Here is a 122425-nt window from a genome sequence, read left to right as displayed (position 1 = left end):
GGGTTCCACAGAAAATATCAGATAAAGTGCCATAAATTATGTAAAAAAATATATAAATTAAAGGGTAACATTTACCAAATGTTATATTTTTCTGTTGCATTTCACTTTCTAAATACAACAAATCCATATCAATTGAAAATACGTTTTTTGTTTATACCTAATACTACACTGATAATGAAAAATATGTATATTGTCAATTTAATACAAAGAAAATATTTTCCAGATACATTTAAATAATTTGTTTTTGCTCCAGTACAGTGGTGATATAAAAGCCAATTATTTCATTTTGCAAATAACACATTTTATAATATCATTCATAATATTTTTCTCATCCAGTATCTGTTGGTATTTATACATGAAAATGTAAAGCAGCTTTTATATCTCCCTGGCATCAAAAAGTTTTATAATCCCTACACTGTATCAGCTGACAATAATTTTTGTATAATTTAACCACTTTATTCAAATAAACAGCATTTCAAAGCCATTTAAAAATAAAAATTATTGGCAAAGGAGCACAAACACGCTCACACGCAAATTTAACATTACATTGTATGACAGTCCAGTATTATCAGTGGTTTTGGTCTGTGCAAATGTGGTGGCTAAACATTAAATCCAACCTAACATTAAAGACTGTAGCATAACAAAATGGTTGCGGAATATACTGTATGCCGACGCAGAGAAGCAGTGAGGAAACGTGAAAGGAAGATAATTTTTTAACATCGAATAAGCTTAACAGATATGAATACCACTAATTTACCCAACCTGACCAGGAAGAAGGATGTGTCAGGTATGACTAAAAGCAAGACTGAGGGGAAACTTTGACGTAGGAAGGAATAATATGCAAAAAGCAATGTGTACAAACAAGATTTCATAAACAGACTAAGAGGAGGATATGAAAGTGCATTCAACATGTACACTTAGTGTGGCCTAAAGCATTGATCATTTTATTTTTAGAGTAGGGTAGTTTAGGGTCAGTAAATTGGTTACACATCTCTCAGAATGTCCCCATAGACACTTTCGTCACTGTAAGCAATGTAAAGGAAAAAGTCTTCTTCATGGTGCTCCTAAAAGAGAGATACAGAGACAAAGAATTTAGTGATGCTTCATCCTGTGTGATGACACTGAATTATACTGATATAAACAAGCAAGTGCTAAATGTTCAATTGTCGGAATGAAAGAAATAGAGAGGCTCAGTTAATTACATTGTATTACATAAATTACAATGACAAAGAACAAACAAAAGTATAGCAAATATATGTGTATTGCAAAGTGTAAGAGTGTGAGACACCTTATTTTAATTCTATTTTTATTGTTATTTGTTACTGTTTTATTATTATTATTTGTCTTGTCATTATCTGTTTTGTGTATTAATGCTTTGGCAATATTGTATGTAAACACGATCATGCCATTAAAGTACTTCAAATTGAATAGAATTGAGAGAGAGGAGAGAGAGAGAGAAAGAGAGAGGAGAGACAGAGAGGAGAGAGAGAAATGTTAAATGTTTTATTGTTCATAATGCCTTGTTAAATGCTTATTTTATTTTATATTGTATAGTGCATATTGTTATTATAGTTTTTATTTATTAATAACCTGGCACCTTATTTTAATTATATTTTATTGTTATTTGTTACCATTTTATTATTATTTGTCTTGTCATTATCTGTTTTGTGTATTAATGCTTTGGCAATATTGTAAGTAAACACAATCATGCCAGTACTTTAAATTGAAATTGAGACAAGGAGTTATACCTGGTAAAGGAGTCCCATGGTGGCTGATGTGGGAGGAATTACATTGTTGACAAAGAAGAAGAGGGCATCCTCTGCCCTCAAGTGGATCCTTTTCCGAATAAGAAAATAGAACTGGCCCACTTAGGAAACATGAAGAAAAATGTCAGTACATTTCCTTGTTATTTTTTTCAGCACCATTAACATTCATGCAAATAAATATGTGTGTTTGAAAGGTAAATAACCTGTGAGGTCAGAAGGGACGAGATATTTCTTTTTGTCCAGATCTCCTATTCTGGCTTTGGGAGCTTTCTCAACTATCACCTGTCAAAAAAACAAGTCAGCGATGATGATGATGATGATGATGACGACGACAACGACAACAACAACAACAACAACAACAACAACAACAGCAAGTCATATGAAAACAACCACTTCTTTCACCAGCATTATAATATTAGTGAAATGGGTATTCCCCCGTTTAGAGCTCATTCCCACGATTACAATTTGCCCTGTTGATATTTGACTTACGACACATAATGCAACTGAAATTTCACCCAGTGTGAGAACACACGTCTCACAAGGTTCATTTGAACGATTCAAACACACGTGTAAAACAACCAACTGTCAATAATATTAAGTATATTTAAATGATACCAATACATAAATATGTAGCTCTAGATTTATCAATTGTTTGTAATAAAAACGATTCAATATGTAATGAAACAGAAGCTAACGGTTACAAGCTAGTCCTTAAACATCTTTGAAGGACAGCTTTAAAACGACGATGACACTTCATCAATAACTCGTATATATTTAAACTTTCGCTGTTTTTCAGAAGACAAACTGATTTCACAAGGTTTCCCCGTTTGAAATATCGTTGTCTTCGTTTTGATTCCTCGATAGCTTTTTGTTATTATCTGTAAGAGCAGGGCCCTGACAAAAACAATTAATTTGTCTGACTCACAGGCACTCTGTCCGGGTACTTCTTTCTAATTTTCTCCCCCTCGGACCGTCGCTTCTCAAAGGGATGTTCTTCTTTGTACATAAACTTCATTTTGACGTCCTGTGAGGTCTTAAAAATCTCTGAGAAAATCTGTCGTCGACGGTGTTTACAAACTAGCTAGGGTTTTTGACAACTGCGTCGGAGGGCGGAGGGATATCCAATAACAGAGAACAAGGAAGGAAGCGCACGTCACGTTACGTTATCTGCGTAATGATGCCCACCGCAGTCTCTACGTGGCATCACCTGAAGGACTGTTTATAACGGTTAATCTGCGTCCAAAAATGCAGCATGCAGAATGTGATGAGTGATTGCGTTACGTTATACACACAGTCCTCAGGTAACCAAAAGTTTGTTGGTTCAAATCCTGCATGGATTTATTAATGAGCTATCATTATAAGGTTGATCCAAAAAAGTGTCAGCTAAAGACATACTCAAATTCTACCTCTACCACCAAAAGCTAGACTGATCTACACATACTTCTCTAAAGGGGAGCCCACCTGCTAACCGTCAGATCTTTTATAAGGGTCCATAAGAGATGGGTGAATATGGAAATCAAACATGGTTTTAATCCCATAAAGATTTTGAGAAACAGGAATTGGAAAAAAAGAAAATTTAAGATTGTGAAGTGCTTCAAATGTGAGGTTTAGGGGGCTGAGTGTAATGGGAGCCAGCTGGTTCATGATAGCTCTGCAGTATGTGTAAACCTCACTCCCCTGGCCTCAAAGAGGCACACTAGCGACTGACGCTAGAGGTTGCAGCATTTAGCCCCTTCATTAGCGCTCCCACCTCCCATGCCGGAGACGCCAGTTCGAATCCCGCTTGGAGCGGTTTGAGCAGGTCCGGTTACATGCTGACACCCAAGTAATTGTAATACAAAGTCTTACTTCATTAAAACAGACAATTTTTCATTCTGAAAAAAAAATATATATATATATATATATATTGTGGTCAGATGAGACAAAGAGGTAAAATATACCGTATGGTGCAACATTTCTGCTAAAAATAAATAAATAAAGCTAATGGGATTGGATGACAAAAGCAAATATTCTACTGTTAAACCCTGATTTCCAGTTGAATCTGTGGCAATATTTAAAAATAGAAAATTGAGTAGAAATGAAAAAGAATATTCAGATGAAAGTAGTATGTGATCTCTAGAAATAGCTAGTTTCTGCATGAATTGATCATAAATTGTAATCTCATCTTCAAAGTGACAAGTATTGAAAAACACGATAGTGCTCAAACACACAATTATAATATTTAATGTCTTTATTGAACACATCCCATTAAACATTCAATGCTGTGGAAATCGTGAACCCTTGGATTTAATAACTGGTCGATCCTCTTTTGGCAGCTATAACCTCAACCAAGCACTTCTGGTAGCTGCAGATTAAGAATTTCAGACCATTCTTCCATACGGAGCTGCTTCAACTCAGCCATATTCTTAGGAGGTCTTGTGGGAACAGCTCTCTTGGTCATTCCACAGCATCTCAACATGGGTAAGGTCTGGGCTCTGGTTCTGACAGGTCCAATGATTCTTTAGCTGTCACTCCAGATTCTTTCTTTTTACCTCTTGAGCATTCGGCGGTGTGCCCTTTGTCTCATCTTGGCTGGACGGCCACTTCTCAAAAGAGTAGCCACAGTACTAAATCAACCCCATGTATAGACATTTTGTCTAACTGTGGACAGATAAACATCTAAGCTTTTCGAGGTAACTTTGTAATCCTTTCCAGATTTATCCAAAGCAACAATTTTTTGTGTGTGTGTGTGTGTGAGCGTGTATTTATCACTTTGTGGGGACCAAATGTCCCCATAAGGATAGTAAAACCCGAAATTTTTGACCTTGTGGGGACATTTTGTCGGTCCCCATGAGGAAAACAGCTTATAAATCATACTAAATTATGTTTTTTGAAAATGTAAAAATGCAGAAAGTTTTCTGTGAGGGTTAGGTTTAGGGTAGGGTTAGGTTTAGGGGATAGAATATAAAGTTTGTACAGTATAAAAACCATTATGTCTATGGAAAGTCCCCATAAAACATGGAAACACAACACGTGTGTGTGTGTGTGTGTGCGTGTGTGTGCGTGTGCGTGTGCGTGTGCTGTGTGTGTGTCACTTCTTGTGAACAGCAAACAATAAAACCGTGTGAGTGCTTTTTATAAGTTAAAGTAGCTCTAACACTCGTTTCATTAATTGGATGCCAGGTTTGCCAACTCCTGACTCTAATTAGCTTTTGTTGATGTCATTAGCCTAGGGGTTCACATACTTTTTCCATCCTACATTGTGAATGTTTGAACGATGTATTCAATATGTACAGTAACAATACAATAATTTGTGTTAAAACGGATTGTGTTTGTTCATTATTTTAACTTAAAAGATCAAACCAGATTTTAAGACAAATTTATACATGAATGCAGGAAATTCCAAAGGTTCACATACGTTTTTTTCCTCCAATAAATTATTTTGAGCTTCAGAGATTTTAAATAAAATAATAATAAAAACACAGAGAACATTGATGAAGGATTTGTAAATCAGTCATTTGAGAAAAGTGCTTAAGTGTCTGAATACTTGGAGGGACTGTATTTTGTCATTTCACTTTTCAGTGTTCAGCAATTCTAAAATTTAGAGTACCCAAAAAGGTGGAGGAGACTGTCATTTCAGTTATTGTCAAAAGGCTCCATTTTATTTCTTCATTATAATGGAGTCCTTGTTGCTCAGTGTCTCTCTCTATCAATCAATGCTGTATCAGCGTTGAAGATTTTCTAAAATATTGACTTCCAGACAGATGAAAAAACCCTCTAATTTATCAAGGTATTTCACGTGTGAGCCAGTTTAAAAAATAAATTACAAAAATCAACACTATAAGAGTGGTTTCTCTCCTGCTGATTTTATAGTATACCTCAACCACAGTGTTAACAGCTCTGCAGTTCTTGAAGTAGTAATAGATCTTATTCACAGCAGCGGCATCTTTGATTTCTGACGGGAATGACAATGAAGCTGTGAGGTATAGATATAAAAGTCTACAGTATACTGCAGTTTAAAGTATTATTGTATCTTTCTGCAGACAAAACATTGAAAAAATATCTTTCCAAAAACATTCAGTAGAAAAAAAGACCCAGACAATATGAGTTGTGGAAAATCAGATGGGACCTAGGAGCTTTATACCATGCATACATTGAAGAGACTGTAAGTCTATCCCTCATGGCCTCGTTTTCATTCCCATAAAATCCAAGAGGGTGCTACTTGTGAATAAGAAAATTCTGTCATTATTTATTTGCCAAATGTGTTGTTCCAAATGTATCTGACCTATGTTCATCCATGGAGAAGATGTTAGCCTCTCATCATTCACTTTCATTGTATGGAAAATAAAATATGCAATTCAAGTGAATGGTGACTAAGGCTATATAGGCTACAGAAGAAAGTAAGTCATGGAATGAGTTTGGAACAAATAAATTATAATAGAATTTTAATTTCTGAGCAAACTATCCCTATAACATAAAGAAGTGGATCAGATACCAGAGATGGCAGACAGACAAAAGAACAAGAGAATGAGTAGATAAGATAGGGAAGTGACCACATTTGCTAGTAAGTGCTAATGAATTGTAGAAAGTGACTGGTTGTTCTAACGTGTTCATTGATTCTTTATTTACCTAAAAATGTAAGGTAAAATGGAAATCACAATCATTCTCCCTCTTTCATTTAGAAATACTCCAACATACACATATTACATCCAACAAATGTAAGGCAGTGTCCATTTTTTAAGGAAAAAGAAAACAAGAAAAAATTCTGTCCTCTCCATTTGTTTTGAGTTTATCTGAAATAGCTTCATCATATCCATTGTTCCTCTCTGTCCTCCCATGTGGTAGCATTTCATCAGGAGTCCATATAACTCTTGTGAGCTCACATGATAACGAGGGCTTACATTTCGAGAGGCTTACACATAGCGGGCAGAGCTGTGTAAATACAAGGCGGCCAGATGAGACCATCCTCGACAGATATGATCACCAGAGCCGATGCTGGTGGAGATTTCGACTGAGGACGGATCGAACATCTGAGGTAAACCTAGAAATTGAATGAAAAGACAGTGGGGACAACCAACTGAAATAGCAAAATATATATTCACGCACATCTATAGTTGAAGTCAGAAGTTTACATACACATAGATCGAAGTCATTAAAACACATTTTCTAACCACTCCACAGATATAATATTAGCAAACAACAGTTTTGGCAAGTCGTACAGGACATCTACTTTGTGCATGAAACAAGTAATTTTTACAACAATTGTTTACAGACAAATTGTTTAACTTTTAATTAACTATCACAATTCCAGTGGGTCAGAAGTTTACATATACCAAGTTAACTGTGCCTTTAAGCAGCTTGGAAAATTCCAGAAAATGATGTCAAGCATTTAGACAATTACCTTCTGATAGGAGGTGTACAGAATTGGTGTACCTGTTCATGTATTTTAAGGCCTACCTTCAAACTCAGTGCATCTTTGCTTGACACCATGGGAAAATAAAAAGAAAACAGCAACGACATCAGAAAGAAAATTGTGGACCTCCACAAGTCTGGTTCATCCTTGGGAGCAATTTCCAAACACCTGAAGGCACCACGTTCATCTGTACAAACAATAGTACGCAAGTATAAACACCATGGGACAATGCAGCCATCATACTGCTCAGGAAGGAGATGCATTCTGTCTCCTAAAGATGAATGTAGTTTGGTGCGAAAAGTGCAAATCAATCCCAGAACAACAGAAAAAGGACCTTAGATAAGTATCTATATCCACAGTAAATAGGTCCTATATCAACATAACCTGAAAGGCTGCTTAGCAAGTTAGAAGCCACAACTCAAAAACTGCCATAAAAAAGCCAGACTACAGTTTGCAAGTGCACACGGGGACAAAGATCTTACATTTTGGAGAAATGTCCTCTGGTTTGATGAAACAAATATGTAACTGTTTGGAGGAAAAACAGTGAGGATTGCAAGCCAAAGAACACAATCCACATCACCATCATGTTGTGGGGGTAATTTGCTGCAGGAGGGACTGGTGCACTTCACAAAATAGATAGCATCATAAGGAAGGAATATTATGCGGATATATTGAAGCAACGTCAAGACATCAGACAGGAAGTTAAAGCTTGGTCGCAAATGGGTCTTCCAAATGGACAATGACCCCAAGCATACATTTAAAAATTTAAAGGCAATGCTACCAAATACTAACAAAGTGTATGTAAACTTCTGACCCACTAGGAATGTAATGAAAGTATCAAAAGCTGAAATAAATCATTCTCTAATATTATCCGGACATTTCACATACTTAAAATTAATTAGTGATCCTAACTGACCTAAGAAAGGCACTGTTTTCTACAATTAAATGTCAGGAATTGTGAAAAACAGATCAAATGTATTTGGCTAAGGTATATGTAAACTTCTGATACAAATATAAGAGCAAGTCCATTATACACCTATTCCATCATATGTTGCAGTGTCAAACTGATAGATGTGCAAACATTATGAAACAGTTTCACTTCTCTTCTGAATAGAAATAAGGAAACAAACTTGTGGTTAAGAAATTTACATTTAGAACCAATAGTTTGCCTGATCTCTTTTGAGAAACAGAATGGTTGAAAATGTCTATTTTCCAACCAAAAAACATTTTTGGTTCTTATCTCTCAAATTAAAATAATTTTTATGAGAATTCTAACAACAAAAATATTCTCTCCTGAATTTGCTGAATAATGGCTTGCTCTGATGCACATAGTAGGTCTTTTAGCAATCTAGAATTGCAACTCTGTGCTGGTCATAAAGAATATAATATGGCCTAAGCTAGAGAGAACTTGCATACCTCAATGCATCCAACATTGGGAGCAGGTTAAGAAGTGCTGTGTCGCTTGGGTCACTAAACCATGACTTTATAGGTATTGCATTGTCTGTGAGGATGACAGATATACATTCATGGAAAAATAAATCTTAGTAGGTTAAAATTACATTCATATTTCAGTTTATTAAAAATCATAATATTAATGCACTTCTTCGTTTTTTCGATTCACATTATGGCTTAATAAATAATCACTGTTAACTGTTTTTCCTTTAACGGTGCACGGATCTCCATGTACAATAAAACAGCCTTTATAAGGTTGTTATAAGGTGAGCAAAGTCTTCATCTGATGTGAGAGGTCATGATTTTATACATAAGTTTCAAAATTACTATAAATTTCTTTATAAAACTTTTTAATGAGGACAAAAACAACTGAGTCCACCCATTTATTTAGCAAAAACTGAGTGGACTGATACTAAACTACTCATAAATGTAGAATAAATGGATGTACCATCTCTTACCTGGGTGACTTCGATAAGCTCCAGGTGAGTTGTCCAGAATAACTATACTGGAGAGATCTTTGTGTACTACAGACAGATCTTTTATGTAGCTCCCTAAATCCAAAGTGCAGTGCTGCAAAAAGCAAGAAAGATGTGGAGATGGATAACTGATGTGCTAGAATGAAAAGGTGAATAATGATTCCAGTGGTTCATTATGAGTGTTAGTGCAGCATCCTAAAATACCATATCAAGAGCAAATAGGAAAGTAGAGGTTTTTTACCTGTCTGTAGTATCTTCGTTTAAGGATACTCCGGTTGTTATCCAGCTTATCTGCTACTGCCGATCCATATATCTCCATACTAGCTGTAAACACCACCAACTCATACCACTGACTAACCTGACATATACAAACAAGAGCAAACACAAACAGAACAAGCACAATATTAATTAGCATATTTTGCCAAACTAGTGTCAAAGGCAAATCCAAGTAAATATGTCTCTATTCAGTGAAAAAAAATGTGGACATTCAAGAGATTTCACTCACCACTTCTAAAAAGAAATCGACATGTGGCCTTTTATGGACAAAAAACCTGACTGGGTGTTTGTCTATTACCACCTGAGCAAGGAGACAATGAGAGAAAAAAAAATGTCTTGAAATAGTCCTATTGTTCCTTATTACACACCTACACTACACTAAAAAAGGTTTTCAGCTGCTTGTTCCAATTACTTAATCAGAATCAACTAAACAACACAATTCTAGAATATTTTAAATTCAATTTGATTTCACTGCGTTTCGTCCATTTAAATCGGTAAAATTTACGTTTACTTAATCCATTGGAGTTGGGACTACATGAATACTTTTTCTGGTGTTAATGTAGCATTGATGAAACTGGGCAGGGGATTTCCTTTTCCCAGCATGCTTGGCATGGGTTTGGATAGGGAGAACAAGTGATATTTTATGCATTTATCCATTTGAGCAAGATTCGTTAATGTTCTGTATTATTGGTATTTAAAAAGAGTGTCTGGAAAGTTTGGGGGCTACCATTGGGATGAAAAATGGCACTGGTGCTTATGTTGAGGATGGACTTTCACTTACAAGCAAAACTTGATTCAAGTGCTGCTTAACTCTAAGCAGTTTATTTAAACTGACAGTGCAACAGTTGCACAGTCCTTACACTTGCTCACCTGGCATCTTTAATGATTAATAAAATAAATGAAAATGATAGTTCATCCAAAATTTCAAACTCATCATTTACTCATCCTCATGGCATACCAGATGTGTTTGACTTTTTATTCTGTAGAATACAAATTTTGATATTTATAAGAATATTTAAACTCTGTAGGTCCATACAATGCAAGTGAATGGGTGCCAATTTCATGTTAATTTTATGCTCCAAAAAGCACATAATAACAGCATAAAAGTAATCCATTCAACTCCACTGGTTAAATCCATGTCTTCAGAAGTGATATGATAGGTGTGGTTGAGAAACAGATCAATATTTAGATCCTTTTAAGCTAGGAATTCTTCTCCCTGCCAAGTAGGGGGCAATATCCATGAAGAATGTGATCACCAAAAACACAAGAAGAATGTTAAAGTGGAGATTAACCAAGCACAATTTATACAAAAATAAATAAAAATGTAAAGTAAAAAGGACTTAAATGGCCTGGGTAGCTCAGTTGTAAAAGACGCTGGCTACCACCCCTGGAGTTCGCTAGTTCGCTGAGTGACTCCAGTCAGGTCTCCCAAGCAACCAAATTGGCCTGGTTGCTAAGGAGGGCAGTCACATGGGGTAACCTCCTCATGGTCGCTATAATGTGGTTCGCTCTCGGTGGTGCACGTGGTAAGTTGAGCGTGGATGCTGCGGTGGATGGCGTGAAGCCTCCACATGCGCTATGTCACCGTGGCAATGCGCACAACAAGCCATGCGATAAGATGCGCAGTCTCAGAAACGGAGGTAGCTGGGATTCGTCCTCCACCACCCGGATTGAGGCGAATCACTAATCAACCACAAGGACTTAAAAGCACACTGGGAATTGGGCATTTCAAATTGGGAAAAAAAAGGGCATAAATATTGATCCGTTTCTCACCCACACCTATCATATCACTTCTGAAGATATGGATTTAACCACTTAAATCCGATGGATTATTTTTCTGCTGATTTCTGTGATTTTTGGAGCTTCAAAATACTGGCATCTATTCACTTGCATTGTTTGACCGAAAGAGCAGAGAAATTCTTCTAAAATATTTATTTGAGTTCAGCAGATGAGTTCAGCATCTGGGATGACATGAGGGTGAGTAAATGATGAGAGAATTTTCATTTTTGGGAGAACTATTCCTTTAAGTTGGACCAACATAAGAAAATTAATTAAATAAATCTTTGTAAATTGAGTTTGACAAAGCTATTGAAGGCGAGTTAAAACTGTGCTACACTGTACTCTAGTACATTCACTTGACCTAATCCAACCAAATCATGTTGACTAAATGAAACTTATTCTGAATTAAAGAAATTCATCATTATGTGTTAAAGCATTCAATAATTCAATTAAGTAATGCTAATTACTTTTTAAATGTCTAAAAAAAATCTACATTATAACTTAAATCCTAATGATATTCACCAGGTTTTGAACAGATAGGAAGTAAAAACCTTCAAATGCTCATTATAACATACAGTACATAGAGAAATACAACCTATATATCTCAAGCAGAAAGTACGATGGTAATAGAATAAACTTTCATTTTTGGATTGTTAGAGCGGGTGCATGTCATGTGCACCTTGAGGATGAAGTCTGGTGGTGTACCAGGCCTCACTGTAGGTCTAAGGACACCGTCATGGTGAGAGTGAATCAAAGTCTCATCTAGATCCAACACCAAGATCTTCCTCTTCACTGCATCTAAAGCAAACAGTGCAGACAGTCAACACATGCTCACGACACATACCATCAAAATCCACAGATATACAGCTATTTAAATGTTTTTGACCACACTTAAGGAAGCAAGTTAATCAGCCTACACCAGTGGTACTCAACCCTTCTCATTTCAAATGTTGCGAAAACTTGCGTTATTCAGTTCTCGTGTAAAAACGCTGACCAGTGTGAACTGTGAGGTTAGAAGCTCCCCTAGTGGACTGAAATACAAACAAAAAAAAGAGGAGGGAAAAGGAGAAAGAGAACTTACGGAGTCTGTTTCTGGAAACAGGGGAGAGAGGTAATCTGTCATAACGCACTGTTTGGTACTGGATTATCTGTAGAATACAGAGCAGAGGACAAATTCATTGATGCAGATAGATAAATCACGTAGGCCTGGGCTTGTTCTTTATACTGATAGATGGCAAAAAAAACTCGCCATTTACTCGCCCTCATGCCATCCCAGATGTGTGACTTTTTCCTCATATGCTGAACACAAACAAAGCTTTTTAGAAGAATGTCTCAGCTCTGAAGGAATGTTGGTCAGAACATTGAAGCTCCAAAAAGCACATAAAGGCAGCTTACAAATAATCCATATGACTCCATGTTTAATCCATGTCTTCAGAAGCAATATAAGTGTGGGATAAATTGTGTCAGATAAATATTTAAGTAATTTTTACTACAAATGATTTTTCCAGCCCAATATAGGTCTTTATGCATGAATAATTTGAATTGCCAAAAACAAAAGAAGAAAGCGGAGATTTATAGTAAAAAAAAAGAAAAGAAAAAAATGACTTAAATATCGATCTGTTCCTCACACACCCCTATCATATTGCTTCTGAAGACATGGATTTAACCACTGGAGTCTTCTAGGTTACTTTTATGCTGCCTTTATGTGCATTTAGAGCTTCAAAGTTCTGGCCATCATTCACTAGCATTGTGTCTTCATTTCACTTAAAATCTTCATTTGTGTTCTGCATAAGAAAGTAATGCACATCTGGGATGGCATGAGGGTGATTAAAGGATGAGAGAATTTTCATTTTTGGATGAATTATACCTTTAGTAGCCTTGAAGTGTTAACTGTCTTTCCTTATGAAGATAATCTTGGACACAATAGGTAGTATAGGCTAGGAGCTAATGAATGCGATGAGGAAGCTTGTTTACAAATGATAGATCAACATGTAAGGTAAAGACTAAAGAAAATGTATCCACAACTACATTCTTACGCACTGACAGATGATGACTTTTGAGGAAAAACAGGGTGACACTCTCACCGTTCGTAGATGTTTCCTGAGAATGTATAAAAAGAAACTCCATATTCTAGACGTCACTCCAAGGAAAGTGCGAAACCCGAGTAAACACTGACGTGTCTTCAACATGTTGACAGTGGAGGATTGGCGCAAAGGTGAATCATAGAAGAGACTCAGACTATCCAGTGGAGACCAATGACTTCAGAAGAACTATAATTACGGCTGCAGCTAATCAGGTCGGCTAACCACTTCCCTCAGCTTGTCTGCTCTTCAAAGTAACCAAATGGTGACTCGGTTGCACTTGGACCAGCGAGCCGCTGTCACAACATAACTAAATTGTCCAACGTTAACGGCGATCTTTTCAGTGTGTAACACACAAACAAACCTCTGATATCACAAGCTGACTGGACTTGTATTTTACTGGCAAGCCAGTAAGCCCTGGGACCAGCGAGCTCTACAACAAATTATCCCGCTTTGAATTCACGACTCTTGTGCTCAACTGCTTCGCCGTTATTCTCCAGACACCAAACAAATGATCAAGTGTGCAAAAAGTCAAATTAGACGCCATTAAATCGGTTAAAAAAAGTACATATCCGGGAGCCAACTGTGAGCCGCCATCAGCATTTGGTTTCGTCACTTCCGAGAAACAACAAACGTGTCCTCGGTGAAGCTGGGTCAAAGAAAGAGAAGCTGAGACCCTGAAGATGCAGCGAAACATGAAATGGATGCGCTAAAATAGTCTTTACTTTCATGCGTTCACAGATATATGCAGATCTCATAAGACATTTTTGATAGAAAGTCAGAAGGGAGAGCCAAAAGAAAATGAAAAGAGGAAGAAACATTTAATTTCATATATATATATATATATACAGGGTTGGGGAGTAACGGAATACATGTAACGGGAGTACGTATTTAAAATACAAAATATAAGTAACTGTATTCCACTTCAGTTACAATTTAAATAATTGGTAATTACAATACAGTTATTTTGATTACTGAAGAGATTACTTTGCATTTTATTGTCATTTGTTTAATTTAATAGTCTTTCAAATGGAACGCTAATTTATGCACAATTCATCATTTATACATATAAATGATGTGCATTTGAACAGCGGTGAAACACTTATGATGTGTTACATTTATACGAGCAGACTGAGAAGATTGAAGCAGAAGAAATCGAAATAAACCTTGTGTAAATTGTCAGCTTTACGCTAATCTAAAATGCTATTTCTAGCCATTTTACATGCACATATTACCAGGCACGATCATATTTCTTTATCAAGAACATTCACGTTAGATCACCATTTCTTTTTTTCTAGTAAGACCTTTGATATTAGGGCAAAAATCATATTCTTGATAATAATATTTGTATTGTTTTCCTATAAGATTATCAAAAAATCCTTGAAACAAGATATATTTGATTTATCTTTGTTTAGAAACAAGACTGCATAAGATATTTAGGTTTTAGTGTCTAGAAGTGCAAGCTGTGACCAGCAGGGGTGTAGTATTTCCAACTGAACGTTCAGCAAATCTGCAGTGGTTGTAAACCTGCTAGTGGGCGGCTTTCTGACTAAAGCGGAGGACTGAAGAAGATTATCTGTCTGTTGTGAGTTAATAGCATGCGAAAGATGCTCACCATAATATCTAACGTTCTGAGGGGCAGCGCCAGCAGGAACGTAAGTATTTGCCACTTAATTCATAATGTTTTCGTTATTGCTGAGCCAAGACAAATGCACGGCTAGCTGAGCGCAGTCATTCCATGTTGACCTTGCGGGGTACACTAGGCCCGGTTGACGTCCTGCTAGACACACTGCTGTTTATGCTAATACTGTAGATGATTGCGCTGATCATTTAATATAAATCATTGCGCCCTTATTTTTCATTGTATATGTATTCAAATGAAAAAATGTCTCTATTTCCCCACAGTGATTTAGTTTGGCCAGCTATCTAGACCTGCCACTGCGCTGATAATATATCCAAAAGTGGTTAGTCAAGTTACAAGCTGCCATACAAAGTAATAATATAAAATAATGTTGTAACAAATAAGATTTAATGCAATATGCTATACCTAAAATGGTTGGTTTAAGAACTAATCGTATGTTTATCCATCTCTGCTAGTAATTAAAGGTGACCCCATTGAGAGAGGCAGCCTTTTTATCATTATGTTTACTGTTTGCAGATGTCCAGGGGTGTATTCCAGACCGCAGGTTAAGTGACCATGGGGCCCTTGATGCCCTCCCCCTTTGGGCATGAACTATTAATACAATAAGACCATCAGCAACTGTGGGAAATTATAAGTGATATGATATTAAGTTTTTAGAAACCCCAACTGGGTACATCAAATGGTATTAAAAATAAAGGAATTACATTCAGTTCACATGACATACAGTAAAATAAAATTTGCATACACAGATCATGGTAAATACCATTAAAATGAATCTTAAAATATAGTAATCCTATAGCCTATTGACATAATATGAATAGAATATGAATGTTAATACTTAGAATGAAGTTTAGTGCAAACAAATAACGTAACAGTTGACTTAAACATTAATGTATGCGAGAGGGGTCTAATATTAATGTTGAATTAAGCATTTATATGTACGGTAGAACTTTATAGTTTTATTAATTAAAAAATTATACTTAATCACACAATGATTAAGTATAATTTCTGTCAAGCAAACTCTCAGTCCTAAAACAATATAGCTCCTATCGCTATTACGAGTGTAGATTAAATAATGCTCGTTTGCAGTCATTAAAACTTAATGTTCTGCTTCACTGAAATATGGCATGCCTTTCTTCTTAGCGTCTGTTTCCATGGTGACTCATGGATTCTGTGATTTGCTGAGAATGCTATTCTGAGTTCACAGAACGTGCACAAACTCTTGAGTTTCAAACTCATGGTTGAGTGAACTAACACCGCGCAGGTGTTCTGGAACCCACATAACATGATTAAGCAAGTTTTGGGTTAATTAACAGAGAGTTCGGGGTTTATCTAAGTTAACCTTGCTTTCTGGAATACCCCTTAGATGGCTAATGTTCTCTTTTATGCAACATTTAGAGAACAGAAGTGCTTGAGTCTGTTTCTGGTCAATTAATGTTAGTCTGTTGGTAAAGGCTGAGTGGTCACCTATACAATGCCAATATTGATGACAGATGACACCCACGAAGTGTGTCAGCTCAATAAAAGATTTGTTGCCACAATAAACTGAATTGGACTCTCTCTCTCTCTCTCTCTCTCTCTCTCTCTCTCTCTCTCTCTCTCTCGCGTGCGCGCACACTTTCTTATTGGCTTCCTATAAGGGAGCTGAACTTGTATCAGAGGTAAGATATGGTACTTTTAGAAATAGGTCATCTGCTCTTTTTATGTTTTTATTACATCTTTGTTTGGTTAAATATGATGATTATTTTTGCTTGAAATTATTCCATTGCAAAGTCTTATTACTTGTAGTTTTCTTTTCTGGTTCAAATGTTTCCAATCACTTTTTTTTTTGTTCTTAAGTATTAAACATGCTTCTGCTGATCCTTGTATTAATGCCCATATGTTCATATATTGTGGCTGTTTTATTTTGCTGTGGTGTGGGATAAAAGGGAATAATTCTGCTATAGTAGCTATCGCATGCAGCTTTTTAACCCAAGCCGATTACAGCAACTCTCATCATCCCTTTAATACAAAAACACAAACACACCCCCACACACTCGAGTAACCTTACAAAAATGGAGAGTTCTACAAACTTGCTGCAAATTTGCCACTCATTATTTTCACATTTCACCACTACAGGGGTGAAGAGCTGCAAACTTATGGCAAACATTTACAGCAAATCGCAAGCTCAATTGCATGTGAAAATAAGAGTGGTTTGCCAGAACTTTTTGTTTTTGAAAGTAATGTAAGAGCACTGCCAGTGTTGTTATGGAAAGTACACATTTTTCCTCATGGGGCTTTAACTTGTTTATGTCATGATTTTGTTTGGAAAGGAGATGTTTGTTGAAACATGTTTGAGTTGTTTTGGGGTTGTTTTTTATGTTATTTGACAGGGAATTGCCAACTATAGTTTATTGCCTGTGAGAAGCTTAGTTTAGGTGGTCATTGATTGGTTTGATTTGGCCTAGTGCAGGGAAATGTTTTTTCATTTTTTTTAAAGATCGCTGAACACCTGAAAGTTTCTTTTTGCTCCTTGGAGATGTCTTTTTAAATTCCCTTTTTATGGCTTTCAAGATTCTGACCCTCTGGAGTGACCTGTATGTGCCTGTCCTTCGTTTTACGGTCCTCCAATTGCCGGGCCGTTCTGCTACTCTTGGCGTTCCAGGGTGAATATGCAAATTTGACCGCTTCACATGACCACAACTCCAGCCCCCCTTTGCACTTAAAAAATCCACACTTGGCCTCACATCATAAAGTACCTTTTTCTGACACTAAACACAGCACTACAGCTTCTCACTCAGCAAAGATGCCTGTCAACACTACAACTGCCCCAGCACTCCTTACACACACAAATTTGCACATAGAATGTATAGCTTTAGGACATGCGACCAATGGTAAGTCCACATCAGAATTGGCACCAAATGAAACTTGTCACAGACATATTTTACTCGGAGGCTACAGCTCTGAAAGTAAATAGCATACAGCCAATAATGACAAGTTTTCACACACCACACCATTAGCTCCCACAGAAGAATTTTGAAACACGGACCCTCCGATTACAGAAAGAAAATTAGCCATAAAGTCTGACATAGCTCGCAAAATGCCAGATAACCCCATCGTAGACCAGGTTTTATCCAAACCCATATTCAAAGAGATTATTAAAACTACTATTGAAGAACCAGTTTCAGACCATGTTCCTCCATCACTTGATCTAATTGCTGTCAAGTTGGCTATTAACCCAGTCCCCTATGCAGCAAAGTTAACCCCCGCAGTGGCTAACAGCAGTGCCAATGATACCAGTACAGTCCCCCTCGTGTCCAATAGTCTCCCACCAGTTGGGAGCCATCTGGGCCATGATAACTGCTTCCCACAACACTCTGATAACATCCACACCCTGGCTGAAGAGACTCTCTTACCAGAGCCACAGCTTGCTGTGAGTACTGGCAGCCCCTATATTAAAATTATACAACCATTTCTTTCATACATACACACACACAATGCTTAACATAATTTTAACCCTCCCACTACCCACCTTATGGAGTCATTCACTCCGAATGCTTCGGCCGATGACTATTTGATAATTCAAGATACTAAAACTGATTTTTTATTTTTTTTTTGGCTCTTTACATTCATAATACAAAATATATTAAAGTGCTCAGCATGTTGGTGTCACTCCTTGTACTTTTAATAATTACAGATTGATTCCTCTTGATGAAGAGTTGCTGGATGTGCATCCGTTTTTCACATCCAAGAACATGATCAAAGAGATGTGCCAAGTCACTGCAGTTGATACTATGCATTGCATCAGTGTCTTAGGCCTATGTTTTGATTTAGGGTTATTAGATTTTGGATTAGTTGGTGTTTGTTCACTGGGTTGTTGAGTCTTATGTTTATGATCATTTTACACTGGTGGTGTAGGTCAGATTATTGCAGATATATCTTTCCCATTTCATCTGGGCTTGCTTCTTGCTTCATACAGAGCAGTTTGTTTAGGGTTTTTAATATTTCCATTCATGTTAGAGGTGTGTGTGTGTGTGTGTGTATTTCCATTCCAAATTTTTGTTACCATCTCTTCCAGGGATCCTACACATTACATTTTTATTTTTTTTGTTTCATTATGTTTAATTTTCTGTTTTTGTAGGGAGCAAGAGTGGTGGTATCAGCCAGGACCTATGCGGGATTCACCCCTCAGGCCACCTTTGACATTAAGGTAAGTCTTACGAGATCAGCAGGTACATAATGTATTGAATATATTGCAAATAAAATGTATAGTAGTGTTTTATGCACTAGTTTTAAGTTGTTTTACTAGAAAAGTTTTCACTGGAAAAATCGGCTAATGTGGGGTATATCTTAATATATCTGAAAATTCTGTGAATTCCAAATGGTGTTTTCGCGCCTTTTGAAAGGGACACCACACGAAGGGGCAATCCAAACAAAAGTGAGCAACTGAACCCCTCTACGAAGGTCCCTTCCACGAGGCCGTTAGCGAACGGTACATGCGATGGACACTTAGAGGAAGTAACTTTAACTTATTTTGATCGGATGACCCTGCGTGGTGTATCCTCGCAATATATTTTGAATCAAGGTTGTCATTAAGAACATATTACATGTTCAAATGCTTGACAAGCGCTATAACACTTTTGTAGCAACTATATCTCCTCATCCGCAGTTTACATTCGTCCTAATACATAAGATAGTAGACCGCAATAAGCAGAGACACTCCAAAACCAGGGTACATTTTTCCTCTACTATAAATTCTGATGTAATCTAATTATTAAGAACTCTCGTGCACCACATGACTTTCAGCGGGAAATAATTATTAATGTATTTTACACTCACCGAGCACTTTATTTGGAACACTATGGTCCAAATAATGTGCCCAACATGGTCTTCTGCTTTTGTAGCCCATCTGCCTCAAAGTTTGATGTGTTGAGCATTCTGAGATGCTATTCTGCTCACTACAATTGTACAGACATGTTATCTTAGTTAGCCTTTCTGTCAGCTCGAACCGGTGTGGCCATTCTCCGTTGATCTTTCTCATCAACAAGACGTTTACGTCCACAGAACTGCCGCTCACTGGATGTTTTTGGCAGCATTCTGAGTAAATTCTAGAGACAGTTGTGTGTCCCAGGAGATCAGCAGTTATAGAAATACTCAAACCAGCCCATCTGGCACCAACAATTATGCTCTGTCGAAATCACTGAGATCACAATTTTCACCATTCTGATGGTTCATGTGAACATTAACTGAAGCTCCTGACCCGTATCTGAATGATAAGATAAGCGCATGAAAAATAGTACAGCTATAATATTATTATTATTATTGCTATTATAAAAACTGCATACGGTGAGAGAGTACGCAATTTTAAATAAGACACAAAAGGCAAAGTTTGAAGAAAAAAATACAAAAAGTATCTAAACAGCTCTAAATAAGAGATTCCTGTTTTAAGAACAGTTTATGGGGTGATGGATGCCATGCTGCATCGTCATGATAACATTTCAGGCGAAGATGAAGAGGAAGTGACGTATGTCTTTCATTTCTCACTTCATCAAGTGTGTTCCAAACAGCCAAATGAGTCGCAAGTACCCTAATCCTTCCAGAGTTCCCACTTAACGGGCTCTGTCCTTTGGAGTGAGTAGGGCATAGGGATGCTCCCATCCGATTGAAAATCACCCTCTGTCTCTCTTTTTGGCAGAAATGTGACTTGCACAAGCTAGAGGAGGGCCCACCTCTGCAGGCCGTGCTTACAAGAGAGGAGGGGCTTCAGTACTACCGCACCATGCAGACCATGAGACGCATGGAACTCAAAGCTGATCAGCTCTACAAGCAAAAGATCATTAGAGGCTTCTGTCACCTCTATGACGGACAAGTGAGTCAAAACAATCAAACAATCAGCAGCTCTCTCTTCTAAACACACACGCACACTAGATTTGCCTGTTGAAAATTCTCAAGTTATAAAGACCTCAAGTTAAATATTATCAAATATTTTCTTTCATTAGTCATTCATAATTTAAAGGAGACAGAAATACTTATATTTTGCCTTCAAACAGGAAGCGTGTGCCGTGGGAATTGAGGCTGGTATTAAGCTAACTGATCATCTTATCACAGCCTACCGTGCCCATGGGTACACACTCACAAGAGGGGGCACCGTTCGTGAGATCATGGCTGAACTCACAGGTGAGGACAACAAAACCGAGTATTGTAGTTTAATGACGACAACTGTTTTGTTCAAATTTTTCAAATGTGTCTCTATCTCTCCAACAGGTCGTAGAGGAGGTATTGCAAAAGGAAAAGGAGGATCTATGCACATGTACACTAAACACTTCTATGGAGGAAATGGAATTGTGGGAGCTCAGGTATTTTAAATGAATCATAACCCTCTTAGATGTTCTCAGAACTTCACTGATGCTTATGTAACTCATAACATTATATCAATTGTATAAAAATGTATACATTTTGATGTCCAAGAGAATATCTTAAGCATGTAGCAAGAACACTGAACTCAGCTCACTTTTTCTTGAATGTAAAAATATGAAAGGGAGTAAGGAAAGAGCGGATGTGAACAGTTTACCTGTATCGATATATGACACACTTGTATTCCAGGTGCCTCTTGGAGCAGGTGTAGCATTGGCCTGCAAATACCAGGGAAATAATGAGCTGTGTGTCTGTCTCTATGGTGATGGTGCTGCAAATCAGGTAAATCCCTCCTCACTTCCAAATAGTCATTCGTCAACCCTGATGCAGGTCCAATTTATTAATTTGTCCAGTTTACATTGCAAATATATATATCTGCCTTCTGTGCACAGACCTTTTACTACATTACTGTCCCATATACGCATTTGAACAACTTGCATGATGATGTCCCTGTAGCTGTGGTTCAACATGGAGGGTTAGTACAGGCTTTGCGCTGTGTTTCTGTAGGGTCAGATCTTTGAGACGTATAACATGGCATCTTTATGGAAGCTGCCCTGCATCTTTATTTGCGAGAATAACAAATATGGGATGGGTACTTCTGTGGAGAGAGCAGCTGCTAGCACTGACTACTACAAGAGAGGAGATTTCATCCCTGGATTGAGGGTATGACACGCACAATGATTCCACAGCAAGGGCTTTTTCAATCATGCAATCAATTGAACTTCATGTCAGAATGTCTCCTTTCCTGTTCTCTCACGAGGTAGGTGGATGGCATGGATGTCCTTTGTGTGAGAGAGGCCACCAAATTTGCTGCTGATCACTGCAGATCAGGAAAGGTGAGCTCTTTTAATTGTAGAGACTTAATCTCAGCTCTGTTAGGAAAGATGATATTTTAAATATTTGTCATTCTTCATGTTTGTTTTATTTATTGCAGTGCATAATTCACCAATTTTATGGACAATGCCACAGTGAAAACTTTACGCTGAAGTCCTAGCTCAGTGGTTATTAAAAATTTTCCCTTCTCAGGGCTTTAACCCCCAAGTTGCCACTTCTCGATTACAGAAAAAGCAGATGAATATTCTACATGAGATATTAGTAATGACAAAACAATAATACAATGTTACCTGACACCTTTTACTCAGGGTCCCATTCTGATGGAGCTGCAGACCTATCGTTACCATGGACACAGTATGAGTGACCCAGGAGTCAGGTAATAATATATTTTCTCATCTCAACCTGTAATTGCTCTGAGCCTTGCTAAGCAACCAGTAGGTTTACTTGATATTTATATAAAAGGGATAGTTCACCCATAAAAGAAAATTCTCTCATCATGTACTCACCCTTATGCCATCACATATGTGTATGACTTTCATCTGCTGAACTCAAATGAAGATTGTACAAGTGTACAAAGTATACAATGCAAGTGAATCGGTGGCAAAATTTTGAAGCTCCAAAAATCAGCATTAAAGTAATCCATAAGACTCCAATGGTTAAATCAATATCTTCAGAAGTGATATGATAGGTGTGGATGAGAAACTGATCAATATTTAAGTCCTTTTTTACTATAAATTATCATCCCTGCTCAGTCAATCTCCACTTTAACTTTCACTCTCACATTCTTCTTGTATTTTTGGTGAGTCAAATTTTTCATGCATATTGTCCCCTACAGTGCAGGGAGAAGAATTTCTAGCAAAAAAGGACTTAAATATTGATCTGTTTCTCACCCACATTCTCACCTATCATATTACTTCTGAAGATATTAATTAAAACACTGGAGTCATATGGATTAGTATTTCCCAACCACTTTGTGCATTGAAAGATTGTCAGGTGTGCCGTGAAAAATTATCAAATTCCACAAAATACATAAATGCATGAAAAAAAAATACTAATAATTTCAGGGATCCAAACTCCTCACCTTTCAGAGAAATTCACCATTTTGAAACCATGATCGGTCACTTTTGTGATTGTGAAGAGCAGTGATTGATGTGCAAATGTGTGTGATATTTATTTGTGTTAAGGGTCTTTCACATGACTCGCCAGCGCTGCAGAATACATTGAAGTCTATGAAGTGAATTTACACCAAAGTGTTTTTCACACACATGTTTTTGCGTCACCAATAATGTCTTTGAGAGTACTAAGCAACAATAAATATTTAAAAACTGTCCAAATTTATGAAGTGAAATTGAATGTCTCGTAATTTCTTTTAATTAAATATTACCTTATCGTTTATGAATATCAGAGACCCCAGTTATTGAACTAATTTAAATTCTCCAAGAAAACGCTTAAACATAAACAAGTCATTTTATTACTTTCTGCTATCAAAGCAACTGCAAGCTTTTTTTCTCTCTTCCAAATACATGTTTTCAATGTTTATTGTGCACACCTCCCGCTTTTTTACGTGGCAAAATGGTAAAATCTCCCCTCTTTGATGCTTTCTTCAACTCTTGTCATGTGGAGGGCAATGCGGCGCTTGACGCTGGGTTCTGCCTCCAGAACCAAATTAAACTGCCACGAGAAGTCCTCTGTTTGAGGCAAAGATGCAAAATCTAATGACAATTGCCTCAGCATCAGTCTCCCTTGATGTGTTTGATTACGCACAGGTGAGCACTTAAGTCAATGCGGAAAAAGAGGAAGGTTTGAGTTGTCGAATTAGTTCTGTACAGTTAATTTTTTTCATGTTTTGTTCATATTTTAATCAAATTTGTTTTTGAATATTGCGTTGTTCATATGTCGTGTTTTAGTGGCCTCCGCTGTCACTGCGGGGAAAAAACATTCATCTGTTTCATGTGGTGTCTCTGTTAGAGGTCGACCGATTAATCGGCCGGCCGATTAATTGGCCGATTTTTTTAGCATTTTTTACATAATCGGCATCGGCCAATATCCACGCATATCAAGCCGATTATTAGGCAGGCGCATCTGTGGGCAGCCTAGTGTTGTTGTGGAACACGTGTTCGACGCACGCTGCCCCTAGAGTCATTTTCCAGCAGAGTGAGCAGACCTCATCCAGTGCCTAAGGAAGGAGCTAAGTTCCTTGGAGAAAACAGTAAGGGTTAAATTTGTATAACTTCTTTAGATTTAATTAAAAACTTTTGTTATGTTACTGCCAACTTGAAGAAGAAACGTGACAAACGCGATAGGCGACATGACGTTTGGCTACTTTGGATATTGATAGCGTAGTTGAAGTTGCATTATCACAGCAGAAGGGTTGCTATCATGTCACAATAAGTAAGCAAGAATTTTGCAATTACAGACAGTGAATCTGAGACTTTTATTTGTTCTGTTTGTGTGTCTTATATTTGAGAGGGTTGTCACTCAATGCAGATAAATAAGTAATAAAAATATACCAACGCAGTATATGCTATTGAAGGACTGGCTTTGGTAAGCTCGGACGTTATCGGTTCTGCTGTCGGTACTACAGCACGCGGTGCCACAGCGAGCACAAAACGAGCCCTGCTTAATGAGTGACAGAACTAAACATTCAAACATAGCCTGGTTTAGATATGTGATTATTAGTCTGATTTTATTTTAGATTTTATTTTAGATTTCGCCTTCCAAAGATTATAAAAAGAATATTTATATTCTTTTATAAATATAAAAGAATATAAATCGCACAACATCCTTCCCTTCACAGCGGTGCACTGACATTTCTCCCTAAAACTCAAACTTAACGTCAGAATCAGCACGATCGGTGATTGTTGTAAAATGCAGTCTAGCTACTGTTGCTAAATTGCGGGACGCGTTTAATAATAAAAAGAGCGCAAGAGATGGCTTCCCAAGGCGGCGCGCGCTCCAAAACACACCGCAAAGAGACATGCAAACTATAGGCTACTTTGGGTTTCATGCGTCTAAACGATCAACTATACACAAAAATAAGTCAAAACGACATATTTGGAGATTCAAGTGTACAAGTGCAGCTTGGTCAAGTGTTCAATAAATGTATTTTTCTTAAGTAATTATTTGTGTTACATTTTATCTTTCAAATAAAAGGTTCAAATAAGAGGTTAAAAACAAGCACATATCGGCCAAATATCGGCCAAAATAAATCGGCAGCATTAATCGGCCATCGGCCGACCCGGATTTCAAAAGATCGGCATCGGCCTGAAAAAACCAATATCGGTCGACCTCTAGTCTCTGTTGTTCATTTATTCTCTTCATAAATAAATGCATAATCTGCTATATGCTCGTCCTGTAAATTCATGAGCTATTAAAGGTCTTATTATCATTAAAATATGAAAATTAAAATGACTTATAACAATAGATTATGATGGAATTTTTACAACCCTGTCCGTCAAAATGACGGACGATGAGAAAGTCAAACGCAATTTGACTCTTTTTTTTGCATAGCCGAATTTCAAACATTAAAAGGATACACGGACAGAAAACACTAATAGGTTCTTGGAAAGGAAAGATATTGATGATGTTTAGCCTGTGTGGGATAGTGGTGTGCCATGGAATGTTTTAGCCGTAAAAATTGTGCCGTGGCAGAAACAAGGTTGGGAAACACTGATGTGGATTATTTGCCTTTATGTGCTTTTTGGAGTGTCATCATTTTGGCACCCAATCACTTGCATTGTATGGACAGAGCTGAAATAGTCTTCTAAAAATCATAATTTGTGTTCTTTAGAAGAAAGTAGGTCATATACATCTGGGATGGCATGAGGGTGAGTATGTGAGAATTTTCATTTTGGAGTAAACAATATCTTTAAGTGAGGAGAGTTTAAGAAGTTATTGTCATCAATTTAAATGAATACTGTCACACATATTGCAGTGGGCAAGCACAACAATCACTATAGTGACATAACCCATTGCAGTTATTATACATATGTTATATCATTATAAATAAAATGCATAACTCAACCTACATGGCTTGAACTGTTAACACTGTATAAGTACATACATCTATCTCAGTATTATCACTACTGATTGAATCCAATATGTATCTAATGCTTCTTTCTGTCAATGCCCCTCACCATAAGTGACAGCACAAACTTTGCTCTCCTTATCTACTGTGTTTCCATAGTTACCGCACACGTGAGGAGATCCAGGAGGTGCGCAGTAAGAGTGACCCCATCTCAATGCTGAAGGATCACATGCTAAGCAACAACATGGCAAGTGTGGAGGAACTTAAGGTGAGAATGCATGAGCCTGAGATCCCTCATTACTGAATTAGAAAAAAAGTTTTAAATGTTTTGTATAGAACTGTTTACACCTGATATAAACTTCTGATCATAAGTGGTCAGACGAGACACATCAGTGAATTACCTCTGCCATTTGTACATCATAAAAGCATTATTGTTTTAGGCCATTTCTGCTGTTTCACTAAATTGTGATGCTTGTTTGCAGGAGATTGATATTGAGGTAAGGAAGGAGATTGAGGATGGTGCTCAGTTTGCTACCACAGACCCCGAGCCTCCACTGGAGGATCTTTGCAACCACATCTTCTACAATAACCCTCCTTTGGAAGTGCGTGGCACCAACCCCTGGGCCAAGCTTAAGTCCGTCAGCTAAACTATCTTCCATCATGTCCCCTTCTCTTCCTACTAGCTGACCCTCTCCTGTTCAAGCGCACATCACAACAATGTACTGTTGCCTCTAGGTTTCATAGAAACTGTTTTTTGGAAACCTAGCCAGATCTGTTGGCCACATTGAGACCTGTTTTCACATTTAATCATTGCCTTGTTGTCTTCATCATGATCAGCCTAGCATAATTCCAATACTGTCTATTTTATTGAGTACTTTTTTTTTTTTTTATCTTACATGGCATGTAATTGGTGAGTGTACATGGCAGCATTTGGCTTGTAACTACTGGTGCTTTCCCAGCGACCCCAATGCCTCTATTGCTCCATGCCAACATTTTACAAACACATTGCATCATTATGTCACTGTTTTACAGATATGCAAACACGCATATCTTTCACTCTTTATTTTGACAAGAGTGTGGTGTTGTAGCCAAATCACATCTTTCTTCAAATTCTTGCAGCCCTAATTCCTATTAAACTGATTGTTAAAGGGGAAATGTTTATTAATACTGATAAAATATAAATCTATGTGATAATGCATACAAAAGGCTAAGTGTGTTATTTATAGTATATAATGTGATGGGTTATTTGATTCTGTTGTATCTTGGAAAACAATCAGTGCCTACAATATACATTTATAGGTTGGCCCTGAAAGTGTATAAACTATAACAATCTGAATTTGAAACAAAAACAACTTTAAATGTGGTTTTAGAATGGGGAACTGTACATGGTTTTAGCCTTCCTTTCACTCTCGATCTTTTATTTAAAAATTTTTTTTTTTTTCATGTATTTATTTTTTGGGGGGAAAAGGCTTTTGTTACAATGTTTCTTGGGAATATAAATTCACATTCAAGTGTATCAGTGAATGTTAATAGATGCTTATTTAAAACCTATCTGTAGCTGGAGGATGATTTGTTGCAGTGGATGTTAGGATGCTGTTTAGGTTGTGAAGGGGCATCAGGGTCACTGGTTAAGCCTTTATGTCTTGTTGACCAGGATGAGAGTCAACTAGATCAGGCAAATGGATGTGTTATCCAATGTGGTCTTTATACCATACAACTAAAAATAAATGTTTCCAATACAATACATTAGTTTATATTCTTCCCTCTTTTATTGAAAAAAATAAAAACACATTTAAGTTAGCAGAAATGTAAAATTAGAAAACTTCCCAGTGCATGGTCTCTTTTCATGAAGCATAATGTGCTTCTGGGAAACAGGTCACACACAAAAAAAAGGGAGAGTGGAAATAAAATGTAATCCTCAAATCAGTTTATGCTAAGCCCTTCAGCTGGACGTGAATGTATCAGATATAGCGATTACCCTTCCTCAGCTATGTTTTGAGGAACACCGTAAACAAAAAAATGTGCACTTCACCTAGTGCACTCAAATAATAATAATTTTAAGATTTATAAATTCCAATTTAAAAAAATTCCTCAAATTGAAATTAGTAAGATTAAAAAATAATAGTAAAAAAAATAATATTTTAGGTTTTATTCATTCAAGTTTGTTAAACATCACACAATTAAATCTGATGGAATTTTGCTATGAAATTGAAATACCTTAAAATCCTATAAAATAGACAATGTCTGTAATTTTAATGGTAAAAGACTAAAAATGCTACAGAAAAAAATACATTTATCAATGAGTATTAACTGTAAAATGTACAGTATACAGCAAATTTGTATAATAAAAATCTGTAAAACATTTTAAAAACAATACAGTAGTTTTTACAAAAACATTATGTAAAAATAAAAATTTTTAGATGTAAAAAGTATGTTTATCCTGTATAAGTAAGGGTAAAATATTTACATGTTTAACAAGAGAGTACATGTAATTTTTACAGTAAATTATTGTTAAAAATACAGTAAAAAAAAAACAATTTGGTGTACCCACAATTCCCTGCATGACCATCATATTTCATTATATTTTATGTGAATAGTTATGTTTCTTCTTATTTTTAATATCAGTTATGTACATCGGAATGGTCTGTTTTATATTTAAAGTAGTTTGTTAGCAGCATTATTAAAATTTGTCATGTGTTACCCTGATGGTGTTTAGTGTTTGTGTGAGTGACACTGGGCACTGTCTCTACGTGTTTCTTGGTCATTGCTTCTGGAAGAGTCACTAATGTTCAACTTCATGTCATCATGTGCCCTTCTGCAATTGTTACAGTTTCATTTCTAGTTTGTGAGGTTTTTTATTTTCTACTGCAAATTAAACAGATTTGTTTTAGTGCCTGCGTGATCGTGTAAATTACAACAATTTTAAACTAAAAAATACAGGTTGTTCTGTACAATTGTTTACAAGTTACATTTTTAATATTATATTTTTGTAAAAACAACAGGATTTTTTTTACAGTGTAATTTAAAAAATACAACTATGTAGTGTTACTATTATTTCTTATGAGGAACTATATAGATGAAAGCAAATCAACGTGGATTTAATTATGGGGGTGAAAGAAAAGAGGTGTAATGTAAAAGAAAGAGCATAACGATCAAAAAGGAATCACAAAGATACAGCCGAGGATGCTCCAATGTGCACTGCCCTAGAAAGAGAGTTTAAACAGCTCCACCCCTGAATAGGCAATATGAAAACAGAATTTATAATCGCGTCAGAATTTATAGAGAGAACTTTCATTCATTGAACCAATTCAACTTTTACCTGAGCACTGAAGTACCGGGTGGGCACCAGTGGGAGGCAACGTTTCCGTTTATGACGCGTGATGACGTATCGTTCAGCCTCGTTCTGACAGCCAGGTGAACGGGACGACGACGCCATGTTGAACGAAAACGGAAGCGAAGTGTTCTGCTGTTAAAAACATACTTTGAATTTTTGTCAAGAGAGTTCTTGAAGTGGAGACGGACACTTGAAAATTCAAGAGTGACCCACAACGCATTTGTGCCGGACTGGTCTTTTATGTACGCGTGAGAAAGTGCTCATCCTTCTCGTGGGACTCTTTGTAGTTCAACTTTGCACTGACAGTGTCAAATCAGTTCACGGGGAGTTACAGATCGGGACTTGAAGATGCCCCTGGCACAGTTTGCGGACCCTTGGAGGAAGTTACCCGTGGGGCATATGGAAAACGAGGTGAGTTGTTTACAAAATCGAGGAGCGCTGTCACGCGCGTAATGTGTGATATCACATTTAATCCGATACTTTGTGTTATAGAGAAATGCCAGTGCACAGCCTTCTGTCTCCGAAGTGCTTGGGGAAATACAAATCATACTTTTCACAACACTACAAATATAGGTTTTGCATTTTCAAGCAGGCATTTCGCTACTTTTAGAACATGTAACTGAAATGCACAACCTGGTTAATCGTTCACGAGACGCTCGTAAATCGACGTTAAAATATAACAAAGGATGCGATATGGTTTATTTATTTTAGACGTTTTACTGGTATCTTTGCGGTACTGTACCTTGTAACATGTAACCGTTTGTAAAACGTGAATGTGCAAGACACTGAAAATGGTCCAAGTCTAGGCAGGGCTTGACCAGACAAGCACAGATTCTGTGTGTGTTCAGCTTGCATCGGGTTTCCCTTAAAATGGACACTTGCCTGGTTTTGTAGCAGGTTGAAGTTTGACTTGACTTGCATTGGGCAATCAGCACAGGGTGGGTAACTAACTTCACAGAGATTGACTAATAGGCCGTGTCTCAATTCAAGTTGCTACTAACCCAGACAGGGTTTTTTTAATCGTAGGCGCGTTTCCTAGTATGCTAGGTAGGTGACTCAGTAGGTTTTGGCACACAAGCAAGGTGTAGCTTTGGGCTGGGTCGCTACTCGCTATGAAACCGTGTTTTTGCGTTCTTGACATACCGTAGGAGAATTATGGCGGTGTGCCTTTAATCACAACTAGAAAAGATGAATCTCTCTGTCTGATTTTAAATTTAGTGCGTGCGTCACATTTTTAATATTTGTTTTTAATCTCGCAAATTAACAGTGAATGGTCTGCACTCAAAAGCAATAGATTTCACTATTTTTTTCTCGTATTTAAATTTCATTTCAAAATTTATTTGCGTAAACTTCAATATATATTTTTAAAAGTTTTATTAATTGAATTTGGCTAGAGATTAGTTTATACAGTTCAATTTGATGCAATTTTGTTATGAAATTGCGTAAATCTTAAAAATATGCATATATATATATATATGTTTTTTTTGTGTGTGGATTAGAGATGTGCAGAAATCATTAAATGGACTGTTAAATCTTATTTGGTTATGAACGGCAGTTATGAACTGCCATAGGTGGTATAGCAAATAGTTTTCTTACAAAATGCCACTGCATTGCATGACTACCACATTCATTTACTGTACCATGGTATTTATGTGGTAAGGTATTTGATGGTATTACCATGGTACATATCCAAAAATCATGGGATTAATACCATTGTACTTGGTATTTTTTGTTAGCGGTAATGCTGGATAGACCAATAAAGACTCGTACATGCAAAAATGTTTTATTTGCTATTCTGTTTTATTTCTTCTAACACCATTACATTTTTTTATTTTTACGTAGTTTAGAATCAGTTTTGTTTTTTATTAAAAAAAGATCTTAAACAGGTTATTTAGGTTTTAAGTTGTTTTACCTATATTGCAACCAAGATATTGTCATGAAACTATTCATAGATGCAGGTATGGTGTTAAAAACAAGCAAACAAATGAATTGTCAGTGGTAAAAGATTTGAGCAGCTAAGTAAAAATTTTATCAGTTCAAACCCCACCAGAGAGGACCCATGAACTATTGTGCCTTTGAAAGCACTAATGTTCCTTGAGTGACAGTCAGCCATGCCTTGGTAAATTGGCTTTTTGTTTAAAACATCAGATTAATTAATAAATACTAGTAAAGAGTCAGTTTTTCTCACTCTCTCATGCCTTAAACTTCTCTTACTCTTTCCCTAATTAACTCTCTTCTGATCCAGATTCAGACTAATCATGTGGTTTGAAAATAGTCACACTGAACACTCTGTCCACTCTTTGTGCATGGATCTATAAATAATCACTTCGCCTGCAACTACGTATAAACAACGATCTTCTGCTTCTCTGACATTTTACACTAATGTCAACACATAGTCATGTGATTGTATGGGAAGTAAACATTGCACCCAGTCAGACTCCTTATCCCCTCATGCAGCCGTAATAAATATTTACAATAATAGAGATTTGCAACAACCATTTATATTGTCCTCCTTCCCATACATAATAAGAGTGAATCTTTAATTAGCATCTTCTCTGTTGGAAAGATCTCTTTACATCTTGGTTTAAATGGTTGGCTTGTCTAATGCACCAGCAACTATCATAGTGCCTCCAAGTGCAGTTCTAATAATAACATGATGTCAAATTATTATAATTTTTTCCCCTGGTTTCTGTAAAATAACCACATTTTTCATGTGTTTGTAGGACGACTCCATGGTCGATGATGATGTTCCTGTTCAAGTAAGTTTAAGACTACATATTGTTTAGGTATACATACATATGCTTATCAGAGTCTGCTTGTTTGTAAATGTGTACACAATCTTTCAGTTTTGTCTGCATTTGAAGGGAGGCTGAGTTTTTGTTGGCCTCTTGGACTGAAAGGAAAAAGTTTTGTCTTTTATTGTCTGAAAATCTGAATAAGTTTATTTTGTGAGGTTCTATTAAAGGAATAGTTCACCCAAATATGAAAATTCTCTCATCATTTACTCACCCTCATTTCATCCCATATGTATATGACTTTCTGTCTTCATCAGAACACAAACTAAGATTTTTAGAAATATATTTCAGCTCAATGTAGGTCCATACAATGCAAGTGAATGGTGGCCAGAAGTTGAAGTATAAATTCATATGACTCCAGTGGTAAATCCATTTCTTCAAAAGTAATATGATAGGTGTGGGTGAGAAACAGATAATTATTTAAGCCTAAAATACTATAAATTAATTTCCCTGCCCTGTAGGTGGCGATATGCACGAAGAATTAGAATCTCCAAAATCTAAAGAAGAAGAAAGTGAAAATGGAGATTTATATTATATGGATTTACTACTGGAGTCATATGAATTTATGCTGCATTTAATTGCTTTTTGGAGCTTCAAAGTTCTGGCCACCATTCACTTACATTGTGAGCACCTACAGAGCAAATGATGAAATAATTGTAATTTTTTATGAACTGTCCCTTTAATTATTTCGACATGGATCCATTGCCCTTTATTTCAGTGCAATACAATAGAACTTCATTCATGCTAAAAGGGCAATTTAGTTTTGCAGAATGAATCAGACAAGCACAGATCATGAGGTACAGGTGAAGACACATAAGGACATGTGGTTGGTGACCTTTTGGTAGAAACAGAGACTTTACAAGGAAGAGTGACTGAACACCTAGAAAAATGAACTAGAAAAAAGTTTTGGTGTTTTAGGAAAGGTAGTTAAACAGCCAATTGACTTATAAGAAAAGAGATCGCCTGGTCTTTTTGCTTTAGAACCAACCTGAAAAATGCCATTTTTAAATCTGATTTAAGCTAAAGAAGTTAGCTGGTAATTAGTTATGTTATAATATTTTATTGGTGATTTGGTTTGATATTGAAACTTGAAGCTTGGCAAACAGTTTTTTGACATTTTTCTCTCTCCCAATTGAAATAGACAGGAGCTGTACATGACTAGAAAATAGCTGATAGAGTAATATAGACTTTGATAAAAATCAGAATAAGTCAGAAAAATTAAATATCCTATAAAATGTACAGTGTTATGTTCAATGAAGTATATTATGGAATAAACAATGTAATGTGAAATTTACAATATTGCACAATGGAATCATTACATGTGGAATTATTTGGCTAGCTTTTATTTTCTGTAATGCCCCCACTGTACTTGAATACAAGATGCATTCAATTGTTATTTCCTATGTAAACTAGAAGACTTTTACCATTGCATATTTCCTCTCAGAGGAGAGACTGGTTTTAATGGTTTCCTGCTGGATGAGTGACATGGCAAGCAGCCAGTAGGAGAGGAGGGTGTTCAACATTCACCCGAGACTGAGAGTCATTCTCCACAGATCCAGTAGAAACCTATTAGAAAGCTTTCAGACAACATGTGACCCACAGCACTGGTGTTCTTCACTTCATATACACTGACTGACCCCAAAAAAAGTATACTCTAATATTTTGTTGGACCACCATAAGCTTTGATTACGGCATGCATTCATCATGGCATTGTTTCGACAACCTTATAAAACGTCACTGTTTATTTCAGTCTCGAGTTGGAATCATTTTTGGCCGAGATTTTGTATTGATGATGGGAGAGATGAACCATTCCATAAAATCATCTCCAGCACATCCCAAAGACTTTGAATGGGGTTAAAGTCAGGACTCTGTGGTGGCCAATTCATGTGTGAAAATGATTCCTCATGCTCTATGCTTTCACAATGTGAGCCTGATGAATCTTGGCATTGTTGTGCTGGAATATGCCCGTGCCGTCAGGGAAGAAACAATACACTGATGGGTAACCTAGTCATTCAGTACATTCAGGTGGTCAGCTGACTTAATTTTATTGCCACATAATGTTGCTGAGCCTAGACCTCACCAATTGAAGCAACCCCAGATCATAACACTCCCTCCAGAGGCTTGTACAGTGGGCACTATGCATGACGGGTGCATCGCTTCATGTGCTTCCCTTCTTACCCTGATGCAACCATCGCTTTGGATAGGATAAATCTTGTCTCATCAGACCACATGACCTTTTTCCATTGTTCCACAGTCCAATCTTTATGCTCACCAGCAAATGTAAGTGTTTTTTTCCAATTAGCCTCACTAACAATTGGCTTTCTTGTGGCCACATAGATCTTTAGTCCTAATTCTGTAAGTTCTCACCGCATTGTTCATGTGGAAATGCTCTTACTTTCACTATTAAACATAGCCATGAGTTCTACAGTCCATTTTTTACGATGTGACTTCAAGCGTTTCAGTGATCTCCAATCACAATCATTCATGATTTTTACGAACACATTTCTTCCACAAAGCTGACGGTTCATCACTATCCTTCCAGGTTTTAATAATGCGTTGGACAGTTCTTAAATCACCCAATTCTAGTGATTTCAGAAATCTCCTTATTTGTTTTCTTTGCTTGATACAGGCAAATAATTCGCCCCTTCTGAAACCAAGTAACATCTTTTCCATGACCATGGGAAATGTCTTCCGACATGGTTGTTTAAGAAATGAGAAGCTACACACTGCATCAGTTAATATAATTGTTACCAGCTGAAACATATTAATCACTGCAATAATGATCCAATCATAGGCTCTTCAGTATTTTCTTATTTAAATCCAAATGGCTAATTGTTTTGGCCAGGCAGTGTAGATTTAGTCCTGTGATGAGTGGGAGAGTACTTGAGTCAAGTTCCCCATGTGGTGGAAGTAGCGCCCACACTCGTTTCCTCTTCCTGACGTGGGATGTTCCTCGGTTATTGTTCTCAATCACTCTTCAGTGCAAACCACCTCATAGAGATTTGCTACCACCTTTTCAGATTGTTTGACAAGCACTTTATTTCTGTTTTGACAGATTTACCATGGGAACAATAAGCTGTGCACGATATATCGAAGGGCTCGTTCCTTATTTTAAAATGCCAGAAGCATTTAGTTTACATCACAGCCATAAACCATGATTTGCTATCTGATATTGCTAGTCAGGTGGTATTAGGAGGAAGGATAAAGAGCATTTTGCATTATTAGTACCAGACGCATCATCAATATTTTTGGTCTCTTTTTTTCGGAAGAGAAAGACTGTAAATTGCAAACGTGTATGCATCTGCTAAAAAAATATTTTGTCAACTTTGAGTTCACTAGCATATGGTCTCAAGTAGAACATGGACATGGACTGAAAGCAAATAAACTCCAATTTTGGTTACTTCAAAGAAGTATTGGTCTATTTTAGGCTTAACACTTGCTGATGTAGGTTTTCTATTGTGTATTTCACTTGCTTAGCCTAAATCTAAAACCTTAACTCAAATAATAGAAAAGCTAGTATAAAATGGATTGTGTGTGTTCTTATTTGACTGTGTTTTAGTAAAATACGCACTTTCAGTCATTTGTTGAGCTATACTATTCTCTCAGCACTGATGAGCTGCTAGAGAAAGAGTTTCTCACTTTTTAAAGAGTTTCTAATGAATGAAGTACACAATCTTCTAAAAGATAGCATGCTGACTAAAAAGCATATTTGTTTGAAAAAATAAATACTTGATCTCAAATGTTGCACTTTGTAGTAGAATATGAAATACACTTTTATACATGCACACATACGCACAATTATTTTGTCATTTTCCTTTTCCTGTCTCTCTTTTTTCCCCACCCGCCATTTTTTACCTCAGTGATGGAATATGACGTCTGTGGTATTTTTCCACCATCAATAGAATATCAGATATAATCTGCTATTCATTCTCACGGTTTTGTGGCTGCAGAATTCCAAAGATACCTCTACATATTTCCTCAGAATGTGAACAGCCATAATTCCTCATATTATACACATCCTTATCTCAATATTGACTCTTAAATCCCAAGATCAATCTTTTACTCGGTGCGCAACCCTCTACTTCAATGAGAGGAAATCACTTGCATTTGTGACCTATGTGATTAAAATGTCAATGATTTGCCACTGAATGGTTCAGATTTCAGCAGCAAGATCCTTTCAATGCATGTTGAAAGTAAAAGTTTGGTTGGACTTTTTCTGTGTGTCCCAAGATGAGATCCACACAATTAAATTGTTTAATATTTTAATACCCTTTTGGTTCTGTACTGTCATTTGTTGATCAAATACAACAAAAATAAACATTTAATTCTAATTGTATATAGCACGGATGAGGTAAAGCCATTCAAGGCCTCTTGTGCTCATTTACAGATGCTCTTTACAGAAATTCTGGTTTTCTTAAAGAGACAAAAAATCAATATACTTGTAAATAGTACAACTTATGCAATTAAACAATAAACATGTAACAATATAAAATATATACAATATATTATCATATTTATTGATACATGGAGTACATGTATTTTTTCATTTTTAAAAAGCAAAAATGTAACTAAAATGATGAAAAAATAAAACAAAATTAATATTTTCATAATTTACCTAATTTGAAGTTCCCCTGTATAAAATGTCTTTCATTTGTAAACAAAATGGATATTATAACTGAAATATACCCATATGAATCAATATCGAATCGAGAGGTTGTGAATCGGAATCAAATCGAGAAATCTGTATCAATACCCAGCCTTAACGATCAAAGAATTGGCTTCTTTTTGTTTTGTTGATCTATCCCTTTAAAATAGTTGTACTTAAAAAAAAGAATAGTACAGTTTTAACAGCGTGTTTAAAACAGTATGTTTAACAATGATACATTTACATGTGATGAAGATTCCAGTAATTTCAGAGGCCTAGAAAAAGGTGTTTTTACATAAGTGTGGTTCGCTCGTGAGCGCCACATGTCATGGTAATTTCTTATTATGATTGAATGTACACTGTTTGTAAAGCGACCCTGAGCTTTTGGAAAGACACTATATAAATAAAACTTAGTATTATTATTTTTATTTTACTATGAGTTAATAAAAACAGAAATTACCTCAAAATGATCTTAAGCTAAGACTGGGCAGATTCAGTGTATAATAATGGTCCCCAACCAGAGGTGACGTGTCAGTTAGATGATCCTGACAAAACAGTTGAGCAAAACTTTTGACTGCCTTATGGTGCATTCACATACAATGCAAAGCAAGCGTTTCACGCGGCACAATTACATACAAAGTTGATGCAAAGGCAGTAATAGGCTCAAATTCGTGCCAGGCAGCGCAAATGGCACGACTTGAACACACGAAATCTCTTCATCCACCTGCCATGTAGTTGCGAAAGCTTATCAGCATTGAGATTGTCCGGATGTCACTGACGTAGTAGAAGAATCTGGAAAAATTTGTGAAAATTATTTGTAGTTGTGTGTGGGCACCCGGATTTGTAGGACACAACGTAATACATGTCATGTACAGAGACCGGATGAAAAAAAACATCACTTGGAGGAAAGTGAACGAGGAAGGCTCATGCTACTCTCTGTGATCCACGCACAACTTACCACGCGCCCCATTGAGAGTGAGAACCATTATCGTGACCACGAGGAGGTTACCCCATGTGACTCTACCCTCCCTAGCAACCGGGCCAATTTGGTTGCTTAGGAGACCTGGCTGGAGTCACTCAGCACACCCTGGATTCGAACGCCCTACTGTAGGGGTGGTAGCCAGTGTCAATACTTGCTGGACTACCCAGGCCCCCCAAAGGACTTATTGTCACAATATCATGGAATGTATTTATTCCATGATATTGTATTTAAGAATGGGGAGTTCAGTTTTAATTTGATTTAAATTATGGTATGTTTCAATTTGAAAAGGCTGGGAACTGTCCCTATTTAACCCAGCAAGCACTAGGGGGAAGACAAGATGAGGTTGAGTGTTTAAGCTTATGGATAAGGTTATGCTAACACTGCTTGAGTGCAACGGAACTCTGGCCTCCATAGTTGATGATAGGTACTGCTGGTAGTACCAAAAACATTTTTAGTATTTTCTCTTTTTTTTGTTTTTATGATTGCTTTTGAACACTTATTTACTTGAACATTTTGTCTTTAACAGTACAGGAGAGCAAAAGTGATCCGCGTGAGTTTGCATGTTTGGTGGTGTACTGCTTGTTTCATATTTGACACATGTATATATCCTTGTATATTCTATCTCTTTTCATAGGATGAGGGCTCAGTCAAGGAAATCAGCATCACTCACCATGTCAAGGAAGGCTCAGAGAAAGCAGACTCACGACAGTTTGAGCTCTGCAAGGTTCTGGGCCAGGGCTCTTTCGGAAAGGTCAGACTGACTGCTCGGATAGCAGCAACATTTGATGTGTCATTTGATTAACACATGAGATTTTTCATTGAATTGTTGTTCATATTGAACACCATTTAAGAAATGTGTTACTTTGCATAACTTTCCACTACCACAGAAGTATCTTTATTTTTGGTTTGTGTAGGTATTCCTTGTCAAGAAGAAAACTGGCCCAGATTCAGGACAGCTCTATGCTATGAAAGTGTTGAAGAAAGCAACATTGAAAGGTGTTTCTACTCTTACAAAATGTTTTAGTTTGCTCTAATAGCTCAAATGTCAATACAACAGTTATATTATCACAAGCATTATTCATATTAATTTGAGATTATTTTAACAAGAGCAATGTAACATTTTTGTTAAAACTTTAATTGCATTTTAGCTTTGAACATTGTTAGTTTTTGCATACTTTTTGGCAAGGGAACACCCATAATCTTTTTCCCAAATAATTTAAATGGGTTGTTGGTTTCTTTGGAGCTCCACAGATTTCCACAGAATTTTAATGTTCAACATTGTCAGAGTTTTACAAACCCCTTGCATTTTTATTAAATTTTTTGGCTAATAGTGTTCATTCCATTTTTCACAGAATGTCAGCAGAATTTCCACCACAATTTTTTCATAAGTCTTCATCTTTCTTAAGTCAGCTACTGCACGGACATTCTGTTCCTGGTCTGCTATTTTTGTTTCTTCTGTCACGTTGACCTTTAAATGTATGCAACAGTGCAGAGGTTAATTATGATTGGATATCATATCATTATTGTCACTATTAACAGTTTATCTAACTGTCCTGATGTGAAATCATGTCATTTTCATATAATCTTATAATGATATTATAAATATATTTCATCTTGGTTTTTGCTCCCAACATATATATATATATATATATTTACATTTCATTTATTACCATTCATTCATTTATTTCCACAGTATTGACTTCTCTCGAGTTTCTAGAGAAAACTTTCTTTTTTAACATTTTTGATCTAATATTGACCCTAAGACATACCAGTCTATTGCAAACTGTGGCAACTCAAAACAAACACAAAGACAATGTTAAGCTTCATTTAACAAACCAAATATCTTTCAACTGTTTGATAAAATGGCAAGTGATTTTCAAAATTAGCAATTAGCAACCAAATTAGCAATTTATCATGATTACTCAAAGATAAGTTGTTGCAGTGATGACTGCTGGAAATGGGACCTGTCTAGATTTGATCAAAAATTACTTTTTTCAAATAGTGATGGTGCTGTTTTTTACATCAGTAATGTCCTGTCTATACTTTGGGATCAGTTGAATGACATTTTGGTGAATTTAAGTACTAATTTCCGTCCGAAACAGCAAAATCTTTACATTATTCCAAACTTTTGCAACCAGTGTAATATTTGTTTGTGGTTTCAGTACGAGATCGAGTACGTACAAAGATGGAGAGAGACATCCTAGTCGAGGTCAACCATCCATTCATTGTTAAACTGCACTATGGTGAGTCATTGGCATACCATGACCAATCAGATTTTGCCGCTTCTATAACGAGGAGAAGCTATCGTGTCAGTTTGTGTTGGCTCGCTTCTGTTTGCTAATTAATACACATGTATTTCAGATTTTTACTTGATGTGAATAGAGAGTTTGGAAAATCCAGTAATTAGATATTAATTAAAGCTGAAGTATGTAATTACTGCGCCACCAAAAGGAATTACAAAATAAACTTAGATTTCAAAACAGCTTTCAAAACAGCCCCCCCCCGTCAGCTGGTCAATCAAAGTGATAATCTCACCCCCAACTCACGGCATTGGTTGAGTAACTTTATTGGGGCGGATCTAAGCAAGAAGCAAAACAAACAGAGAAATGGTTAAAGTGTCACAGAAAGACAAAGCTAACAGGTTTTGAGACAATTTACCTTTTAATGGTTTGCTTATAGTTGTCTCTGCATATTAAGCTTGGATAAGAGAAAGTATTTGAACACAGGAAATGTTACATACTTCAGTTTTAGGTTTTAGTGCCATCAGTTCTGTTGGAACTTATTGGGAATTTGAATTGCCACTTTACGTGTTAATTTATATAACTTAAATATAACTGACAAAAAAAATTATCTGTTTTTTCTTGTTTATCTGCTTTGTTTACACCTTTAAATTACTTATGGTCCCATTGCTATAAGAATGCATTGATGAATTTCTAGTATTCTTATTAGAGATGACTGGAAATCCTGGAACAGTGAAATTCTTTCTTTCTGTTTCCTCAGCATTTCAGACTGAAGGTAAACTGTACCTGATTCTGGATTTTCTTAGAGGAGGAGATCTTTTTACTCGCCTGTCCAAAGAGGTAAAATACAGGATATTTACTGTCAAGGGACAGATAGGTGAAATACGAACCTCTTAACATCTTTACATCTTCTTAAAGGGTTAGTTCAACCAAAAATGAAAATTCTCCCATTATTTACTTTATCTTTAAGCAGAACCAAAACAACTATTTTTATAAGCACACGTCAGCTTTGTAAGTCCTTATAATGTAAGGTGCAACAGGTGTAATGTGGCTGCTGGCAGGAAGCAATTTTAGTTAATAAAGTTTTAATTATCAATTTGTTTCTTACACAAACCTACTGAATCATCTCACAAGAAGTTAATTGATCGACTGGAGACGTGTGTATTCTTTTATGCTGCCTAAGTATGCCTTTTGGACTCTCAAACATTCAGCAGCCTGATTTCAACCCGTTTACTTAAATTGTATGGACAAACAGAGCTGAAATGGGCTTGTAAAAGTCTTCATTTTGGTTCTGCAGAAGAAGGAAAGTCATACACATCTGGGATGGCTTAAAGTTAAGTAAATCATGAGAGTATTTAGATTTTTGGGTGAACTAACCCATTAACATCATTCATCTTTAAGATGAAAAAGGAAAGAAGCTAATGCTATGCTTACAGAAATAACTAATGAATTCAGGTAATTGTTCTACCATTCATCTTTGTGTAGGTGATGTTTACAGAAGAAGATGTGAAGTTCTACCTTGCTGAGCTGGCTTTAGCTTTGGATCATTTACATGGACTGGGAATAATCTACAGAGACCTCAAACCAGAAAAGTTTGTAGAATGTTTACTCACTCACTTAAAATTGCATGAGTAAGATGTCATCTTGTGACACAAAGTGTAGTTGCAAACTGTTTGGTTTAACACAAAGTATAATGGCAAACTGCAAAGTCAGCAATGAAATACTACATATCATAAACATCAGTCCAGAACATATAATTCTGACAGACATAGTCTTTTAAATTTTAAAACAATGATAATAACAATGTCTGTATCTGTACTCTTGATACATGTTTATAAGTCAATAAAGTTCACATCTATTTTTTTATGAATAAGTCAAATTGGTATCTCTTTCAGTATCCTCTTGGATGAAGAGGGACACATTAATCTTACAGGTATGTGCATTTTATATTTCTTAAAGGAATATTCCAGGTTCAATACAAGTTAATTTCAAGCAACAGAATTTGTGGCATAATATTGATTTACCACAAAAATTTATTTAGACTTTAAAAATAAAAGCAGAAATCTGGGTTATAGTAAGGCACTTACAATGGAAGTGAATGGGGGACAAATTTTGATTGTTAAAATACGAACGTAGTATAGCCATAACACATATGCAATATGTGTGTTCACTTGATTTTATTGTGATAAAATCACTTACTAGCCTTTCCTGTGTGAAGTTAAAGCCAATTGTACAACTTTGTTGACATGATATTCTGTCAACTAACCCTAAAATGACAATTTAAACAATTTTACAGCCAAATAATACATGAGTTTTAACAGAGGAATTAATGAAAGTGCTTTTATAAAATTATAAGCTTCACATTTCTGCCTTTAAACCCTCAGAAAATCATCCCCAATCACTTCCATTGTAAGGGATTCACTGTTACATTGATTTTTGCTTTTTTAAAAGAAAGGGAGGGACGTGTCAAATATTTTTTTTTTGCTGTGTATTAGATCAGTTAAGTGCATTAGAACCTAAAACTGTGTGTTTCTTAGATTTTGGGTTGAGTAAAGAGTCCATTGACCATGAGAACAAGGCATATTCATTCTGTGGTACAGTGGAGTATATGGCTCCAGAGGTTGTCAATCGCAGAGGTCACACCCACAGTGCTGATTGGTGGTCCTACGGCGTACTAATGGTAAGAGGGACAGGATTATGAAAAGACAGTTTCACATGACAATGATCAAGTAACCACAGTGGTACGGAGTATCAAATAAGTTTATGCCAACTATTGTATTTATATCACAATTCAGTTATCTTTTCTATCACCTCAGTTTGAAATGCTGACCGGAATACTTCCATTTCAAGGGAAAGACCGCAAGGAGACCATGACAATGATCTTAAAGTAAGTCTAATAATTTAATCGCTCAATTATTTCTTTGAGATTCTTATCCTCATAACTTTTTTTTATTATTATTATTTATTTTCTCCCAATTTGGATTTGTGTGTTCGGATTCTAACTCGTGAACTCCAGGGGTGGTAGCCAACGTCTTTTACCACTGAGCTACCCAGGCCCCTCTTATCCTCATAACTCAGTCTATGCATTGACAGTGTTTTCTATTCCTCCAGGGCTAAGTTGGGCATGCCTCAGTTTCTCAGCTCCGAGGCCCAGTCCCTGCTCCGCAATCTGTTCAAACGCAACCCTGGCAACCGCTTAGGTGAGGAAGCACATTCCAGCCAAAGAAAAAAGTTAGTTTGAAAGAACAGGTTTTTCATGTTGAGTAAATTTGGTGAATTTCTGCTTGTGCTTCGGTTGTTTTGTGCAACAGACAATCTGTTTCTATTTATTAAATTTATTTTTGACATGTTTTTTTAGGAGCGGGGCCTGATGGAGTAGAAGAGATCAAGAGACATTCATTCTTTACTACCATTGACTGGAATGTAAGTGTTTAAGTACATAAAGAGTAATGACAAATTACAAGCTACGTCATGTGACCAATAAATTTGAAATGTTCTCAAGTTTTGCTGCAACACACTCTGGTGTAGGCACCCATTGACCAATGGGAATCTCTGAGACGCGGGACTAGTTGCGCTGTGAAATCGTATGCTTGAGTTTGTCAGCCATGTTTTTTTTTCCGGTGTATTCATTCCCTGTACTCTGTTATCTAGTAATTGTGGAGAGAGAGCCTGGAGAAGAGTTTCATTGTTTGCTGTACATTGTCAAAAATATATTTTTTAACCCTAAAACAGGCGAGAGTGAAAAATGATTAGCAAAAAATCATTTAATGTCACTTTTTATATCATTTGGGCTTGAGTAACAGATATACAAAAGAATGTATGATATATTTTATACTGTATATTTTGGATTTTATGAGTTGTATCTCCCAGGATGTTGCCCTATTAAGCTACAAAATAGTCATCAATATTCAAGTTTTATTTGATGCAAAATATTACAGAGTTTCTGACTTCCCCTCTTATTTTATAACGTGTGTGTGTGTGAGAGAGAGTGTGAGAGAGAGTGTGAGAGAGAGTGTGAGAGAGAGTGTGAGAGAGAGTGTGAGAGAGAGTGTGAGAGAGAGAGTGAGAGAGTGTGTGTGTGTAACAACACTGAGAAAAGTTTAGCTTTATGGTTACAAGTATGACATGTATAAGTTTAATAAATGTGTATGTATAATATTGCGGATTAACCCTTTTTCTTTCCTCAATCCGGCAACGTATCTCAGGGGATATGCACATTTCAATATGTGATAAATAACAGCACGAACAACATATGACTTAATTTTCTTATTCCGCATCTTAAAACAATGTTCATAATTAATATTAGCAGTTTTATAAAAAATGTAACTGAAGAAAATGTATATTAATATATAATTATTTATCACAAAGTCAGCATGTCTTGCACTATGGGCGGCCATGTTGTTTTAGGTCAGGCTGACTTAACAATCACAGAAAATTTTAACCAAGTCATGTGACCCACATACTCAACAGACCGAACTATGCTAAATGATAACAAGATTGGTTGAGAAACTATTTAAAAAAGTGGATATATACACAAGCAAGAGTACTTTACAGAACTTCTTCTATGTTTCTGATATCAACATGCAGTAACACAGCAGAGAAGCATGCACATCTAAAATTCAGGTTAATACAGGTACTTTAATAAAATAACTGAAAATTCTGCTCGAAATGTGGTGTTGTGCTTCAAATTTCAGCTTCATCTGAGAGAAACAGTGATCTTTTTTTTTTGCATTTCTTTGTCTTTTTTGCGGTTTAAAATCAGAGAACCTCCACATGAAATCCAAACACTACTGTTCACAGGAGATGCATTTATGTCCAGGTGGAAACAGTGATGCCTCTCTTGATATCGGATATCCGAAACACAGCTTAATACCAGGTGGAGACAGGGCATTTAGAAACATATTTGATCGTGTCTGGTGGATATACCCCTAAACAAGCCTATTTATACAGGGCTTCCTTAAGCTTGACTTGTCATTCAGACAACTGCTTGTTAGTTTAGGAAATATGTAGTTTTGCACATTCCTACTTTTAGAATGTTTCCAGACTTTTTAGAAAATCTGTTCAAGAAAACATGTCTTGTGCTTCTATGCTTTGCCTTAATGTTTGAAATTTATGGCTATAGAAATTTTTATTCTTTCCCTCATCTAGAAATTATTTAGGAGGGAAGTTCATCCTCCCTTTAAGCCAGCTATCAGAAGGCCAGATGACACGTTCTACTTTGACTCTGAGTTCACGGCCAAAACCCCACGAGGTGAGTAATCCACATGCCTATGTACAGTTTCAGGAGTTTCAAAGTCTATTCACAACAATGAGATGGTACTTGATCTTTTTTTTTTTTTCAGACTCTCCAGGTGTTCCACCAAGTGCCAATGCTCATCAGCTTTTTAGAGGATTTAGCTTTGTTGCCACGGGAGCAGAAGAAGAGAGCCAGCCACCCATTCAGAGCAACATCGACATGAGTAGCATACTCCAGGTATACTTGCACCACTCACACATTGCTGTTCTCACACAGCTGTAAAATCATTATACATGAGAATAAAGTGTGTGTGTGCCTGTGTGTGTGCCTGTGTGTGTGCCTGTGTGTGTGTGTCATAAAGCAACCCCACCGGAGTACACTTCAGTTCACAGATGTATATGACATCAAAGAAGACATTGGTGTGGGCTCTTACTCCATCTGCAAACGCTGTGTGCACAAGAGCACAGGCATGGACTATGCTGTTAAGGTAAGCAAAACACCATGCCAAATGTCAGTGAGTTATATGACTCATGAACTTCACTGCAAGTCTTAAACAACCATATAATGGCTTGTGAGATCTGACTAATTTGTATTCATAAAGTAATTGATGTTATTGGTTTATAGATATCTATTGGAGGTTGTGACTGGCTTGTCGGTAGTAGAAAATCTGGTATTAGAGATAACAGTGGTCCGGATTGCATTGCAGATTATCAATAAAGATAGGAGGGATCCAGCGGAGGAGGTTGAGATTCTGCTGCGATATGGGCAACATCCCAACATCATCACTCTGAAGGATGTGAGTGGAGTTTGTCTGTCTGTTGGATACTTTATAGGGGTCATGACATAATTTTTTTTGTATTATTATTTTATTATTTTCCCTGAGGTATACTTATAATGTTAGCAAAGTTGTTTTGCACCAAAACAGTCATAATTTAATAATATATGATTATTTTCCACCCTGTCTCTGGCCTTCTGTCTAAAACGCTGGCCCTTTAAAGGGGTCATGACATGGTTTTTTTTATTGTATTATTATGTTCCCTTAGGTGCAATTATAGTATTAATATATTTTTTTTTAAGAAAAACTTTTAAAATCTAGTGATTTATGACCTTTTCCCACCCTGTTTCTCATCCTCTGATTCAAACAGTCTGTTTTGGGGGCGTTTTCCATTTAAGACTTCAGTGTTAACGCCCACTGTTATGATTGGCTAACGTCAGTGCCTATGTATCAATTATTGACGCCCCCAGCCAGAACAATATGCAAGTAAACTAAGTAAAAACACTGTGATTATTCATAATGAATGAAATTGCGCTTTAAAAAGTAGTTTAAAGTTTAAAATAGATTACTTACAGTTTGCGTCGTCGTTGTTCCCAGAATAGTCGGCACGGACTTATCTTTGAGCAACAGTTTTCTGGCAAAGCCAGCATCATATTGAGATTTGTTCTCAAAACAGTCATCCTTAAAATGTACAGAACAAACGCTTAAGTTAACACTGCCGTGACTGGGACGTCCGCAAAAAATAAACTGCATCCATTTTTCCCTGACGTCTGGATCTTTCGGCAGCTTATTCAGAGGTTTTGTTTGACCACAGCCAGGAACAGCACATCTGTGTGGCATCGTAATTTTCCTGTGCACAAGTAGTCTCTGTCAGAGCTCGCTGTCCATCGACTGAACACTTGTGAGGCGCACGGCGATACTGAAATGAGCGTAGTTGTCTTGCGCTTAAATCGTAGTTATCTTGTGCTGGAGGCGGTCATATGCAAACGCTGTTACGTCACTTCTAACCGACACGTCACTTCTAACCATGAATCCAGAACGAGCTGTATTTTGAGCTTGATTAAATAAATGATTCGTTTAGAATGGGGAGGACGTCTTAAAATATTAAACTTGCAGGACGTTTTAATGATACAAAGACCTCTTATATACCAAAAGATCAAGGCAAATTTGGTTTCTCATGTCATGACCCCTTTAAGACTTCAGTGTTAATGCCCACTGTTCTGACTGGCTTACTTCATGCAGCCCCTCAAATACAGCTATATTTGAAACTCAATCAGAAGAAAATGATCAAGCTTCATATTCAAATTGTTAATTTATATACATTTTATTTATATAATAAATTTACAGAGAAAAAAACAGAGCTGGACATTTCAGGGTTAACACACAACGTACACCCAACATATTTCATCTGAATGTATCAAACTATTTGTTTAAGCAAAGCAACAGAACTGTATGAAACATAAATGAATGAAATTGTTTAATCACGGGTCAAGTAATGTTTAACTGCCCCATCTTACCCCATTTTTTTGCAAAGAATGAATCATATTGTGACTGGTTCACAAGCAGTTATTTTCTGTAAAGCACCAAACAATATGTGTTGTGAAAATATTACAATCCACACTTTTATATAACACATAAGCAATCCACACTGATATGAGCCGAAAACGCATACAATCTATGATGAAATGTTCTGAATATGCAACTGTAATGGGTGTTTCAACAGGCCAAACAGATGCTGGTCTTCACAGGAGCGATATCTCACACATCTTCCGTGTTTGTTTACACACAAAACGGCATGTGTATCTTCCAGTCAGTGGCAGCAGCAAAATAACATGTGTTTTTAAAAGTTGTGCTTGTACTGCTCTTGTGGAAAACAGTGCTTAAGACCATCTAGTGCATGTTTACAAAAGACCAACTATTAAAAATAGCACAGATGGGTGCAAAAACGGTCCCGGACACCTTCAAAACAGCAAGACAGTAAACGGCAAGATGAAACGGAATGTTTGTTTCCTTTTGAAAAGTGGTGCAAGATACATGATAACGTTCAAAGATGTTCATCTAGTGCATGTTTATGTAAAGTCCAGATAAGCAAATGAAGGTGTCCTGTGTAAGTCCTCTTTGCTGTAGATTAATCTCCCATGACAGACCTTCTCTCCTCTTCACCTGTGTAATTGACTGTGAACACCAGTGGGCAGGGCCAAGGCTGCAATGAGGAAAGATTGATGATGATGTCTTGCTGAAGAGGCAGTAATATGCAGATGTATTTGGTCTTTATGATGTCATAAGTTCAAACATTTCCAAACAGGCCATTTCTGGTGCTTGGTTTAAATAAATACTCTTTTTCTATTAAGGAGGATGTTTTCAGTTCTGAAACTTGCAGTATGTTTTTATTGTACAATGACGTCTTATGTCAAAAGATAACGGAAACGGAATAATTGTATTCCTCATGTCATAACCTCTTTAAGTATATGATAATAAATCACTGGAATCTCCCAGTAAGAGATTGAAAAGGAATGGCACACCTTGCTTGTGGCTAGTTATTCTGTGTTTATCTGTTGTCATAGGTGTATGATGATGGGCGATCAGTGTATCTGGTCACAGAGTTGATGAAAGGTGGGGAATTACTGGATAAAATTCTCAGGCAAAAGTTTTTCTCAGAGAGAGAGGCCAGTGCTGTCCTGCACACCATTACAAAGACTGTTAAATACCTACATGTCCAAGGGGTAAGAGCATTTACACACTCAACAAATATTATCTATATTCACAGATATAAAATGTTGCCTGGCTAAATTGACACATCCATAGTCATATATAAACATCCTACTTGTACGCCCTACAAATCTCCATGCACCGTCATTGTAACTACACATTTAAACTTAAAGGTGCACTAAGTACTTATTTGTGGTTTGCTTCTTTTTGGTTACTGACACCTATCAGCATGGATGCAGCATCACACAACAGCAATTGTTTAGCAAAATCATGTAAAAACACCCTATTTGCAAGCATGTTTTTATCACATGACCACAAATGTCCTAAAAATAGAGGGGTTACCTACTGTAGATAAAGTAAACATTTCTCAGCTGGTAATGTGATCAGAAAATGGCAACCACCAAGAGTGGAACTACCCTTATGTAGAATAAAATGTCTTTTTCTAGGCCATTGGTACAACTGGCGTGTTAATCTCATGTGAGTGTACATCATTTTAAGCATTTGCCAAAAGTGTTATTGATTTCTTTAAGTGTAGAACATTTTCAAAGGTATAGTTCACCCAAAAATATAATTCTGTCATCATTTACTCACCTTCATGCTATCCCAGATGTGTATGACTGACTTAGATTTTTAGAAGAATATTTATGTTTCTTTAATGTGATATTTGGAGCTATAAATGTCTGAACACCTTTCACTTGCATTGTATGGACCTACAGAGCTGAGATATTTTTCTAAAATGTTTGTTTGTGTTCTGCTGAAGAAAGAAAGTCATACACATCTGGGATGGCATGAAGGTGTGTAAATTATGAGAGCATACTCATTTTTGGGTGAACTATCCCTTTATAGAGGACTAAATTACTTGGTGAACCTTTAAGAAAGCGACTTTTCTATTTAAATAAGATTGCTCTGATTTTTATTTAGAGTTCATTTGATATAGTTTGAAGATGTGTTTGGTTGATTGGCATATTGGTTGCAGGTAGTACACAGAGACTTGAAGCCCAGTAATATTCTCTACATGGATGAGTTGGGCAACCCAGAGTCCATCAGGATTTGTGATTTTGGCTTCGCCAAACAACTCAGAGCAGAAAATGGTCTGCTGATGACACCATGCTACACTGCTAACTTTGTTGCACCTGAGGTACGTCTTGACCTGTTTTTTAAGGATGAGATCTTTTAGTATTATTTCCAAAGCATTTTCAGTAAATCTCTTTATATTTTTATATCAGTAAATCTTTTTATATTTATATTTATTTTCTATGCTCTCTTTTTGTTAATTTGGTGAAAATGTACATTATCTTCTCCAAAGGTCCTGAAGAAGCAAGGCTATGATGCAGCGTGTGATATCTGGAGTCTGGGAGTTCTCCTTTATACCATGCTCACAGGGTATGCTTAACTCACCATACAAGTTATGGATTCTTATGGATGTGTGATTCTGAATTGTGAACACTGCAAACACTATACATTTCTGGTTCCCGGACTAAAAATTCCATTCATTTTTCCCATAGGTGAGTTGATTTTTAAAGACAACTTATAAATCTTTAAAAACAGACCTATCGTGAGCTCCAAGGTTGTTCATTAAAGGTATAGGACTCTGTTGAAGCCATCAGCTCACAATACTTCATGGTTTAAAAATAGTTTAGTAGTGAAATCCCTCCAACACCCATGGCAGAGAAACATCCACCAATCAGAGAATCAGTTCAGCAGCGAGCACACACTGTAAATGACTCAATCGTGTCACTCTCCCTTCACTCTCAAACTTGCTTATATTTGTATATTTCAGAATATTTGGCATTAAATGTAAAATATATAGTTCACTCAATTTAAATTCTCATCATTTACTCACCCTCATGCTGTCTCAGATGTGTGACTTTCTTCTCAACTCTGTTGGTTGCATACAATGCAAGAGAAAGGTACCAACATTTTGAAATTTAAGCTTTTTTTTTTAGCTCCAAAAAGCGCAGAAAGGCAGCATAAATGTAATCCATAAAACTTCAGTGGTTAAATCTATATCTTCAGAAGATAAATATGTGTGAGTGAGAAACAGATCAATATTTAAGTACATTTTTAATAGAAATCTCCACTTTCACATTCTTTTGTTTTTGGCGATTCAAATTCTTTGTGCATATCGCCACCTACTGGGCAGGGAGGAGATTTGATAGTAAAAAAAGGACTTAAATGTTGATCTTTTTCTCACCCACACTTATCATATTCTGAATTCTGAATATATTTAATCACTGAAGTCTTATAGATTACATTTATGCTGTCTTTTTCACTTGCATTTTGAGGACCTAAAAAGCTGAAAAGTTATTACAAAATCTTCGCTTGTGTTCAGCAGATGAAAGAAAGTCTTACACATCTGGGATGACATGAGGGTGAGTAAATGATGAGAGAATTGTATTTTTTGGGTGTTTTCTTTAAGTACACAATCTTGTACCCTTTTGTCTTTTTGTTTGATTCTTAATTTGTTTTTTGCTTCAAAGCAAAGTTTGTAATGTTGTAATTCACCTAAGAGCTGGTTGGTTTGGTTCTTTCCTCTCTTATGAAGAATTGCATAGAAAGTCTATGGCAAAATGAATGAATGGGGAAAAATAGTTCTGGAACCCAGGCCACTGAAACAGTGGGCGGGCACTATTGTGCTATATAGCAATCACCCAAATTCTTCCATTAGGTTTACTCCATTTGCTAATGGCCCAGAAGATACACCGGAGGAGATTCTGGCTCGGATTGGTAGTGGGAAATTCTCCCTGACTGGTGGATACTGGAATTCTGTATCACATGAGGCCAAGGTGATGGTCTCCTTTTATTAAACAATTTCTTACCCCTCTGTTTATAGATCACATTTATTTCAAGTTCCTTTTTATATTAAATTTTTGTTCTGTCACTAATAACATTTCGATTTGTCTTTTAAACCTCTCTCTGACAGGACCTGGTATCAAAGATGCTTCATGTTGACCCTCATCAGAGATTGACTGCTGCACAGGTTCTTCATCACCCATGGATTATCAACAAGGACCAGCTGCCAAAATACCAACTCAACCGCCAGGACGCGCCTCATCTTGTGAAGGTTTTCAGTTGCCATAATGATTTTAGATTTGGTTTCAAATGTAAAACCAACAGTAATATCAGGCAGCAATGGGCCAGATATGATATTGTGGTTTCTCTATAGTTCTTATGTCAGCTCTTTTTTAATTGAACAACATAGAATTTATTTGTCGTTATCTAAGATCCTACCACCACCTCAAAGTTTTCCTTATTCCCAGAGGGTCTTTGAACTAATTATCATATGCTCACATTATAATTCTTATGTTTGATTCTTGTGTTGTTCTATTGAGTGCATATGTAAATGTATTTCCTTCTTTACCTAAGGGTGCGATGGCAGCCACTTATTCAGCTCTAAACAGAAATGTCCCACCTGTACTGGACCAAGTGGGTTGCTCCACACTAGCTCAGCGCCGTGGTGTCAAAAAGCTGACCTCCACCGCTCTCTGACCTGTCAAGTCTAACCTCAAACTACAAAAGGCACATAAGTTTGTGAGTCCTGCTACCATCAACTTGGAATGACAGTCCAAAACAAAAAAACAGCACACATTTGTTCAGCTCTTGTAATTCATCATTGTTGCATAACTATGTAGAATATTAAACAAAGATCTTAGGATATTAAGCCTATGTAAAACTGTTTTATCAATGTGCTATAGAAATGTACTTCTTATGGGATTGCATATGTAAAAGTATTTCTGTAAGTCTCTGTTGGGAAATAATAATTTATTATGTTGAGAGCCTGAGATACCCAGTTTGTTTTCTGTATTTTATTGACGATGCAATGTCTAGAGACGACATGAAGCCATAATATTGCCACCAATTGATGACCAATCATAGCTCTGCCCACCCTCTTCAAGACAGACCTCAAATGCTGAAACAATTTACTAGAATGCCTCTCTTTTATAACTAAAGATCTATCAATCATTAATATCACTCTATGCAACTTCAAATGGTGTCCTAACATACCACACTGTTGAAACCATTTGTGTAAAATCAAAGAAAACTATGCAATTACAATTACAGTCCTCAGTGTATGTGTCTAGACATGTTGAGTGAATGACAAACCAAGTATTTTATATTAATATAGTGTTATGGTAAGGCAAAGTTGACCAGATAACACCCTTTGCCATGCACATTGTTTGAGAATGTCTTAAAGGGCATTTGATGTACCAAAAAAGAAGAATTCCATATAGTTACCTCCAGCAGCCCAGTATACTTAAACTAACATCTGTTCCTGTGAATTAATATGAGACCATTTGTATATCTCTTACTGAATATGTTAAAGATACGTGGGAGCTGGCAGTTTTTACCTGGAATGACCAACAGCTATCTGATTCCAAATACTTCGTAACACTCCTCTTTCATATTTCTTTGTTTATTCTCTCGATTAAATAAAAGGGAAATGCATTAGTTGTATTAATCAAGGTTGTTTTTCAACTATATTTTTTACAGACTATTCAGAATGTATTATTTTTGTACTAGCTGATGAACTGTTGTCTATGTTAACGAATATCTGTGTATGTGAGGCCACAGTTTGATGAGACTCAGGCATTCTCATTTCATGCTGGAGTTTTTTTTATTTGTATTAATGTGTCGTTTTTTATAGCTACTGCTGTAATGTAACAATCACAATGGAAGTGAGAAATACGTCATGTTTGTGCTCTCTTCTGGCCTCTGTAATGTCCCAACACTGGCCATATTTAAAAAGAAATCTCAAGCTGTTTATTCCTGTGGTGCAAAATCAAATTAAACTTAACCAAAATAACAAATCGTTTGCAGTACAATTTTGTATTATCTTTTTATATGTAAAATTAAATGATGCAACCGGATAGAAACTTTGGAAATATTTTTTTTTTTAAATGGTCTCTGGGAAATTGTATTTTGAGTCTTGAGATTATAAATAAAGTTTTTGTGAACAAAATGTGATGTGATGCGCATGCGTAGATTGGTGCTCATAGCGGAAGGATTCGCAAGGAGAGTGAAGAAATTTGACGCTAACCACGATTTGTTTTTTTGTATATTACTGTTACACGACGTCACTGAACTAAAATCGCAGATTTTGTGAACTAACATGCCAAAGAATAAAGGTAAGAGAGATGTGATATATCTTATTGTTCAGAACTGCTTTTAACTGGAAGCTATGTAGCTTCACTCTCAAGCTAACCACCCGGCCTTTGCGAGCAATGCGGCAACGTGACTTGCCACAGCGCTCCATCCATGCCATGAGTTTGATCTGCCAGCCCTTACATGCGGTGATCATGTTGAAATGTTCAGTTCCTATAGCAATTTCTGTTGCCGCCGTTGATCATCTACCACGTAAAGAAGAGATTAATCAATGGTTCTGACATATGTGGATTGCTTTTCAAAATGATTGAATTGCGATTCAAAACTAATATATATTGCGATATTTCAATCAATGTTTCTCATTCGTCTTTGTCAGACTTAAGAGAACAGTTTCCAAATCACAAAATGCATTGTTAAATAAATGTGTAAGTGCCAGTGTACAAAAGAAGACCTGTTTATTTCCTAATAGCTATGTTCATTGCAAAGCCACAAGCATGACCATTATGGCTCCCTATTACTTTTATTTGGTCAATGTTGCAATAAATTATAGTATTTTAAAAAAACAACACTTTAGAAACATTATTTAGTACAATACCATTTCAATACACAAAAGTGTAACGCATTTCACCTAAAAGTTTAGCTTATTGTATGTTACTAACGTTTTTGTCAAAATAAAAAAAAATATCTTGCTTAATGTTAATTTTAACATCTATTTATACATTATTAAATTCTAAAGTTGTATTAGTTCTGATAAATTAATGCACTATGAACTAATATGACATAATGAACTTTATTAATGTATTTTAATTAATTAACAGATTAGCTATTAATAAATGCTTTAAAAATATGTTGTTCATTGTTTGTTCATGAAATCTAATGCACTAACTTATGTTAACAAATTACATCTTATCGGAAAGTATTACAGATATAATTTACCAGGGATTTTGCTTGTTATCATTAAACAAGAGAATACTTAGTCTTCACTTCTTTTCTTCAGGTAAAGGAGGTAAGAATCGGAGACGTGGTAAGAATGAGAATGAGTCTGAGAAAAGAGAGCTGGTTTTCAAGGAGGATGGTCAGGGTAAGTGAACATTAACAAAAAGCAGTCAAGAACATCAAGCGGGACGTCATTCATATCCAGAAATAGTTTGGGTCTATCTTTACTGTGTATATGTACAGTAATACACACTCACTGAGCACTTTATTAGAAACACTATACTAGGGGTAGGGCTTCCCTTTGCCTTTAAAAAAGCATTGATTCTTCGTGGCATGAATTTTGGAAACATTCCTTTGAGATTCTTGTCCATGTTGACATGATTGCATCATGTCAGCGGAGGCTGCACATTCATTCTGCGAATATCCCGTTCAACCACATCCCAGAGGTGTTCTATTGGATTCAGATCTGGTGAATGGGAAGGCCACTGAAGAAAAGTGTTCATTGTCATGTTCATGAAACCAGTTTCAGACAACTTTTTCTTTGTGACCTGGTGTATTATCAGGCTTAAAGTAGCCATTAGAGGATGCACATGGTCAGCAACAATATTCAAATAGGCTGTGGCATTAAAGCGATGATTGATTAGTATTATCGGGCCCAAAGTGTGCCAAGAAAATGTTCCCTACACCATTACACTGCAGGTTGGGTCCATGGATTCATGCTGTTGGTGGCAAAATTTTATCCTACAATATGTGTACCTCAGCAAAAATCGAGATTCGTCAGACCAGGCTACGTATTTCCAGTCTTTAACTGTCCAATTTTGGTGAGCCTGTGCTCACTGCAGTCTCCGCTTGCTGTTCTTGGCTGACAGAAGTGGAATTTGATGTGGTCCTCTGCTGTTGTAGCCCATCTGCCTCAAGGTTCGACATGCATTCAGAGATTCTATTCTGCTCACTACAATTGTACTGAGGGGCTATCAGAGTTACCGTAGCCTTTCTGTCAGCTTGAACCAGTGTGGCTATTCTCCATTGACCTCTCTCATCAACAAGGCATTTTCCGGATGCAGAACTGCCGTGCACCCCAGTATCACGGTATTGAATTACATTGATAATATTTTTGCAGTTTAATATTTGGTTATGAAATATGTCTGATAAACACACAGAAATATTTCAATTATAACCAATTCTTGAACTTTATTTTGGATGTCTTCAACTTTAATCCTTTAACTTTTGATCTTGAACATCAGGACACTTTCTTAATTTGTCATGGTAAAACAAATAAAAAACAAAATCACATGTAAAAAAAAAAATATTTGCAAAATGTACAGTAGTAAAAATATATTTTGTTATTTTATGATTTATGAAATGTAATAATTATTGCCTTGGTTAACACTTCAGATATGCATTTGTTATTTTAGTTTAATTCTAAACAATACCTATTTATTGGCATTTTGTCCAATACTGTCTATTTTCTGCCACATTTTCAATTTAAATGTCCTGCACCCCTAAAGCCATGCACTTTGTAAACCCTATTTAGTGCGATGTTTTACAAATAAAAAATATTATCTGTAGTCTCAATTGTTGGCCTACTGTTGTGTTGCTCTTAGGCAAATTAACAAACAGTTGGCACTTGGTAATGTTGAACGAGTGCTTGAATCCGTTTGCTGCAGTTGTGAATGTAGCAGAAAGCATAAACATAACTTTAGCCTACCTAGTCATTACAAATCATGTAAAACTACATTGAATCCGGTGTTTTTATGAAACAGGGGCTATAATTTGTTATCCTGTATACTGTATTTCCACTTACATTAATCTCTGCAAATTCCATGGGATGGTGCTCATGGAGGTGGTGCAAGTTTCCCTCTTGAGCTGAGTACCCATCTGGGTTACCATCAACGGGGCCGCAGCAAGATAATCTGGGCCGCCTGACTGTACATTGCCCTGGGCCCTTTTCCTATAAAAAAAATATAGTTTAGAATTTGTTGTGGGGCCCCCTGGACCTTTAGGCCCTTAGAATCGTTACTACCTTTCACCGTACAAGCTACGGCCCTGACTATCAGCATTGATGGTGCCTTGTGTGTCTTTAACATACCAAAGCAATCCCAGACAGCGGACTTCAACTGATTTGTCGGCGGAAATAAATGTTCAGACTCTGACATGTCTGTATGATGCGCTCGTGCTGCACTTGTGATGTGCTCGTGCTGCGCTTGTGACACCTGCACGTCACCTTTAATATTGAGTGACCGTCTAATTTAACATGAGGAAGGCACAATTTAAAGATTTATTTTATCTCACCAAGTTGATATGATGCTGTGTAAATGTCTCTTAATTAAACTGATTTGGATTTTAGAAAAGTTCATTATATTTATGCAATGCCGCCAATGAGAAGATTTCAACCGTATGAAAACCATCCGTTTTAAAACCCAGGTATATAGCGAAACCTTGAAACCATTACATCCCTACTTTATAGACTGTTGTGCGTGAAAATCCCAGGAGATCATCGGTTACAGACATGTTTAAACCAGCCCATCTGGCACCAACAATCATCCTAGGGTAGAAATTACTAAGATCACAGATTTTCCCCATTCTAATGGTTGATGTGAAATATTCACTGAAGCTCTTGACCCATATCTCTGTGATTTTATGCACTGCTGCTTCATGTTTGACTGATTAGATATTCGCATGAATAAGGAAGTGTACAGGTGTTCCTTATAAAGTGCTCAGTGAGTGTATATACAGTGTATAGGTAGATGGATGGATGATATAAACTTAAGCTGATCATCCAAGCAGTCAACTAACATCTAATGCCCTTTGATAGAATATGCTCAGGTGATAAAGATGCTGGGAAATGGACGGCTAGAGGCCATGTGCTTCGATGGTGTAAAACGGCTTTGCCACATACGAGGAAAGCTCCGGAAAAAGGTACAATACTGATGATCAGTGCTGTCACATCTGTAGGCTTATGAATCTAAATGACTTAATTGAAAAATTCTGCACAGCTCTGCTTTTCACAAAAGACGTGTTGCATGAAGAGAAAAAAAATGCATATTGATTTGATGCTTATGTCATACAGAAGTATTAAAAATGCTTCTTCCAAATGAGTTCATTAATTCCTCTGGTTCTTTTTAAAGAGATTAGAATTTATAAAAAAATAAAAATAAATGTCTGATTACTTCAGCCCATTTTTGTTTTACAGTGGGCTTTAAAGGAGATCTGTTATGCCCTTTTTACAAGATGTAATATAAGTCTCAGGTGTCCCCAGATGTATCTGAAGTTTCAGCTCAAAACACCCCACGGATCATTTATTATACCATGTTGTAAATGCCTCTTTTTGGGTGGAATCAAAAGTTCTCTTTAAATGCAAATGAGCTGCTCAGATGCCGGGAGTACATGAAGAATCTTATGTTGACTTTTACAGCCAACAATAGAACGCTTATGACACTTACGAAGCTGAGACATTATTCTTATCACTGTAGCTGCTCCAGTGTGGAAAAAAATGGCAGACTGTTTGTAGATCACTCAGGGGAGGATCTATGATAATAGGGTGGAATCCGTCACCAGTCGTGGGCGAGGCCTGCTCTAATGTGACGTCTCTTTAGAGCAGAAACCAAACCATTCATTTTGACACACTGTTTTTGATTTATAGAAATATAAGAAAGAGGAGTTGGTGGACTTTTAACATTGTAGGGTGGTTGTGTACACACTGCCGACTCACATTTATGTACAAACACCATGTAAAAGGGAATTTTGCATAATAGGTCCCCTTTAAACATTTTCTCTGTAGCACAAGTGGTGAACAGATTCTCCTGTCTCTTTCAGGTTTGGATCAATACATCTGACATCATCCTTGTTGGTCTTAGAGATTACCAGGTATATGTTTTTGCAATTTCCATCAAGGTAATAAAAATATTTCTATTTTTGTCCTTGAAATGACCACCTCTTATATTTCTGTCAGGATAACAAAGCAGATGTCATTTTGAAGTACAATGCGGATGAGGCCCGCAGTCTTAAAGCCTACGGAGAGCTTCCTGAGCACGGTGAGTCTTAAAACTGGCTTTAATGAAATATTTTTATGGCATCTGTTGACCAGTTTTGCTTAAAGTCATTGATCTAGGCGGCCTGAGTAACTCGGCGAGTACTGACGCTGGCTCCCACCCCTGGAGTCGTGAGTTTGAATCCAGGGTGTGCTGAGTGAATCCAGCCAGGCCTCCTAAGCAACCAAATTGTCCCGGTTGATAGGGAGGGTAGAGTCACTTGGGGTAACCTCCTCTTGTCGCGATTAGTTGTTCTTGCTCTCAATGTGGCGCGTGGTAAGTTGTGCATGGATTGCGGAGAATAGCATGAGCCTCCACATGCGGAGTCTCCGTGGTGTCATGCAAAACGAGCCATGTGATAAGATGCGTGGATTGACTGTCTCAGAAACGGAGGCAACTGAGACTTGTCCTCTGCCACCCAGATTGAGGTGAGAACGTGCCACAATGAGGACCTACTAAGTAGTGGGAATTGGGTATTCTAAATTGGGGAGAAAAAAGGGGATTAAAGAACAAAAGTAATTGATCTAAAACAAACCATTCTCAACAATAAATGTCAGATGGTAAAGCCCTCACAGCTTACCCACATTCCAAGGATTGTAGAGGCTGTACCTCAGTGTTATTTATTTTGAAGGCACATTGGCTGACTCGTGTGTCCCCTCTTTCTTTCTGTTCTTTCCCATTGTTTTTCTGCAGCTAAAATCAATGAAACAGACACATTTGGACCTGGAGACGATGATGAGATTCAGTTTGATGATATTGGTGATGACGATGAGGACATTGATGACGTAAGTGCATTTTTTTTTATTTTATTTTTTTACCAGCATCAGTAATATCACTGTTGGCATTCACATCAACCATTAACACACAGAATGTTTATGTACATTGTATTTAATGTTTGCCTCTCTATACAAACTTGATTAATGCTTACATTTTGGAGATTCTGGAAAAGATTCTGTATCTCTATTTGTCTGGCACACAAAAAAATCATTGTTTCCATTTTAACCAAGCATATTGTTTTTTGTCCTACATCAATTAAGGTCAAACCGTAATTTAAGGAAACTATAATCATTTTGTTTAGTCTTTATCTGACTGCTGTAAGGGATCGTCCTCTGGGCTGTTTATATGCATACTAATGTTCAATGGCTTCTAATTGCTGTGTTTCAAATCTCTCCCAAGCACATCTATTAAACTTGGGTGGAAGAATCCTAAAGTGTTTGGAAACCTATAGCTTAATGTGTGGTTCTGCTCACTCTCACAGATCTAATTCAGAAGTCAGGACTGCTGGTGGGCTATATTGTTAATCTGAGAGGAGAGGACACTTCCTTGTTGGGACAAATTGCTACTTGGGCCTTACTGATGCCCTGCATCCTACTGCAGCCTCCCTCAAAGAAACACCTAGAGACGCATTGCTTATTTCTCTCTGTTTCTCTATCCCTCCACACCACAATCTCACTACAAAGATTCTATGAGCATTCTGCCTGTCATGTAAATCTATCCCATACATTCACAAACACAATTTAGACTGCATATTTTTGTTATTGTTTTAAAATATTTATATTTTATTCCACTGTGTGTGGTGGAATTTAAAACTCAAACAAATCAAGAATTTACAATAAAAAGTCAAGCCCTTATTTGTTTGGACTGAACTTTATTTTTTTGCATTGTATATTTGCTTTTTTATTTTCCTTTTTTCATTCATTTTCCATTTATTTTAATGTCTCTTTCCCATGGAGTTTTCATGCATTTCCACTGTGTCTGAAATATAAATATACACTGATTATGTACAGATTTTTCTCTTATGGAAAGAAATTGGTACTTTTATTCACCAAAGTGGCATTCAACTGATCACAATGTGAATTTTTTTTTTTTTTACTTAAACTACTTTTGAGTTCTCATCAAAATCCTCCACATGCAGCAATGCTTTGCAGGTCCTTGCCATTCTAGCTGTCAGTTTGTCCCGATACATAGGTGACATTTCACCCCACTCTTCCTGTAACCCTTGTCATAGATGTGGCTGTTTTTTTGGGAAATTCTCACACCCTTTACAGTCTTGCTAATTCCACAAAACTCAATGGGGTAAAGATCCATAATACTCTTTTCCAATTATCTGTTGTTTCTTTTCCAACTCTAATCTTTTCTTTTTGTTTTTCTGTGTCAAAAGTGTCATCTCTTTCTGTCCTTGTTAGAGTCAGTTGTCCTTTGTCTTTGAAGAATGTAGTATACACCTTTGTATGAAATTGTCTGTTTTTTTGGGGCAATTTCAAGCATTGTATTGCCTCCAAACCTCAAAACAATGATTGACTGAGGAGTTTCTAGAGAAAGCGGTTTCTTTCTTTTTTTTTTTTTTTTTTTTAACCAAATATTGACCTTAAGACATACCAGTCTATTGCATACTATGGCAACTCAAAAATGAAGACAATGTTAATCTTCATTTAATGAACCATATAGCTTAAAACTCTGTTTGATATAATGGCAAGTGTTTGTCTACTGCCAAATGAGCAATTTATCATGATTACTCAATGATATGGGGTTGGAGTTATGCTGCTGGAAATGGGACTTGTCTAGATTTGATCAAAAGATTGGTCACTCCCTTCTTAAAATCTTTAGCTGTTGTCTGGAGACTATATTTTCCATCCTGCCGAGACATATCCAGCTGCAGACCCGCAGCACCACCAGTTTCAGAACCCCAGCGCCAGAACCTGAAGTGAGGGGCGGAGTTATTGACAATGAGACAAGCATGGCGGAGAGCATGGTGAGTTGTGTAACGTTGTCTAAAGTTTTTGACATCATGTGGTGGAAAATTCAATGTGCGTGTTCAAGTTTTGCCGTTCAAGAGTTTAATAAACTTGCTTAATGGTTACTTGCATGATGTTCTGATTTTGCATGCTGTGACAGTTTTTACAAGAAAGACCCAAATACTGTTGACTGTGTTTTTGCATGGATTCAGAGCTTCAAACTGTGTGCTGCACAATGTAACTTCATATTAACAAATCTGTTTTATTATTTTGTATTTTTGTTGCAGTAAGATGACAGCCAAAATTGCACCTGGCACATGGATGCTACTGAAAAACAAGGTTGGTTATAAAGAAGTCTGCTAAAGTTGGGAGTGCTGAAGTGTCAAACCCTTAATAAACTCGTGCTTTTTTTTTTTTTTTTAGGATATCCCCAACAGATTGGTGATGTAGACTGTGGAGTCTTCATGTTGATGGTGAGACATTGTTTTGATATAATTAAACCAATGATTGGTGTGGTGGTGTTTTTATTTTATTTTTTTTAAGTTGTTAAATACGGTACAAGGAAGATTTTTTTTAATTTGACGTTTACAGAGATAATGTTCCTTAATTTTTGCTGTTTTCCAGTATGCTCTACATCTTGTTTTGGGAGCACCCTTTGATTTTACATCTGTAAGTAATTACCAGTTCAAGTAATTGACCTTTATGATGTTGTAGCAGTTGAAATATCACGATTTCTCTATTTTTGTCTTCCAGTGCGACTTTCCAAACATACAGAGATGGTGGACTCTTATTCTTCTGGAGAACTTTGGGGTTTTCTCTGAAAGGTAGATACTGGACATTTACTCCAGCCCACCGTTACATTTGCACCCTCTTCTGATTAATTTTAAATTAACCAAGATATATATATTCCAGTGCAGAAACCCTACAAGAGTCCCTTCCATGTGAAGAACAAGCTACGCTTAGCAGCAGTGAGGCGTGTGTGTGTGTGTGTATATATATATATATATATATATAATCTAATAACATATAATACATTTATATGTCACATTTATAAAGTCACATTTTCCTTTAATATTCTGTAATGAAGGAGCTCCCAATAATCCGGCACATGAAAGAAGCTGTGAAATGGCTCCATTCCAACAGCCATCTGCTCAGGGGTCCAGTGGAAGAGCCTCTTTTCATTCGAATGAATGAAGACCACAAGGAAAAGGCCCGCAACAATCTCCTGGAACAGTCAGAAGCTTCCAGAGAGCCCTTTCTATTTCATTTTGTGTTCAGGAATGACATGGAGTTATTTTTACAAGAATGTAAGGACAAAATGGGCCTGAGAGTGAATGCCTCATTTGATACATTTTAAGTTTAATTTATACAGGATTGTCATGATAAAATGGGCCTAGGGGTGAATTGGTCATTTGTTGTATATATTTTTATTGTTTCTTTTAAAATGATGCTTAATTTTCTCTCTTTAGTTTTTTGACATGTTTTATTTTACATAAAGAAAAATGCATGCTGCACATGTTCTTGTGAAATAAAGTATATTTTATATAAAATGCCCATAAGTTTCAAGCATTATTTTTCACCATCATGATCAGGAAGTAACTCTCATAATACAATGAAACGGAGAACTATATACAATTATATTACACAAGATCAATGTTTTAAAATGCTTATTGTACTGTACCTTAAAGAATCATTATAACATACGTATAAAGTATGACGTTTCATTTGTAATAAAAGCAAAGTACTCTCCAAAACGTTAGGTGGCGCTACTCGGTTTCGAACGTAAGCTCCGCCCCTCACTTCAGGTTCTGGCGCTGGGGTTCTGAAACTGGTGGTGTAGCCTACTCTCCAAAACGTTAGGTGGCGCTACTCGGTTTAGAACGTAAGCTCCGCCCCTCACTTCAGGTTCTGGCGCTGGGGTTCTGAAACTGGTGGTGTAGCCTACTCTCCAAAACGTTAGGTGGCGCTACTCGGTTTAGAACGTAATCTCCGCCCCTCACTTCCGGTTCTGGCGCTGGGGTTCTGAAACTGGTGGTGCTGCGGGTCTGCAGCTGGATACTATTGGAACAGTCGCGCAGAGGAACCATTCGTTCACTACTTCATACTCTGAGAGTGTAAACAATCATTAACTTTCCTTCAAGGTACCTGTGATTCGATGTTTGGGTGTAAAAGTAGACTGTAAGCGATTGCTCCTTTTAATAGCGTTAAATTTAATTGTGTGTATTTTTTATTTTCATGTAGTTAAAGTACTTTCACACCAAACACATTTTAAGTCAGTCTGCGCTCTTTTTTTCATATATATACACTCACCTAAAGGATTATTAGGAACACCATACTAATACTGTGTTTGACCCGCTTTCGCATTCAGAACTGCCTTAATTCTACGTGGCATTGATTCAACAAGGTGCTGAAAGCATTCTTTAGAAATGTTGGCCCATATTGATAGGATAGCATCTTGCAGTTGATGGAGATTTGTGGGACGCACAACCAGGGCACGAAGCTCCCGTTCCACCACATCCCAAAGATGCTCTACTGGGTTGAGATCTGGTGACTGTGGGGGCCATTTTAGTACAGTGAACTCATTGTCATGTTCAAGAAACCAATTTGAAATGATTCGAGCTTTGTGACATGGTGCATTATCCTGCTGGAAGTAGCCATCAGAGGATGAGTACTTGGTGGCCATAAAGGGATGGACATGGTCAGAAACAATGCTCAGGTAGGCCGTGGCATTTAAACGATGCCCAATTGGCACTAAGGGGCCTAAAGTGTGCCAAGAAAACATCCCCCACACCATTACACCACCACCAGCAGCCTGCACAGTGGTAACAAGGCATGATGGATCCACGTTCTCATTCTGTTTACGCCAAATTCTGACTATACCATCTGAATGTCTCTACAGAAATCGAGACTCATCAGACCAGGCAACATTTTTCCAGTCTTCAACTGTCCAATTTTGGTGAGCTCTTGCAAATTGTAGCCTCTTTTTCCTATTTGTAGTGGAGATGAGTGGTACCCGGTGGGGTCTTCTGCTGTTGTAGCCCATCTGCCTCAAGGTTGTGCGTGTTGTGGCTTCACAAATGCTTTGCTGCATACCTCGGTTGTAACGAGTGGTTATTTCAGGCAAAGTTGCTCTTCTATCAGCTTGAATCAGTCGGCCCATTCTCCTCTGACCTCTAGCATCAACAAGGCATTTTCACCCACAGGACTGCCGCATACTGGATGTTTTTCCCTTTTCACACCATTCTTTGTAAACCCTAGAAATGGTTGTGCGTGAAAATCCCAGTAACTGAGCAGATTGTGAAATACTCAGACCGGCCCGTCTGGCACCAACAACAATGCCACGCTCAAAATTGCTTAAATCACCTTTCTTTCCCATTCTGACATTCAGTTTGGAGTTCAGGAGATTGTCTTGACCAGGACCACACCCCTAAATGCATTGTAGCAACTGCCATGTGATTGGTTGATTAGATAATTGCATTAATGAGAAATTGAACAGGTGTTCCTATAATCCTTGTGTGTGTGTATATATATATGTATATATATATATATAACTAGACACTGCCCAGTTTTACACATTTAACTCAAAACATAATGAAGGCCAATTATTTCTTTAACAATAATTTTTACTTTAAAGAATGATTAGAAAAAATCTGTTAAATTTACGGTAAAATAACCGCAGCTGTAGAAATTCACTTTGATATATACTGTGGCAATATTTCATGCCTTGGGATATCATTTTGGTGCATGCATATTTTAGTTCAGTACTGTTTATACCGTTAAATGATATAAACTTAATATAGCAACTTTTTGGTACTATAAATATCTGCTTTTCACTTTAAAATGTGTTGTTACACAGCATTGTAACAACAGAAGGCCACTTGCTGACGTGAAATTAATCTAGAGTAGCGCTTCTAGATGCAATAACCAATAAATATGTGGTGCACAGTGTTACACAAACAAAAAACACCATCAAGGTAACACGTGACACTAAAATACAATAAACTACATTATATGAAATAACTACATTAAATATAACATAGAACGATGAGTTTGATTTGAATCAAAAACGTTTTAGAAAATCAGACAAAAAGACAAAGTTAAAAGACTGTGTTCTTACAGTCTTTCACAAGGCCATAAACTACAATCCCATGAAGCATTGCAAATGAAGCAAGCGAGTATAAACCGATTGAAATATATAAAAGTACATAAGGGTGATTGATTAAAATTAGTTAATTATAAGTACAGAAACAATTTTACATTTAGTGCATAATATTCTGTTAAATACAAAGATAAAGGGTGAAGTGAGACCGACTAGGTTGCGTCATTCACAGTACGTCACTGGAGTGGGCGGTCCTTCCTGGGCTTGTTTTGCGGGGTCTGTTGGCCACAGGTTTCTCCGCTGGACTATGGGTAACGTAGTTGTTCACCAGGAATTCCGTTACCAAACACGATTTTAAAAAAAATGTATGGTTATAAAAAATATAACCGAAAAAGAACGTTAGGAATTGGTTCTGAAAATAAATAAAGAATTATAACAATATACGCTGACTTAAAGAGAACGTTCTGCATTTGCTGGGAGGATTAAGATTTAAGATTTTTATTTTATTTAATTTTTTTATTTATCTATTTTTTTATAATTATTATGCCTTACATTAAAAGTGACATTTGACAAATTTTGAGGGTGCCTCATGTGTATGTAGACAGTATTGGGCACTCAACAATGTTATTTTCGTGGGCCGTTTGTGTTCTATGCGTGTATTTTACCTAATTTCACCGCTGTGAATGATGTCACCCAGAGGTTCAGCACTGCTGCGCTGTCCAGCGTCTCTAGTCCTGCACAAGACTTTTCACAGCCCATACGCTTAACATTATTCTCTAATTTGATGCGAATATTCTCTTTACCACTCTGAACGAACACTGGACAACCTAAACCGAACACATCTGCTGTGTGTAGGCCTATCTCAGAACCTCTGAATCGATCAGTGCTGATCTAACAATCTGCGAAAGCGCCACCGAGCGCATTGTGCTGAGATCGTGAAAAGCCGATCGCGTCCCGGTAGCGCAGTGGCAGTCCAGGAAGGAGCTAGTTATGCTGTTTCTCTTGGCTTGAATTTGGAGGGGGAGCATTTCTGCTGCGGCGTTGTCTGTGACATTGCGTCTTGTCAGAGCGGGTCGGAGAGCCACCGGTGGACTGCGAAGATGGCGGAGAACGCTGTCAACGCTGCTACCAATACAACGACAGGTGAGGGACTTGCGCAAAGCCAAACATGCAACATTCCGTTAATATATATAAAACCCTGCGGTGTTCTGGTAGGAAATGGATGAGCATGACGGCATGATGACTGTCAAAAATGTTGTGGGTATAGTTAAACGGAGCGTGATACCAACTTACCATATAAATGATGATGATAAACATGATTGACATGCATAGTCTAATTTCCTAGCGAAAACTTTAATGCTGCTGCTCGACAGGGGAAAAAACCGCTAAAGCTCCAGGTTTATTCTTACATAATTACGGGCCTGTTTCATTCAATACCTTTGTCTTTTTTAGTGTCTGATGCTGACAATGGCAGGTTTTTCTTGTATTTGTTTACTCTTAACGTCTGGCGTAATCAGATGGGGCAAGTATATTTTTGCTGTAGCCTACTACTAGCCTATGTATTTTCATCGGTCATCATGGATGGCAGGTTCTCGAAAGTTGACGGCCGAACACCGCCCAATACAATACAGTCAGAACTCTGATGAGATTAAAGCGGTTAAGGCTAAACCACGTCCATTTGCCAAATTCATTTAATGGAAAATCGATGGAGCAAGATACATCCGGAGGTTCAGTAGCTTCAGGTTTGAGTGGAAGTGTGTGTGATAAATAACCATCATCTGCAGAATTGTCCCTGTTTATTCTCTTAACAAAGCAAGCGTGAAGACTTTGCTGCCTTTTAAAGGCATTTTGATAAATTAAGTTGCCATGGTATTAGAATTTTTTTGTTTATTAATAACATAAGGAAATTAGATAAAAAAAAAACTAAAAAAAAAACTTTTACCTAATAGCTCCTCAGTAAACATCGCACCTTAGATTCTTTTTATTTTTATTTTGATATTTTATCAACAAATTGCCAATTACATGACAATGATCACTTACAAATATATATACTAAATATATAATTTACTAAAAGTATTTATATATACTGTACACTATTGTCAAAAGTTTTGAAACACTTGACTGAAATGTTTCTCATGATCTTAAAATTTTTTGAAATGGGTTTTGAGAAAAATAAAATCGTGCCACAATATTAATTTATTTAATTATAAAACTACAATTTAATAATAAAAAAAGTTTTTGAAATTGATGACTTGGACCAAATAATAAAGAAAAGAAGCCAAGAAGTGCCCAACATAGATGGGAACTCCTTCAATACTGTTTTAAAGCATCCAAGGGTGAAACCTCAAGAAGTTGGTTGAGAAAATGTCAAGAGTACATGTATGCAAATTCTAGGCAAAGGGTGACTGCTTTGAAGATGCTAAAATATAACACAGTTTTGATTTATTTTGGATTTTGTTTAGTCACAAAATAATTCCCATAGTTCCATTTATTTTATTCCATAGTTTTGATGACATAGTTACTATTGTTCTAAAATGTGAAAAAAAGAAATTATGTATATATATATATATATATATATATATATATATATATATATACACACACACACACACACACACACACACACACACACACACACACACACACACACACACGTAGTGTTTCCATGTATTATGGGGACTTTCCATAGACATAATGGTTTTTATACTGTACTAACTTTATATTTTATCCCTTAAACCTAACCCTACCCCTAAACCTAACCCTCACAGAAAACTTTCTGCATTTTTACATTTTCAAAAAACATAATTTAGTATGATTTATAAGCTGTTTTCCTCATGGGGACCGACAAAATGTCGCCACAAGGTCAAACATTTCGGGTTTTACTATCCTTATGGGGACATTTGGTCCCCACAAAGTGATAAATACAAGCTCACACACACACACACACACACACACACACACACACACACACACACACACACACACACACACACACACACATAAAGGGTACAGTATATATAATCAGACTGAAAAACAAACTAAACCACAAACAGACAGGTATGAGTTAATCACAAAAATTACTTTCTTCACATAGAGACATTGTACGTTTTGCTTAACTAGTTTTCAAACCAAGAAGCAGCTTAATGTCAATGTCCTACTTAGAGTTCCCCGCAATCTCCCTTCCCTCTCGGGCCACAAGGGGTCCCCCTATACCTGTCTAATTGAGCAATTGCAGATGTCTAAAGCCCAAAGTACTGTATACTTCGGTCAGATTAGCACGCTGGCGTGACACAAATCTCGTCATCAGCAGAATGAACACACGCTGCACTATTTTACTAACAGCGGGTCTATGAATGCATAGAATGCGCATGTGCTTGGAATTATTTACACTAATTAATGTGTCTATAAGGTGGCAACACTCACATTTAAGTCGCTGTTGTCACTTAGAAGCGCGGGAAGAAGATGCAACCGCTGCTAATTATCAGGAGACAAAGGTAAAAATAACAACAGTTGAAATGCACGTCAAGAGAATCTGAAGGACTATAAAGACATCTTTATGGATCTAAACTCCTGAAGAGAAATAATCCAGTGCCTCATAGCAGTCGTAGCACGTATGTGTATATAATATATGTATACTTTGGGCTTGAGTCTTATTCACAGCTTTAAAACGACATTGCTTTGCCCTGGTTCCTCGGAGGCATGTGAAATTTGTATATCTTATTTAAAAAATAGAATAAAATTGTGTTTTCCTTTAGCCCATTTTTGTTTATGTTTATGGCATTTCCCCATAATTAGACAGAATTTAATAAATAAATGATTTAATAAGAAAGGCCACATTTGGTTGTAGTCCTAGTCTAGGGGTCATGACATGACAAACCAAATTTGCCTTGATCTTTTGGTATATAAGAGGTCTTTGTATCATTAAAACGTCCTGCAAGTTTAATATTTTAAGACGTCCTCCCCATTCTAAACGAATCATTTATTTAATCAAGCTCAAAATACAGCTCATTCTGGATTCATGGTTAGAAGTGACGTGTCGGTTAGAAGTGACGTAACAGCGTTTGCATATGACCGCCTCCAGCACAAGATAACTACGCTTTAAGCGCAAGACAACTACGCTCATTTCGTATCGCCGTGCGCCTCACAAGTGTTCAGTCGATGGACAGCGAGCTCTGACAGAGACTACTTGTGCACAGGAAAATTACGATGCCACACAGATGTGCTGTTCCTGGCTGTGGTCAAACAAAACCTCTGAATAAGCTGCCGAAAGATCAAGACGTCAGGGAAAAATGGATGCAGTTTATTTTTTGCGGACGTCCCAGTCACGGCAGTGTTAACTTAAGCGTTTGTTCTGTACATTTTAAGGATGACTGTTTTGAGAACAAATCTCAATATGATGCTGGCTTTGCCAGAAAACTGTTGCTCAAAGATAAGTCCGTGCCGACTATTCTGGGAACAACGACAACGCAAACTGTAAGTAATCTATTTTAAACTTTAAACTACTTTTTAAAGCGCAATTTCATTCATTATGAATAATCACAGTGTTTTTACTTAGTTTACTTAAATATTGTTCTGGCTGGGGGCGTCAATAATTGATACATAGGCACTGACGTTAGCCAATCATAACAGTGGGCGTTAACACTGAAGTCTTAAATGGAAAACGCCCCCAAAACAGACTGTTTGAATCAGAGGATGAGAAACAGGGTGGGAAAAGGTCATAAATCACTAGATTTTAAAAGTTTTTCTTAAAAAATATATTAATACTATAATTGCACCTAAGGGAACATAATAATACAATAAAAAAAACCATGTCATGACCCCTTTAAAATATATTTCAGAAAGATACATTTTTATACCCAAAGATTTAGAGAAAACTTGTCTTCCAAGTCGTTGGAAGAAAAAATTATATGATAAACGTAGTTAAAAAATAACAAGTCTCCTTCTCCAAACTTAGTATCAATATCAGTATGAAATCTTAGAAAAAGTGTTTTAACAGGATACAGATTCATTATTTTAAAATGTTTTTTTGGCAACAACCATTCATATTTCCAATCAATGTAATCAAATCTTCATTGCCAGAATATTTTGTAGGATATGGGTCTGTTCAGTCAATACATTAGTTATAAAAAAGTTATTCCATCCCCTATCTGTAAAAATAACTCCATTGATCCTTCTATAGACTGTTCTTTACTGGCCTTTGTTGTTTTCTTTTGCTACTTTAAAATTAACTTTTGGCAATATCTTCCAAAGTTTTTAGTATTTTGCCACATTTGTTTTCTACACAATGTTGATATGGCGACAAGTAAACAAATGTTACGTTTCATCTTACCAGCGAGAGTGGAAACATTTAAACCATGTGTGCTACAACTAATACCGCGTTAGTTTGTGCCCCGCTCTCCCCTAGAGATTAAAAATAAACTATTTGACTTTTATAGACAGTCAGAGAGCCTGGAGATAAATGAACAAGAGAGTTCTGATTATGTCTGGCATGATATTAGTACAAGTAATTCTGTGTTAGTGCTATGTTGCATTTTTCATGGAACTGTATGACATTGAGCTCACACATTCACAGTATCTCTAACAGCAGAGCTCATGTGTGTTGTGGGAATTGAAATGGGTATGCAGGATGAGGGAAATGAAAGAGACAAAGAGCAGAAAGAAGGCTTGCAGGACCAGGCTCATCAGAGAACAGTGTATCCAAAGTACTCGTCATGCAGAGAAGGACATAAAAAAGTTGGAAACAGAATATTAAGAACAGCTGTTTAGCAGGAAGAAGACTAAGAACTAAAAAGGAAATTACACTAACACAATGCTTTTTTTCCAATGCTCTGCCAACAAGAAAATAGGAAAATTAAACAAAAAAGTAATTCAATAATCCTCTTGGTATCGAAACTATATTTTAGAGCCCACTGTACCCTTTAACTCACGAAAAGCTATTTTGTTCTGTACTAAACTGCCTAATATACTGTACAGTATATTGATCATTTGGTTCTGTAATTTCTATGTTCACATGGGTGCTTCTGTATATACACATGTGGATAAATGATGTAATGTCTGACTCTATATGTGAATGTGTGTGCGTGTCTGCAGTGAAATGACAGATTGCGATTGAAGGTGGAGTTTGGGCATAGGTCAAGCAGAAGTAACTAGGCCAGATTATAGCTGCAGGTTTATAATCCAGTTCAGAATAAATCAATAGACTGTTCCTAGTCCTACGCTAGACATGACACAGCACAGAACAGTCTTTACCTCATTTCATTTCACTGAAAATCTGTGCTTTGTTTGATCTCTCTATTCTTACATGCATCTCTGTAACACAATTTTATTAAATTTTTTTAACAAGGCCATGACATGTCAATGTCTTTTCAACACGGATGCTTGCTGTCTCACCCAAACTTGTGAAATTGAAGCATTGTTGTTGCTTTCTTTTTTTCCTCAAACATCTGCTAAAGTAATGACATCACCTTTAACTCCAGAAAAGAGACCTCAGAGCAATGGTCACGCCTCGCCAATTTACCAGAAAACCAGCCTTGACAGCTCTTCTATGAAACAAAGTACCGGTAAGCCCCTCTTCCACTTCAGAAAATGTATTCATATAAATAAGTAGAAGAGCCATAGCCTAACGGGCTGCGCTCATGACATATAATTCTGATGTATCATGGGTGACCGGAGTTTGAGTCCTGGCTCAATCCCTTTCCCACTCTTCTCCCCTATCATTTGCTGTCAATTATCCACTGTCCTCTCACTAACAAAGGGTTGGTTGGTTACTGATAACTGAAACATAAAAATATGTATTTTCTCTTGTCATGCTCGAAAGCTGATGCACTGAACCCACCCGCTACCACTGAAAAGAAACCTCACACCAATGGGCATGCTTCACCTTCTCGCCATCTGGCCACTGCCAATGCAAATGCAAGTAAACAAAGTAAGTCTCACCTTTTCTGTTGGTGTTGAGTGAACACCTTCCATTTCATATGATTATTCATCAGTTTTTTAGAACTACCCATTTTTCATTGTGTTGTCTCTTTTTTCAAGACGTGGAAGGCTATTTGAAGACGGATGATAGGATGAGGCTTGCGAAAGAGAGAAGGGAAGAGAGGGAGAAGAGTTTGGGTGAGCACGTCTCTTCATTATAATGTCTCGGTAGAAGCTTGTGAATGCTTCCTTGTAGACATGGGACTTCTTGTATGGAGCAACCAATGGTGTATTAAAAAAACTGTTCTCAAGTCAGCAAATTCATGCACAGGAGGATTTTATAACCCAAAGCCTTGATGTTGCAGTCATTTGCTATCAATAGCAGTAATGACGAGCCCTGAGTTCGATGGTATTGTTTGATAATACGCCAAAATCAAGTCAACAAATTATCTCTTTCTCAGCTGTACGGGAGCAAGCTATAAAGGAGAAGGAGAGGCGGGCACAGCTGCAGTATCAGAAGACGGTAGAAGAGCGATGGAAGCGATTGGAGGAACATAGACACAAGGAGGAGTTTCGCAAAGCAGCGGTGGAGGAGAAGAGAAGACAGCAGCTAGACGAGGAGAAGGTCAGAGATCTATACTCATATACATCTATTATTGGGCACTTACAGTCAATGTCCAAACAAAGCATGATGAAAGCCAAAAACTGTATTATAGACCGAAAATCATGCAGTTCAGAGTCTAGTTTTGGGATTTGGTAAGTTTTTGTATCTTGTGGAAATAACGGTGGAGTTTTTTATGCTCCCACACCAAGCCATGTCTTACCTGATGTAGCCAATTAGAAAGAGGAGATTATGAGTTGGTTTTGGATTGTAATTGTGTATGTCTTATGCAGCCCAGTAGAACAGATGTGTCTTTCTTCAAGGTTAATCTTCACATTTGAGCCATATATTGAGACCCCCACACACACACACATAGATATACACAGTCGTAAGCCCTGTTAACACCACCAATGACATTGCCACTTGGTGTCGCTAGTATCTGTATTATGCAGTTGCTAGTAGTTTTTCCCACTGATGTCGCTCTGCCGCTGGCGCAGTTGTCAGTTGAGTGTACTTCTCAGACAGTCCCTTATCACACCTGCAACAGTATTAGGATGTTTAAGATGATCCCTTACCTGCATTAGGCAACATTTACAGCTAATATCATAAGGTTAAATTTACGATCTTGAACGATTTTCGCCATGACACCATCTGACCAGCTTAAAATATGGGACAAATACGGCACTTTTCATCTTAAAAAATGGGACGATCCCATATTTTACGGGATGGTGGAAACCCTACTGCCTTCTCTCCCACTGGTTGTCACTCCCAAATGTCACTCGTCATTTGCATTAAGTTATATTTTCTCAACTTTGTTGTGTCGCTCACCACGCATATCCCCTCATTGCCTAAACTACAATTTTATGATGTTTCTTTGCTTCTGATCTGTTTATGAGACTCTGGCCATCTGTTACCATGACTCTCATATCAGATCTTCTCAGGTAATGTTTTTCTTATAGTTTGAAAAGGACACAATGTGATCAAGCTGTTCTTCCTATGACCTTTAAAACACAATGTTCTCAAACTGCACTGATATGTCGAATCTCATAACACAATTAAATGTTCATACAATCAAGCCATCAATTTCAATCATCCCTTGTGATTCATCTGCAAGAGTTGTAGGTCATTCAAGAAACAAAACATAGGACTGTGTGGTGCATAATTTCATATGGCACATCTGATTTGTAAGCGGGAACAAAAACACGATTTCTTGTGTTGGGTGAAATCGCATTTTCAGGAACTGCACTGTAATTCAAACCTGGTCCGACAGGCCTCATGGAAAGGCGTGAAGAGTCTTTTAAGTGCTATGCTGATGTTGTTGGTGTAAATGGCTGTAGCTGAAGTGTGTGTCTGGTGCTTTTGTGCTGAAATGGCACACACAGGAACGTCTGGAGTCTCTTATGAGAAGGTCATTGGAGCGGAGCCTGCAGCTGGACAACAGGAATAGACGCTGTGCCTGGGGTCCCAATGGCCCCACTCAAGGTGAGTGTAATGCACACCCATTTCAATGGACAGTGAAAAAGAGAAACAGGCTGTGATGGGCACAAATACATGAAAATGTATTTTAAATAAAAATACAAAATAACTCTGTTTAAATGTATCAAAATAAAATACCAAATACTGTATGGAAAAAAATATTTTGTTTCTTGAAAATACACAAAATACATGTAAAATTGGCCATTCAATGAAGTATCACTATTAGGCTTAATTCTATTTGGACCTATTCTGAATGCAAAGAGTCACATCAAAGTCTCACATTGACCCTTTCATGGTACCAAAATGTAAGTTGCAATGCAACATATACGTTGTGTTCATGTACTTCCAAAATTAAATACATTTTCTTTTAATGCAACAGAATTTGGTGGAATTACAGTCAAAATATGTCAAAAATATGTACTTTAATTCAAAGAATTTACTTTTGTTATGGAAAATAATCAAAATAATATGCCTAATGCTGAGGTCTTGTGTATTTATATCATATAACCAGGGTTGGGGAGTAACGGAATACATGCAACGTATTTAAAATACAAAATATAAAGTTAACAAAATATAAAATAACTGTATTCCACTACAGTTATAATTGAAATCCTTGATAATTAGAATACAGTTAGATTCAAAAAGTATTTTGATTACTGAAGAGATTACTTTCCATTTTATTGTCATTTTTTCATTTAATATTTAGTCCTTTCAGATAGAAAACACTTATACAGATAAATGATGCGATCCAAAGTGGATTTGAACAGCGGTGAAACATTTTCTAATGTTGAGCAGACAGAGAAGTAAGTTTGAAGTAAGTTTGGAGCAGAAGAAATAGAAATAAACCTTGTGTAAATTGTCAGCTTTACGCTAAGCTAAAATTGTATTTCTAGCCATTTTACATGCACATGTTACCAGACACGATCATATTTATTTATCAAGAAAATTCACGTTAGATCGTAATTTCTTTTTTCCTAGTAAGACCTTTTATATTAGGGCAAAAATCATATTCTTGATAATATTTTTTTGTATTGTTTTCCGGTAAAAATATCTAAAAATCATTAAAACAAGATCAATTAGATTTATTTTGTTTTAGAAACCATACTACATAAGATTTTTAGGTTTTTCAGAGAAAGTATTTTTAATGTGTATTTTATCTTACTGTACTGGCAGAGTTTTTATAGTCAAAACAAGAGAAACAAATCTACCAGTGCTGAAAAAGTAATCCAAAATATTTTGAATATATTACTGAACTTGAGTAATCTAACGAAATACACTACAAATTACATTTTACAGCATGTATTCTGTAATCTGTAGTTGAATACATTCCAAAAGTAACCCTCCGAACCCTGCATATAACAGAATGTTTTGCATCGCAGTCATATGAAAGATTTAATAGTTGCTGTAAATATGCCATGTTTTTTTGGACAAGGTATATGTTACCATGTTTTTGGTAATGGTTTATATCAAAGTACCATCTGATGCCATCAATGTACCATGACACTGCCACAGTACGTTTTTGTAAAAGTTAGGTAATGTAAGGCAATCAATTAAAGACAATTATGTATAAAGGTACATGATTACAAACTTGTCAAAATTCCAAATGACAATTTGGCATTTGGGTTACACTGTCCAGGTTACACTGCAGCCTTCTATTACTTGTGCAGAACCCTAATAAATAAATCACGTGTAAAATAGAGATGGACGTTTCGATACTTCCGATACTGATGTGGTATCAAGAATATCGATCCTCACATAAAAATATTGATTCTGAATTTTTTTTGAACTAGTGATCTTTTTATTTAGATAACATGAATAATAATGCATCTCATAAGCTTGTTTTCCACTTCATGGGATTTTTTGTTTTCATTTTTTATTTTTAATAAATTTGCAAAGATTTCAAACAAACTTCTTTCATGATGTCATTATGGGGTATTGTTTGTAGAATTTTGAGGAAAATAATGAATTTAATAACTTTTATAATAAGGCAGTAACATAACAACATGTGGAAAAAGTGAAGCGCTGTGAATACTTTCCGGATGCACTGTATGTAATTAAACACTTGTGTTTGACAGCCGGATTAATGGCTTTACAGTATGTGCATTTGAATGTACATCATTGAGATCCATGTGACATCTGGGCTTTTTCTTCTTCCTGTTGGATGTGTCTTTATAATTTGAAAGCTTTACAGTGTATATTAAACATTGTAACACTGAGGCAGAGTATATTAAAAGGCTTTTGTAAAGCTGGTGTGCTGCTGCAGTGCAGTGTCCTTGTGTTGGTATGATTTTCAACTGGACTTTAGGACACAGTGTTACGAGTGCTCAGGTATCATAATTCAGCTCATCAGAGAGGAAGGACAGGCTGGCATGAGTGAATCAGCACTTTCTCTCTGCTGAGCCTCAACCTATCAGTTTGAATTAGAGTCAAGGAGATTAATTAGTTAAGAAATTGGCTATTGATTGGGGCCTTTGGATTTAAGAAGCTGGAGAATTTTAGAAGGAATAAACGACATGTGTCTAATATTAATTCATCCAAATCATTGTAGATAATAAAATATAGATAAAAAGGAGCTGGATGTTTTTTTTTTTTAAAAATGTTGTTGTTCCATTTGTTTGTATCCAAAATAAAGATATTATAAAAATTTTTAGACACAGCCAACTCCCACTTTTAGATTTAATGGTGTTTTTGACTCTTGTAATAGATATTGTTTCAGATGAAGAGTCCAAATACCAAAAACCAGTTTCTGATCACTTTTTTCTGATATTGTGTATGAACTGGTTATTGAGAAAACAATTTTAGGGCTTGACCATGAAAGTGTGTTCTAATTTATATTAGAACACACTAATAAATATATATATTATATTTATATCATTAATTGCATTGTGTGTTTGAATGAGTAAATTAAGGAATTTGAGTGTGTTTGAAGTCAGATCAGCCTAACTTTTCAGCCCTGCTCATTTTTTCTGGCTGCCAAGCTTTTCGAGAATGTGATGGAAGTGTTCAGGTGTGTGTGCTTCATTACACACACCACCCTGAACATGCATCATGTACACTTCACCTGAGAGTGGTCAGTTTGTCCATAATGCTCTGCTCTTTCTGCTGTGATCTGCCCTGACCCTGTCGCTCAGGTGACTGGGAGAATGCCCTGCCTCCTCTCTCTGCTGCCTCTGCCCTCTCCCATGACCTCGTTGACCCCTCTCCTGCTGCCATCGAATCAGGCAATGGTATGAACCCTAGCTGCCTTCTCTTACCACCTCTTCCCTCCTATCCCCTTGGACTGACACACCATTTCTCCAGTCTTTGGTTCCATCCCAAAACTTGAAACCAGCCTGTTCTCCTTACCCGGTTCCTGCTTGGGTACTTTGCAAAAGGTGGATAGTGTGTTATCATATTTCTAAAAGCTTTTCTTGCATATCTAAATGTAATCAAGCTACATTTTGGTCTCAGAAAATAGACTGTCCAAAAATGCTAAATGCCTTTTGAAAAGACCAGCTTAAATTGTGTGATGCTGGTATCCCTACTAGGTTTCTTAAAGGGATAGTTCACCCAAAACTGAAAATTCTAATTATTTACTCACCCTCATGCCATCGCAGATGTATATGACTTTCTTTCTTCTGCTTAACACAAATGAAGATTTTTAGAAGAATATCTCTGCTCTGTTGCTCCATTCAGTGCAAGTGAATGGTGATCAGACCTTTGTAGCTCCAAATATTACATTTACGAAACATAAAATTAATCCATTAGACTCCAGTGGTTAAATCCATATCTTCAGATACAATATAATAGGTCTGGGTGAAAAACAGAATAATATTTAAGTTCTTTTTTTACCCTAAATATCCACTTTAGAGTAAAAAAAGGACATAAATATTGTTCTGTTTCTCATATCACTTCAGAAGATCTGGATTTAACCACATAGATTACTTTTATGTTTCCTTTATGTGATTTTTGGAGCTATAATGGTCTGATCCGTTTACTTGCATTGTATGGACCTACAGAGCTGAGATATTATTCTAAAAATCTTCAGTTGTGTTCTGCAGAAGAAAGAAAGTCATTCACATCTGGGATGGCATGAGGGTGAGTAAATGATGAGAGAATTTTCCTTTTTTGGGTGAACTATCCCTTTAACTAGCCAGCAAGACACCCTTGGTCAAATAGTTTACCAGGAAGAGCCACACTTTTAGCTTAGAAAAGAATTGCTATACTGGTCCACCTGCTAGACCAGCAACAAACCAGCATTTTCTTGAACCAGCATAGAAATTTATGTTGATCTAAGCAGGTCTTTTCAGCAGGAAAATAGCTGGGGTCCCCTAGCTTTAAATTGTTTTCACACTGAGAGCCAGCAAGATAAGAGTTTTGCAAGAGTTGGCTGTTTTCAAGTATAATAATGTGTTCAGTTATTGTTCCCTATCTGTCACTCACTCGACGTTGTGTCGATGAGTTGACACTAGGGGCCGCTCCTGCGGAGCCCAGACATCTCTGATCTTGAGAAAAGGCCAATGGAAATTTACATAGCACATGCCACTCCCCCGGACATACGGGTATAAAAGGAGTGATGCTGCAAACACACATCAAATATCTTCTTCGGAGCCGAGCGAGCAAGTCACAGAGCTGAATGTGTGTCCTTCCTGATGGAGGGAACGAGACATTGTGTCCCTCCTGCCACAACACTGAACCAACCGCTGAAATGGCCGGGTCTTTGGCTCGGCTTCTCAGTGCGATACCTGATGTGTGTTTGCAGCGTCACTCCTTTTATGCCCGTATGTTCAGGGGAGTGGCATGCAAATTCCACACGACAATTTCCATAGGCCTTTTCTCAAGATCAGAGATGTCTCGGCTCCACAGGAGCAACCCCTAGTGTCAATTCATCGACACGATGTCTCGTTCCCTCCATCAGGGAATGGAGGTTACATCAGTAACCGAGACGTTTTGCTAAGCTACTCACCTATACAATCCATATGCAGCTATGCATGCCTAATCTGAACGCAGAGTGCCCTTAAATAGTAATCAGACTCATAATTGACTGAAATCCCTAAACTAAATTCTATTAAATTGTGTGGTAGTTCAACGGATAGAGCGTTGCACTGATGATATGAAGGACCACCGTACAAGTCCCTAAAAGCACGCAAGTCAACAAATGAACTGCAAATGTAATAGAAGCACTGCAAAATTACATGGTCACATTTGCTTTTTATGACACTATCGGTAAGGTTTATGTTTAAAGTTTTGAGTAGGGAGGTGGGTTCTTTTGATTAAAATCTCAAAAGTATAATTAACCATATAAACCTGTTTGGGAGAAAATTTGATTTACTTGGCATGCCACACAGTGGACATTCAAGCTTGAAACTGCGTAATGTCATTTTGCAAAAATGTTGCTACAGTAACAGAGTTTTCATGAGCTCATTCGTTGTGATTCAGAAGACCTTAGATTACAAAGATAAAAAACAATTGCCTTAATGAGGACACGACTGCCCTAAAATTGGTCATTATATGTCAATTCAAGTTATTGGAGGTCCCAGTGGGCAATGTTAGTTCTGTTATTAGGAAGAGGAAGCGAAACCACATAGACACTGTCTAGAAAAGGCCCTCCCTCATAAATCATACATAAACCAAAAGAATACTTAAGAGAAAAGCCACATGGAGGCCAATGATTACTTTGAAGAAGCAACAGAATTCAGTTACTCAGAATGCAGGAACTATATCAAAATGCTTAGCATAACACTGGCCTTATAAAAGGGTGGCAAAACAGATGCCATTACTCAAAAAGACCCATGTGAAAGCACATAGGAAGTTTGCCAAAAAAGGCATAAAATTGATGATCACAAAAGATTGTGAGCCAGCAAGATCTTTCTGAAAGACAATGATCCCAAACACAAAGCCAAATTAACATAACTGTTTCAATAGCAAAAAGTCCAGTCAAAGCCCTGATATCATTGCAATTTATAATCCGTGACACTATTTAATTATAGTGGTAAACAAGCTTTGTTCTTTTAACCATTTCTGAACAAACCAGGTGCTTTGGTGCTTTGAAATAAAACAAATCTGAGAGAATGGGAGAATTGGTTAAGAGTCTGAATTCTTTCAAGAGACACTGTTTATTCCATATGCACATGCTTTGTAGCTGAGTGTTATCGGTTGGCGAAAGTCAAAACAAGTCTGAATATATGTGTGCTGTGACTTTTTGGGTGTTTTGTATTGATTGTGAATGTACTGCCTACTAACAACTTCACAGTACTTTTATCACAATTAAATAGTTATTTTAATGATACGCCTTGATGACATTCAATGTTGAAGTGTGTGTTTATCTACTAGTGCATGTTTATAAATGTGTAGTTTGTCTTTCCTTTCAGATCTCAGTTGTTTTATTCAATATATTAGAGAGGGCAAAGTCATATTAATATACTACTACACACACACATACACGCACTCCTCAATGGCTCACTGTAACAGTGCTGCAGATCTGCAGGTGTCCTGTATCCCCTGCATAGGTAACACACACACACACACACACACACACACACACACACCACACTCCTCAAATGTAGCATGATAAATGTGCCTGGAGAGAACTGTGCACAGTAAAGATGTTGTAAGTGATTTTCTATTTAAATGTCCCTACTAGACTACCTGATAGATGTCACTGAAGTAGGTATCCTTAGAAATCACATCTGTCTCTGTCAGAGGCCTAGTAGCCAATCAGATACTGTTACACAATCAGGCTTGCTGAGATTTTATTGGAGAGTGGGCATGTGATGGTGGTCTAAATGTCTGAAATCACTTACAGCACCTTTGACTTTTTATTAATGTCACTGAAAGTATAATTTGTTTTGTGTATGTGTTGTTTGGAATAACCATAGGGTGGATTTGTATGCACATTTGTGTACATGTGGTTTTATGTCAATTCATACTATAGGGTGTGGCCACGAATGACATGGGGAGATTGACAATCTGTTTTAACTTGGTAATGATGTTTTTTTCCTGTGCAGTGCCTTCCAGTCCCCACAGGTCACCATTCCGAAGGTCACCCAACCGCCGCAGAACCAATGCAATGCCAACAGAGGAGTCTAGTGGAGCTATCAATGCCCCTAATACGCCTAAGGTCAGAACAGATATTCAATAGACTCCAAAGAATAAGCTTGCCTCTCCTATTTAGCATTTAATCAAACAGATGTTACAATTCAGAGGGGTACTTAACTAGATAACTGCATTACTAGGGTTGTCAACCATCCCGTACAAGGACGTCACGTTTTTTTTAACATAAACAGGACATGTATCGTCACATATGCCAAACTATGTGTGAATGACATATTAAGACTGCTGTTATCATGACAATAAGTGTGCATATTTTAGCGGAATCAACACAGCTGGGAATATTTGGTAAACATTTTTACATTCAAGCAAGTGATTTACATGTATTGTTTTCTTCTATTCTGACTCCTATGTAGTGTGTAAATACATTTATACCATCTGCATGCCACATTATCAAACCTGTGAACTACTTTTTATGTCATTGTATAAAAGAATACCTTAGCCAGCTGACTGTGAGAAAAACTCCATAAATAATAATGATGTATAAAGGAAATTATCTCTCACTGTGTAGAAGGTAAACCTAATAAGTCAGTAATACTGAGTCAGTAGCAAGAAGCATTGTTGCGAGGCCTGCCCTTTGAAAAAGTAAACATGGTGAGCCCCGACCTTTCAATGCATGTGAAAAGTATCTTAGTACTTGCAAAGTAACATAGATCTGCATAGTAATGTTAATTAAGTTTGCTTATGTGTGTTTATGATGTCTGTGACAACATAAAATATGCATGTACCTGTATATGCATTCATGTAACAACAACTGCCATGGTATTCCACCCTTGTCCCATGTTTGGGTGGCATAAAGTTGGCAACCTACTACATACTCAATGACTTTAGGACAATGAAAGACTTGCACACAAACATGCAGATACAAACAATCACTTTAATGCTTTATTTGCATTTGGAGCAGAAGGAGAGCTTGCATAGAGAAAGAAGAACTGACTCTCCAGCAACAGGTTCACTAGTGAGGAAGGCAAAATCTCCTTCTGATGTCACCCTGTGCTCTACCTCACCTGCCACACCAAAGTAAGATACAGTATACGCACATACCAATGCACCATATCAAAGTAAGGCTGAAATGCACACACATACTGTACATATAAGGTACACAGTTACCTCCATTTCATAAAATGTTATTCAGTGAAGTGTTGAATTATCTGAATCAACTTTTTTCTTGTATGGTTGAAGGTTATTGCCTAAGAGTCGTAATCAGTCACCCTGTACAATGCGGCAGTATCCCCCATCCCCTATGAAACATAGATCTGTTACACTTGTCAATGACAGCGACAGGAAGACCGAAGACAAGGTAACAGACAAACAAATTGTGGATGACAAATATCAGGACAGGTCTGTCAAGGCTGAGGTCTATCAGAGCAAAAGCCCAAACAATGAAAGTTTGGCTAAGGCAGCAAAACTGGAGACATCTGTTTCTAGAACACCAACTCCAGAGAGAAGAACACTGAAGATAGAGAGCCCCAGTAATGGTGCAAAGGAGAAGAAAAGTGTGGTTATGGAAAATCAAGAAAAAAAGAATGGCAAGATGTTGACCCCCGAGAAAAAAATCCTTAAATCAATCTGTAATGATGCGACTGCCAACAAGTGTACAGGTGGGTCTAAAACTTTTACAGGATATGGCCCACTTCAATACAATAGTATCTTATTTGTAATGGCTGTAAGTTTACATTATACAGACTATTTAAACTCATGTTAACAACAAATGCTTTGTTCATACTAAAAACACATGAATCTTCTTTCAAATAACACTTCCTTTTCTTGTTTTACTCTTTTACAGATCCTTCACCTGTGAACCAGGCTGGCAAGTTAGTTGCTGGAACGACAGATGCTGAGGAGGCATCACGTCTGCTTGCAGAGCGCAGACGTCTGGTCAGAGTTCTGAAAGAACAGGAGGAGAAACAACGCAGGGAACTGGAGGAGCAGGAGAGGTATGTGTCTGTGTATTTTTCGTGAAATAGTGTTTTTTGAAGTGTTCAGTGCCTATTGAATATGACTCATATCAATAACACTCAAACATTTCGAATGAGTATGCATTGCATAACAATATAAATGTATGCTAATGATGCTGCCTTATAAATTGTTATAGTAAATGGGTTGAGATTCCATAATTTTCGTAGGTGCTGTGTGTATTTTATTGACCATTGTGTGTGTGTGCGCGATTGTTAGACTAAAAGCTGAGCAGCTTAAGAAGAAGCAGTCTGAGGAAAGAGCTCGACAGGAAGAAAAGGCTCGTCAAGCAGAGGTGAAATACAGACAACAACAGCAACAGAAGAAGTTAGAGCAGGAGGATGAGAACGGGAGAAAAGAAAAAGTGCTCCAGGCACAGATGGAGAAAGAGGTGAAAGTGATATCAACCCTGTCAGTCAGTTGACCAAAAAACATTTGCGATTAGATTGCAGAACATTAAAGGAATATTCCTAGATCAATACAATTTAAGCTCAATCGACAGTATTTGTGCCATAATTTATATTACCACAAACATTTATTTAGATTTGTACCTCCTTTTCTTTAAAAAATCTTAACAATCAAGGTTACAGTGTTGCACTTACAATGGAAGTGAATGTGAATGTGCCAAGTTTTGGAGGGTTTAAAGGCAGAAATGTGAAGCTTATAATTTTATAGAAGCAATTACATTAAATATTCTGTTAAAATTAATCTACTATTTGAGCTTTAAATTTGTTTAAATTGTAAATTTGAGGGTTTGTTGACATAACATCGTCATGCAACGAAGTTGTAAAATTAGCTATAACTTTACACAGAAAAGATTGGTAAGTGATTTTATCACACTAAAATCATGTTTACATGCATATTGTTTATGTATTGTGGCTATACTTTTGAAAAAGTGAGTATTTTAACATTCAAACATTGGCCCCCATTCACTTCCATTGTAAGTACCTCACTGTAAACCATATTTTTGCTTTTTTTTTTAAGAAAAGTAGGAGCAAGTCAAAATAAACTTTTGTGGTAATCAATATGTAACGAGGTAAAATGTCCAGGAGGAGACGAAGACGTAATGCTCTTCTCAAGTGGGTTTTAATGGCCACAGCAGTGCTCACAATTTTTATACTTCACATCAAACATGTATTAACTTTTCTGGTTCTCAGAACACGCCAACGCTAGACTGACACGTGTCACTCTCTCTCCCCTCTGGAGGTTCTGTGGCCGTTTTTTATGCCGCTCTCCCCGTGCTCACTGAAATTAGAGACAGGTGTTAGACATAATTTAGCTCAGGTGCAAGCGCCCTTACCGCTTTCTCCCCCGGACGGGCGCTTGACCACGCCCCCGCTGCCACACAATATTATGCCACAAATGCTGTCGATTGAGCTTAACTTGTATTGAACTCCGAATATTCTTTTAATACAAACAAAAAACTCCTGAAAATAGGTGGCTGTACATGGGACCTGTCATTGTATAAAGATCAACACAAAGCCTTACACAATAACTGTTAATTTAATTTGCACAGCTCCATCAAAGAAACTTTAAAGGGATTATGACATGAGGAATGACATTTTCCTTGATCGTTTGACATACTGTATAAGAGGTCTTTGTACTATAAAAACATGGTGGTGATGTGGGCGTGGCCGAGCAATGTCTGTGGAGAGCGAGGCTGGGAGAGGAAGAACTTTAAAGATTGACACATGTGGGAAATTATCTCTAACAAATGTTCTATGTTATGACTTTGACTGTGGGCGATTCTGATTGTGCTGAAAAGCCATTAGTTTGTATATTACACTGAAAGAGTGTTGTAAATAAAAACTCACGTTGGATTATTTATCCAGCGTGATACTTCCTCCCACTTCCTGCTTCAGAGAGGACTCAAGATGTTGTCACAGTGCTGCTGAAATCTGGGATTGTTTGGCGGAAGGAAATGTTGTCATGGATTCCTCGCCGCTGGCAGAAATCTTCAAATCCCTCACTGGCATCCACCAGGCTCAACATCAGGCTCTGCTTGAGCTACGCATTGAACAGGAGCAGCGATTCCAGGCACTGTTTCAGGCTCAAGCAGAGGACAGGCAGGTGTTACAGAGGTTAGTACCCCAGGAGGGGCCTTCCACTGTGACCCCAGCCACGACTACGGCCACCCTCGCTATGATGGGACCTTACGATGACCCGAAGACAAGGTATTTGAGCGGATGGCTGAGGCGTGGAAGTGGACGAACACTCAGAGGGCAGTCCGCCTATTGCCCCTGCTGACTGGGGAAGCCCAGCTCGAGGCCCATCAACTTCCGTTAAACAACCAACTGGTGAAAGGGGATCTGAAAATAGCCAACTTGCAGCACATTTGCCTTCTCCTGACAGCTCTGTGATGCCTGCCGAAGCTGGATGCTGGCTGAAGATCGCAATGCCAAGGAGATGCTTGATCTGGTGGCACTGGAGCAGTTCATTGCCTGACTATCGAAAGGGACAGCAAAGTGGGTCCAGTGCCACCGACTGGCATCACTGGATGGGGAGGCCCAGCTGGCTGAGGATCACATGGTGGCATATTTGAGGGCCGGTGAGCCCTCTTCTTCTCTCCCTCTCTCTCTCCTCCCTCCCCCTCTCCTTCCCCTCATCCTGTTCCTGTTCCATGGAAATGGGGAATTCCTACCCCAAAACTGGTTCCCTGGTCCCATGGATCATTCATCCTGCCAGTTTCCCCTAACCCTCTCTGCTCTCCTCCACAGGCTGGTGAATCCGCTGCCATGGGTGTGGACGTGAAGTCTGGGTCTGCTGGAGCTGCGGGAACCTGGGCATTTCCAGGACCGATGCCCCACGATGGAGGTGGAGACACTGATCCAGGTCCCCGATGCACCACAGGCCATCCCCGATCGAGTGTACCGGATAGAATAGGAGGCAATAGGAGACATAAGCACAAAGAACGAGCAGATTCATGCACAACTGACCCGAAGGAGTATTATTCCACAAAACAAACTCTAGCCGCTAGGCAAAACCAGCACAAAAAGAAACAAAGGCACCCAGCTTCCTGAGAATATTCAATGATTCAGGTCCACTTGGCTGCAAAGCAAGCGCCACACAATGACTTACTCATTCCCTTGACTTTATAAAAGATATTGCTTGTTGGGAAAAGTAAATACTTTGCAGCCATCCTTAGCATCTATTCTCAATCTGGCCAGGAACTTTAATTGTAAAAGAGACCCTCCGTCAATGCAAAAGTTTCTTGAAAGAGTGTTATTCCACAAAACAAACTCCAGCCACTTGGCAAAACCATCACAAAAAGAAACAAAAAAGGCATCCAGCTTCCTTGGACAGTCAAGTGAATGTTCAGTGAGTCATGTTCACTTGGGAGCAATGTGAGAATCACACCATGGCTTACTTATTCCAATGACATTATGAAGGCGAATGATTTTGTGGGCATGTAAATACTTTGTGGCCATCCTTAGTATCTATTCTCACTTTGGCTAGAAACATCAGTGCAAAATGTAAGAGTTTCTTGCATTCCTTCCCGATCATGTTTCAATCACGTTTGTCTCTCGTTGAAATCTGGGAACAAGAAAATGTTAAGGTTCTTCCAAGAAAGCCTTCCTTTACTGCTCGTGGAACACGAGATCTTTATTGGATGATCTCAGAAATTTGGCCAGAATTGATCGGGGCCTGGCCTCCCTCAGCCAATCTCCGAGCCGGAACTCTGTGAGCTCGCTCTATTTCCATCTTATGGCCTGTTATGTTGAGCAGACTCGGGGAAAATGAATCTAGGAATTTTACCATATCTCGGCCTTCTTCGTTCTCAGGAATTTCAACAATTCGTACCTGCCGGCTACGATTCTCAAGTTCTTCCAATTTTTCCAAAACGCGTTCCAAGTCTGTCTTGGTCACTAGCGTGTAAGCAGCTAATTTCCTCTCCAATGACTCCAGATAATTGTTCCATTTTTCGATGTCCCCGATTCTTGTAACCAACTCAGAAAATTTTGTCAGCATCACCGACATGCTGGACATTTGATGTTGAATTTCTCCTGCTGCACCGTCCAAACTGAGTCCCTGGTCTGCGGCCCTGTCCGGGTTATCAGCTTGAGCAATTAAGTGTCTTTTAATGTCTCCAGATTGCAAGGTTTTTGAATTCTTTGTCATGTTGTCTTCATAGAACAGTTATGAAACAGAGTGTATCAAATCTCACTGGTTTATGACACAAAAAGAATGAAAAACTAGCAAAGTTCGCAGAGCTCGCCGTTCACACATCTGACCCTTGCAATGCGCCACCTAAAGGAACATTAAAATTATAAAAAAGGCATGTCATGACCACTTTAAAGCTTACTGAAACAAAACAATACTGTTAGCAGTTAGCCAACTAACAACTGCCCATCCTCTTCTTAGCATTTATTTATTTTAAAACAACAACAACAACAACAACAACAACAACAACAAAAAAACATCCTTTTTTAACTCCCTTCGAGTGGAGAATACTATATTTCTCCACAGGATCAATAAATAAATTAATAAATCAATCATCTATCAGTAGTCTCCTCACCTTTCTGATTGTGTCTGCATGCTTAATAGAAAGAGGAGGCCGAGAAGCATGCTCAGAAGGATGCAGAGCGACGTCTTCAGGAGAGAGAGCATGTCAAACAACAGGAAGAACAGGAGAGACAACAGAGAAAAAAGGTAAAGGCTTATTTGCAACAATCATTTTATAAAGGCCATAATGCATGTTTCCCCCCAACATGAACCTAGAAATGAGAACAGTGGAAAATGATAGTTCTAACAATAAAAATCCCCACAGTGCTAAAACAGGAAAAGCTAACAATTTAAAAAATTAAAATGACAGAAAATGTTAAAAGTATGTCAGTCAAGGGTAATTTAACTAGAACAAGTAGTATATTTTTGCACTTTACAAAAGTCAACATGAATGACATTTAAAAGGTAAAATAAGTGATACGTGATACAAATTTTTTTTTTCAGAGAATTGATGAGATAATGAAGAGAACAAGGAAGAGTGACGAGATGAAGGTATCAGTGTGAAACTTTTAATCACTTTTAATCATTTAATTTAAGTAAAGCAGTGTACAGCTGAGACAAATACATATGTTGATTACCATTAGACTTAAATAGCCCTTTGAAGTGTAAGTTGCTCTGAAAGTAAAAGAATCTCCATATTCACACAGAGAGAAGATAGCCAGGAGCCCGGATCTCCTGTCTCACCTCTAGGTAGGACTCAACCCTGCTCCTTCTATTTCTTCTTTCTCTTACTTTCTCTCTGTCTCTCTCTCACTGTATCTCTCTCACACACACACACACACACACACACACACACACACACACACACACACACACACACACACACACACACACACACACACTCTCCCTATTTCTCTCACACAACACAACACAACACATATTAAAAAACAAAACATGTTGACTAAATTACTAGATTTTAAATTCTTCTATAATGCGGAGTATCCCAACTATTTTGAGAAAGCTTAGATCACAGTCATTTGACTGATAGGGTGAATACAAGTAAAGTGGGACACCTAAGCTTCATTATTAACATTTTTATAATCATTGTGTATATTCTTACATTAATAAAAACATTAAAAATCAGCATTAAATTCGTATTTACTTTTATTGTGCGGAAAAAGTTGCAATGAAAGTTAATGGTTACTGAAGATAACATTCTGCTTTTCTCCTTTTGTGTTCCATGGAAGTAAGAACTTCATATGCATTTGGAACAAGATGAGGGTGAATAAATGATGATAGAATTTACATTTTTTGGTGAGCTTTCCCTTTAAGTTAATCATAAACTAGTATGGGATGACATGGATGTAGCCATTTGAAGTATCTCTTAACCACAATGCTAATGGCACATGATCAGAAAGTGTCTAATTTTACCAGTATTCCCCCTTTCTATCTATGCAGCCAATGACAGATAGCCATATAATTATGCATTTAGGATTCCCTGTTATATAGGTTAGTATTCTCTACTGCCTGTAATTCATTTGGTGTCAGATTGCTCTTCCCTTGGGGAAAATGTGTAGATAACTGCAGTGTGTGAGCAGGCCTGTGAGTAGTTTTACATTCTTCCAGCATCTATAGCAGCTTTAGGAGAGGGAAGCAGGGGATCATATTCTCTGTATGTCATAGGTTTTGTTCAAGGTGAACTGTTCAAGGACTGTTCACACTATAATTAGCCTGCTGCAAATAAAGTTTTTTGACATTGGCACCTTTTGACTTTTGGTTCCTGACATTCATAAATCAAGTGCATACAATACACAGTATCATGAAGGTATAGTTCCACCCAAAAATAACAAATTCTCTCATCATTTACTCACCCTCATAACATCCCAGATGTGTATGACTTTATTTCTTCAGCAGAACACAAATAAAGATTTTTAGGAGAATATCTCAGCTCTGTAGGTCCATACAATGCAAGTGAAAGGTGATCAGACATTTGTGGCTCTAAAAATCACATAAAGGAAACAGAAGAAATCCATATGACTCCAGTGTTTTAATCCATATCTTTCGAAGTGATATAATAGGTGTGGGTGAGAAACAGATCAGAATTGAAGTCCTTTTTTAGTCTAAATCTCCAATTTCACTATCCCTTTTAAGTTAAAGTGGCAATATAAAGGTAGAGTAAAAAAGGACTTAAATATAATTTTTCTCACCCACACCTATTATATAATTTCTTAAGATATGTATCTAAATACTGGAGTCATATGGATTACTTTTATGTTTCCTCCATGTGATTTTTGGAGCTACAAATGTCTGATCACCATTTGTATGCATTGTATGGACCAACTGTTACGAAGGCAGATGAGGAGTGGGGATCTAGATGCAGCTTATTGAAAATAACGAAGACAAACAAGACTGGAACTAACAAAACATCCACAAGGGGAAACAAAATATATAAACAAGAGAAAACATCCACGACGGGCTCAAGCAGGAACACATACCAGAATCTACAAGACATTAACATTGCATTTAAACATTTAACAACCGACAAAAACTGACCAAACAACCAGGGTTTAAATACACAAGGATAATGATGATTAAACGACATACAGGTGAGAACAATGACTGACTGGCAGTGATGAGGGCAGGGAATTATGGGAAGTGTAGTTTATGACAGGTGACAAGTGAAACACAGGGCAGACAACAGGGGATCGTGACACCAACAGAGATGAGATGTTTTTCTAAAAATCTTTGTTTGTGTTCTGCAGAAGAAAGAAAGTCATATACATCTGGGATGTCATGAGGGTGAGCAAATGATGAGAGAATTTTCATTTTGGGGTGAACTATCCCGTTAAATGTTGTATCTTATTTGACTGTTTCTGAATTTAATTGCAATATACAGGAAGTCTAATTTATTTGATCATATTTTGTTATGTAATCAGATGAATCAGGTAATCTGTTTCAGATATAATTAATTTCCGATTACAGTATATCTATTAAATCAGGTGTAAGAGAAAGCTTTTTTATCTATTGGAGACTAATATCAGAAGGTGAGCTAATAAATCACATTCTGGTATTGTAACAGTGTTTACATTGATCTTTCTTTTCTATTCAGGTGGTGTCCATTTTACCTTAAGTGCAAGGGCTGAAGTCAATTCTCAGTCTAGCCTCATGCAGACAACTGCTGCTTCAAACATGCAGGCAAAGGTTCAGTCACATGGTCACCCTGACAAGCAGGAGAAACACAGTAACACAGTAGTGAGGGAGGTACCTTCAAATATACCCAATCTCAATGCACAGGAAGGTACTTGTTTAAAGCAGGAGAACAACTTAAACAATGGAAAAAGCCAAACTATCACTCAGGTGGCCAGTAGCCAAGCAAAACCACTGCTCACTCAAATTAATATAGTGGCCACAGTTCATGGAACCAAGAAGGGTAGCACTGTGAAGAAATCGGACATCTCTCATGTAAATGGACAGAGTGTCAAGGGAGCTTGACGGGAACTGTCCCACAAGCAAAGACTGTCACTCAGACTGGTGGACATACAGTAACACATGTTAAATCAAATGAGGCAGGGATAAACAGCTCACCCTCTTGCTTGAACACATTGCCAGAGACAAAACCTCCATTCCCTCTTATTCATCTGGAAACTTGGGAAGGCAAGAGTGGAGCAGCTGAGGATTGTGCAGATGAAGTGCAGTTCATGGAGGTTAGGTGAGTTTGACACAATGACTGTGTCAACATTTCCTGTACACTGGACTATCCTAACTGACCAGGTAGGAACTACATCACAGTAAAAAAAAAAGATAAAAAAAAAAAAGATTTAAAGAAAACATTTGCACAATTTAATTATTTTTTATTTACATAGTGTAAAATAATGGTTAAGTGCCATTCTTGACATGACGCCTCATTTGATATCATCACCACCTTTAATCATAACTGATACCTTGCTTATACTTGCCTGGGGTTTGAACACTTTATAAGACTATCCCAGCCCTTCACAAAACTCATATATATATATATATATACACAGGTGAAACTCGAAAAATTAGAATATCGTGCAAAAGTTCATTAATTTCAGTAATTCAACTTAAAAGGTGAAACTAATATATTATATAGACTCATTACAAGCAAAGTAAGATATTTCAAGCCTTTATTTGATATAATTTTGATGATTATGGCTTACAGCTTATGAAAACCCCAAATTCAGCATCTCAGAAAATTAGAATATTACATGAAATCAATAAAAAAAAGGATTTTAAATACAGAAATGTCGGCCCTCTGAAAAGTATAATCATGCATATGTACTCAGTACTTGGTTTGGGCCCCTTTGCATTAATTACTGCCTCAGTGCGGCGTGGCATGGATGCTATCAGCCTGTGGCACTGCTGAGGTGTTATGGAAGACCAAGATGCTTCAATAGCGGCCTTCAGCTCTTCTGCATTGTTTGGTCTCATGTCTCTCATCTTTCTCTTGGCAATGCCCCATAGATTCTCTATGGGGTTCAGGTCAGGCGAGTTTGCTGGCCAATCAAGCGCAGTAATACCATGGTCATTGAACCAGGTTTTGGTACTTTTGGCAGTGTGGGCAGGTGCCAAGTCCTTCTGGAAAATGAAGTCAGCATCTCCATAAAGCTTGTCTGCTGAAGGAAGCATGAAGTGCTCTAAAATGTCCCGGTAGACGGCTGCGTTGACTCTGGAAACATAAAGCACAGTGGACCAACACCAGCCGATGACTTGGCTCCCCAAACCAACACAGACTGTGGAAACTTCACACTGGACTTCAAGCATCTTGGATTGTGTGCCTCTCCATTCTTCCTCCAGACTCTGGGACCTTGGTTTCCAAATGAGATGCAAAATATGCTCTCAGCCAGGTAAGACGTTTGACATTTGAAGCCCATGTCCAGGACCCGTCTGTGTGTGGTGGCTCTTGATGCAGTAACTTCAGCCTCAGTCCACTCCTTGTGAAGCTCCCCCACACATTTGAATGGCCTTTTCCTGACAATCTTCTCCAGGCTACGGTCATCCCTGCTGCTTGTGCACCTTTTTCTTCCACACTTTTCCCTTCCACTTAACTTTCTATTAATGTGCTTTGATACAGCACTTTGAGAACATCCAACTTCTTTTGCAATTACCTTTGAGGCTTTCCCTCCTTGTGGAGGGTGTCAATGATGGTTTTCTGCACAACTGTCAGGTCAGCAGTCTTCCCCATGATTGTGAATTCAACTGAACCAGACTGAGAGACCATTTAAAGGCTCAGGAACCCTTTGCAGGTGTTTAGCTGATTAGAGTGTGACACTTTGAGCCTACAATACTGAACCTTTTCACAATATTCTAATTTTCTGAGAATCTGAATTTGGGGTTTTCATAAGCTGTAAGCCATAATCATCAAAATTATATCAAATAAAGGCTTGAAATATCTTACTTTGCTTGTAATGAGTCTATATAATATATTAGTTTCACCTTTTAAGTTGAATTACTGAAATTAATGAACTTTTGCACGATATTCTAATTTTTCGAGTTTCACCTGTATATAGATTTTGGGCCCTATTTTATGAGCGCTAGTGCTAAGCCGGGGTGGTGCCAGGATTTTTTCCACAGGGGTGGCCAGGCCGGTGCCATCGATCAGTCTGATTTGGCCAAGGAATGGGAGATATCCAGGAGGGATATGCGGCTGTGAGTGGGTTGGCCAATGGGGTGGCCAGGTTCTGTCCTGACCCCCTCTCTAGCTCTGCCCCTGGCGCTAAGTGCAGTGCTATACCGTAAGTCAGAGGTTTTCAAAGTCAAAGACAGTGGGCCTCCCTTGTGTCACAACGTACATGATGGTCTGGGCAAAATGAAATTTGAGTGCCCAATATATCACACGTAATACTCTGAACATTCAATCAAAATTCTTGAATCTTAACACACCACCTAAAAACATGGGTTGTGTCTCTATCTTCTGATTGGTATCGCCAGCAGATGAGTGTGTCTTTAACATCAAGCCTATACAATCTAGAGGGTTCCAACAGAATCTATGTAAAATCTTGAATTGCATAAGTCACACCCTTGCATCTCTAGATGCAGACTTGACATTTTTTAGAATCCTAGCCCACACTCCTTCCTCCAATACCAAGTTTAAATCTTTCTCCCATAATCTCTTGGCAGAAGTTAAAGCTCCATCCCCCAGACTGTAGCAGGGAGTAATACACTGATACCTAATGACTTGGGCTGGGTATCATTTAAAAAATGTAGATATCGCTTACGTAAGAAAGCTAGCCACACCAGGCTCTCCCTGCCTCAATCCTTCTACCTACGGGTATGAGGATGGCACAGTGACTGCTGGGAGCGATTTGGGGACCCCAATAGGACCACCTCCACCTGTTAAATCCCTGCGGACCTCCCATTCCCCGGAATGCTCGTTTGCTCCGGTTGGGCGCTCAGTTGAGGGTGCCGGCTCATCCCAGTGCGAGTTCGACCTCTTATTCAGTGCCCGTGAAGGTGATGAGCTCTCGGCCGCAGTATCGGAGAGCGGCATCCTGTCTGACGCGGAAACCTTTGCTGGCCACACCGCTCGGGTTGATGCATATGAGATCGCTCCAGCGCTGGCTCTGGACTCGAGTCTTGAGATGGGCATGGCGCCACGGGACACATTGCATGGCCATCACGCCGATTTGTCGCCGCCTCTTCAGCCCTCGGAATGACCTTGCATTCCTTCGGGCAGGGGTTCCCCTAGAGCAGGTCTCGTCGTGATAACAACCGACGCCTCCAAGATGGGCTGGAATGCTGTGCAAGTATGCATTCTCCCCAGTGAGCCTGCTTGCACAGACCCTGTGCAAGGTCAGGGAGGATGAGGAGTAGGTCATTTAGTAGCTTCCTATTGGCCCACTCAGACTTGGTTCTCAGACCTCACGCTCCTCGCATCAGCCCCTCCCTGGCAAATTCCCTTAAGGAAGGACCTTCTTTCTCAGGGACGGGGCACCATCTGGCACCCGTGACCAGACCTCTGGAACCTCCATGTCTCGCCCCTGGACAGGACACGGAAGACCTCAGTGGCCTACCCCTTGCCGTGGTAGACACATCACTCAGGCTAGGGCCCCCTCTACGAGGTGCCTGTATGCACTGAAGTGGCTTCAGTTTTGTGTTTCCCTAAAGGAATTTGTTTAACTTTCTGAAATGTCTTCTTTAAATATTAGATCAAAGACTAAAATGTTTCCAATTGAGCAATCAAGAACAGATGAAATTAGGGAAAAATCTATTCTAGATTAAATCTTATGAAGATTTATGTCTCCAAATATCTGAAAGACCAAGATTGTACACATCCTGTGAAGTGTCAATGTTGCTCTAGGGGGTTTCACTATGATCAAGGAGTCCATCAAGAATTTAAAATCTCCTCCCAATATTATATCATGAGGGGTGCCAGCGGTTTGCAACATCACTACAAGATCTATAAAAAAGCCCTGATCATCAACATTAGGTGCATAAATATTCTCCAAAATAAGACTTAGCCCCTGAATTTCTGCTAAAATAATAATGACTCTTCCTAATTTATCTTTAAATTCAGTTTGAGACATCTGAATTATAGATGCTTACTTATCCGTGTAATGATTCCCCTGCTCTTACTTGAGCCAGCACTAAAGAAAATCTGTCCACCCCATATCTTCCCAAATTGTTCAGCTTCCTGCGGGGAAGATTAGTTTTTTGAAGAAACACTATATCATATTTCTTACGCTTAAGAAGAGAAATAACCTTCCTTCTTTTTATTGGGTACCCCAACCCATTCACATTCCACGTGGAGAGAGACAATCTACTCATATTTGCATTTGACATTTTGACATATGAGCAAAAAAATAGATTGCGTGTCAAAAACCAAATGATATATTATCCACATTTCAACATTAGAGTAACAATCAAACCCCAAACTTCCCCCAGAACCAAACAAACAGAAAAAAGAAAAACATGTGCATTAACCGCACGCATGACAGCGCCAACTGGTGTCCATTCCTCTAAACTCAAACAGTCCATGTACACCTACAAGAGCCCCTGCAACACTTTTACCATCGGAATGTTCAAGTCTGGTGTTTCTATAAAAATTTGTGAGACAGAATTACACAACAAAAGATAATCTATAAATCAAACTCCAGCCAATAGGAGGCATAAGCACAAAGATTGTGCAGATTCATCCACAAAACTGTCCTGAAGGAGTGTTATTCCACAAAACAAACTCCAGCCACTAGGTGGAACCAGCACAAAAGAAACTAAAAAGGCACTCAGTTCCTCAAACAGTTAAGTGAATGTTCAGTGAGTCGGTCCACTTGGCTGTAATGTGAGTAACACAAAATAACGCAATCCATTGATTTTATGAAGGACAATGCTTGCAGTGAGCATGTTAATGTTTTACGGCCATCCTTCTCAATTTGGCCGGGAACATCAATGCAAAAGCGAACTTCCATTGATGTAAGAGTTTCTTGCATTCCTTGAATCAATCACGTTTCTCTCTTGTTGAATTTGCAAAGTCTGGGAACAAGAAAATTCTGTGGTTTTTCCAAGAAGCCTTCCTATACTCCTCTCCTCGCCAACACATGATCTTTATCAAATGATCTCCGAAATTTGGCAAGAATTGAATGGGGCCTGTCTCTCTCAGCGGATCGCCAAGCCGGAACCCTGTGAGCTTGCTGGAATTCGAGCTTATGGTCTGTTATGTCGAGCAGACTTGGAAAGACCTCGCCCAGGAATTCCACCATATTCTGACCCTCTAATTATGAAATAATTATACATGGTTATCTTTAAATATTTAAAGATTTGAATTATCTGAATATTTTTTATTTATATATATATAAAATAAAAAATATTCAGAAAATGTAAATACATTACATTCTTGTGGAAGAACAGTTAGACAATCATTGATAAGACAATACAAAAAGCGGCTATAGAATACAATGTATTGTTTACTACCATATTATTGAACATAAGCCAATCATTGGCATACAGTTCACAGCAATCCATTTCGCAAGTGAATTTGTCAATCAGTTCGAGATTTATTATGAGGGCTTGTTTAAGGACCTGTCAATGTAAACCTACATCAGACAGATATAAGTGTAGCGTCTCGGGTGCGTTGCGTCATAAACTATATTTAACTTGACACAGTGACCTAAGAATTTTATATTTAATACTTAGAAAACATCTTTAGATCCCTTAGTTCGAATTTGCGCTCCATCAAGTGTTTTGAATGCAAGACTGTAACGAATGTTCGTTGTGCTGCCTGCTGAAGGGTTGTTTTGTTCACTCTTTAAACTGTGCATTGCCCATATAGCTGAAGTTTCACTTACTGCCCTCATGAGTAAACAGGTGGTACTACAAGCTTGCATTTCTCAGGAATCTTCCTTATTACGGTCCAGGGGCATTGCGATTAATTGCGTTAATTTTAACGCGATATTTTTAATAAAATGAATCGCACTGAATGAATGTGTTAAATTGGCAGCCCTAATATATACATATATATATATATTAGAAAGAAGTGTTTTGATTGCTTTGTTTACATGTTGTGTAAATGTTACAAATAAAGTTGCCTCATAATCCGAGGATTTGTCTAGTGTATGAGGATGTTTTATTCAAATTATAGAGCTTTTTTGTTTACTATTACAATTATCATTCACAAACCCTTTACAGTTATACAGCATGGATGTTATGAATGTATCTTTGTTCTTCTAGTTTATCTATATCCTACACACTCATGGTGAAATCGTAAGGATAAATATGACTTTTCTACATTTGGCTAAATGCTGGACATTGTTTTCATCTAATACATGACAATTACTTGCTTCTGTCATACACAACAGCTTCCTATAGTGTTTAAACACTCTACTGATCGTTCAGATTTAGATAAGGAGTTTGTGAAAAGGCATATATTAATAAGCATGTCCTTAATGCCTTATGTGCCAAACTCATGCTTACTTCCACATTAGACATCCGGGCATTTGCACGCGACGAGATCGTATACATTTATATGAATGAACTCATGTTGGTGCAGCAATCATTATGAGGACTCACCATAGACATAATGATTTTTATACTGTACAAACTATAGATTATATCCCCTAAACCTAACCCTTACAAAATGTAGTATGTTTTTTATGTGATTTAAATTATGGGGACACTAGAAATGTCCTCATAAACCACATTTATAGCATAATACCCTTGTAATTACCAGTTTGTAACCTAAAAAAAAAGTCATCATGAACCCCCCCCCCCCCCACACACACACACAAACCGAATTGGATTTAGAATGTTATTTAAATTTACCTTTACATTTGCCATTAGTATTGGAGTATTTATTTATTTATCAGCAATTTTACAGATATTAAACAGTTTTTCATTTAAAATAGTCTGTATGGTCATTTGGAAGTGTAAAACACAATCTAATAAATTAGACCTGGCCCAAACCTAACTTTTGAATTCATACATTAATCCAACCTAACCTCTCTCTTTTCTGCTCCTATACATTTCAGTCCTATCTCAAAGGAGGAATTAATCTCCATCCCAGAATTCTCCCCAGTAAACTCTCCCCAGCAGAATGGAATGAGTATTGTGCGTGCTCTAGAGGACCTGCTGGATCTGACGGGGCAAGTTGCTTATCCAAGACTCTCTCCTGTAGCCAGCCTGGGTGACTGCAATAAGAATCTAATAGAAGGGATCTGTAGCCCTAGCGCTGACTCTAAACTCATTCCCACTAACCCTCCAACCACTGACAAACACAACCTAAAATAACCTGGTAGGTTGAACGTAATTCATATATCCAGTGAACAACTAGATAGAAGATCTGATAATAAAGACATAGTTTAACAAATCTACAAACACTAACAATCCTGTAGCAAAGATAGAATAACATAAAAACAGAGTAGCTTTTCTTTTGTTTGCTAAATTATAATAATATTAAAAATATAAATAAATAGTTAAAAATATAATAAAATATGTTTCTTCAAACACGTCTTTTTGACTAACAGCATTTCTTCTCACATGTCACTCCGAGACCTCTTACATGTCATCCACCTGTTGCTGGTAGATGAGCAAAATTACTTGTGCATTAAATACATTTGGACAAGGAGCTCGCAAACTGGATTGAACCTCGTTGCATACACGCAGTTGTTATTAATTTTAACCGGTTAATTCTAAATATATATATATATATATATATATATATATATACAGTGAGGAAAATAAGTATTTGAACACCCTGCTATTTTGCAAGTTCTCCCACTTGGAAATCATGGAGGGGTCTGAAATTGTCATCGTAGGTGCATGTCCACTGTGAGAGACATAATCTAAAAAAAGACCTGTTAGTCTGCCTTTAAAATGTCCACCTCCACTCCATTTATTATCCTAAATTAGATGCACCTGTTTGAGGTCGTTAGCTGCATAAAGACACCTTTCCACCCCATACAATCAGTAAGAATCCAACTACTAACATGGCCAAGACCAAAGAGCTGTCCAAAGACACTAGAGACAAAATTGTACACCTCCACAAGGCTGGAATGGGCTACGGGGAAATTGCCAAGCAGCTTGGTGAAAAAAGGTCCACTGTTGGAGCAATCATTCGAAAATGGAAGAAGCTAAACATGACTGTCAGTCTCCCTCGGACTGGGGCTCCATGCAAGATCTCACCTTGTGGGGTCTCAATGATCCTAAGAAAGGTGAGAAATCAGCCCAGAACTACACGGGAGGAGCTGGTCAATGACCTGAAAAGAGCTGGGACCACTGTTTCCAAGGTTACTGTTGGTAATACACTAAGACGTCATGGTTTGAAATCATGCATGGCACGGAAGGTTCCCCTGCTTAAACCAGCACATGTCAAGGCCCATCTTAAGTTTGCCAATGACCATTTGGATGATCCAGAGGAGTCATGGGAGAAAGTCATGTGGTCAGATGAGACCAAAATAGAACTTTTTGGTCATAATTCCACTAACCGTGTTTGGAGGAAGAAGAATGATGAGTACCATCCCAAGAACACCATCCCTACTGTGAAGCATGGGGGTGGTAGCATCATGCTTTGGGGGTGTTTTTCTGCACATGGGACAGGGCTGACTGCACTGTATTAAGGAGAGGATGACCGGGGCCATGTATTACGAGATTTTGGGGAACAACCTCCTTCCCTCAGTTAGAGCATTGAAGATGGGTCAAGGCTGGGTCTTCCAACATGACAATGACCCGAAGCACACAGCCAGGATAACCAAGGAGTGGCTCTGTAAGAAGCATATCAAGGTTCTGGCGTGGCCTAGCCAGTCTCCAGACCTAAACCCAATAGAGAATCTTTGGAGGGAGCTCAAACTCCGTGTTTCTCAGCAACAGCCCAGAAACCTGACTGATCTAGAGAAGATCTGTGTGGAGGAGTGGGCCAAAATCCCTCCTGCAGTGTGTGCAAACCTGGTGAAAAACTACAGGAAACGTTTGACCTCTGTAATTGCAAACAAAGGCTACTGTACCAAATATTAACATTGATTTTCTCAGGTGTTCAAATACTTATTTGCAGCTGTATCATACAAATAAATAGTTAAAAAATCATACATTGTGATTTCTGGATTTAATTTTTAGATTATGTCTCTCACAGTGGACATGCACCTACGATGACAATTTCAGACCCCTCCATGATTTCTAAGTATATATATATATATATATATATATATATATGGTATAACACATTACTGTTACGTAGTTCATATAAAAAAATTATGTAAATATATGTATATAACTTCATCTTTTCAGAGCAAAAATAACTATTTATTTAAAAAATTAAGCTCTATTTATTTTATTAGTGTGGCTTGACTTGACTTGAAACTCAACAGGACTCGACTTGACTTGCTTGAGGTGAGTCACTGACTTGACTTGACTCAAGACTTGCTCCCACCTCTGGGATGTACCATTATTTGCACCAGGGTTGGGGTGCAAATAATATCTGCCACTATTTGCACTGGGGTGTAAATAGCAAATACCATTATTTGCACCAGTGTCCAAATAGCATCTGCCTTCTTAAAATCAAAAGTTGTATATGTTAACAGTACATAATATATAATATAGTAATGCACTATGAACAAACATGAACTAACAATGAAGTTGTATTTTTACAAATATTAACTAAGATTCATAAATGCTTTAAACAATATATTGTTCATTGTTAGTTCATGATACTTAACACATTTACTAATGTTAATGTAACCTTGTTATAAAGTGTAACCAAAACAACAAACAAAAGTATTAGAAAAGTGCAGAATAGAAGCATTTTCACTATAGCGGTCTCATAATTTTTGTCCTCACTGTACATAATAAATATGAATAGACATGCACATGCAACTATAATCTACTAATATAGACTATATACCTTTGTTCATTAAACAGGTAACACGACAGTGTGTTCATTGTTGCAGCAGACTGTGAGGATCAATCATCACTTTCAACAGAAAAGCAGAAAGGAGAAAAAATGGAAATAAATGAGAAGATAGAAAAGAAATTGAATTGTTGGGCATGAATGGAATGGAAATTCACCCATCGAGTTCTGATCTCATTATAAATAAGATTATATCCTCCTGCCTTCTATCTAAACAGCACAAAGGTCAAGTTTTCAACCAATTTAACTAAGCTCTGGTTCAATATTTTGGACAGAATTTAACTCAACTGTAAAGTGTTTTGTGTGGATGTTTGTTTATAATAAGGATGGCAAAAACTCGCTAAGTAAATTGGTAAGATGGTTTGGACATAATACTTTGTAGGTTTCTTGGCATCATCATTGCTGGATGAAGAGAGAACACTGATTGGTTCTCTTACATTTTAGGAAGTGAAACTCTTAAATATTAATATTCTCTATTAATATAATATTAACTCTTTGTAGTTAAAAATACATATGAAGAACTCTCAACAACTTTCATTGGTAACTAAATTGTTTTGTTGAGTAATTGTTTATTATAATTGCTTTGTCTTGCATCAAACTTTACTGAGCATGCTGTTTGCTATAAATGCTTGTAATGCAGTACAACTTCATAGAATTTTATTTCACGTTCATGTATGGCCATTGATGAATACAGTATGCATAATATAAAAATTCAAAGTAGTATGCCTATTTTCAAGCCCTAACTTATATATTGGTGTTATATTCTTCCTCCGGTTCCATCACTGGGGATATCTTATCAAGGTAGCTTCAGTCTATTTCGCAGAACTTCGCTTTAACAAATGCAAAACAGTTATATCAGTCCTGACTATACCTTGACATCAAAAAAAGTATTGTGGTCTAAATCAAATACCCATTGGTATGCTTTTACTTAAAACATCTTAAAACGTTTAATAGACTGCGGGTGTTCCAAGTGTACATATTTCTCGAGTGGGTGGGTATTTCTTGTGTAATTGTTCTATTTTGTGTGGATGCACAAAAAAGCTTACTTGAAAAACTGTTAGTCTGCAGGGAACCTTTAAACCAGGTTATGAGAGGGTAACTCCTAGTGTCTCCACTTCAGTATTTATATTCACAAAGAAGTACAACAGTGACAATGATTGAGGAGCGTAATATTTTACTGCCTCCGTTAACATCGTAAACTGCTGTGGTGATCCTTTGCATTCTCCCTTAAACTTTTCTTTTAAGTGGATTCCCATAAACAGTTTTTGTTAGGTATTAAATAAAAACTGTGGCATGGGTCAAAAACTTTTTTGTGGTATTTTATCTCAACTTGTATTTTAACTGGAACATTCCTTTAGGAGGCAACATCCACACTAATCAGTTTTCATTTTCAGTTTCCATTTTCTTAAATATGTGATAATGAAGCATGGTGGTGCAAAACACCGCTCCAGTGTGGATGACAGATGTAAACATAGCAAATCAACGTGTTTTCAAACTAAACGTATTTGGGCGGACATGGCTGACTCCAGATATCTTCTTCCTGCACTTCCTTCCCGAAATGCACAAGCAGTCAGAAGCTCTTGCCTGAAAAATATTTCAAGTAAGATTTTACATTCACATGTTCTCATTGCAGTAAACACAATTGGAATCGTTAAAAATAGAGATGAATTTCTGGCATGTAGAAAAATCAACCAGGAAACTATTTAGGAAACATTTGTTTATTAATTTTTTCCACAATCCACTTTGCTACGATAAATGGAATCCATCCTAAACCAAGGGGAATAAATAGAAGGAAAATCAATAACAAACCAAGAATATTCAGAGGTATTCTTGAAAAAACAACAACAAAACGAACAATGAATTGTATTAAGATACACAATATCCTTCTCTTAACAAGTTTTTCTGGTCTGTTCTGTACGATTCTGTCATGTTTAGTCAAAAAGCCTGACAAAAATAGTCACTATATAGAACAGATAAGATAAACTCTCGCATGTGTGCATGGTTTAGTTTCCCTAGCTAAGTTGTCTGTACAACTGAATTATCAGGAGTTGGATTTCAGCTTCACAAGCATTTATATCAATGGCCTTCAGAAAGAAATCTAGAGCTTCCTGCTTCCTACCCTCTGCCAAACTACGTTTCCCAGACAGAACCAGTGACTCATACGTGTTCACAGAGGCCGTCTCTTTTGTGGATGTCACGTCACTGCTAATGGAACTAACTGGTAGAATGGAGGTTTCTGGAGGAAATGTTTTAGGGGCACACTGGTCCATCATTTCACAAGACTCTAATTCAACATCCTCAGTAGATTCAGTTAAGGCACTGTGCCATTGTTCTTGCTCCTTGTCTCCTCTTGACTCTTCGCTTTCTTCCTCTTCAAGCGCATCCTCTGTGTTTAAAGTTTCTCCACTTGGCTCTTTCTCCTCCATCACATATTCATCTTGATGAGTTTCACTGGCTTCAGATATCAGTTCTGATTCGTTTGTTCCATCAATGAGCTCTGCTGACTCCTCATCAGAATCATTTCCGAGCACAGACATCATGAGTGACCTTCTAGATGCCACTGATGTGTTCAGGCTGCGCCTGAGTCGAGAGCTGTCAATCAGAGAAGATTTTGGTGTGGAGGAGCCCAGCCGGCAAAGGCCATTAGCCAATGGGCTGCTAGTTAAACATGGCCTCTCTGACTCTTCCTTCTCCTCCTCTTCTTCACTGTCAGAAATGATTTGCCTCTTTTTCATTGTCCGAACAGAATGCACATACGAGTCATCTGCACTTGTGTTCAAAGCAGAACGCTGTCTCAAATCAGATTCATGGTTATTGACCTCACTGTTGTCATGGTTACTGACTTGTCTGCCCTCATGTATACTGGCTGCTTCCAGTCTCTCTCCACTGACATCCATCTGAAGTTGAAACTCAGCACTTTCTTCGGCTACAGACTCTCCTTCTTCATGAACTTCCTCTTCCTCAATGGAGAACATATCTGCACTGTCTTCAATCTGCAAATTGAAGTTTCCTTGAAGTAACTCGATCTCTGCCTTAGAAGACTCCCTTGCAGTGGCCATTGGAGATGAGGGCGATGAGAGCACATTTGAATGGGAACTGTCCGTCAGAGCTTTTTCGTCATCAAGATGATCAGACATTACAGAAAGATCTCCCAGCTTGGGGAACTTGTGCGAGAGCCTTGATGAAGTGTATACAGAGTTTTGTTGCTCATCCCCAACAATTAAACTGTCATCTAGTGTGATTACATGATGACTATCAGCCAATCTGTCAGCAGCAGGGCTAACTGCAGTCTTCACAACAGAAGAGTCCCTTTCTCCACCTGACTGAGGATATGTGTCATCCACAAGCACACCTCTACCTACAACTTCTTCAAAGGACAGGGAGCTCTGCTCCTCTTCCTCCTCCAGTTCTGGCTCATCGAAACTGATATGAGTCAGATCCACAGTGATTGGCAAGTCTTTGGTACGGGGAAGGCCTGGGTAGTCTCTGGCCAGACCATGCTGCCCTGATTGCCTGAGCCAAGCCGGTTCTGTGTTCTGGGCCATGCTGTCCATCAGCTGGCCGTGCAGTTCTGATTCTGCCTGCATAAGCTCTTGTGCTTTCTGGACACGTGTCTGTATGTAGTGATGTGATTCTGCATCCTCAGGGACGTCTTCATCGGCGTCTGACTCCTTAGTGAACATAAGGTCATGATCAGAGATGCCAAACATCTCCATACTGTGAAGGCGAGCGATGTGCTGGTCCAGTTTGGTGTCCGAGTGGCGATTTTGTGAATGCATGGCCTGTAGCTGCTGCTGAGTGGAGGATGAGCGTGTCTCCTCGAGGTTAAACAGTTCTCGCAGCTCCTGCTTGCTGAAGTAACGGAAGGGGTTTTTCTTATCGCCGGTTGTCTGCCGTATAAGAGAGTCTTTAAACACCTGCACATATAGCACCACAGGGGGGGAAAATATTTATTTTTAATGTATTTTCTTTTACACTAGCAAACTAGAAAAAAGCTAGTTAAAAGTAACATCTTCACACATCTTAATGAAACGACTTCTTGCTAAATAGTAAAATTAACACATAATTCACCATACCTCAGTTCAGCCTTTAAGGAGAAGTTCACCCATAAATTTTAATTGTCACAATTTACTTAATTATTTTACTTCTATTATACACTACTTCTCATTTCACATGAGAAGACTGCATTTATACAGAAGTGTTAAAGGGATAGTTTACACAAAAATTAAAATTCTCTCATCATTCACTCTCATGCTATCCCAGATGTGTATGACTTTTTTTTAATGAATATCTCAGCTCTGTTGATCCTCACAATGCGAGTGGTGACCAGAACTCTAAAGGTTCAAAAAGGGCATAAAGGCAGCATACAAGTAATCCATACAACTCCTATGGTTAAATCCATGCCTTCAGAAGAGATATGATAGGTGTGGGTGAGAAACAGAACAATATTTAAAGATGTAGTATGTAAGATTCAGACACCCTTGTTATTAATGACACCTGCGGCTGTTAAGTGAACTGCAGCCAGCTACCTGTTGCTCGTGCAGACTCTCCATAGGGACATGATGAGCAACTGAGTAACAGAGACTGAATGTGATTCACCGACATAATGCTGACAAATGAGGTAGCATAATTAAAATTACACAGTTATGATTGTTTTACTACAAACTTTGAGACTAGACTAAATCTACTTATCAGCTAACATTGCATACTGATACATGCATACAGCTGCATACTACCAAACTCTCCCAGACGGTTTACTGTTATGTTGCAATATTGTATGTTTTATATATCATATGTTGTACTATGAATAAGCAGGGAGGGTAACTTTTTAAATGTATTACACTACAGATTATATGCTGTAAATTGTAATGAATTTCATTAAATTACTCAAGGTCAGTAACATTCTAAATACTTTGGATTACTTTGGAGTACTACACTGGTAGATTTTGATATTTTTAGATGATTTTTAGATATTTTAACAGGAAAACAATACAAAAATGATCAAGAATATGATTTTTACCCTAATATCAAAGGCCTTACAAAAAAAAGAAATTATAATCTAACATGAATTTTCTTGATAATAAGATAAGATCATGCCTGGTAACGTGCATGTAAAATGGCAAGAAATAGCATTTTAGCCTAGCATAAAGCTGACATCTACACAAGGTTTATTTCAATTTCTTCTGCTCCAAACTTACTTCTGTCTGCTTGTATGAATGTAACACATCATAAGAAAGTGTTTGACCACTGTTCAAATGCACTTTGGATTGCATAATTTACATGTATAAATGTTCTCCATCTGAAAGGACTAAATATTATATTAAACAAATGACAATACAATGCAAAAGTAATCTCTTCAGTAATCAAAATACTTTTTGAATGTAACTATTCTAATTACCAATTATTTCAATTGTAACTGTAGTGGAACACGGTTACTTATATTTTTTATTTTAAATACATATTCCCTTTACATGTATTCCATTACTCTCCAAACCTAAGAAACCAGCGTATTTGCTTAAATTTATCCTGTTAAGTGACTTTTATTATAAAGAGAATATCGTTGAAAATATTTGAACATTACCAAGCATGGTAGCTTACTATTCGTCAGCATTATCAGGCAAGATCAAGTTAGCTAAAATTACCTGTCTGCGGTAAATCTTCTCCTCAACAGTCCCACAGGTGATGAGTCTGTAGATAATGACGTTTTCAGTTTGGCCAATGCGGTAGGCACGGTCCACAGCCTGAGCATCTGTTGCAGGGTTCCAACTTGGGTCAAAGATCACAACACGGTTAGCAGCAGTTAGTGTGATGCCGACGCCACCAACCTGAGTGGTGAGGAGGAAGATAGTGTAGCGTCTGTCTGTCTGGAATAGCATAATGCGCTTCTCCCTTTCCGCCAGTTGTGTCACCGTGCCGTCCACACGCAGCAGACGAAAGCCTCTGTTCCGCAGGACACGCTCCATGATGTCCAGCATCTTCCTTGACTGGGAGAAGATCAGAGTACGATGCCCCTCCTCACGGAGACATTCCATCAGAGACACGAGAAACTGCAGCTTCCCAGACTCACTGATCAAAGTCTCATCTGAAATATGATCAATCTGACTTGCTGTGGACACACTCTCACCTTCCAGAGGGGTGGAGAGAGTGGCAGACCCCTGCTCGAGGACGAGCTGAGTCACAGCTCGAGCAGAGAGGAGTCTGGGATGGTCACAGAGCTTCTTGAGCACTGTGAGTTCTGCCAGTGGGGACCGTGTAGCCAGAAGTAGCTCCTTAATTTGGTCCAGTGAGATGAATTGGTTATAAACGTCCTCCTGCACTGAGCTCAGGTATGTCCACACGATAAAGTCATTCTTGCGTGTCAGCGATGGCATCTCTGCACCTTGACCAGCATTTGGACATTTGTTCTCTTGATCTTCCTTGTTCTGATTGCCTTCTTCATAAGCTTTCTGCTTTTTATTCTGAATATCTGCTTTTGTCCGCCTCAGGAAATAAGGCGTAATGATGTCCATCAGGTTTTGAGAGATCCTCAATCCAAGAGCTTTCTCTCCTGGTGTGGCATCCTTCTCCCGTGCACGTGTGATTGGATTCTCATACTCCGTTTTGAAAGTTTTGGAGGTTCCCAGCAGTGACCCCTGACAAGCAAAGTCAAAAAGCGCCCACATCTCTCGTAGGTTGTTCTGAACTGGAGTGCCAGTCAGTAGCATGCGGTTTTTTGCTGGGATGGCATGAGCACTTTTGGCTGTTTTAGTGGATGAAGTTTTGATTTTGTGGGCTTCGTCTAGGATTACGTAGTCCCAACGGAACTCACGCTGGTCATAGGACGCAAGTTGCCCATAATTGTTAATGAGCATCTGGTAGGTGGTAATGACGACGCCACCCTTGCGCTGGATTCGCTCCAAGTTCCTGTTCCGCTCAGCTTTGCTGGCACCGTGGAACTCTTTCACCCGCATGCCGGGGGTCCACTTGCCAAACTCACGCACCCAGTTCTTTATGAGAGATGTTGGCATGACTAACAGCGTGTGATTGGCCAGCTCTGCATCGTACATCCCTGACAAAAACGAGATGACCTGGATAGTCTTGCCAAGGCCCATATCGTCTGCCAGGATTCCGCCTTTTCTTCCATCTCTGTACAGACTGTACAGGAATGCCACACCCTCTTTCTGATGGTCGTAAAGTTTGTCAAAAAGGCCTTTATAAAGCTGCAGGCCAGAATCATTTACGTTCACAAACTCTTCCTCTTTCTCTTCCTCCTCTCTCTGAACTAGCTCCTGTATGGCCTGGATCCGTTTCTTCAGCTTGTCACTCGGCTGCAGCTGGTAAGCCAGCTGAAACAGCTCAAAAGCACGAGGCAGATCACCGCATAGGGCAGCCTCCTTACCCTCCTGCCGGTATCTGCAGAAGCAACAACACTAACTGTTACACAGAAACAACAAGAAACCCTTACATACACTCAAATAACAGCCACAATTTTCAAGGCAACCGTACATGTAGGCATGGCCTGGATGCCTTTTGTATAAATTCAAAAGAATTGTTTTTGGGTAGTTGACATGACAATTCAAGCAGTGACTACTTTGTCCTGCAATGTGACGTGACATGCTATACTTCATCTTAAAACTTATGGGAAGAATTACAAAGAAAAAGCCACTTATGAAACAGAAAAACAAAAAGAAAATGTTAAGAGTGGGCAAAGAAACAGACATTGGACAGCAGATAATTGGAAAAGAGTGTTATGTATCTTAACCCCATTGAGCTTTTGTGGGATCAGCTAGACTGTAAGGTGTGTGAGAAGTGCCCGACAAGACAGCCACATCAATGGCAAGTGCAATAGGAAGCATGAGGTGAAATGTCCCAGAGTATCTGGACAAACTGACAGCTAGAATGCCAAGGATCTGGAAAGCTGTCATCACTGCATGTGGAGGATTGTTTTGATGAGAACTTTTGAAGTAGTTTTTTTTTTTAATTGTAATACTAATTTTTCACATTATTAAAGTCCTGACTATACATTGATCAGCTAAATGCCACTTCAGTGAATAAAAGTACCACTTTCTTTACATAAGAGCAACATTTTTACATTATTTCAAACTTTTGGCCACCAGTTTAAGTCTTTTTTTTTTTTTTATTTACTCTAAATCTTCACTTTCACATCTGGAAGTGAGAGAGGAGATTTAAAGTAAAAAAAAAAAAAAATACTTTAATATTTATCTGTTTCTCACCCACGCCTATTATATTGCTTCAGAATGGATTTATCCACTGGATAGATTACTTTGATGCTGTCTATGTGATTTTTGGAGCTACAAAAGGTCTGATCACCATTAACTTGCATTGTTTGGACCTACAGAGTGTAGATATTTTTCTAAATATCTTCTTTTGTGTTTTCATTTTTTTTTTTTTTTAACTATCCTTTTTTTTTAAGACTTAGGAACTCCATGCCAAATGAATTATTCAGAGATATGATTCATACACTAAACGTGTTTGAGTTTAAAATTATTATTGTATCATTGTTTTAACATTGAGGCTATTTATTAATTATTACATTAGCTATTATTTTTGTTAATGTTATTTATAACTACACTGTAGCATTTAGTTACATTAGATTTTCTCAGTTCTCTCAGACCTAATTTACTTAATAAATATATATAATAACATCTATCCGTCCCGCACTTTTGGCTAGCTGGTGAGGAGGCTTTTCAAACAGACAGATGCTTGAGGTTATCAAATGGAACTGAAGTAGCACAGGGAGCGAAATTGTTACTCACTAGGACAGATTATTTTGAATAAATGGTACGAACGTCACGAAATGTAGGCATGAGCATTACACCGGACTGATGCAGAGCGCCCCTCTGTGTGCGTTTATGGCGCAAGATCCGTCACTGACTCTGAAACATCTGCACAACGGACGGCATGAAACAAATTGTTCAGGGAAAATCCAATGATCAAAATGTGTGTATTTGGACTAGGACTATATCAAACAACAGGAACAGATGGATTATTTGCCACCATAGCCTATACTGAATTTCGGGGGCATTTTAGCCCAGAGGATGGAATGGAACTCTAGAAATATGTAACAGGTAGTGTCTCTCTTCACCGTGCAGCTGGTACACAAAGCATTCTTTTTGTAAAATGTGCTGCATTATTACTGATGATGGAGCGCCAAAATAAAGGCGTAAAAATTAAGATCGCTCCAACATCGCGCAATGTTAACAGCTTTGTTGATTATGAACAGGAGCGATTTTTTTTATCGAGTCGCTTGCTAACGGAGACGTCGTATAACGCAATTTGCATGTCGAATTAACAGGTTTAGAAAGGTTTTTATGTCTCTGTATAACTATGTGACAAAAATCTTCCTCACTGCTCCCGCTTCCTAAACTCAACAGGTGCTCAGACGCGCTGCTGATGTGTGAGAGCGGGAGATAGAGCGAATTTACACGCACATTTTCTGGAATTACAGTTTGATACATAAACAAGTTTACTGATTTGCTCAACTGTATCTATTGGTTTAATAATTTGCATCTACACTGTAACAGGGGTGTTTTTAGAGTTTGAAGAGACTAGGGGCTTTGCTCAGACACAGACCCACCGCACGCAAAGCACAAAATAGCCTACAGCTAAATGCATTACTGACAAATTGCTTGTTTTGGAAGAACACTTTATACTGTTTCAGTAACAACTTCTGTATCTACTATTTCTGTTAATGCACACCATACTCTTTGTCTTTCCTGGTGTCTCCATCTCTGTGCATCTCTTTCCTTGTGTTTCCATCATAATGTACTATTTGTTGTCTTTCTGTTCTTCCCTGGTCTCAATCAAGTATTCAAGCCAATCAAAGATTTCAAACCACTTGTGTTAAAAGGCCCTTTTTTGCAAGCTTTACTTGTTTAGGGCCTGTGTCTGGGTCTCCTATATCAGTTGCCCCTGCCTGCTGCTGCTCTCACTCTTGTCTCATCTGCAAAAAGATGCAACATCTGTAGGCTACTATACTGTATATAGTCATCTGATATAATGTTTTATTCTTCTTCAAATTAAAGTTAAATGCAGAGCTTAGGGAACAAAGTAAAATGTTTATGCTTTTGCATATTCTGAAAATATTATTTTAGTAATAACTTTCGAATATAAAAATACAATCCTGCTGATACCTGACTTTTCCGATGCTGGCTATTTCAGACGCGTTAGCGAGTATGGCTAATAAATCCACTGCTTTAACTGATCTCTAACTTCTTTATCTGAAGCAAACGCTGTTAAAACACATTTAATACTAATTAAATAAAAGGAAACAATCAGCTTTACCTGAGATCCACCTGCATGCCTCTGCTCGGCGATGATGTTTGATTCATGTCTCAAGCTAATGACATAACTTCCAGGGAGGCATCACTGAGCCCGTTGTACACGCCCCAATCCCCTGACTCCACCCCCACGTCAAAACAGTGCCATAAAGTGAAACGCACAGAAAAGTGAAGCACAAAGGCAAAACGGTATCACGAGCTCACGTGTGATGGAAATGCAGATTAAGAGGAGCGTTGCGAAATAATTAGTAGGCATTGCAAAGAAAAAGATGTGTGGCAAAATCATTGCTGCCTAAAAATCTGTTGCAGAGATAAAAAAGGATAAAAGTTCTTTAGTTTCTTTTAACAGTCATTGAATTTTGCAATTAATTATATCTTGGTTTTTGCTATATTTTATATATATATTTTGCAATTCTTTGTTTTTGTTTGAAAAACTTTTTTTTTCTGTCGATACATTTTTTTAAACTTTTGTTATACTTCATTTTTGTTTAAAAAAAAAAAAAAAAAAAAGTAATTTTTTTGCTCAATATACTTTTTTCTTTTGCAAAACTTTATTTTATTTTGCAATACTTTATATTTTTGCAAATATATGTGGCGTGGAATTGACTCCATAAAATGGCCTTTTATTGATAAAAATGGTGTGCGAGAAGACGTCATGCCTAAAAACACATTGAAGCAAAAGTTTTGGTTTATCGCAACAGAAATCTGGCCTTAAGCCGTTTACATACAGAAATGTGTGTTTATCGCTAATTGACCTCCCAGATGTCCCTAAATGTTTTTTTCCAGTTTTGGTAAAATGAGGAGAGTATTGAGACAATTAATTGAAATTAACCAGCTTATTGTCATTTTAATTTCACAAATAAATGCAATCAGAGGAGGAATTGCAATCCAAAGGGAGCAGTTGCCCTTCTGATAGGACTGTAATATTGGTCCTGATGTTGCGTCTATCGCATGTTGTCATCGGTTCCGACCCGAAAGCAAATCGTCATGGTTTTAATTTAGCGTCATAATGCAATTGACATTTTAAGAAGAAGCTCAGCGAATGTGATCCGAGAAAAAGAAGGTTAGATTTAAAATATTTATACGTTTTAAAATGCTCAAAAGCTAGTTTTCTGAAAGTTAACTCAGCATTGGACAAATAGTTCTGATAGATTATGGTCTTGAAAAAAAGTGCAGAACATTCTGAGAACGTCATTTTCAGCCGACTGTTTTCTTCTACTGAACAGGTTAAGGCTAATTTAAGTTTATGTAAAGAAAAGGCATATATATATATATATATATATATATATATATATATATACAGTTATTTTTTTTTTCGTTTGGTAGCCTAATTAATTGTTTTTATTTAATGCTTTTTTAATTTGGTAATTTATTTGAGATATTACAGGGAATATTGCCGGCATTTTTTCAAAAGTAAGATAAATAATAATTTAATAGAATTGGATTATGTTCCAAAAAAGCACACTGATGTTTTTCTCCTAGTATTGTGTATTTATTTTTAGTTTGTACTAATTCCATGACTGTTGTCTATTATTCTGAATGGTGTGGGAAAAGCAGCTTTAATAAATAAACGGATGTCTACCGCGATTAATAAAAAATAGTGGCCAGTCATTTGTTCTCCGTGCATTGTTGATGTGAATGATACAAGATAATTGTGTTGACACTCCTGGAATTGTCATAACGCAGATGTGTTTGCAGATTGGATCTATACGCCGTTAAAATCAGTCCATAATCATGAACAATAAATTGGCTTTCAATGATGTATAGCCTATACTGTCGTCATAATTTACGCATCATTTATGATTGGGGCAAACTCTGTCATGTGATAGGCCTATATTTTGCATTAATGCCAATTTTCTCGAGAAAAAAAAAAAGAAGTGTTTTCAAACCATTTCCCGCAACATTTGAAGTAGCTATCGACATATGAGCTTGATATAAATGGAAACATATTACAGCTTTGTTTTGATGCGCTAAAACATTTTTTGCAAAAAGTCCTTGGATGAAAACGTAGTTATTGTCTTTGACAAAGAAACGTTGCTAGAGGTCTCGAGTGCTATCGTTAATTTGATTAAATTGGCTGATCAGTAGGCTACAATGGTTGAATAAAATAGAAGTGTCCAAACTGAATGAAATCTCTCAATTGGGTATTTTTCAATTGAGACGTTTGGAATCTAACGGCCAAAATGACTGCTATGGCCATTCGACACGGATTTCCGGTAGTTCTACATGATAAAAAACTAAGAATACTCTGATTTTAAAAATAATATGTTTATATGAAAAATTGTCGTCACTAAAAGGAAGCTGCTTTAGATTTTAAAATTTTTAATAGAATTAATTACATGGTGTCCCGATTAATTAATCGCACATACAAATATTTGCAGAAAGCCCCTCATATAACAATAATTCAATATATAATGATGAAATAATTATACATAGTTATCTTTAAATATAAAAAAAAATTATATAAAAATTATAAAATATTATATAAAAATATTCAGATAATTAAAATGCATTACATTCTTGTGGCAGAAGAATTAATCATTGATAAAGCCATACAAAAAGCGGCTTAATACAATATATTGTTTACTACCATATTATTGATCATAAATCAATCATTGTCATACGGTTCACAGAAATCCGTTTCACAAGTGAATTTGTCAATCAGTTGGAGATTTAATATTGAGGGCTTGTTTAAGGACCCGTCAATTTACACCTGCATCAGACATTTTTTTTTTTAGAAACAAGCCAGGGCTATACATAGTACAAAATACTAAAGATATATTTTACAATAATACCAAGATATTATATTCATTACATAGTGCAATGGTTTTCAGTGCTTTGGAGTTGTTGGAGGTACAAAGAGTATTTAAATAATATTTTAAGTCTTTATAAAAAAGTGCAAATAGGGGCTTTATAGACATAAATTTACACTTATGTATAAAAAAAACATGGCAAGAAAAATAAACAGATTAATCAGAAAATATTAACTTATCAAAACTGTGAAAATCAAATAAAACGTCTTTATAAAGCAAAGAAAAACTAGTTAAAATAGAGGTACGTACAAACAAACAAAATTTTCTCCAAAATACTACAGCGTGGACACGTTCCCAAAAAATGTGAGGGGCAGATTCAACAGAAGGAGCAAAGTAGATCTATTTCAGAGAGCATGTTTCATAAAGATTCACTGGGTAAAAACGGTGTAACAGTTTAAAGGACACCTCCTTTACCTCACAAATATTTAATTAAAAAACAAGGTTAAGACCATACGACCTGCATCAGACATGCTTGTGTCGCTTCTCGGGTGACAAGTGAAAACTAAAAATCTTTAGTGAGCGACTACATGACATAAAACGAATTGTTACACTGCATGGCTATATAATAAAAAAAAAATATATAGAAAAAAAGTGGTGAAAAGTTTACCAGTTGCATATAAATATACACTGTCCATTACTTTAAATTCAATGTTAACCTCTTTAATGCAAAGGAAAAACATGTTATGCTTGAACAAGCATAACTTTTTCTAAGTTTGTCATTTTGTACATGAACAGATTGTTGTTTGTCAGCTCTGATATAGGCAAAAAAACTGTCAAATATCATCACTGTGAAATGAGCTGAATGTTTTATGGACATGTAATAAAGAGTGAAGAAATTTAAAAGCCAAGTGAATGGCAAAATTCACGATTAAGATACATTTTACAATGCAATTGTCACTTATCTGGTCTATTTAAGAGTGTTGCAATATGACAGACAGACAGACAGAGCAGTTCACTTAAATAGTCTTGGGGAGTGGCAATATTCATTTCTTTAAGTAGTAATATATTGTATACTCTCAATTAATCTTAAATCTGCTTAAGATTGTATAGCATGTCACACTTCTTGACACGTCATGCCAATTGCCCACAAGCCTCCCCAGCTAAATGTAGATTCAGAATGTAACTGTGCTGTAAATATCATCATGGACAATAAAGAACAAACGTTCACATATGCTATTAACGTTGTGTTTCTGTACCTGTCGTACTTGTCCATCGTTTCCTTGTCTATAGACAGAGACCTGCAATAAAAGAAAACCCTTTTAAAGCATTTTCTCTATATACAACACTCATGAATCGGAATCCAGCTTCACAGGTTTAGCCTACTCATTATATACAAATTATTTATTTTTTTAAAACCGGCACAGACGCGATAATTTGATGACTTACCTCTCAAACTTCCCCGTGATGTCTTCTAGTTTATTAGGTTACTTTCCATTTTGCGTTTATTTTTCACAGATTCTAATTAGAAAAAGCACGTGTGTCTTTCGACCTCCATTACGGAAGCAACTTTGAACATAGATTTTTGTTCGCGCGCTGTTCTCACCCAATCATTTGCTGCATGACCGAGCATGCGCATTATGTTCCTGCGTTTTAAGTACATTTTTTTGTAGATTTTCTGACAGGTCCCGTCTCCTGCGTTCGGATTGACAAAGAGCTATTTACAAGCGGTCTGCTATTGGGCAGTTGAGAAGTCGATCTATATAATATAATCTTAGTAACTATAAACAGAAGGACATCATATCATATAAGTTGCAGAAAAACAAACAGCCACTCAGTACGATGTTCAGTGCAATTTTAAATGGTTAACATTAGACAAGACAAAACTATCACATGCAAGTTGTTTACAGCTTTCGATTAATATAATAATTGGCGCGAACATCGCAACTTCCACTGTATGAACATGTTTTTACTCTCTTCTGTCCTATACAACTGATAGACCCATTTAGTTATATATATATATATATATATATATATATATATATATATATATATATATATAGGCCTATATAAACAGTTTAGAACGTTTAACTCTAGGTTGAGTGTTTAAACTTAAAGGTGCACTCAGTAACTTTTGTCTTGTGTCATCTTGGACTTACACTGGCACCAAGCCAATATTTTCAGACGTCAATTTAGAAATGTATTGAGTTAACCATGATTATTTTAATCAAAGAGTGTATGGCAGCGGGGGCGTAGTCAAGCGTCCGCCTGGAGAGAGAAAGAGCGGTAAGGGCGCTTACACCTGAGCTAAATTATGCAAACACCTGATTCTGATTACAGTGAACACGGGGAGAGCGGCATAAAAGAGCCACATAGCCAGCAGATCGGGAGTCAGGATCAGAGAGAGAGTTCTGTGTACATATATGTTACATTATAAAGCTGAAACCTTATGTGTGAAATTGAAGCTGTCGTCTGGCGTGAAAGCACAAATAAAAAGACTACTCAGGAAACCTATTGTCTGCTGTGGAGTCGTTACACAGGTGTCGAAACCCGGGATATTATCCAAGGTGATGGAAGAAAGTCGCCCCGTAGAGTGCTCCCAGTTGGCGGAGGTACTCCAGCCCCTCGCTGGTGTGCATCAAAACCACCATCAGACCCTGCTTGCAAGATCGCCGGTTTCTCGAGATCCTGTGGGGTCAAGCAGAGGATCGGCATACAATCCGTAGCCTCCTCAGCCAGGAGGCCGCCCCGTTACAGAAGACTGCATGGACTTATTTGAGCGCCCCAACCCCACTTTCTCTCTCCAGGCGGACGCTTGACCACGCCCCCGCTGCCAGAGTGAAAGTGTCAAAGTGTGTGTGTCAAAGTGTGTGTGCGTGTGTGTCCCACATGGCATCCTCCATGTGTGGATCCCCTATGTGTAGAAAAAAGCTTTTAAGGTTACTGATATGAGTCTTCATTTGAATGTGAGTGGTCATGATTTCCTACATATATAGCTACAATTCATGTCTTGGGAGTTAAAAAAAAAAAAAATTTTAATGAGGAAAAAGTTACTGAGTGCACCCTTTTAAATTATCAAGATGTGTGTTTGTGTAGCAAACTTGATATCAAGACATTAAAAGTCATGTAAATTACATGTTTAGCCTATTAAAAATGATATTATTTCAAATTAACAATTAGAACAAAAGGATAGTTCACCCAAAAATGAGAAATCTCTAATTTACTCACCTCATGGCAGATGTGTATGACTTCTGCAGAACACAAAGATTTTTAGAAGAATATTTCAGCTCTGTAGGTCCAATGCAAGTGAATGGTGACAAACTCAGAAGGTCCAAAAAACACAAAGGCAGCATAAAAGTTATCCATAAGATTCCAGTGGTTAAATCCATGTCTTCAGAATATGACAGATGTGTGTGAAACACAATCAATATTTAATTAAAAAACAAATTCCCATACTAGTGAACATGTAGATTTATTGTAGAAAAGGGCTAACATATTTCTGTTTCTAGGAATATGGTAAGAAATTATTTGTTTTATTTATTTTATAATAAAATATTTTATTTATTTCTTAGCTTACAGAAAAGTGAGAAATACACCAACTGTGAATTAAAAATGTTGTAACCTTGCTGTCTTAAAATGATAATAATGCATCTGCCCCCATATATTATTCAATCAATTCAAGTTCTGCTTTATATTGAATGAAATTACCTTGAACTATTTTCAGTTCCAAGGGCTGTGTGCTTACAATCAATTCACTGTACTTACCAATACCGCAGTCAGGACATTAAAAAAAAAAAAAAACATTAATGATGCCTTACTTCAAAATTAACTTCCTCATCTATGGAAATGAACAACTGTTTAATTACACTTTTACCAATACCTTTTTCAGATAAATTAGTGATTCTGTAACTATAGGCACTTGACCTGATTTAATTTTTTTCAGTGTAAAAATTAAAATTTCCATACAGTCTTCTATCTAAAACTGAATTTCTTCACATTCCATATGCAATGTATTTCTTTTCCACAGCATTCTCAGAAAAGTCTGAAATAGTTAACAACAAACAATACATATTCTCTCATGGGAAGTGATAGTTACCTTGATATTATATTGTATTTTATTTGACATAGTGAAACCATAGATGGAGGAGCCAGGCAAAATAGGATTGTCAAAAAAAAAAATAATATCACTCATTATTGTTCATGTCAAAGTGATGTGTCACATATAACAAACTATTTTCTTTCCAGTACATTTATTCAGCCATTTATTTTTAATAAAAAGGAAAACACAAATTGTTTTTATACTGTCAGAATGACAAAGTGCCAGAAGTTATAGAATCGATACACATCCAATCAGAAGGATTCATCAAGCTGGTGACGTATAGACAAGATTCGTCCAGTCATGTGACATCTAAATATATCAATCGCGGGAGTTACCGGTGTCATGATAAATTGAGTCCGCCCGGTAAATTGTGTCACCAAATTGATAACCATTTGTAAGTGAATTTGTAAGATTTTTAATCAGGCACTGAATAGAGTGCCCATTACTAGCTCTTTGAGCCAATGGAATGTTATAGGCCTATTGGGACTCGATTTACAGGGCGGACTCAATTGATTATGACACCGAAATATGGGTGGGAAAAAATAACGCCCTTTTTCACAGACTGTAAAAGGGAATTCGTTTAAAAAAATTGATTACCATAGCTGCAAGGGGGTTTCGATTACAGCTTCTGAGAGAGTTACAATAAATTTGCGTCTTAATCCACCATTCTCTATTTGTTTTCTTCTGGAAAAGTCACTAAAATGTAATCTTTTGCTCTTGTAGCAAATGTGTAAGTGAAAATAATATTTGCTGTGGTTTCCCATTCACCGCTGTAAAGGATTAGGCCTACCAGTCGTGTCTAGAAGGGATACCTCTTTCGGCAATTTCGCACATGTGCAGTCTGTTATGTATAGTCTAAAAGGCCCAAACACTCTACGCAAGAACGTGAGTGCATACGCACCTTGCTACGCAAGCTCGATTGAAATGTGTCAGCGCTCAATTTTCTGAGTTGCCGCAAGGGGCGCTAGAGTGGATTTTCTTCTGTCAATCAACAACTGTCATGGCAGACATGGGCAGCAATTTGAGTTGAATCTTTTCGAAAAATATATATTACTTTTTGTCCCCAGTCCATTCAAACAAACTTGTTTTTCTCTCCCCACTCCTCAACTATCAGCTCACCACATCCGTGCTACAACCAAAAACATAGGACGCTAACTTGCTGCCTAATCAGTTAATGGCTTAACTGACAGCTGTTTTGAATGAATGAACTCTTAAGGAAACAGATCTCTGAAACGTTTGAGTCTCGTTTCGAAGGCTGTGTCCTCCGGAGGTCGTATTTGTTGGCCGCATGCGTCATCGAGGCTGCCTCCTTTCAGAAAAGCGAGTAGGATACTTCGAATGCGACCTTCTTTCATGGGAATTCAGAGGATGCATGAGGTGTATCATTCGTGGGCACTCACAACCCAATACTTTGCTTCAACGGAAATGTTTAAAAAAAATTATGCCAATTTTAATTGGCATAATTCAACGTAAGTTGAAGTACCTCAGTAGCAGTAAGTTCAAACGTAAGTTGAAGTACCTCAGTAGCAGAGGCATTTCCAGCATTGAAGGACATCCGGGGCTTAGCCCAGACAATTTTATTTGCACAATAGCAACCACTTCTCTGTAGTCCAAAGCTGGTGAGAGGGTATTCTTTGAGTTTTGCTCTGGCTGGGCCTGTTTCTACAGTTCCTAAATCTTCCACTCTAGTACTATCCTCAACTAACTCATCCTCTCTCCTCCCTGAATCATCTGTGATGCAAAAGAACAGATACAGCACATAACTTATTGCAAATCAGCTTCAAACAACTAATTCATCAAGTGCTACATATGTCAAATTGTAGGCAAATACCATTGAAGAAAATGTATTGGGAAGAGCAGATCAGTGGGATTGCCCTAATATCTATCATGATTCTTGAATTTTCATGTACATTACCATAAAGTCATCACAAAAGAGTTATATTATAGTGAGTAAAGTGAGGTAAAAAAAATATTGAATATAAATAATGTATATTTTTTTACATAAATAGTCAAAATGATGTCTAAGATCCTAAGTTAAAGCAATACATGAATTACTTAAGTCTAAGTTCATTGACACACTATGGCATCGAACTGTATATAATTCTCATCATCTCTATGAGAATAATTCATCTGTCAAAATCCTTTCATTAGGATCATTGAGATAAACAATGTTTCACTTTTAACTTTCTCTAAAGTAAAGTGACTGATTAATTGTTAGCAGTTTCCATGCCTGATTCTGGCACAGCTGCTGCTGCTACTCCTCAGTCTGTTGCTCATCTTTGCTACATTTAATCAAATCAAAGTGTATATTTACTACAAACTAATATCACAAAACAAGTCACACATACATTTTAAGCTAATGCTTATTGGTTATCCTTAGCGAAAACAACACCTGATAAACAAGAAAGGTATGTTCCGAACGGGGCTCAAACCGCAGTCTCCAGTGTGAGAGGCGAATGCGCTAACAAGGAGCTACCAAGATGCATCAGTCTATACATGGACTGACATGGAAGCTACAACATTTAATGGCAGTCGGTAGTGGACCTCTTGAGGTTTAGCCTACTGTGGGTGAAAGCCAGCTAGATGATGATGATCTTTAGACTTTAAGGACAAAAACAAATGTGAATTCTTACCACTGACTTCTTTCGGAAAAATCCCCAAAGCCTCATTTGCTTCATTTTTGCTGTCTTTCCTGCTAACTGCTGTTAACTCGCCACTAAGTAACGTTAGTTGATGTCAACGACTGTGCAAGCTCCTCCCCTACCTGCTGCATATTCAACAGAGAGGAAGAAACGGAGTCGCCCATAGGCTACCGACAGCAAAGGAACTTATTCTATAGGCTAGATTATGCCTATGTCTATTTTTACAGGCTGTATGCAGTATGTACAAAGCCAAAGCACAATGAAATAAGGCATCTTGTGATTTCGGGGGTTTACATAGGCTTTTGTCCAGTTTCATATTTGCCAGTCAACTTTTCAAAATATATTCAGGGCTACACTCAAAACATTCGGGGCTGAAGCCACGGCAAAATCGGCTGCCGCCGCCTCTGCTCAGTAGATGGGTGCAGAGTATATAATATGTATAATTATATTAATATATAATTAAAATAAAGAATTAGACTAAAAGTACACATGTAAAATCTATTTTCTTTTCTCTTTACATTATTATAACGCATTCCCTTCCAGAGGGACTTTGTTCCTTTCTCACTCAAAGTGCCATCTCGTTTCAATGTGGTTTGTCTAAAGGAGGACTGCAGCATTCAAAGGTCCTACCTAGCATGCAGCCTTAAATCAGTGTAATAAACATTGAGAGGTCACATTCTTGAAACACATGATAATTATGAAGGAAAAACACTAGATTGGGGTGGCTGTGGCTCAGGTGGTAGAGCGGGTCGGCTGCCAATTGCAGGGTTGGTGGTTTGATTCCCAGCCAACATGACTCCACATGCTGAAGTTTCCTTGGGCAAAACACTGAACCCCAAGTTGGTCCCAATGGCAGGCTAGTGCCTTGCATGGCAGCTCTGCTGCCATTGGTGTGTGAATATGAATGAGACACAGTGTAAAGTTCTTTGGTAACCTCTAAGGTTAAAAAGTGCTATAAAAGTGCAGACCTTTTACTCATTTCCATAGCTTTGGTTTGTTGTTGACAAATAACATTTTGATATGGATATGTCAACTAGTCATTTTATTTAACCCTTGTGTGGTGTTCGGGTCATTTTTGACCCATT

The 122425-nt window shown here is 37.4% G+C and overlaps 6 protein-coding genes, 1 long non-coding RNA gene and 1 pseudogene across 8 annotated transcripts; 5 read left to right on the top strand and 3 right to left on the bottom strand.

Annotated features, from left to right (window-relative positions):
• Positions 1-434: 434 nt before the first annotated feature.
• LOC127637721 (gamma-aminobutyric acid receptor-associated protein-like) lies at positions 435-2899 on the bottom strand. The gene is made up of 4 exons (XM_052118957.1): positions 2692-2899; positions 1970-2048; positions 1749-1867; positions 435-1064 (listed from the first exon to the last, which is right to left on the bottom strand). The coding sequence occupies exons 1-4, from the start codon at positions 2779-2781 to the stop codon at positions 984-986; spliced, it is 369 nt and encodes a 122-aa protein (XP_051974917.1). The 5' UTR covers positions 2782-2899; the 3' UTR covers positions 435-983.
• A 2924-nt stretch (positions 2900-5823) lies between these two features.
• On the bottom strand, positions 5824-13830 carry LOC127640886 (CTD nuclear envelope phosphatase 1A-like). Its single transcript, XM_052123584.1, has 8 exons — positions 13226-13830; positions 12223-12289; positions 11821-11939; positions 9592-9663; positions 9328-9444; positions 9069-9180; positions 8575-8659; positions 5824-6786 (listed from the first exon to the last, which is right to left on the bottom strand). The coding sequence occupies exons 1-8, from the start codon at positions 13328-13330 to the stop codon at positions 6726-6728; spliced, it is 738 nt and encodes a 245-aa protein (XP_051979544.1). The 5' UTR covers positions 13331-13830; the 3' UTR covers positions 5824-6725.
• Positions 13831-14709: 879 nt separating this feature from the next.
• On the top strand, positions 14710-27862 carry LOC127643081 (pyruvate dehydrogenase E1 component subunit alpha, mitochondrial-like). Of its 2 annotated transcripts, XM_052125641.1 has the most exons (12): positions 14715-14877; positions 16505-16525; positions 18985-19053; positions 20539-20712; positions 20894-21020; positions 21108-21199; positions 21447-21539; positions 21765-21920; positions 22022-22093; positions 22400-22467; positions 26278-26386; positions 26601-27862. In XM_052125641.1, exons 1-12 carry the CDS (start codon positions 14821-14823, stop codon positions 26763-26765), a joined length of 1203 nt encoding a protein of 400 aa, XP_051981601.1. In that variant the 5' UTR covers positions 14715-14820; the 3' UTR covers positions 26766-27862. The 2 variants fall into 2 exon arrangements, with proteins under 2 accessions (XP_051981602.1, XP_051981601.1); XM_052125642.1 differs by lacking the exon at positions 16505-16525 and having other exon boundaries at positions 14710-14877.
• Positions 27863-29533: 1671 nt separating this feature from the next.
• Positions 29534-53763, top strand: LOC127638367 (ribosomal protein S6 kinase alpha-3-like). The gene is made up of 22 exons (XM_052119861.1): positions 29534-29863; positions 32176-32211; positions 38509-38625; positions 38789-38870; positions 40037-40117; positions 40875-40954; positions 41600-41706; positions 42010-42047; positions 42652-42794; positions 42931-43001; positions 43226-43314; positions 43473-43537; positions 45263-45365; positions 45457-45587; positions 45712-45837; positions 46057-46146; positions 48690-48848; positions 49811-49972; positions 50141-50217; positions 51503-51620; positions 51758-51898; positions 52201-53763. Exons 1-22 carry the CDS (start codon positions 29801-29803, stop codon positions 52321-52323), a joined length of 2202 nt encoding a protein of 733 aa, XP_051975821.1. The 5' UTR covers positions 29534-29800; the 3' UTR covers positions 52324-53763.
• Positions 53764-53802: 39 nt separating this feature from the next.
• LOC127638376 (eukaryotic translation initiation factor 1A, X-chromosomal) lies at positions 53803-60527 on the top strand. The gene is made up of 7 exons (XM_052119873.1): positions 53803-53960; positions 54935-55018; positions 57689-57792; positions 58690-58740; positions 58826-58907; positions 59598-59689; positions 60163-60527. The coding sequence occupies exons 1-7, from the start codon at positions 53945-53947 to the stop codon at positions 60166-60168; spliced, it is 435 nt and encodes a 144-aa protein (XP_051975833.1). The 5' UTR covers positions 53803-53944; the 3' UTR covers positions 60169-60527.
• A 1751-nt stretch (positions 60528-62278) lies between these two features.
• On the top strand, positions 62279-63092 carry LOC127634395 (uncharacterized). The gene is made up of 3 exons (XR_007969345.1): positions 62279-62308; positions 62393-62463; positions 62552-63092. It is a non-coding gene; the product is annotated as an uncharacterized LOC127634395 (long non-coding RNA).
• Positions 63093-66695: 3603 nt separating this feature from the next.
• Positions 66696-102812, top strand: LOC127635806 (MAP7 domain-containing protein 2-like; annotated as a pseudogene).
• Positions 102813-103328: 516 nt separating this feature from the next.
• Positions 103329-115890, bottom strand: LOC127637300 (DNA excision repair protein ERCC-6-like). Its single transcript, XM_052118291.1, has 3 exons — positions 115859-115890; positions 107212-108961; positions 103329-105486 (listed from the first exon to the last, which is right to left on the bottom strand). The coding sequence occupies exons 1-3, from the start codon at positions 115873-115875 to the stop codon at positions 103582-103584; spliced, it is 3672 nt and encodes a 1223-aa protein (XP_051974251.1). The 5' UTR covers positions 115876-115890; the 3' UTR covers positions 103329-103581.
• Positions 115891-122425: the final 6535 nt, after the last annotated feature.

The sequence above is a fragment of the Xyrauchen texanus genome, chromosome 4, assembly GCF_025860055.1.
Source record: "Xyrauchen texanus isolate HMW12.3.18 chromosome 4, RBS_HiC_50CHRs, whole genome shotgun sequence".
Classification (NCBI taxonomy): Eukaryota; Metazoa; Chordata; class Actinopteri; order Cypriniformes; family Catostomidae; genus Xyrauchen; species Xyrauchen texanus.
This window is presented reverse-complemented; position numbering and strand designations above follow the sequence as displayed.

What these genes read in the sequence shown, in the direction of transcription:
- LOC127637721 (XM_052118957.1), bottom strand. Translation starts at nt 2,781, where the DNA reads ATGAAGTTTATGTACAAAGAAGAACATCCCTTTGAGAAGCGACGGTCC. An exon ending in AGTACCCGGACAGAGTGCCT is followed by an intron (nt 2,049 to 2,691) that starts GTGAGTCAGACA and finishes TTTTTTTGACAG; the next exon opens with GTGATAGTTGAGAAAGCTCC. An exon ending in CCATGGGACTCCTTTACCAG is followed by an intron (nt 1,065 to 1,748) that starts GTATAACTCCTT and finishes TCTCTCTTTTAG; the next exon opens with GAGCACCATGAAGAAGACTT.
- LOC127640886 (XM_052123584.1), bottom strand. Translation starts at nt 13,330, where the DNA reads ATGTTGAAGACACGTCAGTGTTTACTCGGGTTTCGCACTTTCCTTGGA. An exon ending in TCAGGAAACATCTACGAACG is followed by an intron (nt 12,290 to 13,225) that starts GTGAGAGTGTCA and finishes TGTATTCTACAG; the next exon opens with ATAATCCAGTACCAAACAGT. An exon ending in CCAATGTTGGATGCATTGAG is followed by an intron (nt 6,787 to 8,574) that starts GTATGCAAGTTC and finishes TTCAATTTCTAG; the next exon opens with GTTTACCTCAGATGTTCGAT.
- LOC127643081 (XM_052125641.1), top strand. Translation starts at nt 14,821, where the DNA reads ATGCGAAAGATGCTCACCATAATATCTAACGTTCTGAGGGGCAGCGCC. An exon ending in GAGCTGAACTTGTATCAGAG is followed by an intron (nt 16,526 to 18,984) that starts GTAAGATATGGT and finishes CTGTTTTTGTAG; the next exon opens with GGAGCAAGAGTGGTGGTATC. An exon ending in AGGCCACCTTTGACATTAAG is followed by an intron (nt 19,054 to 20,538) that starts GTAAGTCTTACG and finishes TCTTTTTGGCAG; the next exon opens with AAATGTGACTTGCACAAGCT.
- LOC127638367 (XM_052119861.1), top strand. Translation starts at nt 29,801, where the DNA reads ATGCCCCTGGCACAGTTTGCGGACCCTTGGAGGAAGTTACCCGTGGGG. An exon ending in GAAGAAAGCAACATTGAAAG is followed by an intron (nt 38,871 to 40,036) that starts GTGTTTCTACTC and finishes TTGTGGTTTCAG; the next exon opens with TACGAGATCGAGTACGTACA. An exon ending in ACATGAGTAGCATACTCCAG is followed by an intron (nt 45,588 to 45,711) that starts GTATACTTGCAC and finishes TGTGTCATAAAG; the next exon opens with CAACCCCACCGGAGTACACT.
- LOC127638376 (XM_052119873.1), top strand. An exon ending in TTGGTCTTAGAGATTACCAG is followed by an intron (nt 58,741 to 58,825) that starts GTATATGTTTTT and finishes TATTTCTGTCAG; the next exon opens with GATAACAAAGCAGATGTCAT. An exon ending in CGGAGAGCTTCCTGAGCACG is followed by an intron (nt 58,908 to 59,597) that starts GTGAGTCTTAAA and finishes GTTTTTCTGCAG; the next exon opens with CTAAAATCAATGAAACAGAC.
- LOC127637300 (XM_052118291.1), bottom strand. An exon ending in AGAAGATTTACCGCAGACAG is followed by an intron (nt 105,487 to 107,211) that starts GTAATTTTAGCT and finishes CTATATGTGCAG; the next exon opens with GTGTTTAAAGACTCTCTTAT.